Raw genomic sequence first — 143,649 nt, 5'->3', positions numbered from 1 at the left:
ATGCAGGCAGGATTGGTAATCGATTACTGTAGTCTAGATAAAAGCAGGCAGGATTGGTAGTCGATTACTCTAGTCTAGGTAAACGCAGGCAGGATTGGTAATCGATTACTGTAGTCTAGGTAAATTCAGGCAGGATTGGTAATCAATTACTGTAGTCTAGGTAAACGCAGGCAGGATTGGTAATCGATTACTGTAGTCTAGGTAAATGCAGGCAGGATTGGTAATCGATTACTGTAGTCTAGATAAAAGCAGGCAGGATTGGTAGTCGATTACTCTAGTCTAGGTAAACGCAGGCAGGATTGGTAATCGATTACTGTAGTCTAGGTAAATGCAGGCAGGATTGGTAATCGATTACTGTAGTCTAGGCAAATGCAGGCAGGATTGGTAATCGATTACTGTAGTCTAGGTAAATTCAGGCAGGATTGGTAATCGATTACTGTAGTCTAGGTAAATGCAGGCAGGATTGGTAATCGATTACTGTAGTCTAGTTAAATGCAGGCAGGATTGGTAATCGATTACTGTAGTCTAGATAAATGCAGGCAGGATTGGTAGTCGATTACTCTAGTCTAGGTAAACGCAGGCAGGATTGGTAGTCGATTACTCTAGTCTAGGTAAACGCAGGCAGGATTGGTAATCGTTTACTGTAGTCTAGGTAAACGCAGGCAGGATTGGTAATCGATTACTGTAGTCTAGGTAAATGCAGGCAGGATTGGTAATCGATTACTTTAGTCTAGGTAAACGCAGGCAGGATTGGTAATCGATTACTGTAGTCTAGGTAAATGCAGGCAGGATTGGTAATCGATTACTGTAGTCTAGGTAAATGCAGGCAGGATTGGTAATCGATTACTGTAGTCTAGATAAAAGCAGGCAGGATTGGTAGTCGATTACTCTAGTCTAGGTAAACGCAGGCAGGATTGGTGATCGATTACTGTAGTCTAGGTAAACGCAGGCAGGATTGGTAATCAATTACTGTAGTCTAGGTAAACGCAGGCAGGATTGGTAATCGATTATTGTAGTCTAGGTAAACGCAGGCAGGATTGGTAATCGATTACTGTAGTTTAGGTAAAAGCAGGAAGGATTGGTAATCGATTACTGTAGTCTAGATAAATGCAGGCAGGATTGGTAATCAATTACTGTTGTCTAGGTAAATGCGGGCAGGATTGGTAATCGATTACTGTAGTCAAGGTAAATTCAGGCAGGATTGGTAATCGATTACTGTAGTCTAGGTAAATTCAGGCAGGATTGGTAATCGATTACTGTAGTCTAGGTAAATGCAGGCAGGATTGGTAATCGATTACTGTAGTCTAGGTAAATGCAGGCAGGATTGGTAATCGATTACTGTAGTCTAGGTAAATGCAGGCAGGATTGGTAATCGATTACTGTAGTCTAGGTAAATGCAGGCAGGATTGGTAATCGATTACTGTAGTCTAGGTAAATGCAGGCAGGATTGGTAATCGATTACAGTAGTCTAAGCCCTTGGTCCTCTCCTCCCCTGGGTCTTTTACATAGTCTTCTTTACTTCCGTAAAGTGAGACACTATCCTCATGCTCACCAGCTGGCTGGTGACTATACAGTAAGTGGACAAGTTGGAAAATCAAGAGTATCAGACTAAACGGTTTCTGTATTTTTTGTCTAAAAGAAGAGGGGAATTTCTTTCTTTGTTGACAATCTTCCTTCCGTCTGACTGTCGCTCATTTGTCCTGTATGTCAGACCCAATTATTTTGTGTCACCATGCCCATGACATCCCTCCCTGTTGTCAAGGACTGGAGTTGTCAATTAAACTCAATACATCTTCTTGAGCTGCAAGAAAGCCCTTTTGGATTTGTGTTCTCAACAATCCAATGTTTACAGTGTTATGCAAAAGGAGACCGCATATTATTTCAAATGTGTTTCCCAAAACCTGGTCACTGATTTTGATTGAGTGGGGGCCCATAAGTGGTTAGGTTACTGAAGTGGGTTACTAAAGTTGGCTGGCTAACTTATTAATCCTTCTTTTTGAAATACCTTCTATATGGGCTAGAACTGACCAACTGTTGCCCTTCCACTAAAGCCTCAATATCACCAGTCGTTATCAAGCGTAATTAACTTACAATTGAATAAGGGCTCTAATGATACATCTGACAGTGGTATCTGGTCATCTTCACCTAATTGTCCAAGCTATTCTATTTCCTGGGGAGAAACGTAATTCGCCCCCGGATTTTGATCCCATTAGAAGAACATTGCATTGTGGGTATGGTGTAGTCAGAGCCAATCAGAGCTAACAATGGAGGCTTTTGAGTAGAAACTCCCCTCTCACCCCCAAATGACAATGTCCTCTTGTATGTGTGTTCGTGTGTGTTTGTGCGTATATCTTTTTTAGGGATGGAGAGGGAATGAGGAAATGTGCGTATGTGTGTATGTGTGTATGTCCACGAATTGTGTATGTGCGTACGAGTGTGTGTCTGTGCATGTATGTGTGTCCGTCCAAGTGTGTGCATGTGCATGTGTCTGTGCTGCAAATGAATGCGTGTGTGCAAGCTGAATTGTGTATGTGGGCTGAATCCAAAAGAGCTTGCCACTCACCTGTCTCACGGTTCTTGACCCCTGAGTAACCTTTCAGTTGATCTCAAAGCCCTCAGCAGGAAAATGGACCTAATGCGCTTTAGCCTGTTGTTTCGCCCTTAATCTGTTCAGTTTAAATGTCTTTCAAAGAAAAAGTGCAATATGGGCTTTTATCTACACACCTGTAGCTTCAACATAGCTTCCTAACAAGGAAATGTTTTACAACAGACATTGCTTGTGTCCCAAATGGCACCCTATTCCCTACATAGTGGACTACTTTTGAACAGAGCCCTGTATAGGGAATACGGTGCCATTTGGGACGCAAACATTCACTGCATACGGAGAGTTGACATTCAGAGGCACAGAAAGTTGGGCTGAGTGTGCTGTTGCAATGTGCTTTTTGGGGGTATATTTCACTCTCCAACTTGTCATTGTACATACTGTACTGGATGTCAAAAAAAGGAAACAATGAATGCATAAACTTCAACTTCAGTGACGTGCATACACATGCATGGGGAAATGTTAGACACAGACTTTCTTCTTAGCTTTATTTTTAATGTGTCAAACTGATATGGACCATTCAACTCTAATTGAGCAACTTTGATTATATAAGCCCTCTGTAAGACACTGAATCTGTGTATTTTAACGGGAGCTTCTTTCACAACAAAATCACTTTCTTTCTTTCACTTGGCCTCTTTCATTATGTTACACTGTCTGTCTCGTAGTAGTGTAGTCCCAAGCATTTTATTAATGATAATGGTTATAATGGCAAACACTTGATTAATATTTTACTTTTTTTTAACCAGCTGGCTGGTTTATTCTTTCTATGCAGCGGAGATGTATTGGATAACCTATACCTGTGCTCTACTTTGAAACATTGAAAAAGCAAGTATACAAAAAAAAATATATACACTAAGTAGTTGTAATAATTGGTTATTTCTGATTCCCCTGCTACTGTTTTTATAGGTACAGGAGGGCTCATTGTATATTCCTTGATTTGTTTAGGTTCTGTTTTCCTACATACTTAACTGTTTGTAACCTGTGATTTTTCTAACAAACGAGTGGAACCAATATGTTAACATGAGGTTCTGCTGTCATGAATGGAGCGCTAAGGATTTTCTCCTCATATTTGAAATATTAATGAATCAACACACCACAATGGAGGGTGAGGTTTCTCTGATACAACACATCATCAGATATTTGTCAATGCTTTTCAACCACAATATCACCTCCATTTTGTGGGTTGAAGAACTTGCTAGGTAAGAGGATGGCAGTCAACAGACAGATTGCTCTCTGAAAGAAAGAGTACTGTAAATCACTTTCATGGTTCAATCAGAGATTAAAAATCACACATTTCTTTGAATATCATCATTTTCAAACTCACATGGGCCTTTCCTAAGGCTCGTCAGCTCAGTAGGTAGGGGAACCAGAATTGAATGGGGACCAGATATTCCTCCGTCTGAAACCTTGGCTGATATGATATTCATGATCACAGCACTTAGGTCTGGACAACTAACATTTTATCTATTTTAATTATTTATCCTTTATTTCTTTTATTTTTGTCATCTTTGTAAAGGGATTTTAAAACTATGCACACGAGTCCAAGACTCTCCGAGAGGTCCACCCAAACTCATGACCTTGATTAAGAATTATAATATTAATAAAGATAAGAGATTTATATGAAAAATCAACAGTTAATTAATTTATATCAATAGACAACTTTTTACAGAATTATTTAGAGATGTATTTTACACACACACACGCACACACACAGGTATTGCTCCAAAGTTTTCTCCTCATCTTTCATTTTTCTCCTAAAATGCATTAATTCTATCACATTCAGGAGGGAGGGACACTGTGACATGATGAATTGGAACTATATTTGTACACACATTGTAATGTTTCCTATTCAAGATTGTAAATGTCTATTTGAACAATTTAAATGTCATATTTTGGGGAAATAAAGCTGTTGTTGGGCATCTGAAAAAACTTGTCTGATTTATAACACATTCATAATATGTACCTCTCAATTTCATATAGGAGGCTATACCTCAGTGATGATCATGCTGTTACTTTGACTCCATCTTGTAGTGGAATTATTACATTTACATTTTAGTCATTTAGCAGACGCTCTTATCCAGAGCGACTTACAGTTAGTGAGTGCATACATTTTTTATTTTTTTTATACTGGCCCCCCGTGGGAATCGAACCCACAACCCTGGCGTTGCAAACACCATGTTCTTCCAACTGAGCTACATCCCTGCCGGCCATTCCCTCCCCTACCCTGGACGACGCTGGGCCAATTGTGCTCCGCCCAATGGGTCTCCCGGTCACGGCCGGCTACGACAGAGCCTGGATTCGAACCAGGATCTCTAGTGGCACAGCTAGCACTGCGATGCAGTGCCTTAGACCACTGCGCCATTCGGGAGAATTATGTCTGAGTTACACGTGTACAGTATCTCCAAGACACAACAATCACTTACATGTGATTGAGTTGTCAAGTAATGAATAATCTAGCTGGTACCAATATCATTCACATTTACCAAGGAACATGTTGCAACAGTTATTGAAACTAAACTTCATGCTTTCACTCCCTCCTCTGTATCCGCTGTTAAAGACACTTTCTATCACTCTAAATTTCAAGCTTCTCCCTCTAACTCTAGGAATCTATTTTCCGACTTCTCCTCCCTCCTTAATCCTCCCCCCCCCCCCCCTCCCTCTCTGAGGACGACTTTGTCAACCACTTTGAAAAGAAGGTTGACGACATCCGCTCCTCATTCACTCAGCGTATTGAGTCCACTGGTCCCACTCACACAGAACCTCTTTCTCCCCTCTCTCTCCAGATGAAATCCTGCGACTAGTGAGGTCTGGCCGCCTGACAACCTGCCCACTTGACCCCATCCCCACCTCCCTTCTCCAGACTATCGCTGGAGACCTTCTCCCATTCCTCACTTCCCTCATCCCTGACCACTGGCTGCGTCCCTTCTGACTTCAAATTGGCCATAGTGGCTCCCCCTCCAAAAATCTACACCCGACCCTTTTACGTCAAAAACGACAAACCAGGGCCTCCCGAGTGGCACAGCGGTCTAAGGCACTGCATCGCAGTGTTGCGGTGTCACTACAGCCTGGGGTTCGACCAGAGTCCCATAGGGCGGCGCACAGTTGGCCCAGCGTCGTCCGGGTTAGGGGAGGGTTTGGCCGGGGGGGCTTTACTTGGCTCATCGCGCTCTAGCGACTCCTTATGGCGGGCCGGGCACCTGCAAGCTGACCTAGGTCGTCAGTTGAACAGTGTTTACTCCGACACATTGGTGTGGCTGGCTTCCAGGTTAAGTGAGCGGGTGTTAAGAAGCGCGGCTTGGCGGGTCATGTTTCGGAGGACGCATGACTCGACCTTCGCCTCTCCCGAGCCCATTGGGGAGTTGCAGCGATGAGACAAGATTGTAATTGGATCACAATTGGATTTCACGAAATTGGGAAGATAATTGGGGTAAAATGTATTTTCTTTCCAAGCACTTGAGTGTGCTGTCTCTGACTAACTCTCTCGCTATCTCTCTCAGGTCACTCAACCAATGCTCTCCTCTGTGTCACGGAGGCTCTCCGCACTGCCAAAGCTGACTCTCTCCTCTGTTCTCATTCTCCTAGATCTATCCACTGCCTTCGACACTGTGAACCATCAGATCCTCCTCCCCACCCTCTCAGGGCTGGGCGTCTTAGGCTCTGCACACTTTTGGATTGCATCCTACCTGGCAGGCCGCTCGTACCAGGTGACATGGAGAGGATCTGTGTCTGCACCACGTACTCTCACTACTGGTGTCCCCCAGGGCTTGGTTCTAGGCCCTCTCCTCTTCTCACTAAACACCAAGTCACTTGGCTCCGACATAATCTCACATGGTCTCTCCTATCATTGGTATGTGGATGACACTCAAATACTTTTCTCCTTCCCCCCTTCTGCCACCCAGGTGGCGACACACATCTCTCGTGCCTGGCAGATATCTCAGCTTGGATGTCGGCCCACCACCTCAAGCTCAACCTTGACAAGATGGAGCTGCTCTTCCTCCCGGGGAAGGCCTGCCCGCTCTAAGACCTCTCCATCACGGTTGACTCCACGGTGTCCCCCTCCCACACCTTGGTGTGACCCTGGACAACACCCTGTCGTTCTCTGCAAACATCAAAGCAGTGACTTGCTCCTGCAGGTACATACTCTACAACTTCCGTAGAGTACGACCCTACCTCACACAGGAAGCGGCGCAGGTCCTAATCCAGGAATTTGTCATTTCCTGTCTGGGCTACTGCAACTCACTGTGGTCCTCTGTAGCTCAGCTGGTAGAGCACGGCGCTTGTAACGCCAAGGTAGTGGGTTCGATCCCCGGGACCACCCATACACAAAAAAAATAATATGTATGCACGCATGACTGTAAGTCGCTTTGGATAAAAGCGTCTGCTAAATGGCATATTATTACTGTTGGCTGGGCTCTCCACTTGTGCCATCGAACCCCTGCAATTTATCCAGAACGCTGCAGCCCACCTGGTGTTCAGCCTTGGCAAGTTCTCCCATGTTCCCGCTCCTCCGCACACTCCACTAGCATCCAGTCAAAGCTCGCATCCACTACAAGACCATGGTACTTGCCTACGGAGCAGCAAGAGGAACTGCCCCTCCCTACCTTCAGGCTATGCTCAAACCCTACACCCCAACCTGAGTACTCTGTCCTGCTACCTCTGGTCTCTTGGCCCTCCCACCCATACGGGAGGGCAGCTCCCACTCAGCCCAGTCAAAGGTCTTCTCTGTCCTGGCACCCCAATGGTGGAATCAGTTCTCACTGAAGCTAGGAGAGCAGAGTCCCAGCCCATCTTCCAAAAACATCTGAAACCCTACTTCTTCAAAGAGTATCTTAAATAATCCCACAGCAACCCCCCTCGCACCCGCTCACCCCGCCCACATTTTTTAAAAGCGGAATAAATGTATTTTATGAACTAACACTCGCACTTCACTCTTTTCCCCCTTACTAGCGCTGACTTTGCTGATAGCTACTTTATTGAGGTAAAATGTACTTACTATGACTGAGATATGTGGTTGTCCCACCTAGCTATTTTAAGATGAATGCACTAGGTGTAAATTGCTCTGGATAAGAGTGTCTGCTAAACGACTCCAAATGTAAAAGTGTAAATGTATAGGTGGCATGGTATCACTCTACTATGGAGGGTTAAATCGGTGCCAATTTGAAAATGCAATGTTAAATTGAAAGGCGAAAATGCATTTATATTTTCATATCATTGCGCATTTATTCCGATAAACCATGGTTTGTACTTTTGCTGGCTTTTTGACTCCCCCATAAACGATGGTGTGCAGGTATGTCTATTGCACTCCAATAAACGATGGTGTACTGCAATTGCACCACGTCAGTATACATTTATTTTCCTAGATGCTTCTCTTGTGATATTTTGTGGTTGGCCTCCCCCCCACATTGCCTTTAAATTTCAATCACGCTGTAAAGCTGAACTTCCGTGATTCGGATTCAATAGAGCCCTTAATCTCAGTTTAAGGAACTGTATTGTGGTCTTCCATGGCTTCCTTGTTTCACTGGGGTATAAAAATTAGGTAACACGCATATACAATCCATTTGTCATCTTTCACCACGGGGAAAGGCAAGGATCTTACAAACGAAATGAGACAAATTGTTGTTGACCTTCATAAATCAGGCAATGGGTACAAAACAATAGCTAAAAAACAAAATACCACTTACCACTATTAGGGCAATATGATGGCGCCTCGCCTCGAGCTCCTACAAAACATTGCAGGATCCTACTTTTTCTAGTGTTTTCCCGAGTTTTCTTACTCAGTTGATTCATGCATTACTTCATACACCCAGGCAGAAATATTGGAATATGAAGCGCTGGGTACTCACCGTCCACCCGACCGTCCCAAATTCCCGTAGATGGCGGAACAATGTGCTAGCCTCTTCTGTGAGACCTCGGGCTGCCTGGGAGAGAGGAAAAAGGAGATGCCGACGGAGTAGCAGAATATTTGATTCCTGGAGCATTTAATATCCAATGCTTATTTGTATGACTTATTCAAAACTGTCCATGAATGGCTGAAATAATACATAGCCTCATATAATACATTTTTTAAGACACAAGTAGGCATATCAGATTTTAAAAATGTGATTACACTGGCAAAATTGGGAAGAAGTGGAATAACAAAATAAGTGTGGGGAATAACAGTAGTGTTCTTGCTGACAAGCACAGTAATTACCCTATATTGTTGCCCATTGTTAAGAATGAGAATTGTTCCACTGATCAGACTAAATAAAGCAAATAGATAATAAAATCTCCTGAAGACGAGATTACATAAATCTTCCCCTACACCCTAACCAAATTATGTTTATATTCATTGTCCCCCCTCTAGAATAAAACGTACACTTTTGGGTTCATAATCTGTTTGACAAAATTATTTGTGAATTAAACACGCTGTCAAAAGGCTACATTCTACAATAGGGCCGGGAGTAACAGCAACCTAGTTTTGTTGGCATTGTACATAAAACAGCTCTACCGTGCTGTTTTTTATTATTTTATTTTTTTACAGTTCTATATCGTGGCGCTCCGCCCCATAGGAGAGCTCTGCTCCTATTGGTTTACCCTCTGCCCTAAGGCAGCAACAGCCTGAGACAAAATTATGCACACACCTACAGCCAATAGGAGTACAGGTGTCCCTATAAGAGGGGATGCCTCCCCTCAATCAGCCTCCCTTTATCTTCAGTGACTGGACAACTAGACTGAAGAGCCAAGAAGAGACGAAGAAGCACGAAGACTCAGGATGAAAACGCCGTTGATATCCAGTCATCAACGTCGTCTAAATGAGCACACCGGGAGATTTTCCACCCCCAAAAGCTATTTTCAGAGCTCAGTGCAGATGCACTTCCATGGCGGCCGGTGACCACCACGACCTATGTTTCGTGTGTTTGGGGTCCCAGCATGCCAAGGAAGGCGTCTGCAGTCCCCCGAATTGCGCCTCCTGCGCCCTCCTTTCTTTGAAGGAGAGGAAGCAGCGTTGGGCATTTTTCAGGGAGGACATCCCCCTTGAGGACGTGCTGTCAATACTAGCCTCTGCTTCAGAGGCGTCGTCTGACGGCGCAGACTCGGGGGAAGATAGGGACTTTGAGGAGGGGTCTGGCATTCCAATGGAACAGTCGGACCCCATCCCTCATACTTTCAAGCCCCCCTTTCCTTTGGAGAGCGAGAGGGCTTGTAGTCCCTATAGCGAAGGGGATACGAGCTCTGAGAGATCAGAAGCTCTGTCTTTCGCTGCAGCCTCTCTGAGATCTGATTTTCCGGGTCTCATTGAGAGAGCTGCCAGACGTCTGGACATAAAGCTGCCCCCTCTTCCCTCCGCACCGGAGGTTGATATGATGGAGGGCGGACCTTATTCCAGGCCGAGGAGGGCGGCAGAGCCAGTGGCTCCTGCCATGCCTTCTTTGGCTAGATACGTCGAGGGCTCGTGGGAGGCACCTTTAGCGGCGCGTTCGCCGGTCAAAGCGTACCTCCCATTCACGAGAGTGGAAGGAAGGTTCCATGGTCAGGGAATCCCCAGGTTAGAGAGCGCCATGGCGGCGTATCTCGTACCGGGTTTGAGTCCTTGGCCCTCTTCCAAGAAGGCCACGTTGCCATCACAGAAGGACCGTCTCACAGCATTGCTGTTAGAGAATCCTTCGGTTTGGGAGCCCAAGCTGTAGCAGCAGCTAATAATATTGCCCTCTTGGCGGCCGCTCTGTCCCGTTTAACCACGGGTAAGACAGAGCTGGTACCGGAGGAGGTGGAGGAGGCGTCCAGAATTTCTGGCGCCATACTTCACCTAACACAGGCGTCCGCAGTCTGCGCGGGGAGGTCCATGGCCACTTCGGTGGTCGGGGAACGACACCTCTGGTTGTCTCTGACTTCCATGAAGGAGGCAGACAGGACGTCTTTACTGAACGCCCCCCTCTTTGACGACGGCCTCTTTGGGGTCGCCGTCAAAGAGGCGACGGAGAGGTTCTCAAAGCTGTAGGAGGACAAGAAGCAGCTGGCCAAGCACCTGCCATTGGCAGGGCGACTGGGCCCGGCACCGTCACAGAGGCCATCTAACTCCGCCCCTCAGAGTAGACCGGGATCTACAGCGAGGCGGCGTACTCGGCGTCATCCGGCGGCTGCAGGCAGCAAGGGAACGGGCCCCGCCCTTCCAGCAGCCACAGTGGCCCCGTTACAGCCGGCGAGGGAGGTGGTGAGGACGCCGACCTGGCCTTCCAAGGGAGGCAAGAGGAGGCGCACATGACGGGACGCGGGGGAGAGAATAGAGGATCCTTCGACTTCGAACGTATCCACTGTTCCCCCCCACCCTTCGGTTGAAGGGATGGGTGATGTGATTGCTTTTGTTGATGTATGCAATAAAGAGTTGGCTCCACCTGACTTTGTCAAAAAAGAGCCCCTTTTCCATAATACGTCCGAGAGCGTTCAAATCTCACCCTCTCTTCCTTACCACTCTGAGAGCCGTTCAGCCCACCGAGGGTGCGTTGCTGAACAGGCACTCAGAGTAGGTTCACATAACACTTCATGTATAAGAAGTGCTCTACATAGCAGGCAGCAGTCTCTGTCAGATTCTGACATGATGACGCAGCCGCTATTTGGGGATGGCGCACTATCACAGACTAAGGTCTCTGCTAGTACGAGCCAGACCCATGCTGCGTTCACGGAGGGTCCGATTACCGCGGTCACGAAGGTGTCCAGAGTATCGGCGCCCCCAGACATTATGACACAGCAGCTATCTGGGGATGGCGCACTATCGCAGACTAAGGTCTCGGTTAGTGCGATTCAGACCCATGCTACGTTCACGGAGGGCCGGATTACTAAAGTTATGGGAATATCCAACGTATCGGCTCCTCTGACAAAACGAGCTAGTACTCACCACACTGAGTGTGAATCAACCCACCAGGGGTGCAGAGTTGAACACACACAGAAGGTGAAGGTTAAGAGGGTATCAAGGCGCCGCCTTGTTTTACCCCATAGAGACCTCATACTACAGACTTCTAGGAGTGCTGTAGTGAAGGGCTCTAATAGCGAATTGCAGTCACCTAAGATGACGCAATCGCTTGCCGGGGATGGTGCCCTGTCGCAGGCTGTGGCCTCGGTCAGTGCAATTCAGACCCACGATGCGTTCAAGGAGGGCAGGAATACGACGGTTACGAGTTTAACCGACGTCTCTGCTCCTCTTTCTCTCTCAGAACGCATTGATGGTTCCTCTCCCTTTCTCGGGAGGCCCATCTTGGGCTGTTCCACCACTTCAGTGTTGGGGAACAGTGGCGGTAAGGGCCATAGAGGAATACAGGTCCTTCCTACTGGATGCACCACAGCTTCGTGCTCAGCCGCTTTCTCTGCATTGCTGGCAGTGGCGAAGAAGCTGCACCCTCTCACGCTGGCTAGAATAGACGTTGCAGAAGGGTTATGCTCTCCAATTCCATCGGACCCCACCCCCGTTCAGGGGAGTGGTGGAGACGGTGATGAAAACGCCCGAAAAAGTGGCCGCTCTGATTTCAGGGATTACGGAACTTTTGGCGAAGGAGGCGGTCACAGTAGTGCCCCAGGAGCAAAGGAACAAGGGGCTATATTCGCCCTATTTCCTGGTGCCCAAAAAGACGGGGGGAGTGAGGCCGATTTTGGATTTACGCATTCTCAACGAGAGCATAACCAAACGGCCCTTCCGAATGCTAACGACAAAACGTCTGCTGGAATGTGTCCAGAGAGGGGACTTTTGTACGAGCATAGACCTAAAGGATGCGTACTTTCATGTGCCGGTTCAGCCGCGTCACAGGAAGTTTCTGCGGTTCGCCTTTCAAGGGGTGGCGTACGAATACACGAGGATGCCATTTGGGTACGCCCTGGCACCTCGCACATTTTCCAAGTGTGTGGAGGCGGCATTGGAACTGTTGCGTCGTCAGGGAATACGGCTACTAGCCTACCTGGACGATCTACTGGTTCTCGCCCCGTCAGCAGAGCTGGCGATCACTCACACAACACAGACAGTGATTCATCTCACAAGTCTGGGGTTCGCTGTGAATTGGAAAAAGAGCGCGCCCTGGCCCACTCATCAGATTGTCTACCTGGGGATACAGCTAGACACTGTGAGGATGAGGGCTCGAATTTCGGACCCCCGAAGGGTAGCCTTGTTGCTAGCCCTGAGGAAGTGTCCGAATCACACGGTGACGGCGCTGTCGATCATGTCACTTTTGGGTCTCATGTCGTCAGCCCACTCTGTGGTTCCGCTGGGACTCCTGCATATGCGCAGGATGCAGCGATGGTTCGCCCAACTAAGACTAGACCCATTGTGTCAACGTCATCGGTTGGTGGTGGTTCCACTCTCGTTCAGTGCCGATCTGAACTATTGGAGAGACCCGCGCGTTCTTACGCACGGAGTCCCGATAGGCAAGGTGTCCTCCTACATCCCAGTGTTCACAGATGCGTCTCTGACGGGATGGGGACATGTCAGACTCAAGCGATAGGAGGTGTGTGGCCTCTCTCGAGTCGCCACATCAACCTCTTGGAGTTGGAAACGGTTCGACTGGTTCTGACCCACTTCGCGTCTACCCTTCGGGGTCGCGATGTGCTGGTCTGGTCAGACAACCGGACCACAGTAGCTCACATAAATCGCCAGGGAGGAGTCAGGTCTCCTGCTCTCCATCGGGCGGCAGAGGAACTGTGGCTGTGGGCTCACGAGCACCTTCGCTCATTGAGAGCAGCACACATTCCGGGCTACTTGAACGTAGGAGCAGACCTCATGTCAAGAGGGGGTCCTCGAGACGACGAGTGGTGTCTGCATCCGGACATTGTTCTCCAAATTTGGGAACAGTTCGGGAGAGCCGAGGTGGACATATTCGCGTCACGCGTGAACGCGCAATGTCCTCTATGGTTCTCTCTGAGGGAACAGGACGAACCGCCACTGGGAAGAGACGCTTTCGCGCACCAACCGTGGCCGAGAGTTCTCCTGTATGCATTCCCTCCGCTGTCCTGCATTCTCCCAATGTTAGCCAGGGTGAGGTCAGGAGGGCTGTCAGTGATACTGATAGCCCCCGATCGCCCAGGGGCTCCTTGGTTTGCGGAGATGAGTCAGATGTTGATTGCGCCACCTTGGCCAATTCCACATCGACGGGACGCGTTGTCTCAGGCGGGAAGCACGATAGGGCGATTGCCCATAATCGGCCAACCACTGAAGGCCTGGCTGCTGAGAGGGACAGGCTAGAGCGCCGTGGGTTATCTGATGCAGTGATCAGGACCATACAGGGTTCACGTGCCAGTTCCACTTCTAAGATGTATGCCAGTAGATGGAACGTGTTTTCACGATGGTGTGTCACACAAGGTGTAGACCCCATGAGCTGTCAGGTGGAGAGTATTCTCTCTTTTCTACAGCTCATGTTTGATAAGCAACGATCGCCCGCCACCATTAGGGTGTTTGCAGCAGCGATTTCAGCTTGTCATGAGGGGTTTGGCAGAGACAATGTCTTTAGCCACCCTCTAGTGAAACGCTTCCTATTAGGAACGCGGCGACTGAGGCCAACACCTAGAGTCACGCTTCCTCAGTGGGATTTGGCTTTGGTACTCGAAGCGCTAAGTAAGTCGCCGTTCGAGCCATTGAATCAAATACCCCTCAAGATGCTGTCTATGAAGACAGCACTGTTGCTCGCTTTGACTACAGCTAAGCGGGTCAGTGATTTGTGTGCTCTTTCGACGAGACCTGACTGCCTGGCCATCAATGCTGACCTGAGCAGAGCAGTGTTACGTCCTAACCCGGCGTTTGTGCCGAAGGTTATTAAGAGTTCATATAGGTCACAGACCGTGGAGCTGTGGCCGTTTTCTCCTCCTCCTCATAGAGAGAGGAGTGAGGAAAAGCTCCATCGCCTGTGCCCAGTATGCGCTTTGGCGTGTTACGTCGAGCGCACAGCAGCGATTAGGTCATCGCCTCAGTTGTTTGTGTGTCACGGTGCGGCTGCACTAGGTAGACCACTTTCAAAACAGCGATTGTCTCACTGGCTTTGTGAAGGCATTGAGACAGCTTACGAGGCAGCGGGGCGACAGTTGCCTCAGGGTATCAGAGCTCACTCCACTCGTGGAGTAGCAGCTTCTACTGCCCTTTCCAGAGGAACAGGGGTAGAGGATATTTGTAGAGCAGCGTCATGGTCGACGCCGTCTCCATTTATCCGTTTCTATCTCTTAGATATGTCTTCTAACTCTTTGGCTCGATCTGTACTCAGCGTGGCTGAAGGGAGATCTTGAGCAAGAAAGAGAGGAGAAGCAGGACTGTGGATACAGGTTTCCATCAGGTCCGCTTTGGTTAGGAAGACGTGTTTTTGATAGATATGTTTTCTGACTCTTTGGCTCGGTCTGTACTCAGCATAGCTGAAGGGAGATCTTGAGCTAGGAAGAGAGGAAAAAGCAGGACTATGGACAAGGGTTTCCATCAGGTCCGCTTTGGATAGGAAAGCATATTTTGTGGCATGACTCCTGACTGACAGGTTCAGTACAGTAGAGGCATGTGTTGATTTGACAGAATGTGAGGTCATCTATCTGCTTGTTCAGTTTTAGTATGACCCATGTTTTGTTCCTGCCCACTTATCTCTGGGATTCCATTGAGTGAGTGAGGCGGTCTACCGTGTACACAATGTAGAGTGACACTTTGTGTCATTCCATTAGTGGTCGGTAGTGTTTTCACAGGATATTGAGGCACATCTATCTGCTAGTACAGATTAGTATGGCTTCTATTCTGGTGATCTGCCCACTAGTCATTGGTATTGCCATTGGACTAGGTGGGGCGGGTCTTTAACCGAGGACGCGGTATATTGTGACGCCTGTATGGGTTTTTAGTTGCAGTACTGCGGGACTTGGTTGCAGCCATTGCTAGGCCTGACCTTTTCATTTTGATGGGAAGTGTTGGGCTCGGCAGGGAGTACATTTTGGAGCGCTACGCTCCGCCTTAAACCACTAGGAGCAGAGCTCCCCTATGGGGCGGAGCTCCACGATATAGAACGATTAGTTACCGGAGTGTAACTCCAGTTCTATGAGTGGAGCGGAGCCCCATAGGACTTAAGGCCCTGCCGACCCTCTCTAGTCTCGCTGAAGATAAATATCTCGGGAGGCTGATTGAGGGGAGGCATCCCCTCTTATAGGGACACCTGTACTCCTATTGGCTGTAGGTGTGTGCATAATTTTGTCTCAGGCTGTTGCTGCCTTAGGGCAGAGGGTAAACCAATAGGAGCAGAGCTCCCCTATGGGGCTCCGCTCCACTCATAGAACGATTAGTTACCGGAGTGTAACTCCATATTAACTACATATTATCTTCAGCGAGACTAGAGAGGGTCGGCAGGGCCTTAAGTCCTATGGGGCTCCGCTCCACTCATAGAACTGGAGTTACACTCCGGTAACTAATCGTTCTATATCGTGGAGCTCCGCCCCATAGGGGAGCTCTGCTCCTAGTGGTTTAAGGCGGAGCGTAGCGCTCCAAAATGTACTCCCTGCCGAGCCTAACACTTCCCATTAAAAAATGAAAAGGTCAAGCCTAGCAATGGCTGCAACCAATTCCCGCAGTACTGCAACCAAGAACCCATACGGCGTCATCAAAATACCGCGTCATCGGTTAAAGACCCGCCCCACCTAGTTCAATGGCAATGCCACTGACTAGTGGGCAGATCACCAGAATAGAAGCTATACTAATCTGTACTAGCAGATAGATGTGCCTCAATATCCTGTGAAAACACTACCGACCACTAATGGAATGACACCAAGTGTCACTCTACATTATGTACACGGTAGACCGCCTCACTCACTCAATGGAATCCCAGAGATTAGTGGACAGGAACAAAACATAGGTCATACTAAACTGAACAATCAGATAGATGACCTCACATTCTGTCAAGTCAATACATGCCTCTACTGTACTGAACCTGTCAGTCAGGAGTCATGCAACAAGATATGCTTTCCTATCCAAAGCGGACCTGATAGAGACCTGTGTCCATCGTCCTGCTCTTTCTCTCTTTTTAGCTCAAGATTCCCCTTCAGCTATGCTGAGTACAAATCGAGCCAGAGAGATAGAAAGCCTATCTATCAAAAAACATGTTTTCCTAACCAAAGCGGACCTGATGGAAACCTGTGTCCACAGTCCTGCTTTATCCTCTCTTCCTGGCTCAAAATCTCCTTTCAGCTTTGCTGAGTACAGACCGAGCCAAAGAGTTAGAAAACATATCTGTCACGGTTTCGGCCGAGGCTGCTCCTCCTCCTGGTTCGGGCAGGCTTCGGCGGTCGTCGTCCCCGGAGTACTAGCTGCCACCGATCTATGTTTCATGTTCGTTTGGTTTTGTCTTGATGTTGTACACCTGTGTCTTGTTAGTCCTCGTTAGTGTCCTATTTAGTTCTCGTTGTGTGTGTTTGTCTTTGTGTGTGATTGCTCTTCTGTTTCGTGTTGGAGCTATGTACTTCCCTCCAGTGTTTTGGAGAGGTTTTTCGTACATGTTAGTGCGCCGTTTGTTTGACGCCTGTGTGCGCCGTTATTTCGCCTTCGGGCTTATTGTGCTTATTTTCTACGTGAATATTGCACTAAAGTCTTTTGGACTGAGCTTCTGCGTCCTGCGCTTGATTCATGCACCACACCCACCTTCAGCACCCCTTGACAGAATCACACACCAAAATGGAATCAGCAGGATCTGCAGTTACACCTGAGTCGCTCGAGGAGCATGTTCGCGGCCAAGATGACCAGATACGACAACTGGGGACCGCTCTACAGGACGTCATCAATACCCTGCACCGATGGGAGGCCAGCGGGGTACCCACACCTCCACCTACCCTGCCAACCCCATCGGCCGGTCCACCAGTCCCAGGTCCGGAACCCAGGGGGATTCGGCTCTCGCTCCCGAGGGCGTATGACGGAACAGCTGCCGGGTGTCAGGGGTTCCTCCTGCAGGTGGAGCTCTACCTGGCCACTGTACACCCGGTGCCCTCGGAACACGAGAGCGTTTCCGCCCTCATCTCCTGTCTCACGGGCAAGGCGTGGGAGTGGGCTAACGCCGAGAGGAGGAAGATGGACGCCAATACCATCTCCTACGCCGAGTTCTCCCGCCGCTTCAAGGCCGTGTTCGACCATCCACCTGAGGACAAAGCGGCGGGGGAGCGTCTAGTCCACCTAAGACAGGGGAGGAGGAGCGCACAGGCGTTTGCTCTAGAGTTCCGGACTCTAGCGGCGGACGCAGGGTGGAATGAACGGGCCCTCATCGACCATTTTCGATGTAGCCTATGGGAGGACGTTCAACGTGAGTTGGCCTGCAGGGATACCCATCTCACCTTCGACCAGTTGGTCGATATGTCCATCCGTCTGGACACCCTGCTGGCCACCCGTGGATGTCCCGAGGGGGGTCCGTCCATTCCGCCCTCCGGCACCTCCGAGCTGAGCCCTATGGAGCTCGGGGGTGCCGGCGCTAGAGAAAGGAGGAGGAGGAGCCCGAGGGGACCTGTCTCCTGCACCAAGTGCGGTCGTGGAGGGCACACTGCGGCCAGGTGCTGGGGAGGGTTCTCCGGGGGAGAAGACAACAGGCCACGCACTGGGGGGGCCTCCCAGGTGAGTAGACGTCCCACTTACCCAGAGCTTTCTGTTGCGCACTTTTGTATACCTGTGTGTTTTCCACAGGCTGCACCTCATTCCCAGCATAAGGCGCTAGTAGATTCAGGCGCAGCTGGGAATTTTGTTGATCGGAAGTTTTGTTTAGATTTAGGGATCCCTCTCCTACCTGTTGACAAACCTTTTCCCGTTCATGCCTTAGATAGCCGCCCGTTGGGGTCGGGGTTGATTAGGGAGATCACAGCACCAATTAGGATGTGTGCGCAGGGGGGTCATGAAGAGATTATACAGCTGTATCTGATCGACTCTCCTGCTTACCCAGTGGTGCTGGGAATTCCCTGGTTAAGCACCCATAACCCTGCTATTTCGTGGCAACAGAGGGCTCTCGATGGGTGGTCTGCTCAGTGCGAGGGGCGATGTCTGGGTGTTTCCATGGGGGCGACTTCGGTGGAAAGTCCAAACCAAGTGCCCGCACTGCACATTCCGCCTGAATATGGGGATTTAGCTCTCGTGTTTAGTAAAACTAGGGCGACGCAGTTGCCTCCTCATAGACAGGGGGATTGTGCGATTGATCTCCAGGCAGGAGCAGCGCTCCCACGGAGCCACGTGTATCCTTTGTCTCAAGAGGAGAGAAAAGCTATGGAGACTTACATAGCCGAATCTTTGAGACAGGGATACATTCGGCCCTCCACTTCTCCCGCCTCCTCGAGTTTCTTTTTTGTGAAGAAGAAAGATGGAGGGTTGCGCCCGTGCATTGATTACCGTGGTCTCAATCAGATTACTGTGAAATACAGTTATCCACTCCCTCTGATTGCGACCATGACAGAGTCATTGCATGGAGCGCGGTTTTTCACAAAATTGGATCTCAGGAGCGCGTATAACTTGGTGCGCATTAGGGAGGGCGACGAATGGAAGACAGCGTTTAGTACCACGTCAGGTCATTTCGAATATCTCGTCATGCCATATGGGTTGATGAATGCTCCATCAGTCTTCCAATCCTTCGTAGATGACATTTTCCGGGATATGCAGGGACAAGGGGTGGTCGTGTACATTGATGACATTCTGGTGTACTCGTCTACCCGAGCCGAGCATATAACCCTGGTGCGTCGTGTATTGAGGAGGCTGTTGGAGCACGACCTATATGTCAAGGCAGAGAAATGTCTGTTTTTCCAGGAGTCTGTCTCCCTTTTTGGGTTATCGGTTGTCCGCGTCAGGGGTGAGAATGGAGGTGGATCGTGTGTCCGCTGTGCGTAATTGGCAAACTCCAACCACTGTAAAAGAGGTGCAGCAGTTCTTGGGCTTTGCGAATTACTACCGGAGGTTTATCCGGGGTTTTGGACAGGTGGCAGCTCCCATCACGTCCCTTCTGAAAGGGGGTCCGGTGCGCCTGCAGTGGTCAGCTGATGCGGACAGGGCCTTTAGGAGACTGAAGGACCTGTTTACGTCGGCTCCGGTGCTGGCGCATCCGGATCCCGCATTACCCTTTCAGGTTGAGGTAGACGCGTCTGAGGCTGGTATAGGGGCCGTTCTCTCTCAACGGTCCGGCACGCCACCTAAACTCCGCCCCTGTGCTTTTTACTCAAAGAAGCTCAGCCCGGCGGAGCGTAACTATGACGTTGGGGACAGGGAGCTGTTAGCTGTAGTTCAAGCCCTTAAGGTGTGGAGGCATTGGCTTGAGGGGGGCTCAACACCCTTTCCTCATTTTGACTGACCATCGGAACCTGGAGTACATCCGGGCAGCGAGGAGACTGAACCCTCGCCAGGCTCGATGGAGTATGTTTCTCACCAGGTTCGTATTTAAAATCACGTACATCCCTGGGTCCCAGAATGGTAAGGCAGATGCGCTGTCCCGGCGGTATGACACGGAGGAGAGGTCCGTTGAGCCCACTCCCCATACTACCGGAGTCTTGCCTTGTGGCATCGGTGGTGTGGGAGGTCGATGCCGAAATCGAGCGAGCGTTGCGTGCCGACCCCAGCCCTCCACAGTGTCCTGAGGGTCGGAAGTACGTTCCGCTCGAGATTCGGGGATCGACTCATTTACTGGGCTCACACGTCACCCTCCTCTGGACATCCGGGTATTGGCCGGACAGTGCATTGCCTTAGCACTAAATACTGGTGGCCCACTTTGGCTAGGGATGTGAGGGTTTATGTCTCCTCCTGCTCGGTGTGCGCCCAGTGTAAGGCGCCCTGACATCTGCCCAGGGGTAAGTTACAACCCCTGCCCGTTCCACAACGACCATGGTCCCACCTCTCGGTGGATTTTGTGACAGACCTTCCCCTCTCTCAGGGGAATACCACCATCCTGGTCGTTGTGGACCGGTTCTCTAAGGCCTGTCGTCTTCTCCCTGTGTCGGGTCTTCCTACTGCCCTACAGACCGCTGAGGCCCTATTTACCCACGTCTTCCGGCATTACGGGGTACCCGAGGATATAGTGTCTGATCGAGGCCCCCAGTTTACCTCCCGTGTTTGGAGAGCGTTCATGGAGCGTTTGGGGGTCTCGGTTAGCCTTACCTCAGGGTACCACCCGGAGAGTAACGGGCAGGTAGAACGTGTCAACCAGGATGTGGGTAGGTTTCTGAGGTCGTATTGCCAGGGCCGGCCGGAGGAGTGGGCACGGTACATTCCCTGGGCCGAGATGGCCCAGAACTCTCTCCGCCACTCCTCTACCAACCTAACCCCCTTCCAATGTGTGTTAGGTTACCAGCCGGTTCTGGCACCTTGGCACCAGAGCCAGATCGAGGCCCTGCGGTGGATGATTGGATGAGGCGCTCGGAAGAGACGTGGAACGCTGCCCACGTCCACCTGCAGCGGGCCGTCCTTCGTCACAAGGCGAGCGCCGATCTCCACCGCAGTGAGGGGCCGGTGTACGCACCCGGAGATCGAGTCTGGCTCTCTACCAGAAACCTACCCCTCCGCCTGCCCTGCCGGAAGCTGGGTCGGCGGTTTGTGGGGCCCTTTAAAGTCCTGAGAAGATTGAACGAGGTGTGTTATAGGTTACATCTACCTGTTGAGTATAAGAATATTAACCCCTCGTTCCATGTGTCTCTCCTAACCCGGCACAAACGCCGGGTTAGGACGTAACACCGCTCTGCTCAGATCGCCATTAATGGCAAGGCAGTCGGGTCTCGTCGACAGAGCACACAAATCACTGACACGCTTAGCGGTAGTCAAAGCGAGCAACAGTGCCGTCTTGATAGACAGCATCTTGAGGGGAATTTGATTCAATGGCTCGAACGGCGACTTACATAGCGCTTCGAGTACCAAAGCCAAATCCCACTGGGGCAGCGTGGCTCTAGGCATTGGCCTAAGCCGCCGCGTTCCCAATAAGAAACGTTTCACTAGAGGGTGGCTGAACACATTCGTTCCGCCAAACCCCTCATGACCAGCTGAAATCGCCGCTGCAAACACTCTAATGGTGGAGGGCGATTTCTGCTTATCAAACATAAACTGCAGAAAAGAGAGCACACTCTCAACCTGACAGTTCATGGGGTCCACACCCTGTGTGTCACACCATCGTGAAAAAACGTTCCATCTGCTGGTATACATCCTAGAAGTGGAACCGGCTCGTGCACCCTGTATGGTTCTGATCACTGCATCAGATAACCCACAGCGCCTCAGCCTGTCCCATTCAGGAACCAAGCCTTCAGTGGTTGGCCGATTATGGGCCACTGCCCTATCGAGCCTCCCACCTGGGTCAACGCGTCCCGTTGATGTGGAATTGGCCAAGGTGGCGCAATCAACATCTGACTCATCTCCGCAAACCAAGGAGCCCCCGGGCGATCGGGCGCTATCAGTATCACTGACAGCCCCCCTGACCTCACCCTGGCTAGCAGTGGGAGAATGCAAGACAGCGGAGGGAATGCATACAGGAGAACTTTCGGCCACGGGTAGTGCGCGAATGCGTCTCTTCCCAGTGGTGGTTCGTCCTGTTCCCTCAGAGAGAACCATAGGGGACATTGCGCGTTCACGCGTGACGCTAATAGATCCACCTCGGCTCTCCCGAACTGTTCCCAAATTTGGAGAACAATGTCCGGATGCAGACACCACTCGTCGTCTCGAGGACCCCTTCTTGACATGAGGTCTGCTCCTACGTTCAAGTAGCCCGGAATGTGTGCTGCTCTCAACGAGCGAAGGTGCTTGTGAGCCCACAGCCACAATTCCTCTGCCGCCCGGTGGAGAACAGGAGACCTGACTCCTCCCTGGCGATTTATGTGAGCCACTGTGGTCCGGTTGCCTGACCAGACCAGCACATCGCGACCCCGAAGGGTAGGCGCGAAGTGGGTCAGAACCAGTCGAACCGTTTCCAACTCCAAGAGGTTTATGTGACGACCTGATTGAGGCCACACACCTCCTATCGCTTGAGTCTGACATGTCCCTCCCCATCCAGTCAGAGAAGCATCTGTAAATACTGGAATGTAGGATGACACCTTGCCCATCGGGACTCCGTGCGTGAGAACGCTCGGATTCCTCCAATAGTCCAGGTCTGCTCTTAGCGAGAGAGGAACCACCACCAACCGATGACGTTGACGCACTGGGTCTAGTCTTAGTTGGGCGAACCATCACTGTATTCTGCGCATGTGCAGGAGTCCCAGCGGAACCACAGAGTGGGCTGACGACATGAGACCCAAAAGTGACATGATCGACAGCGCCGTCACTGTGCGATTCGGACGACACTTCCTCAGGGCTAGCAACAATGCTACCCTTCGAGGGTCCGAAATTCGAGCCCTCATCATTACAGTGTCTAGCTGTAGCCCCAGGTAGACAATCTGATGACTGGGCCAGGGTGCGCTCTTTTCCAATTCACAGCGAACCCCAGACGCGTGAGATGAATCACTGTCTGTGTTGTGTGAGTGAACGCCAGCTCTGCTGACGGGGCGAGAACCAGCAGGTCGTCTAGGTAGGCTAATAGCCTTATCCCTTGACGACGCAACGGTTCTAATGCCGCCTCCACACATTTGGAAAACGTTCGAGGTGCCAGGGCGTACCCGAATGGCATCCTCGTGAACTCGTACGCCACCCCTTGAAAGGCGAACCGCAGAAACTTCCTGTGACGCGATTGTATCGGCACATGGAAGTACGCGTCCCTTTAGGTCTATGCTTGTACAAAAGTCTCCTTTCTGGACACATTCCAGTAGACGTTTTGTCGTCAGCATTCGGAAGGGTCGTTTGGTTATGCTCTCGTTGAGAGTGCGTAAATCCAAAATCGGCCTCACTCCCCCGTCTTTTTGGGCACTAGGAAATAAGGCGAATATAGCCCTTTGTTCCTTTGCTCCCGGGGAACTACTGTGACCGCCTCCTTCGCCAAAAGTTCCGTAATCTCTGACATCAGAGCGGCCACTTTGTCTGGCGTTTTCATCACCGTCTCCACCACTCCCCTGAACGGGGGTGGGGTTAGATGGAATTGGAGGGCATAACCCTTCTGCAACGTCTGTTCTAGCCAGCGTGAGAGGGTACAGCTTCGTTGCCACTGCCAGCAATGCAGAGAAAGCGGGCGCGCACGAAGCTGTGGTGCATCCAGTAGGAAGGACCTGTATTCCTCTATGGCCCTCGCCGCCGCTATTCCCCAACACTGGGTTGGTGGAATAGCCCAAGGCGGGCCCCCCTCGAAAGGGAGAAGAAACATCAGCTCGTTCTGAGAGAATCGGAGGCCTTGATACGTCAGTTACGTCTGTAACTCTAGTATTCCGGCCCTCCGTGAACGTAGCACGGTTTTGAGCTGCACTGACTGAGGTATTAACCTGAGACAGAGCGCCCTCCCCGGATAGCAATTGCGTCCTCATGTCATTTTCTGACTGAGACTGCTACTTGCCATGAGATCCGTCCACTGCAGTACTCAACAGAGTCTGGAAAGTGTGGTCTCTAACTGGTACCACAAGGTGGCGCCACAATACCTCTTTTTCACTGGTCTCATGAGGTTGCTCAACTGCACACTCTAGGTGTGGTGAGCTGTACTCAGAGTAGTGGGTATTGTTACGTTCTGAATTAACCGGGGGCGCCCATACATCGGTTACACCTGTAACTCTAGTATTTCGGCCCTCCGTGAACGTCGCACAGGTCTGAACTGCGCTTGCTGAGGCGTTAGCCTGAAGCAAGGCGTCATTCCCAGCTAGCGGCTGCGTCTTCATGTCATACTTAGACTGAGACAGCTGCCTGCTATGTGAGACCTTTACTACAGAGCTCCTAGGAGTCTGTAGTAAAATATCTTTATTAGGTGAGCTAAGGCTACGCCTTGCTACCTTTTTCTCCTTCCTCTCCTGTGTGTGTTCAACTACGCACCTTCGGTGGGTTGAGCTACACTCAGGATTTTGGGAGAGATTCATAGGACATGTAGTACTCTGCAATGTGTCATGGAAAAAGGGCTCTTTTGTGACAATGTCAGTGGGAGCCAACTCTTTATTCACATAACAACAATAAACATTTCCCTCCATGCCCTGAACAATAGGGTGGGGGGGAACAGTGGGCTCTGTCGCGTCCAGCGCCGAGCCGTCATCCGTCCTCTCCCCCTCGTCCCGTCATTGACGCCGTCGTTTCTGGCTGACCTTCTGGTGTTGCCAGGACGGTTTTGTGACGACCTCTCTCGCCGGCGGAATCTTCGCCACCACTGTCGTCGCTGGGGGGGCCGAGCCCGCTCGCCTGCTGTCGGTGGTAGGCGCCTGTCGCCTGGCCCGTCGCCTCCCTGTAGTTCTACTGGGGGCGTTAGAGGTTGACGGGTTAGTTGAGGCCCTGCTAAACTTGCCTGCCAATGGCAGGTGTTTAGCCAGGTGCTTCCTCTCTTCGTCTAGCTTGCCGAAACGCTCCGTCGCCTCCTTAACGGCGACCCCAAAGAGGCCCTCGCTAGAGACGGGAGCGTTTAGCAGCGAGGCTCTGTCCGTCTCCTTCATGGCCGTCATTGACAGCCAGAGGTGACGTTCCATGACCACCGAGGTGGCCATGGACCGGCCTGCGCATATCGCTGACGCCTGTGTCAGATGAAGAATAGCGCCAGAAATCCTGGACGCCTCTTCAATCTCCTCGCTGGTCAACTCAGACCTACCCGTTGTTAGACGGGATAGGGAGGCCGCGAGGAGGGCAATGTTGTTAGCCGCTGACACAGCCTGGGCTCCCAGCGTAAAGGACTTCTCAGCCAGCTGTGCTGTGAGTCTGTCCTTTTGTGCTGGCAAGGTGGCTTTCTTGGAGGCCGCCCAGGGACTCGAACCCGGCACTAGATACGCCGCCATGGCGCTCTCGAGCCTAGGGATTCCCTTGGCAGCCCACTCACGTCCAGCCACTCTCGTGAATGGGGTGTACACTCTGGCCGGTGAACGCGCCGCCAGGGGTGTATCCCACGAGCCCTCTACATATTTTCCGAGAGAATGCATAGCAGGAGCCATTGGCTCAGCTGCCTTTCTCGGTCTAGAGTAGGGGCCGCCCTCCATCATGTCGACCGCCACAGGGGGGGGAGCAGGGGGCAGCGCTATCTCAAGTCGATTCGCGGCTCTCTCAATGAGTTCGGGAAAGTCTGAACGCAGAGAGGCCGCTGCGAAGGACAGGGCTGCTGACGTAACAGAGCCCGTGTCGTCATCGCACAAGGAGCCTTCAGATCTCACACTCCCCAAAGGGAAGGGGGTCTTGAAGGTTGGCGTCAGAGGGTCGGATTGTTCCATTGGAACATCCATCTCTGCGTCTCTCTACTTGTCATCCCCTGAGTCAGCACTGTCCGTCGACGCCTCTGAAGCAGAGGCGAGAAGAGACAGTACATCCTCTAGGGGGATATCCTCCCTAAAAAACGCCCAACGCTGCTTCCTCACCTTCATAGGAAGGAGGGCGCAGGAGGCGCAATTAGGGGGATTGCCGGTCCCTTCCTTGGCATGCTGCGGCCCCAAACACACGAAACAGAGGTCGTGGAGGTCCGTAGATGCCATGGAGGTACATCGGCACTGAGCCCTGAAAAGGGCTATTGGGGGTGGAAAATCTCCTGGTGTGCTCATATTAGAAGACGTTGATGGCTGGCTCATCGACGGCGATTTCTTCCTGAGTCGTCTCTTCGTCTCTTCTTGGCTTCTTCAGTCTAGTCGTCCAGTCGCTGAAGATAATGGGAGGCTGATTGAGGGGAGGCATCCCGTCTTATAGGGACACCTGTGCTCCCATTGGCTGCAGGTGTGTGCATAATTTTGTTTCAGGCTGCTGCTGCCTTAGGGCAGAGGGTAAACCACTAGGAGCAGAGCTCCCCTATGGGGCGGAGCTCCACGATATAGAACTGGAGTTACACACCGGTAACTAATCGTTTTATAAACTCAGCGATAACGTTCTCTCTCTCCATTCATTTCCGTCCTAATCTGGAGGGGCGTTTCTTTAAAACATGCATCCAATCCTCTTGATCCCTAACATAACTAGACCAATCATATGCTTCAATGAGTGGTACGACTGGCCAATGATAGAGCACTGATGTTAAATAGCAAGCGTATATGCTCCGATTTCAAAACGATTTGGAGCACAGTTGAAAAGTTAATTCGCTGACTATATTGGACTATTTAGAAGAAATGAAAGCAGTACTTTTCAATGCGTGAGATATAAGAGGTGAGAAGAGAGTAAAATGCGTGTCTCACGGCTAATGCTTGAGAGTTGGCAGCTCTGAGAAGGTTAGGCTAGAGTAAAGTAATACGGAGGCTATGATATCTCAAGTCTTGGCACTCACAAAAACAACTTTACACTGGATTCTGGTGACAGGACAACCTGAGCATAAAAGGTAGGCAAGATCTATCATTGATATCTAGCTAAGTTGTTTTTAACCGACTTACAGTAATGTCAACGCCATCACTTTTATTTTATACTCAGTGAACTGATGGAGATGAAATGGTTGAACTATGTTCGTAACTCTTTTCATTGTAAGAGAGCTGGGGGGATTTGAAAGACGTGTAGCCAAGTAACGTTACTGTTGACAAGTACTGTACAGATCTCTCATTTCACTTTAATGGTTTGATTTTTAAATAGATGATTACATTTTCATATCGAGGTAAATCGCCTGCATAAGAGTTTGCACTCGACTCAACATGTAGAAGCCCTGGATCATTTAATAGTAAAGTCCTGATATTAGTAGCTAATCTGTTTGACATGTTTTAATATTGAGAGAACCATTGCGGTTAGTAAACCAAAAGTGAAACTGAAAACCCGTATGCCCATTGCACGCCAAATGTTAGTGGGGAAGTGGGCGGGATTGCCAGGTCCAGCTAAAATGTTTAGGCCATTGACGTCTGAAAACCATCCCACAAGGCCTGAACTAGGTCCTCATTTTTTGGTGAAGCAAGAGAGGAGTTGTCACTCCCTTTTTCCATAACGTTATCGAGCGAATTAAGATGGAATTTCGACGTCATTTTTAATGATGTAGGCTAAGAAGCAAAATTCGGTTTTCCATCAAAATAATAATAACTACGATTTTAAGAATATGTCGGAAGAGAAAATATAAATTGCCCTTATTAAACTCTCAAGATCATTTTCCATCAATGGATGTCGATTTAACTTGTTTTGACTGCTATGATTAAGCAATAAGGCCCAAGGAAGTGTGGTATATGGCTAATATACTACAGCTAAGGGCTGTTCTTAGGACATAGCCCACAGCCGTGGTATATTGGCCATATACCACAAACCCCTGAGGTGCCTTATTGCTATTATAAACTGGTTACCAACATAATTAGAACCAGTAAAAAGTGTGTTTTTGTCATTCCCGTGGTACACGTCTGATATACCATAGCTTTCAACCAATCAGCATTCAGGGCTCAAACCACCCAGTTTATAATTGTAAATATATCCTGTTTGCGCATGTGCATAACTATAGATAAATCCGACAAGAGGGTTTGAGTGATGAAAGTTGGACAGAGGATCTTGAAATCTCTGTGCAACAAACATTACATTTACATAATTTAGCAGACACTCTTATCCAGAGCGACTTACAGGAGCAATTAGGGTTAAGTGCCTTGCTCAAGGGCACATCGACAGATTTTTCACCTAGTTGCCTCGGGGATTAGAACCAGCCAACTAACACTTGGACGAACTTCAAAAAATGAATGTTAGGCAATTTTTTTGGCAATTGTGCTGTTATTATGTGCCAGATGTTGAGACTACAAACCGTTATAAATGGCTTAATTGCGAGATTGACTTGTTATTTCAATAGGCATAGGCTACTGACTAAAATCTGGGTTTATAATTGCATTTAAACTTGCCATGGTTTGCTGAGCTAGATGCAGGTAGCCTGATAGGCCAACATGCAAACATCTAATTTCAGGGAAAAGTCCACAATGAAACTGACATTAAATGTGGAGAATGATACGTTTGCGATAGAGCTGTGACCATTCTCACAATTGATAACTTCAAATTTAATTAACTAAATATGGCTATTAATAATTGCATAATAACACAAGGCTACAATAAAAAACTGAGTTATAGTTTATTTATTAAATCCGTTTGCCAGCTCCAGGTAGGCTACAAAAGTGCCACAAATTGATTTGCAATGACTCCAGTGATATCGTCATTTCAATATATTTATTGTATCAAATGGTAGGTTACAGTAGCCTGCAATGGCATGGAAATTAATAGCCTACTTGATGGCCAACAGATGCAAATGTAGCCTATCATTGTCCACATTTAATGTAGTTTTCATTGTGGACTTTTTCCAATAACAAAAGCACGCGAGGGAGTTCCATAACTTCCATTTCAAATTTCTACTAGCCCCTAGAACTGAGCATGAGTAAAACCCTTTGCTTGATACTGTTATCCATAAGAAAAGTCGACATTAGAATGCAGTTCACTTTAAACCACCTCTGAGCGAATTTATCTAAAGAGCTCTAGTGCGCCTAAAGTTGTTTTCCAATGCTTTGTCGCCGTTATATCAGTTCTAGCACGTTATGTTTTATGGAAAAGATTGTCTTCATAATGACCAATCTAAATATCCTACCTACAACTGGTAAAAAGTTGTCATGACGTGCGTGCTTGCTGCTCTGTCTCCATGACTCAGCTGCAGCACTCTCTCAACCAGTGCTCTCAAAGCACACACCCCTCTGGCCCTCACCTTCTTCACCATTCAATTCAAAGGGCTTTATTGGCATTGGAAACATATGTTTACATTGCTAAAGCAAGTGAAATAGATAATAAAACAAAAGTGAAATAAACAATATAAAATGAACAGTAAACATTACACTCACAAGTTTGCAAAGGAATACAGTGATCCCTCGCCACTTCGCGGTTCACTTATCGCGGATTCGCTATTTCGCGGATTTTCATAATGCATTTTTTTTTTTTTGGTGCATTGTGCTCTGCATTCTGATTCGCTAAAAACTCACTCCCGCTTCTTGTATCAAAACATGCTACGAATTGTGCTATCATTTTGTCGTCTCGTGCAGTTATGTGTACGTACATAAAACAGCTTGGCAAATTTACATTAAGTTGGCCAAATTATCTTGTAATTTCGAACATCTCCTAATGAAATGGGACCCTTTGATGAGCCGTTCGTTACAGTTCTCCAACGTAATCGATGGTGGCATGTCGGTGTACAAGGATCTTTTTGCAAAGAAGAAAAAAGAGCGACAACAGCTGCCTATCACTATGTTCTTCTCCCGAACAAACACACCTGCACCGCGGGCTTCAGAAGAAGAGAACACTGCAGAGCGCAGTCAGGATGCAGCGGCCCAGTCTGAAGAGCAGTGAAACGGCCTACACGTGAGTCACTGTATTTGTATACATGTAATAGTTGCTAATTGTAAAAAAAAAAAAAGTTTTCTATTTCGCGGATTTCACTTATCGCGGGTCATTTTCGGAACGTAACCCCCGCGATAAACGAGGGATTACTGTATATACATTTCAAATGTCATATTATGGTTATCACTCACTCACTCACTCACTCACTCACTCACTCACTCACTCACTCACTCACTCACTCACTCAGTAACAGCCTGTTCACTGCCTGATAGTCAGCAGCAGCAGGTCACAGTGAAATATATATATATATATATATATAATATTAAGAGAAATGACATGGCGGCCGCAGTACAATTTAGAAGTAGCCCAAAAACCTGCCACCCGTGACCAATACATTTCCACCCACGACCTCGTTTTCAAATTTCGGGGGAAACCGCGAACATGGCAACACTGGAAGTTGGGGGAATTACTAATATGATGAGCAACAATAGTGGAATTGGCCTTTCGCTTCAAAGTAAAAGTATTGCATTGCTGATGTAAACGGATACAAAATAAATGGGTGGAATCATCCCACAAATGTAAACACAATAATTCATTATTTAGTCAATAAACACATGGAAATATGTTGATCTCACTCTGGGTGTATTGGACTGCATCATTGCAAAGGGGCATACTTATTGCAGTGTACATGATTACCTATGGATCTCGGTTCCATGAAAAGGCTGTCGCATACTATCCAGTCAAAACGTGGTGCGCCGTTTCGCAAATATATTATGACAAAATGTTGTGACGTTATTGTTTGTTTTGATGTTTGGGGCCTATTCCCACAGACAAAAAAAATTATTGAGCCAAGCTGAAGTTTGGTAGAAAAAGTCTATGCCCCTTCGTCAGTGATTGGCCAACTGTAGGGGTGGGAACTATGGACGGGATTCTTCAATGAAGTGATTGTTTTCATTCAACCAGAGAGACTGTTCTGCAAGGATCCAAGTTTCCTCTTCTAGATTCAACCTGAATTTTGGATTAAACATGGCGAAGAACAACAACAACAACAACTTTGAGCTTTGCTTGCGCTAGCAAGCCAATCAACTAAACTAAAGATCTTTTTGATCAAGCAACATTTTGTCAGAAATTAAATAATACGCTTCCCATTGGTAAAACCAAAGTCAATGTTTGGTAGCAAGGTCCAGCTAGCTAGCTATTGTTAGCAAGCAGGCTACTCAACTCTGCTCAAACATTAGCTAAGGTCTTTAAGGGAGTATGCAAGCACAGTCGTGCGCTTATGCCTAGCCGAGTTCTGCCAGGAGCAAACAGAACAGTCTGCATTCACCTTAAGGGGGATTAGCCTACTCTGTGACACCGACAGAATACAATTCTGAATTATTGGCGTCCCCCCGGAAAAAAGAATCCTGCAATTCTATATATTTTCACATGACTTAGGGCCATGACCAGGGTGGAATAAAAAATGTAATAATCACAGGTCAGGTGTATTCAGGATTCTTTTAAAGTTGAATACACACTCAACTTGATGACTTGGTTTGAAGTTACTTAGAGATTATTTGGACCATAATGGCGCCGAATGAGATGGCTGCTGTTTTACGGGCTCCTAACCAATTGTGCTATTGTGTGTGTTTTGTTTTGCGTTATTTGCAACTTATTTTGTACATAATGTTTCTGCCACCGTCTCTTATGACCGAAAAGAGCTTCTGGATATCAGGACAGCGATTACTCACCTCGTACTGGACGAAGATTTTTTCTTTAACGAGTCGGACGCAAAGGATTTTCTTCAGACACCCGACAAGGCCCAAATCCCCATCATTCGCATGAGAAAGAGACCGAGATATTGGGGACGTAGGTCGGGGTGCCTTGTAAGGATCCGACGGTGAGTGCGTAATCTGCCTCTACCATCGGTCCTATTAGCAAACGTACAATCATTGGATAACAAAATAGACAAACTAAGATCACGGATATCCTACCAACGGGACATTAAAACTGTAATATCTTATGTTTCACTGAGTCGTGGCTGAACGACGACATGGATAACATACAGCTGGCGGGATATACGCTGCATCGGCAAGATAGAACAGCTGCCTCCGGTAAGACAAGGGGTGGCGGTCTGTGTATATTTGTAAACAACAGCTGGTGCACGAAATCTAATATTAAGGAAGTCTCGAGGTTTGCTCGCCTGAGGTAGAGTATCTCATGATAAGCTGTAGACCACACTATTTACCAAGAGAGTTTTCATCTATATTTTTTGTAGATATCTATTTACCACCACAAACCGATGCTGGCACTAAGGCCGCACTCAATGAGCTGCATAAGGCTATAAGCAAACAGGAACAAAACACGGCGCTCCTAGTGGCCGGGGACTTTAATGCAGGGAAACTTGAAGCCGTTTTACATAATTTCTACCAGCAGGTTAAATGTGCAAACAGAGGGAAAAAAAACTCTGGACTACCTTTACTCCACACACAGAGACGCATACAAAGTTGGCTTCATCAATAAGTGCATCGACGACGTCGTCCCCACAGTGACCGTACGTACATACCCCAACCAGAAGCCATGGATTACAGGCAACATCCGCACTGAGCTAAAGGGTAGAGCTGCTGCTTTCAAGGAGCGGGACTCGAACACGGATGCTTATAAGAAATCCCGCTATGCTCTCCAGACAAACCATCAAACAGGCCAAGAGTCAATACAGGACTAAGATTGAATCGTACTACACCGGCTCCGACGCTCGTCGGATGTGGCAGGACTTGCAAACTATTACAAACCACAAAGGGAAGCATAGCCGCGAGCTGCCCAGTGACACGAGCCTACCAGACAAGCTAAAATACTTCTATGCTCGCTTCGAGGCAAGCAACACTGAAGCATGCATGAGAGCATCAGCGGTTCCGGACGAATGTGTGATCACGCTCTCTGTAGCCGATGTGAGTAAGACCTTTAAACAGGTCAACATTCACAAGGCCGCAGGACCAGACGGATTACCAGGACGTGTACTCAGAGCATGCGCTGACCAACTGGCAAGTGTCTTCACTGACAATTTCAACCTGTCCCTGACTGAGTCTGTAATACCAACATCTTTCAAGCAGACCACCATAGTCCCTGTGCCCAAGAACACTAAGGTAACCTGCTTAAATGACTACTGACCCGTAGCACTCACGTCTGTAGCCATGAAGTGCTTTGAAAGGCTGGTCATGGCTCATATCAACTCCATTATCCCAGAAACCCTAGACCCACTCCAATTTGCATACCGCCCCAACAGATCCACAGATGATGCAATCTCTATTGCACTCCACACTGCCCTTTCCCACCTGGACAAAAGGAACACCTACGTGAGAATGCTATTCATTGACTACAGCTCAGCGCTCAAAACCATAGTGCCCTCAAAGCTCATCACTAAGCTAAGGACCCTGGGACTAAACACCTCCCTCTGCAACTGGATCCTGGACTTCCTGACGGGCCGCCCCCAGGTGGTAAGGGTAGGTAACAACACATCTGCCACGCTGATCTGCAACATGGGGGCCCCTCAGGGGTGTGTGCTCAGTCCCCTTCTGTTCACCCATGACTGCATGGCCAGGCACGACTCCAACACTATCATTAAGTTTGCCCACGACACAACAGTGACAGGCCTGATCACCAACAACGATGAGACAGCCTATAGGGAGGAGGTCAGAGACCTGGCCGTGTAGTGCCAGGATAACAACCTCTCCATCAACGTGATCAAGACAAAGGAGATGATTGTGGACTACATGAAAAAGAAGAGGACCGAGCATGCCCCCATTCTCATCGACGGGGCTGTAGTGGAACAGGTTGAGAGCTTCAAGTTCCTTGGTGTCCACATCACCAACAAACTATCATGGTCCAAACACACCAAGAAAGTCGTGAAGAGGGCACGACAAAACCTATTTCCCCTAAGGAGACTGAAAAAAGATTTGCCACAGATCCTCAAAAGTTCTACAGCTGCACCATTGATAGCATCCTGACTGGTTGCATCACTGCCTGGTATGGCAACTGCTCGGTCTCCGACCGCAAGGCACTACAGAGGGTAGTGTGTACGGCCCAGTACATTACTAGGGCCAAGCTTCCTGCCATCCAGGACCTCTACACCAGGCGGTGTCAGAGGAAGGACCTAAAATTGTCAAAGACTCCAGCCACCCTAGTCATAGACTGTTCTCTCTGCTACCGCACGGCAAGCGGTACCAGAGCGCCAAGTCCAAAAGGCTTCTTAACAGCTTCTACCCCCAAGCCATAAGACTCCTGAACAGCTAATCAAGTGGCTACCCTGACTTTTTGCCTTCTTAAAAGTTAATTTGTGGAATTTCTTTCCTTCTTAATGCGTTTGAGCCAATCAGTTGTGTTGTGACAAGGTAGGGGGGGGTATACAGAAGATAACCCTATTTGGTAAAAGACCAAGTCCATATAATGGCAATGTGGTTGGGAGAAGTTGCTCTCGGAGGATGTGTTAGTACCATTCTTTATTTATGGCTTTACCCCAGTCCTCAGCAGTCCAATCCCTGTCCCTTTTGCAGAATATCAGTCTGTCCCTGATGTTTTTCCTGGAGAGAAGTGGCTTCCTCGCTGCCCTTCTTGACACCAGGCCATCCTCCAAAAGTCTTTGCCTCACTGTGCATGCAGATGCACTCACACCTGCTTGCTGCCATTCTTGAGCAAGCTCTGAACTGGTGGTACCCCGATCCCGCAGCTGAATCAACTTTAGGAGATGGTCCTGGCGCTTGCTGGACTTTCTTGGGCGCCCTGAAGCCTTCTTCACAACAATTGAACCTCTCTCTTTGAAGTTCTTGATGATCCGATAAATTGTTGATTTAGATGCAATCTTACTAGCAGCAATATCCTTGCCTGTGAAGCCCTTTTTGTGCAAAGCAATGATGACGGCACGCGTTTCCTTGCAGGTAACCATGGTTAACAGAGGAAGAACAATGATTTCAAGCACCACCCTCCTTTTAAAGCTTCCTGTCTGTTATTCTAACTCAATCAGCATGGCAGAGTGATCTCCAGCCTTGTCCTCATCAACACTCTCACCTGTGTTAACGAGAGAATCACTGACATGATGTCAGCTGGTTCTTTTTGTGGTAGGGCTGAAATGCAGTGGAAATGTTTTTTGGGGATTCAGTTCATTTTCATGGCAAAGAGGGACTTTGCAATTAATTGCAATTCATCTGATCACTCTTCATAACATTCTGGAGTATATGCAAATTGACATCATAAAAACTGAGGCAGCAGACTTTGTGAAAATTAATATTTATGTCATTCTCAAAACTTTTGACCACAACTGTACATGTACATATTACCTCAACTAACCTGTGCCCCCTCACATTGACTCCGTACCGGTACCCCCTGTATATAGCCTCGCTACTGTTATTTTACTGCTGCTCTTTAATTATTTGTTATTTAAATATTTTACTCATCTATTTTTTTACTTAACACTTATTTTTCTTAACTGCGTTGTTGGTTAAGGGCTTGTAAGCATTTCACTCTAAGGTCTACACCTGTTGTATTCAGCGCATGTGACAAATAACGATTTGATTTGACATGAAATTCAGAGTATGCAAACTGGGGGACATCGAATTAAATTGGTTTTTGGTTAGACTCAAGTTTGCCAAAAAGCACCTGGATGATCATCAAGACTCTTGGAAGAACGTTCTATGGACAGATTATTCAAAAGTACAACTTTTTGGATGGCATGGTTCCAGTAATGCCTGGCGAAAACCAAACTCTGCATTCCACAGTAAGAACATCATACCAAAGGTCAAGCATGGTGGTGGTGGTGTGATGCTTTGGTGATGCTTTGCTGCCTCAGGACCTGGACAACTTGCCTTAATAGAAGTAACCATGAATTCTGCTCTGTATCAGAGAATTCTACAGGAGAATGTCAGACCATCCGTCTGTGAGCTGAAGCTGAAGCGCAGCTGGGTCATGCAGCAAGACAATGATCCAAAACACACAATCAAGTATACATGAAAATTGCTAAAAAGCAACAAATTGGAAGTTTTGGAATGGCCTAGTCAAAGTCCAGACCTAATCCCAATTGAGATGTTGTGGCAGGACTTGAAACGAGCATGTTCATGCTTGAAACCCCACACGTCACTGAGTTAAAGCAGTTCTGCATGGAAGAGTGGGCCAAAATTCCTCAACAGCGACCTGAGAGACTGATCAACAACTACAGGAAGCATTTGGTTGGAGTCATTGCAGCTAAAGGTGGCACAACCAGTTATTGAGTGTAAGGGGCAATTACTTTTTCACACAGGGGAATTGGGTGTTGCATAACTTTGTTTTATGAAATAAATGAAAATAAATATGTAATTGTTGTGTTATTTGTTCACTTATGTTCCCTTTATCTAATATTAGGTTTTGGTTGAAGATCTGATAACATTCAGTATCACAAATATGCAAAAGTAGAGAAAATTAGAAAGGGGGCAAATACTTTTCCATAGCACTGTGTGTGTGTGTGTGTGTGTGTATGTATGTATATGTGTATATATATATATATTCATTTTTTAAAATATTATATTCTGGATTAATTAGAAAACAAGGCAACAGTAGGCATGTCGTCCCCCACAGATGATGCAGCGTCCCGTCCCCCCTTGGGCCAATTGAGATATTGTGTGTGACTAACACATTTCAGTTATGGTGTTTGACCACAGATTATCTATTATATTGATCAGGGCCCGGTTTCCTGATGGGGATGGAATTTAGGTTTATGAGTGTTGATATATCTTTCCTGTAATGGCCGAAGATGTAACATATGTTTCCCAAAACACCACGCAGAGAGAAGGTTCTCTTAAGTGCATCGCTGAGATGTGTCCATACTGATAGGATCGAATGAAAGGCAACGCTGCTCTCGGATCAGCTTTCTCCATTCAAATCTTACCTTAACATTAGAATTATTCCACAATACTGATGACGGATCAGCTCCTAGAAAGATGATATCACCTATGGCTGCAAATATTGAGGCGGCTTTTTATAATGCTTCCCCTATAATAATGCACTAAATCAAGATGTGGACATCATTGCACACGTTAGGCTACACATCATGAAATACACTGAGTGTACAAAACATTAGAAACACCTTCCTAATATTGAGTTGCACCCCCTTTTGCCCTCAGAACAGCCTCAATTCGTCAGGGCATGGACTCTACAAGGTGTTGAAAGCGTTCCACAGGGATGCTTCCCACAGTTGTCAAGTTGGCTGGATGTCCTTTGGGTGGTGGACCATTCTTGATACACACGGGAAACTGTTGAGCGTGAAAAACCTAGAACCGTTGCGGTTCTTGACACAAAACGGTGTGCCTGGCACATTCTACTCAGGAGCACCTCTAGTTTCCAAATCCAAACAGTTTACACACCCAGGTTAGTCGCTGCTCATATTGTATTTGTAGCTTTTAATTTTCTGTAATCTCAAAATTCCATGTCAATGCATTTTTCATGTCAGCTTCACATGGACTGCAAAAACATAGACATTGTAGACAGACAGGGAAAGGGATGTGTTGTAGCCAGACAGGGAAAGGGATGTGTTGTAGACAGACAGGGAAAGGGATGTGTTGTAGCCAGACAGGGAAAGGGATGTGTTGTAGCCAGACAGGGAAAGGGATGTGTTGTAGCCAGACAGGGAAGGGGATTTGATGTAGCTTCATAATCTTATGTCTTACACTGTATTTTACAGGTACAAAGGCAGACAAAGTTTATAGCTGTAAGGAGACCCACAACATGGCTGTAAGGAGACCCACAACATGGCTGTAAGGAGACCCACAACATGGCTGTAAGGAGACCCACAACATGGCTGTAAGGAGACCCACAACATGGCTGTAAGGGAGACCCACAACATGGCTGTAAGGAGACCCACAACATGGCTGTAAGGAGACCCACAACATGGCTGTAAGGAGACCCACAACATGGCTGTAAGGAGACCCACAACATGGCTGTAAGGAGACCCACAACATGGCTGTAAGGAGACCCACAACATGGATGTAAGGTGACCCACAACATGGCAAGCACACAGCAGTTTGCTTTTGAGTATGTCCAAAATGGCAGAGCCCCTCTTGAGGGTCACCTCCAGAAACCCTCCTTGGTCGTTGATGAGTTGCGAAAACATAACATCCTCAGCGAAAAACAAGTTAGAGAAATTAAATCCCATAAAAAGAGGTCTGTCAAAACCAGAAAGATGCTGGACATGGTCATGAAGAAAGGGGAATATGCCAGTTATGAACTGTTAAAAATATTGTACAACACAAGGAACCAAACCTTCCCAAGAACAAACCCTACCCAGAATCAACCTCGCCACCCAGATTTACATCAATGGATCAGCTGCTTTTCGTTTACGGATGACCCAGATTTACAGAATGACCTCGTCTCTGGTACGTAATGTGATCCAGCTGCTAGTGTACGACAATGGAGTTGAGATATGACCTGCTTTTGTTAAAATAATTAAACTTTATTGAAACCCTTGATAAAGATGAGCAATAATGACTGTATAAAATAAATAATTCAAATATTGAGCTATATTGTATGCAAAAATATATATTTTATCCTAATACAATTGCTCAGAGAAAGAGATTTTGTTTAACAAGTAATCTTTTTTTTTTTCTCAAAAAGGTAGGGGTCAAAATGATTGACACCCTTAAAGATTGTTAGAAATAAAGTAGTCAAAAGTTTCGTATTTGGTCCCATATTCCTAGCCCAATAGAAATTAATGGTAATCGTGAATAATGATGAGTGACAAAGTTAGAGGGTCAAAGATCATACCCCCAAGATATACTAACCTCTCACCATTACCAATAACAGGGTAGGTTTGCATGTCTTAGGGGTATGATCTTTGACCCTCTGTAACTTTCTCACTCATAATTATTCACAATTCATTCAGGATTATCCGTAATCATGGTAGCATTCACTTTAATGTAGAAGTGTTTAGAAACATATTATATTCTTATTTACAATGAAAGTGATTCCAAAATGACAGAATACATAATTTACCATTCATTTCATTAAAATAATCTGAAACACAACCAAAACGAACTGCAAATGCTGCAACAAGTTTGTAGAGTCACAAGCTTGATGTAGTCGTAAAGAAAATTTTAAATGGTTTTCTCATTGTTCTTGTCTGTTTTCTCTCTAGAATTAGGACCTTGTGAGAGGTACAAAAGACAGCTGCGATCGAAAGCCGTTGAGTTTCTTCATGCAAAATGGGACCAGCACATGCATTTCCTCAAAGACAAGGCAAAATGGAAACCCTTTTCATACATTCCTGTCGTTTTGGACACAGACTCGAGTGAGCTGTCCAAAACTAAAAGCAAGTACAAAAAAGCACGCTCTAAGAAACTTAAGACTTACATTCCAAGAGACAAGGGAAAACTGTCCCCTGGTCACTTACTAGAAAGCAATGAGAAAAAGATTCTACTTGTTGGTAAACCTGGCATTGGAAAGACAACTGTTGTCCAGCAAGTTTTGAGTCTCTGGGCAGAGAATGAGAATCATCAAGAGAGCTATATGTTCTACTTTGATGAGCCTTCAATGAGATCAATGTCTCACTCTTCACAGCCCTCATCCTTGAGGTCTCTGCTGTTTGAAAGATACCTTAAGCCAGAGGAAGGCACAGAGGATGTGGTGCTGTGTGATATTCAAAATAATTCAGAAAATGTTATCTTCGTGTTTGATGGGATCATGGATGTGATTGGCAACCCAGTGCTAAATAACATTTTGGCAAAAGAACTTCTGTGTGACGCCAAGATTCTGACCACGTGCAGACCAGAGGCAGAAGACTGCGAGTTTTTATCTGACTGGCCATCTTACAGAGTGGAGGTCCAAGGATTCAACAACGAGTCCATCCAAGCTTACTTAAAGTGGATGTTAGGCACTGAGGATGACTATGTTTGTAGTGTTGCGAGCAACGACGCACTATTCAGTCTATGCCATGTCCCAATGTACGCTTTCATAGTGACTGCTTGCATTTCATTTAGTCCCTCTGAGGCTAATAACCACCCATGCACCATAACAGAAATGTATGTGCGGATCTTTCGTCATTGCATGAAAAGACACGGTGACCAAAATGTTGAGTATCTGGATAAGTACATTCATGACAACATGGGGAACATCAAGTTTATTGCTACAAACTCTTTCCAAGCACTGCTTGCGAAAACTGTAAACTTGACAGGAATGGATTGCAAGGACAACAGGGTTCAACGTGCGTTCTTGACATCCAGTGCTGCAAAGGAATTGTCAACAGGCCATTCATTTGCTTTTCTCCACAACACGATGCAGGAGTTTTGGGCTGCTCTTTTCCTGTTGATGACACCAGGAAACATCACCGCCGTCCTTCAACAGTGCCAGACAGAAGAAGGAAAGTACTTGAAGTACATTGTGTCCTTCCTCTGTGGACTCTTGTCCAGTGACATTGCTGAATTGATTAACTGTGTAGTGCCAGAGGACCAGATAAGGGAAATATCTGACATATACCTTGAGAAAGTCATAGACACCTTCCTCAGCCCTGCAACACTACAGGGACATGATGAGTCCCATACCGAGTTGGATGCTGATCTCCTCTTCGTTTGCCAGTGCTTGTATGAGCGCCAGTCACCCGAAGCCTGCTCACTCCTCCTACAAAAAGTGGAGTATGAGCTTGATCTCAATGGACAATATCTTGATCCTCAACAGTGTTGTGCTGTGTCATATGTGATCAACCAGTCCAAAAACAGGAATGTCTGTCTGTACCTGAATGACTGCACTTTCTCTGATCCAGGATTGAGGTTGATTCTGGGCTCTTTGAAAAATCTTCAATGTCTCAGGTAAGTCTGCTATCAGTGATCCTTTCCACTATGTTTGTAGCTTTGGAAGTGCTCTCAGCTCTGGCTGTAAGAGTTTAGACAGTATATTCATACTAATTGGTAAGATATTGTATCAATACTTAAACTAACAGATTCTGAAAGTATCACATTGACATGGTACATAACATAGTTTGAACACTATCATCTTGCCTTTAGATAAAACAAGTTATGTCACTGTAATTAATAGATTGGATCCCACTACACAATGTCAGTTGTGGAAAGCTGCTCTTCACTCAGGGAACCCGAGTGACTCTGAAGGCTTGCTAAGACTGTGTGAATATGAAATTCACTTAAGAGTCAAGGAGCAACGGGACCAAAAGGTGTGGGAGAGAGTGGGAGAGGTCCTGAAGCGCAAGAGACCAGAGAAGGTCAAACTCTGTCTACATTTGGTCGACAACTCACTGCATGCAGCTGATTCCTTGGGAAAGAGCATATTTGACTGTTTGCCAAGCATCGAGGCTATCAGGTGGATACATTACATGTACTGTACGGTCATTATGTAGGTTGTTTATTATGTAGCTGAGCTCAAGCCTCATTATGATAACTGTATAACCATTGTATAATACCATTATTTTAGGTTTGTTGAACCTGTTGATCTGAGACAGTCATTTGTGGCATGGAAAATGGAGGTGAGTTCATTCCAGCAGGATATCTTGCTGCACGGGGCTCTGTACCAGATGGAGACAGGACTGAAATCTGTGGAGGACCTGCAAGCAGTGCTTTGTCTGGCTAGCACATATTCTTTAGAGGAACAGAGCAAATTCATTTTGAGTTTGTACCAACATATAGGGAAATATGAGAGTGACGAAGGTGTAGCAGTTCTACCAACATTGCAGCCAGTTTTCAAGTCATTTCCTGCAGTCTGGTACATACACTTTGCTGATACGAAGGCCTCTGTCCTCCTTGAGGTGATGAAACTGCAAAATGTGAAGAAACCAGTGGAGCTGTGGTGGTCAAATTATGAGTGTGACATGAACCTCATTCATTGTTTGCCTTATATTTCACAGCTAAGGCAAGTTTATCAAAAGTCATGTCAACACTTTTCATTGTCTACAGTTTTAGCATAAAGGTCCTAATGGAGTGTGGTCATTAAAAAAAGGTTTTCTCTATGAACAGGTTCAATGACTGCATTCTGATCCAGTATGATGACACTAAAGGAACCATTGAAGGCCTTTTGAAACTCTTCTGTTTTGCAAAGCAGCATCAGCCTGAGACAGGAGAGGAGACACTGAGGATGCTGTCGACAGTATGCAGCTACTCAAACTTCCCCTTTGCCAGTGGTAACAAAGATGAACAGAGTGATTTTCTGCTAGATTTGTACTCCTCTGCAAAGTTGTTTGAACTTGAATTGGAGGGCCAAATTCTCCCATCATTGTTGACTGTCTTTCAGTCAGCTCAGCCTGCAGCCTGGGTCCTCGACCTCAGTACAGACAAGGCCTCCATCCTACTTGAGGTGCTGAAACTCCAAACGGAGAAGAAACCAGTTCGACTGAAGGGCTGGCTTGAGACTGATAAAAGTAAAATAAGGAGTTTTCTTCTGTGTCTACCGTATATTTCACAACTGAGGTAGGTCAATGTTCAGTCCCTTTCAAACACATACAGGAGGTGAGAAGTTGTTCCAGCCTTTCATGACCTAACACATTGTTTTCTGGCAGGATTATTCCTCAAGATGAGAGTGATACAGAGGTGAAGATGCCTACACTGACTTCTGAGCAACTAAAGAGATTCTTCCTTTTGCACCTGCTTGATCATGGAGATCTGGACAACACTGAGACAGGACAGAGCTCTGTTGAGGAACTGTTGTCAGTTCTTGGGTTTGCTCATTCAGACAACTCTCCAGAAAGGTGCTTGTTTCTGTTAGATCTGTTCTCACATTGGAAAGACTACGAGACTCAAACAGGCAGAAAAGTTTGTCAAGCATTACTGCCTGTTTATCGGTCAGCTCCTGCAGTCTGGTCCATAGACCTCTCGGAGAGAAAGGGCTCTCTAAGCTGTGATGACCAGTTCCAGCTGTCTCTATGGGGTGCACTCCCTTTCGGCTCAGAATGGGATGCACAGCTAGCCTCCTCACTCCTCCAGGCCCTAGACTACACCATCACATTGTCAGGGTGGTTGCCCACTGTAACCTGCAATGCAGTAGGTGCAGTCCTAGGCCAATCTGCCCCTGGAGAAAAACTCAACGTCAGTCTCACCCCAGATAGTATCTCTTTCCAAGGAGCTGCAGTACTCTTCAAACAAGTGAAAGAGTTTCACAAACTTAAGTATGATCTTGCTAGTGGTATTTTAACAATGTAGAATGGTGGGGGTAAATTTTTTGTGTGTTTTGATCATGATTTGCAGAATAAGTCCTCTTATTTGTATTGACTTCCAGGGTTAACGAAATGTCAACAGCGAAGCTGGCCAGATTGGCAAAGTCAACGTCATGCCGAAGCCCAATGGTCGTTGAGGAGCTGACTCTTGTCTTGTCTAGGCCAATTCCAAAAGAAGGGGTGCAGTGTAGAGTGCTCAGTGGTTTAGCTTCACTCCTTAGAGTTTGGACTGTAAGGATCTTAAATCTGAGAGACTGTCCAATCCAGGGTTTCCTTCTCACTACCTTGTTGTGTCATCAGGGTCCACTCACTATCAGGCAAGTTTCTTTGTTTCTAGATCTTCTTCACACTTGAAAAAATATGATGGACTTTTGTTTTGTGAGGCTTGCTATTGTTTTGAAATTGCAGATGGGTGTTTATGTTTGTGTGTTTCTATGGCAGACTGAGTAAGGAGACTCTGCAGCAGCTGGCTGTTGTGGTGTATGAGGCTCAGGATGAAGAACTGACCCAATGCTTTCTGGAAAAGTTAGGTAGTGATCTGTCTAACTGTACACTGGACTGGGATGTGCTTCACTACCTGCTGAAGAGCACCACACAACCCATCACCATCAACCTCAGGAGGAGCAGAATCAGAGACCAATACATACCTCATCTTCTCCCTTTGCTGAAGAATGTTCACTTTCAAAGGACTGGGTGACACAATATATTGATTTCTAGTTTATATTAAATATGTTACATGATTCCAACAATGAAAATGTTGTTTTCCTGTTTATAGTAATTATATAACTTGGTACCGTCTTCCTTTGTGTCCGCAGGACAAGCTCCCAGTTTGAGAGGACAGCTCTGAGAGAAATACATGAGCAACGTGCTGGTCACTTGGTGAACAGTTTAGTGAGGTCATCAGATGAATGGATCAACCTGAACAACCTGGTCTTGAACCATGATGACTGTGAAGCGCTTCGTTTTGCCCTGCACTACAGTGACGGGGTCAAACTCAACCTGTTGTTGACCATCATTCCAAAGGAGGAAATGGAGAGCATTCTGACTCTTCTACACAGAGTCTCTGAGCTCAGGTCACTGTCCAATTGTCTATCAGCATCCCTTACCTTGAATGTGTCTTTTACTTGATTTAAATTTGTGTTTTTGGGTATGAGTGAACAGACAACCTGGTCGCACACCCATTTGCATGATATTATTGTGTTACAAATGGTCCTGTGGTGTTGAACTGTTGGAAAAGTGGTCATACAGTTCATACGTCTTGGCAGTCATACAGTATCATATGTCTTGTTGCATTAGCATTTGATACTAACGTTAGCTAGCAGGTTAGCTTAACATAGCTATCAGGTTAGGTTAACATAGCTTGCTGGTTAGCTTAACGTGGTTAGGGTTAGCTAACATGCTAAGTAGTTGCAAAACGCTAAAGTTGTGGTTAACTAAAGTTCCTAATTAGCTAAGATGCTAATGTTGTCCCCAACGCGATTCGAACATGCAACCTTTGTACTTTCGTTTCTGTCTTAAGTAACCAGACCATTTGTAACATATTATAGGTATTGGATGTAACCCAAAATAATCGTATTATCCTACGTCTAGTCGGAGCGACCAAGCTGTAATAGAATACTGTTCCAAAGTACATGTCCACCAATTCATGCTTACCTTGCAGGGTCGACAGGAACCTATTGCTGGAGCTCCTCCATACCTGTGCAGGATTGAGAACAAAGAGAGGGGCAGCACCTGCACTCCTGACAGTGCTGCATCACAAACTGGACCTCTCCTGCTCCTCTGCGATGGACCTGTTTGGGCAGGAGAAAGAGACTGTTTTGAGCCTCAGTTTTGGAGACTGTAGGGTCATCTCCGCAGCCATCCAGGAAGCTGATGGTGACACAGAGCTAATCCTACACGACTGCCATGTTGACGATGCAGGACTAGAGGAGCTGCTTCATGTTTTTCACAGGATTCATATGAGGTGAGATGCCTATCTTAAGAAAGCTTCCTTGTTTTAACATTTGTCTGACTACATATAATGTCCTCTCCTGAATCCAACATTTACTCCTGCAGTAAATAGCAAACGCACACAACCATTCTGTGATCTTGTGAGTGCTTTACATTTGAACATCCATTAGCCTAATTACCTTGTTCGACTTTGTTACACAACAGCTTTGGAAAACCTCTTCTGCTGCAACTCCTGCACTTGAGATTTGTGGAAGATGGAGACAGGTCAGTGAGGCTTGCTTCATTACTCTCCAGAACCCTGGAAAAGAAGATGGACCTCAGTCAGAGCCCTTTAGACGCAAGGGCCTGTTCAACACTTGCCTTGCTTCTAGAACACTCTGAAGGGCTTTCCGAGCTGGACCTTAGTGACTGCCACCTCACTGACACACACCTGGATGTGCTGCTCCCACATCTGCACAAAGTTCAAGTCCTGAAGTAAGAACAATATAATATGGAATGTCCATTGAACAGCAATAACTATTGCAGATTGCACTTTTAAGACAGTAAAACTGCACCATGTTCTCTCTTTCAGTCTTTGCAATAATGAAATCACTGACAAAGGTGCTGTGAAACTTAACCTATACATGATCGGCAATAGCTTTACAGAAACCGTATGGTGAGTAAAACGTTCTTGCTTGTTGTTCTAACATAGCAGCGTTAGCTAGATAGTTAACAACTATAAAAAAAAGTTGGATAGCTAGCCTGCTAACGTAACTGTTAGCTAGCTAGCTAACAGCATTATAGCTAGGTAGCATAGAAACCGCAACAACCAAACTCCAAATGGCTCTGGAGGTAGGCATAGTCATAGACATGCTAAAAAACACAACGGTTCAGTACCCAGGTGGATTTTTTTTTAGTTCGGCTGTTGAGGTTTCTGTCTGAACATTCCCAGAGTGGCCCGACGCTCCTCCATAGCTGATGCTAAGTGATAATTTACGCTTTCAGGTTATGCTGTTTGTTTAAGGATTGCTTTTGAAACCTCTGAAAATGTCCAGAGAAAGCAAATATGCAATTTGTTGACACTACAACATAGTAGACTTATTTATTTATTAACCTTTATTTAAATAGGGAGTCACATTGAGATAAAACTATTTTACAAGAAAGCCCTGTATACGTTTACAAATAAAACTCAATACATAAATAAAATACAACAGCCCTACATATATATTACAAATAGAACACACTATAATAAAACACAATACACAAGATTAAACATACAGTGGGGAGAACAAGTATTTGATACACTGCCGATTTTGCAGGTTTTCCTACTTACAAAGCATGTAGAGGTCTGTAATTTTTTCATAGGTACACTTCAACTGTGAGAGACGGAATCTAAAACGAAAATCACATTGTATGATTTTTAAGTAATTCATTTGCATTTTATTGCATGACATAAGTATTTGATCACCTACCAACCAGTAAGAATTACGGCTCTCACAGACCTGTTAGTTTTTCTTTAAGAAGCCCTCCTGTTCTCCACTCATTACCTGTATTAACTGCACCTGTTTGAACTCGTTACCTGTATAAAAGACACCTGTCCACACACTCAATCAAACAGACTCCAACCTCTCCACAATGGCCAAGACCAGAGAGCTGTGTAAGGACATCAGGGATAAAATTGTAGACCTGCACAAGGCTGGGATGGGCTACAGGACAATAGGCAAGCAGTTTGGTGAGAAGGCAACAACTGTTGGCGCAATTATTAGAAAATGGAAGAAGTTCAAGATGACGGTCAATCACCCTCGGTCTGGGGCTCCATGCAAGATCTCACGTCGTGGGGCATCAATGATCATGAGGAAGGTGAGGGATCAGCCCAGAACTACACGGCAGGACCTGGTCAATGACCTGAAGAGAGCTGGGACCACAGTCTCAAAGAAAACCATTAGTAACACACTACGCCGTCATGGATTAAAATCCTGCAGTGCACGCAAGGTCCCCCTGCTCAAGCCAGCGCATGTCCAGGCCCGTCTGAAGTTTGCCAATGACCATCTGGATGATCCAGAGGAGGAATGGGAGAAGGTTATGTGGTCTGATGAGACAAAAATAGAGCTTTTTGGTCTAAACTCCACTCGCCATGTTTGGAGGAAGAAGAAGGATGAGTACAACCCCAAGAACACCATCCCAACCGTGAAGCATGGAAGTGGAAACATCATTCTTTGGGGATGCTTTTCTGCAAAGGGGACAGGACGACTGCACCGTATTGAGGGGAGGATGGATGGGGCCATGTATCGCGAGATCTTGGCCAACAACCTCCTTCCCTCAGTAAGAGCATTGAAGATGGGTCGTGGCTGGGTCTTCCAGCATGACAACGACCCGAAACACACAGCCAGGGCAACTAAGGAGTGGCTCTGTAAGAAGCATCTCAAGGTCCTGGAGTGGCCTAGCCAGTCTCCAGACCTGAACCCAATAGAAAATATTTGGAGGGAGCTGAAAGTCCGTATTGCCCAGCGACAGCCCCGAAACCTGAAGGATCTGGAGAAGGTCTGTATGGAGGAGTGGGCCAAAATCCCTGCTGCAGTGTGTGCAAACCTGGTCAAGACCTACAGGAAACGTATGATCTCTGTAATTGCAAACAAAGGTTTCTGTACCAAATATTAAGTTCTGCTTTTCTGATGTATTAAATACTTACGTCATGCAATAAAATGCAAATTAATTACTTAAAAATCATACAATGTGATTTTCTGGATTTTAGTTTTAGATTCCGTCTCTCACAGTTGAAGTGTACCTATGAAAAAAATTACAGACCTCTACATGCTTTGTAAGTAGGAAAACCTGCAAAATCGGCAGTGTATCAAATACTTGTTCTCCCCACTGTATTTAACAAAAGCAATCGCATTTTGTAACATAAAAGTCGCCAATCAATAATTTAAAATGCCTAAAAGGCACCAGAATATCTAATTGCAAGGAGTTCTGTGTATTGTTCCACACATAAGGGGCAGATTTTCCTAATTCTGTGGAGACCAAAGGCATCTCCAGAGTTATCCATCCCTGAGAACGGGTTTGGTTATTTGTACGTCTAAAATTAATCAGTGAAGTAATGTACAGAGGAATTTTCTCCAAGATGGCTTTGTAAATAAATGAGAGTGCAGCTCTCTTCTTACAGACAGAGAGGTCCATCCCACATGTTTGTAGTGTTGCAGTGATAAAACGTATTGCTGAATGGAATACTGAGTCCAACGGTTTCAAAACAGAGGCTGCCGCGTGCATATAAATAATGTCACCATAGTCTATTACAGGGAGAAGCTGTTTGAACAATCTTCCTTCTATTTTCAGAACTGAGGCAGGATTTATTTCTATATAAAAAAAACTCATAGATCTCAGCTTCTTTGTCAAGTTTTCAATGTGTGTTTCAAATGACAACTTGTCATCAAGCCAGATACCCAAGTACTTATAGTGAGAAACTTGCTCAATTTGGGCTCCATTTGGAGTGCAAATATGCACATCCTTAGGGTCAACATTAGGAGACCTAGAGAACAGCATAAACTTGGTTTTATTTGCATTTAACACTAATTTAAGATCTATAAGTATTTTTGGATTGAGTCAATCATGTTGAAGGTCACGAATGGCCTGCTGCACTGAAGAGGCACAGGAATAAATAACTGTGTCATCTGCGTAGAGATGTATTTCCAATGTCATTTATACACAACGTGAACAACAATGGCCCCAAAATCGAACCCTGGGGTACCCCTTTAAGCACTTCAAGAAATTCATATTTAACCCTGTCTATCATAATAGCCGGGGTTCTGTCACTAAGATAATTCTGAAACCACAAACAGGCATCAGTGCCAAGGCGTAACACAGACAACTTACTCAATAAGATAGAATGATCAACTCTATCAAAAGCTTTTGACAAATCTATAAATAGGGCAGCACAATTCGTTTTAGCATCCAAAGCATTGACAATATAATTTACAACTGATGTGGTTGCAGTAATCGTACTGTGCCCAGGTCTAAACCCTGATTTTGATGTACATTCAAAATACAGTTCACAGATTTAAAAAAGAACGAAGTTGCACATTCACCAAGGATTCAAGAATATTAGCTAGACAAGAAAGCCTTGATATGGGCCGATAGTTGTCAAGATCACAACAATCACCTCCCTTATGTAGTGGCAGCACATAAGTTGATTTCCACACTTTAGGAATATTTCCTGATAACAATGTTAAATTAAAGATGTGGGTTATTGAGCTAACAATGAGGGACTCTGCACACTTGAGCAGACCTGGATCCAAATGGTCGGCCCCTCTAGATTTTTTAATGTCTAATGCCAACAACACATCAAGGACTTAATTGTCTGTGAATTGCTGAAAGGAAAAACCCTGACCGACATTTTCAAATGTATTCAGTAAAATTCCCCCATCAACATCCAGTACATTGTCACAGTGAGTAGGTTTTTGAATTCTGTCAATAAAATGTTGATTTAATTAATTATATCAATGATATCAGTAATAGGGCCAGACTACATTCATTTGTAAGAGCAGAGGAAGTACAACCCTTTAATGATTTCACGGTTTTCCAGAATTTATATGGATTTCCAGTACAGTCAGCTAGTGTTAATATAATAATCAGATTTCGCTTTTCGAACAAGTTTTACACATGGATTTCTCAATTCTCGTAAGGATTGCCAGTCCCGGCCGGAGTCAGTACTTCTAGCCATGGCCCAGGCAGCATCTCTATTGCGTATGAACTCAGATAATTCAGGTGTGAACCAAGGGTTCGATCTATTCTTAACTCTCTGTTTTTTAAATGGGGCATGCTTATCTGCAATGTTGTTAAAAACAGTAATAAAGTGATTTAGAGCCAATTCAGAATGGATACACATTCACAAATGCAAGTGAATAAAAAATTATTTGCAGCTCTGTTTTTCTCTGTTTGCAGCGGGTCATTTCATAGGAAATGATCAGAGGGGAATGGTCAGAGGGGAATGGTCAGAGGCAATCTCATATTGTAACATCATCAAAAGTTTGACAATAAAGGCGCTAACATTGCGTCCATTCTAAAAGTTGGTTGAATTCTGTAAATCTATGGCTCTGCCTGCCTCCAACTGTCACAATGTAGAATCATTCTTCTCCACAGGCTCTCCAACAACATGATCACTGAGTTTGACATCTTAATGGAAGACAACCGCTACAAACTGTGCCCTGCTCACGTGGAGCCTGGGTGGCACGATCAGCGCATTTCTTCCCTGGGATCTACCTCTGGGACAAATGAGACCTCTAAAGTATTTGCAACAGTAGAGTTATTGATTTAAATTGAACAGCACAAACTGGGTTTTCACAAAATGATTTTGGTGTGAAATAGTCCATATGACATGTTTCTCAATTATTGCCCATGATGTGATTGCATATGGGTATATGTTGTGAAATTGTTAGATATTGCTTGTTAGATATTACTGCACTGTCGGAGCTAGAAGCACAAGCATTTCGCTACACCCGCAATAACATCTGCTAAACACGTGTATGTGACCAATAAAATCGGATTTGATATGAATAACATTTTACAATGGATTTTTCACTTAGACATGTGTTTGCGTATACTAACCTCACTGTTGTCTTCCACTTTTATAGACAAAAACCCTCATTGAAGAATTTGACCCTGACAAAACAATTACAGACAAGAAGATTACCTACAGGTAACTACTTTGGGTTTAATGATCAATTACAGTTGTGTTTTTTAGGCTGAGCGTACTCATGTTTTATTCCCAATCATAGCCCAAACACAGCCTAAAGTTTCCTCCTTATCTCTTTCTGTGATTCTCTGTAATGCTGAAGCAAGCCTATGGTCGGGATCAAATGTATTGCAGGTAGTGGGTTTCCAGATAGTGCATTTGAAATTGTCTGTCTGTGTACTGGATAACTTCTTAGTCAGGTTTGCCGTCAGAACTGAATTAATCACGCCACGAGACTGGCAGTTTCTAAATCAAGTGTTAACTCCCATGCAAATCAAACACACCTCTGAAAGAACTATCTGGAAACCCACTCTTTGCAATTGCTTGAATACAAGCCTATGTTTCACCTTTTTACAGTCTCTTTCATGTCATAATAATCAATGGCCGGTGTCTGGGAGCTAGAATTGGATTCATGTATATTCTTCCAATGCAGATACAATTTTTTTTTAATGAGAGCAAGCTGCAATACAATAAAGAAAACTTAGCAAACGAGGCATTTGTGGCAATTAAGTGCATGGAGGCCGCCATCTTAAGGCACGTCCCTCATTGGTTACCCTTAGACTTACCCCACCTCTATTTTACACTCCCTCCATTTCATGGTGCTCCCCAGGGTCCAGTGTGGGTCTCGTGGCAGGTTCCAGTGTAGAGCTACAGGGCTGGTTTTTGGGATGAGGGGGCCAGGAATCGTGGAGTACAGTGTGGTCCACTGGGACAGGGGTATCCTTGCTAACACCAGCTATGAGCCTGCAGGCCCCTTGTTTCAACTAAGGAGTCCAGAGGGACATATGTACCAACTACATCTACCTCACTGCGAGGTTAATGGTGAGTGAATTGTTGTTGTGGCTCCACCAACCTGCACTGAAACACCACACATTACTATGAGAAATTGGTTTCATGCATTTCATCTCTCTCACCCCCCCCCCTTACCCCTCACCCCTCCAAGTGTCCGCAGCTGAGAACCTTCTTGTGGCCCATATATGCAGAAATAACAGGGAGTTCTTAATACCCAAGGTGACACACTCACACGTGATTGTAAGCATTAGTGGGCTCTCACATTATGGAAAAGCCCGTAAAAAACAATCCAACAGCAACCGTATCCAAGGACAGGTGCTACTGTTCCTTGAGCCTGAAGCAACTCCAGAAGAGAAAAGGCTCTGGGTGTTCCTGCTGCCCCGAGACATGCCGCCAGACGAGGTACATCGAAGTCCCTTCAATGAACTTCTCCTTTTAAAAATATTTTGTCAACTTCTGAATGACTGGTTAGTTACCTGGGCCCGGTTTCCCAAAATTATCTGAATAAAGGGAAATGTAAAAAATCTCCAGCATCAACCCCAACATCAACATATGAGTAAAATGGCACGTTTCTATGTTTTGTAGTAAAAAAGGAAGAGGAAGATAAGTGTTTCCAATGAAATCATCAATCAATTAGTAGGCAACGCCTACTCACAATTGGTCAACATCACACGATGCACACTGATGCATAAAAACTGTTTTGCAAATATATATCTTACTTAACCAACAATGCAGATTTTTTTTTTTTTTACGGCTTGTAAGTAAGCATTTCACGGTAAGGTTGTTCACCTGTTGTATTCGGCATGTGACAAATAAAAATGTGTCATTGGAAACACTTATCTTCCTCAATCTTTTTTACTACAAAACAAAGAAACAAACATTTTTCACATATGTTGAGGTGGTGCTGGAGATGAAGTTTCCCTTTAAGGCTAAATTCATTGTAAGAACCTTCGTAGCAGCATTGTTAAATCTCTGAGCTGTTTCCCAAAATCATTGTTACTAAAGTTGCACTTGAAAACACTTGTTATTTACCGACTGCCTCAGACCACTGGTAGAACAGCTAAGTGCTAAGTGCGTCGTTAGATGCTACACTAGTCAGAAAATTCTATAGGATTCCAATCAAAATAATCATATAAGAATCCAATAGAAAATCCTATCAGATTTTGGAACCTATACTATATGATTTTATTTTCTATTGGAGTCTATTGGAACCAATAGGACTGGTTCTAAAATCTGATAGGATTTTTCTATTGGATTCTTGTATTGGAATCCTATAGGATCCTAGAAGATAGAATCCCCATAGGAGTCCAATAGGACTGGTTCCAAAATCGGATTTTTCTATTGGTCATACTGCAAATGAATGAACTTGCAGCCTTGAATCACTCCCATATTGTGGTGGTGTGTTGAAGTTGAGAACCTCAGGGAATTATTACTGGTGTGAATAGGCAAAGATATGGAGTTTGTGCTCTGGTTAAGGCCTTCCCACACTGTACGTTGGATTCAGTATTTACGATTATTACATGTCACACTGTGCTATGTGACTAGGGCTGTTACGGGTGACCGTATTACCACCACACCGGCAGTCACGAGTCATGAAGGCAGTCAAATTCCACATGACCGTTTAGTCACAGTAATTAGGCTTCTCCAAGCTCTGATGCTGCCGATGGTCATTAGTAGCCTACCAAACTTGCTAACTGCCTGGTACTCAGCACTCTTGTCTCTCTAATCACTCTGACATCAATGCAAATGTAATCGAAAATCTAATCAAACACTTCATGAGTGCCAATGAGCTCATGTTGCACAACATTTCTATAGGTTATGCAATTGTATGAGAGAACAGTTTTGATGGCCTCTTAAAAAGAGGGGGATCCAATCAGCTTTCTATTGGCTAGGCCTACTATATTTATTTATCAACTTTCCTAATATTAAGCACATTGCTTCACTTTACAACAGGAGTATAGCCTACCTGGCTGGCATGAAAATGAACCATGATAAAAGCATCCTCCATTCGTTATTTAAGTGCATAGTCCTCCATTCGCTATTTAAGTGCATAGATGACATGTATTTTTTCCCCCCCATGCCCCTGTTCCGAGACAGGTGCATGATAATGGTCCATTCTAAATCAAAACTAATATTATATTATTTAGTATATGTAAAGACAACATTACATTAAGAATAGTCTGATGGGTGACAATATTAGCCTATCACTTGTGAATGATGTATTATCACTTGTGCATTAAGGCCAGAAACTGCGCATACCTTTTTTTGCGACTTATTCCAAATCATAGTCAAATCAAATGTTATTTGCCACATGCGCCGAATACAACAGGTGTAGACCTTACAGTGAAACGCTTACAAGCTCTTAACCAACAATGCAGTTAAGAAAAAAAGTTAAGTAAAAGTAGATAAGTAAAAATGTTGTACAAAAATTTAAGAGCAGCAGTAAAATAAAATAACAGTAGGGAGGCTATATACAGGGGGGTACCGGTGCAGAGTCGATGTGCGGGGGCACCGGTTAGTCAAGATAATATGTACATGTGGGTAGAGTTAAAGTGACTATGCATAGATAATAAACAGAGTAGCAGCAGCGTAAAAGACAATGCAAATAGTCCGGGTAGCCATGATTAGCTGTTCAGGAAACTTATGGTTTGGGGGTAGAAGCTGTTAAGAAGCCTTTTGGACCTAGACTTGGCGCTCCGGTACCGCTTGCCGTGCAGTAGCAGAGAGAACAGTCTATGACTAGGGTGGCTGGAGTCTATGACAATTTTTAGGGCCTTCCTCTGACATCGCCTGGTATAGAGGTCCTGGATGGCAGGAAGCTTGGACCCAGTGATGTACTGGGCCGTACGCACTACCCTCTGTAGTGCCTTGCTGTCGGAGGCCGAGCCTTCTGTAGTTGCCATACCAGGCGGTGATGCAACCAGTCAGGATGCTCTCGATGGTGCAGCTGTAGAACTTTTTGAGGATCTGAAGACCCATGCCAAATCTTTTCAGTCTCCTGAGGGGGAATAGGCTTTGTCGTGCCCTCTTCACAACTGTCTTGGTGTGTTTGGACCATGATAGTTTGTTGATGTGGACACCAAGGAACTTGAAGCTCTCAACCTGTTCCACTACAGCCCCGTCGATGAGAATGGGGGCGTGCTCAGTCCTCTTTTTTTTTTTTTTTTTTACTGTAGTCCACAATCATCTCCTTTGTCTTGATCACGTTGAGGGAGAGGTTGTTATCCTGGCACCACACGGCCAGGTCTCTGACCTCCTTCCTATAGGCTGTCTCATCGTTGTCGGTGATCAGGCCTACCACTGTTGTTTTGTCAGCAAACTTAATGATGGTGTTGGAGTCGTGCCTGGCCATGCAGTCATGGGTGAACCGGGAGTACAGGAGGGGATTGAGCATGCACCCCTGAGGGGCCCCCGTGTTGAGGATCAGCGTGGCAGATGTGTTGTTACCTACCCTTACCACCTGGGGGCGGCCCATCAGGAAGTCCAGGATCCAGTTGCAGAGGGAGGTGTTTAGTCCAAGGGTCCTTAGCTTAGTGATGAGCTTTGAGGGCACTATGGTGTTGAACGCTGAGCTGTAGTCAATGAATAGCATTCTCACGTAGGTGTTCCTCTTGTCCAGGTGGGAAAGGGCAGTATGGAGTGCAATAGAGATTGCATCATCTGTGGATCTGTTGGGGCGGTATGCAAATTGGAGTGGGTCTAGGGTTTCTGGGATAATGGTGTTGATGTGAGCCATGACCAGCCTTTCAAAGCACTTCATGGCTACAGACGTGAGTGCTACGGGTCGGTAGTCATTTAGGCAGGTTATCCTAGTGTTCTTGGGCACAGGGAGTATGGTGGTCTGCTTGAAACATGTTGGTATTAGTCAGGGACATGTTGAAAATGTCAGTGAAGACACTTGCCAATTGGTCAGCGCATGCTCGGAGTACGCGTCCTGGTAATCCATCTGGCCCTGCGGCCTTGTGAATGTTGACCTGCTTAAAAGTCTTACTCACATCAGCTACGGAGAGTGTGATCACATAGTCATCCGGAACAGCTGATGCTCTCATGCATGCTTCAGTGTTGCTTGCCTCGAAGTGAGCATAGAAGTGATTTAGCTCATCTGGTAGGGCTCGTGTCACTGGGCAGCTCGCGGCTATGCTTCCCTTTGTAGTCTGTAATAGTTTGCAAGCCCTGCCACATCCGACGAGCATCGGAGCCGGTGTAGTACGATTCAATCTTAGTCCTGTGTTGACTCTTTGCCTGTTTGATGGTTCGTCAGAGGACATAGCGGGATTTCTTATAAGCATCTGGGTTAGAGTCCCGCTCCTTGAAAGCAGCAGCTCTACCCTTTAGCTCAGTACGGATGTTGCCTGTAATCCATGGCTTCTGGTTGGGGTATGTACGTACGGTCACTGTGGGGACGACGTCATCGATGCACGTATTGATGAAGCCAGTGACTGATGTGGTGTACTCCTCAATGCCATCGGAAGAATCCCGGAACATATTCCAGTCTGTGCTAGCAAAACAGTCCTGTAGCTCATCTGACCACTTCCTTATTAACCGAGTCACTGGTGCTTTCTGCTTTAGTTTTTGCTTATAAGCAGGAATCAGGAGGATATAATTATGGTCAGATTTGCAAAATGGAGGGCGAGGGAGAGCTTTGTACGCGTCTCTGTGTGTGGAGTAAAGGTGGTCTATTTTCCTCTGGTTGCACATTTAACATGCTGGTAGAAATTAGGGAGAATGGATTTAAGTTTCTCTGCATTAAAGTCCCCCGCCACTAGGAGCGCTGCCTCTGGATGAGCGTTGTCCTGTTTGCTTATAGCCTTATACAGCTCATTGAGTGCAGTCTTAGTGCCAGCACTGGTTTGTGGTGGTAAGTAGACAGCTACGAAAAATATAGATGAAAACTCTCTTGGTAAATAGTGTGGTCTACAGCTTATCATGAGATACTCTACCTCAGGTGCGCAAAACCTTGCGACTTCCTTAATATAAAATGTTGTGCACCAGCTGTTGTTTACAAATATACACAGACCGCCACCCCTTGTCTTACCGGAGTCAGCCGTTCTATCCTGCCGATGTAGCGTATATCCCGCCAGCTATATGTTATCCATGTGGTCGTTCAGCCACGACTCTGTGAAACATAAGATATTACCGTTGGTAGGATATCCGCAATCGTAGGTCATCTATTTTGTTTTCCAATGATTGTACGTTAGCTAATAGGACTGATGGTAGAGGCAGATTACTCGCTCGCCGTCGGATCCTTACAAGGCACCCCGACCTACGTCCACGATATCTCTGTCTCTTACTCATGCGAATGTAGGGGATTTGGGCCTTGTCTGCTGTCTGTAGAATATCCTTTGCATCCGACTCGTTGAAGAAAAAATCTTCATTCAATACGAGGTGAGTAATCGCTGTCCTGATATCCAGAAGCTGATATCCAGAAGATCAAGAGGAACGATCCGTGGGTGAAGTAGGCATGCTACTTGGACACAAGTCGGGGCTTGATCAACCCGTGCTGGGTCGCCTGGGCGAGGGTGTAAGATGTTGAAACACCCGATGACCTCAGGTTACGTCACTGATGAGGTGTCCAATTGCATTGCAAGATGTATTTTTCAAATGTTATTCATTTGTAACTCCACTTAAAGTTAGTCAGCGATGCACAAAGTAAACTGCAATATCGGGCCGATTTTTCACAAAAACTAAGAATGTGAATCGCGAGGCTTCTCTGCTGTTCTGGTCCTGCAGATATCGGGTGCGTTCCTCTGCTCATGCGTTGCTGACTCATGCCAGATCTTACGCCTGGATAGGTATTTTACGTATCAACTAACCACATCATATGTTATAGCTATCTGCTGCCCAATGGCACAGTCGATGACATGAAACGCAACCATTGGTTGATGCATGCAACATCTGAGCAGGGAAACACAACCATCATGTTGCAGCAGTGGTGCACATGGGCAGATATTTTTTGCTAATTCAAAGTCTTGCATCACCCTCATCTACAGAATCTGCAGTTCATCTTTCTGCTCGTTGCAACGTCATATCGCTCAGTCTGTTTAAATTGTAACATAGGGACAACAACAAAAAAGCCTTGTGAATCCCAAACCAGCCCCTTGCCCCTACCAACTCGCTCGGAGTTCCCTTCATTGTCACGTGTTGCTGACAAAACTCAGAGGGTGACTTCCAGAGTGGAAAGGGGATCAAATAAAGGGTCTAATTAGCCCATGCCACCCTTAATAATTGTCACTCCTTCAGCATTCGGACACTTGTGCATATGACAGAGGCGTGTGTGAACGTGCAAATGGAGGGGTGAGGGGGAAGATGAAGGGACTGTTTTGGGATTCAGCATTCCTAAACCCTCTTTCATCTGTCTGTTTGAGTCATAAAATATTTTTCTCATAGGTGGAAAATCAGCACAAAGAGTTCACATTTATTAAGACCAGCTCATCCTGTATGCTGACACTCACAGCAAAATATAGTGTGACTTCTGACCTCAAACAGGGCTTTTCTGTCCAACCCAAAGTAAGTGGAACAGCAAACCAGAGACATCTTGCTAATGTAACGTTATTCTGCCTTTCATTAGGACTAACCATACCATTCATCCATCTCTCTCTCATTTTTTTCTCTTTCACATGTTCCTTCACTTACTCTTTCAGAAATACACTTTGCACATTGCACATTGCCCATACCAACACGCCACCTTTGAGGTCTTCTTGAACTGTGGTGTCACAGAACTCAAGATGAACATTTGGGAGACAACAAAGCTAAAGACGCGGAAACGCTGGACTCGCAGAGTGATTCTCAACACACCACGGGGTAACTGTTTCCCTCTGACCAACCAGTCAGACAGGATATTTGCTTTATCATAATTTTAAACCTGTACCGCTATCCTACGTTACTTTCAATCTGATAACCATCTTCTCAGAATGTAGGCTACTGATGTTATCTCATCTGTCTGCTGCATTAAATAAATTCCTGGCCACACAGCTCTCACCATGTCTCCTCCTGTACTTTCAGCAGATAATGCTGCTCAGGTGAAAAGATTCACTGAGCAGCAGTGGATAAAGAATCTGTGTGAAATACTGGGTGATCTGTCAAAGGATGAAAGGAAGAGGCTTAAGTCAATGATGAGGAATAAGGAGCAAAAGCCAATCACCAAGAGTGCTCTGGAGGGACGAAAAAGTCCGGAGGAGCTTGCAGAGCTGATGGTGGAGACCTGGGGGATGCATGGCTCCATCAAGGCCACCCGTGAGTTCATGGAGAGACTGCCACGCAGGGATGATCGAGTGACATCCTTGCTGCAGCCATTCTTGTAGCAATTTGGCTACGGGTGGGGTGGGAGATGATGGAAGTGTGGTGGCTACCCGCAAAAAACTATGGGAGTATGCTTTTACAAGGTTAAAAAAAAATCTGGGAAAAAAAAATCCATTGAAATTGATATAATGAATAGAAAGTTGAGAGAATATAACTACACTGTACTTGTCTTTAATGTTGTCTTTAATTTTTGTAAACTTGAAGAAAAAAAACGTTTAGTTGAACAAAAGTTAATGATATTTTGTATATTTATATATATTGTAACTTTTTTCAATCACTGAAATATATGTACAATATGACCAATGCCAACTTTGTAGTTCAACAATATTTTATGTATATATACGTTTAACTTTTTTTTTTTACCACTTAAATAATATGTACAGTATGACCAATGACAACGTTTTAGTTTAACAATATTTTGTAATGAGATTTTAGATATATTTATAAACTTTTTTTCAACCACCAAAATAATGTAATATGACCAATTACTTGTTCTACCTGTTTGAATCGTAGCGTTGTCTCATCCGCACATTCTGATAAAACCATTTATCTAATCAGTGGCCAATCATTTCTCTACCCTTTCACTGTCATAACGGTACAAATCATTGCTGCAAATCCTAATACTAGTATGCATGATTTTTGTTATCCTCATTTATTTATTTAATATGAACCAATTGCTTACTCTGCTGTGCGTGACGTTTTTTAAAATTAAATGTGATTTTTCTATGCAATAAGGATTAGGGTACACATTGAGCAATAGCCTACAATATTGGTAGGCCTAAACCTAATATTTTGTTGATTAGATACATTCTTTAGATTCTATAAATTGCATTATTGAACTCTTTCATATAGTAACCTACAGTGAACAGACTAGCAGTAACCGAACAGTTCTCGCTTTTTAACATCCGGGTCACGATTGCAGTTTGCGGAAGTGAAACGAACGCAGAAACACGTCAGAAATGGTGAAAGAAATTTGCCAGAGCTACTAGACATTTTGTGATAACCTGTATAGCGCTACTATTTATTTTATATCCACAAGCCTATTTAATTGTCCACGGACTAGCTGATAAAATGTCGTTAGGGAAGCTTCAGAGACCAAGTGAAAGCCAGAAGAGTTGCACGAACTTGTTAGCTAGATACTAACGTTAGCTTGCTATAATCGCCCAAACATGTCTGAACAGTATGGTAGTTACGGACAGCTAGCTATCACACTATCGTCTTTTTCATGTGTTGTGCATGGTTCATCTTATCACCCGGCCAGATTCTGAAAGGAAACGTAACTACCTTGCTCGACTATCCAGCCAGGCTGACCAAGAATGCTGTTCTAGTAATAGCTAGCCTAAAGAGCCCCACATTGGAAGTGTCATAATACCCATAAAACCTATCGGTCAAACTGGGAAATCGTTCAAAATGTTCCACCATACATTTTTCCCATAGGGGATTTTAGAAACACTTAAGGGCTGTGTTTCATCTAGGCTTACCCCCGCGTGACGTTTTGATAACCATGTAAATCACGCTCGGAAAAGGTGACATCAATATATTCGGCTCTATTTACTCAGATTTGAAAATGATAATTAGCATCAAAGTAGACATCATGCAAGACTACTAATCCCTGCAAGCTCCTGCATGTCATCTCTAGCGGGCACCTTTGCTAACAGGTATATTTAAAGAAAATTCTCCAAATTTATTCATTACTACATTTAGCTAACATTAGATAGTTAATCATGAGATTCTTACGTTTGCCTCAGTTCGGCAGTCTCGTCCAGATCATGGCATTTGTAGTTCATTATGATATCAGCTAATTTGCGTTTCATTTGTTAGGGGTAAATACAGGCGAATATATTGAGAAAAGTCACCTTGTCTGAGAGAGATTTACACGGTTATCAAAACGTCACGCCAGGGTAAGCCTACACGAAACACAGCCCTTATTTTAAGTGTTTCTAAAATCCCCTACAGGACAAATGAATGGCGGAAAAATGATTGGAACCATTTCCCTGTTTGACCGCTAGGTTTTATGGGTATTATGACGCAAAATCTGGTACTCTATTAATATCTCAAAAATAGCTTTATAGGCTATTTTCTCTGTTTAACCTCACACTCATACATTGTCTTCATTTCTTGCAGGCAACCGGGGCGGATCGAGCAGTTGGCATGAGCCTGGTTGGCTTCAGCCTTCTATTGTTTACATACTACACAGTATGGGTCATCATACTGGTAGGTCACAGGAGGTTGGTGGCACCTTAATTGGGGAGCACATGCTCGTGGTAATGGCTGGAGTGGAATGGTATTAAATACATCCAACACATTGGGGATTGATACCATGCCATTCCAGATATTATTATGAGCTGTGCTCCCCTCAGCAGTCTCCTGTGTGGTAAGTATAGCTTAGCTACAGATTGTTACACCAGATAATGTGATGTAACCAAAGATTTTGGTATCCATTATTGGGAGTTACAGGATAGGTACTATTTGGTGTAGCACAGACAATATTCAACCAAGCTTGGCGATACTGTCTTGGTCCTCCTGTTTCTACGAATCGAGGACGAAGACAGTATCGCTAAGGTTGGTCGAAGATTCTCTGTCCTACACCAAACAGTACCTATCCTGTAACTCCCAGTAATGGATGCCAAAAATATTTGGTTAAATCGCATTATCTGGTATAACAATCTGTAGCTAGGTATAGCCTAGAACTGCTATTTTGGTCCAAAATTGGTTTGTGCTGTCTTGCCAACGGGTAAAACCATTTCAATTCAATCACATTTTGACAGCACGCCTTTTGATTCGAAAAATATTTGCCCATTGTAGAAGTTCTCAAAGTTAGTTTTCGGGCCTGAATGTCCAAAAATTCGAGAAATAAAGTCGCTCAAAGTTGACCCATTTTGCATACACCACCATACCACGAGACATACATGTCTTCCTCACTGGAAAAGATAAACAGTTGAGATTGATATAATTTAAAAGCCTACAAACAGGGTTATTCAACTATTTTATATATTTATTTTTTTAAAGTATTTTTTTATAGACATTATCTAAACAATTATCTAAAAATGCATAAACTCAGATTTTTTTCATGTTCACATTTGTTGTAGCTTAGAACCTATTTTACATTATCTAAGGTTTTTGTGTTGCGCACGCCGTCAGTTGAGACACAAAATGCTATTGAAAACAGGATGAGTGTCATGTTTTGGCTGATAAATGTACTAAAATGTGAATACAATTGAAGTTTCAACTTTCAAATGGTACCACAAAGATGATTGGAGGTCCACACATCCGAGAATGTTGACTTGAATGGGAATATCTGTTGTTCTAAATTATCCTGTCAATCCTCCATAGGAAACCTATTGAAATCATAGAATTATAGATAATAGAATAGACATGACCATTTAAAGTTGCTACACATAGGATTTTTTGTTGTTGTAATATCTGGTGCTAATAGTGGAATGATAGTGTTTCACAGTATTACTTACCCGCCAATGTTGTGACTGACTGTGATATTCGCCTATTGACTTCTCCCGCCAGACCGTCATCTGTTGACAAACTGGGAAATCTGTTCTGATTTTGTGGCTGTGCTATATAGTGGAAATTGCTAATTTCCTGGTTGCTAAAATTCTACACTGTTCGCTCAATTTGAGTTTTTGTGAGAAAACAAGCACTGACTAGTGTAGGGAATCATTGTACCATCTAAATCGCTGTGAAATATATTTTCAATAACAAAAAATATAGATTTTACAGCTGTGGTCTAAGGCACTGCATCGCAGTGCTAGCTGTGCCACTAGAGATCCTGGTTCGAATCCAGGCTCTGTCGTAGCCGGCCGCAACCGGGAGACCAATGGGGCGGCGCACAATTGGCCCAGCGTCGTCTAGGGTAGGGGAGGGAATGGCCGGCAGGGAGGTAGCTCAGTTGTTAGAGCATGGCGTTTGCAACGCCAGGGTTGTGGGTTCGATTCCCACGGGGGGCCAGTATAAAAAAATATATATATATATAATAATAATAATATATATATGCACTAACTGTAAGTCGCTCTGGATAAGAGCGTCTGCTAAATGCCGTAAATGTAAATGTAAAAAAAAAAAAATGTGCAACACATTTTTAATTGGTCGCAAGGGTACCGGTGAAAGAGTTGACCTGTTCGCGTTAGTTTTTGGTTCACATTTGATTTATTTTTTATTTTTATCACAGTAATGTACAATTGAACAAAAATAAACCAACGTTCTGAAGAGAACAATGGCACGGGAATGCCCCTGTCTGTGTGTGTGTATACGTTGTTTAGCCTTTAGTGATGCTTAACGTTCTTTGGGTGATGGAAAGGCAATTAAAAGGTAACTACAAAGTAACCTATGGCTACTATTCCTAATAATCATGATTATTTGTATCAATCCAGTGGCCATTTTGTTTTGAAAACTCCATCACAAGTGCGCTACAGACATAGGCGGCCTGTTCATAAGCTAAGCTTCCCCTAAAGTACATTTAATTCAATTGCCAAAATTATATAGCCAAATTAGCCTACAGAAATACATTAAATCATTGAAAATAAGCATGATTTGGCCACAGAGGATCATTAGCTTCTTTTAAAAAAATAAGCTGTGGATTGTTTTAAATCTCATTGCCTACAGTCGGAAGGGCCTGCAATTTGTTGAGTTGCGGCTGTCAGTGAAAAGTAGAGGCCCAGCCAGCCATATCGCAATATTTCATCAGTTTGGAAAGCAAATGGCTATTGCTGTAAACAGAATACAATGAAAATACTCTAATCTGTCTTTTATAGTTATGAAAACTCTCAACTTAATTGTTTGAACAGTATAGCCTATCTTATTAGCACCAGTGGAGAGCATCGTCCTTCTCCCCGGTGAGTGTACATATTCACTCTTTATTGTTGTTGGCTCAATGCCACTTGAAAATGTGTTGATGGACAATAATTTCCTCCTCCAGGTTAGATGGACGTCATAGTGTAGGCTGTTTGTCGCCCCTTCTCGTAGGCCTATTATATGGATCAGACAACGTCGTTTTTATTGATCTGTTTGTCAGTGTCAGCAGAGTAGGCTACCCTGTCATTTTTTTCAGATCAAAAAAGATTCTGCTAATGTCTCCAGTCATTTTAAAGTGTAGTAGAATTGCATGAAATGTGTTTAGAAATGGCCAAGAAACAATTCCGTTATAGCCTAGGTCTACTCTACGTTACTGCGCACTCAGCCATGCATTACACAGTATTTTTTGCGAAGTGATTGAGTTATATTATTAGCCTAAATTATGACTATCTAATCTACTCAGCACATTAGGAATAGTAAGCTATTTTACATAAGTCTGCAAATGCGATGATGCATGGAATGTTTTATTATAAAGGTGCATTTTTATGGTGAATATTTGCTTCCCCATACTTGAAACTCACGCACCGCCTATGGCTACAGAAACACCGCTAGTCAAACACAACAGTCTGGCTGATGCGCACCTGAAATAAAGGGTAACTACACAAAAAAAAATAAAAAAATGCTTTTTCACAGACCTCAAAAATAATAAATAAAATAAATAATAATATGCCATTTAGCAGACGCTTTTATCCAAAGCGACTTACAGTCATGCGTGCATACATTTTTGTGTATGGGTGGTCCCGGGGATCGTACCCACTACCTTGGCGTTACAAGCGCCGTGCTCTACCAGCTGAGCTACAGAGGACACACATAATTCCCTGATGTGGTTTTTAAGCATTGTTGTGGACTTAGAACATCCAATGTTGTTGTTTTTCTATTAAAAGGGTGTGATTTTGAGAGCGAAAACCTGAAAAACTGGGGGAAATCACAGTCCTTATCCCTGCTTTTTTTTGTTTTGCAGTGGAATTGTTTTGGTATCGTGTCGTTTTTCCAAATTCTGCCCTCTAGAGGATTTAGCAGACACATGGCACTTTATTTTAAGTCTCTTTTCTTTGCTGTTACAGTAAATATATCCAAATCAATGTAAGGACAATTTAAAATATTGCTAGTCATTATTAGCCTGGTTCTGTATGGAATGCAGACACATCATGGGACACAGGGCAGGCATTATCGATTTTCTTTTTTAAAAATAAAAATATTTGTTCGACCAAATCATGTGCTGGTGCTACCAACTTTTGAGAAGGTTGGTAGCACCTGTGCCACCCGTGGAAAAAGTTAGTGTAGCACCCTGGATGCTGTTTAAAAAGTGATTTAATTCAAATGGATTTACCCCAACGCCTGCCAATGAGTTGGCAAGACAGCACAAACAATTCTGGGACCATGCTATAGATCTGCAAGTTAAACTCGTTGCCAGGAATCCAATAGAAGATGATTTATTTTTTGTGTCCACTAACTCATGTGGGATATTGTACCTTTTCAAGCCCTTCGTGGACAGCGATCATGTGGTCCACCAGTATTTCCTTCCACGGGAGTACTCTGTCATTCTACCTGGGATCGCAGCATTGATACTGCTGCTCTGTGTAGGTGAGTTCTAGAATGCTACATTGGATGGGTTCTAATCTAGTGTTTTGCTCCCTTCCCTGTTCCCTACCCTCAGCCTGTACATCTGAAAGGACTGGATAGACATAGGATATAAGGCATTCTGCTTGTTCACAAGGACCTCCCTGAGCTAGGTGCAGCTGAGATTACTATCTGGTGGTCTACAAATCACAGAACATCCTAACTGGGCATGAACAGATCTATATGCGATACACCCAAATTGGTGAATATGTGTGGCACCTACAGTAGTGGCCAAATATATTGGTAGCCTTGCACCTTTCTTAAATAATTTCCCATTTCTTCTAAAATAAGTTGAACTTGGAAAAAAATAATTGTCTCCACACGTTGTTATTGGATTGTCACATGGCAGAACAATTTTTTGTGGGGGAAACTTAAGTTTACAATGTTTAATTAAGAAAATGTAAACAAATGGCATGGACAACATTTTTGGCACCCAGGAGCTAATATTTGGTTAAACATCCTTTTGCGAAGATAACAACAACAACAAAAAACGGTTTTTGAAGGGATCCAGATCTGGACTCATCGCTGGCCACTCCAGAACATTTTTTAATGCTTTATTTGGTCATCGGTAAACATAGCGCTGATGTATTGCCAAAGAGCTCTAATTTTGTTTCATTGGTCTACAGAACATTTTCCCAGGATTTAGGCATGTTTAGATGGGGTTTTGCAAAGTTCAATGGGGCTTTCTTATCTCTTTCAGCAGTGGAGTCTTCCTATGTTTACCAATGACCAAATTAAGCGTTCAAAGAAAAGAACACCCTCCCTACAATCAAATATGGGGGAGGTTCGCTAATGCTTTGAATGCTTTGCTTTGATGCCACTAGTACTGGGGGCATTAAACGTGTGTAAGACATAATGAAATCAGCACATTATCAAGGTGTTTTGGAGTGCATTGTTCAACCCATTGTCCAAAAACTGGGTCTCTGTTGAAGGTTGTGGGTCTTCCAGCAGGACAACAACCCAAACACAAATCAAAAAGCCCTCAGGAATGGTTCAAGAATAAACACTGGACTGTCCTGGAGTGGGCAGCAACGAGTCCAGATCTGAATCCCATCGAAAACCTATAATTTTTTATATGCCATTTGTTTAAATGTTCTTAATAAACATCCCCCCCCCAAAAAAAAAAACATTGGTTCTGCAATGTTGACAATACAACAAATGTGTGGAGACCAAACTTTTTTTCCAATTTCAATGTATTTTAGAAGAAATGGGGAATTAATTAAAAGTGCAAGGGTGCCAATATAAGTGCAAGGGTGCCACCACTGTAGTTCAGTCTGGCCTTGGTGAGAACTTATTATTCTCCTTTTAAAGAGAGTAACCTCAGACATTCTCTCTCCTCTCCTCAGGTACCTTCATTGGAGTGGTCACCTGGAAGAACCGCAGGCCTAAGGTGGACTAAGAGGGATGGTGTCACAGAGACACTATTAGTTATACAACAGTAGCTTCACTAGAACCTCCCTGGTTCCAGCTTCTTTCCAACATTCCATCGGGAGAAACCAAAAATAAAGTCTTGACTGCTTCTCTTTGACAGCTGATGAAAACATCTAATGACTGAAAGACATAAGACAAGACGAAGAGCTGCTGCCACCACATTCTATCCCTTCTCCTTATTCAGACCCACAACCTTGCTGTTGGCAACACATGGCAGGGATTGACGTTAAAGTCTGAAAGGCACTTGCCCATCGGGCAAGTCAGAAGTATTTTTGGGATTGCCATAAGATTATGATAATTTCCCTGAAAATGTAAATTAGTTATTTACACACACAAGCGCCATATATTGCCTGCCTTTCACCTACACATAGGGAAGGAATCAGAAAGATCAGTACTGGAATTATTTGTATTTTGGTTGTTATCAATAAAAACATTCTCAGAGCAGGCTCAACTTGCCCGACTGCCATAAATGCCATAAATTGTCTGTCTTTTGCGTAAACAATGGGAACGAACCAGAAAGATCAGCTTTAGGCTACTGGAATTCTTTGCAGTTTGATTGTTTTCTATATGTATTTATTTTTTATCACTTGCCCAATGGGGCAAACTCAGAGCAGGCCGAATTTGTGAGACTGCTCAGTTCACTTGCCCCAGGCAATAGGGCAGCCCTTAATGTCAATCCCTGCATGGCTGCAGATGCTATATTTGTCCGTAAGGGGCATTGTCACTTTGCCAGGGATGAAATCAATGCGTTGGTATTCACTTTCACTGTATGTGGTCAGCCCTAGATAAAACCTGGCTTCATAATGTTTCACTGTGGCATCCCTTTTCACCACATTTTGGATGTCTTTTCAGGCACTGTTTTAAGACTTCAAGATTTATTTTGAGTTCTTATGTTGCTAAGAATGACCAATATCAATTGTTTAATTAGTAACTAGTCTACTCAGACTGAAAGGGCCCAATTGATATCCAAGCATGTTTATTATGTCCACACAAGCACTTGGTATTGTAAATACTCAGTGTGGCAAATTAGGGAATCTGTCATGCTTTGAAATACCATTAAATGCTTGGCTAGTTCAAGTACAAGAAAACTCAGCATCTGATATGATAGCCCATTTTCTAAAGTCTGTTGAGCAAAACAAGATCTACAAATGTGGATGGTGTATAGGCTAAAGGTCCTTTGTGTTCACGAAATAAAAAAAATATATTGATAATTCTGGCACAATTTATTCAGGATTTCAATGTTTAGAATGTGGTATGTAATCAAAGTGAATTGACTCAAATAATCATTTTAAATTGTGTAGTCTATACATTGAATATTCAGGTCATATCATTGATCATATCAAACGATTCCTCATCAAATTGGTCCTATATGGCGTTTTAATATAATCTGTGTGCCCGAGTTTTTCCAGCTAACAAACATGAGGTAATGCTTTGTGGAACGAGATTTCTGGTGCAGTTTTTTTGGGGTTCCGCGCAGTGTCAGTATCGCTACATCCCTGCTTGCGCGCATTCATTGAAAGAACGGATTGCGATGTCAATCGTGGATAGGAGGAATGCGCTGATCTCGGAAACCATAGAGCGGACACGGGAGGACCTAAATTAGCGGCATCGATGAACCAAACTGAGGCAAGAATCTTCCTATTCTGGAATATCTATTACTAATGTTATCGCAAATATTATTTAAATATTGCTTGTTTTGTTACGATATGTTTTGGACCATATGGACGTAGCCTACTGTAGTTTTTTTATTCATGCTAAATTTACCCGTTGGTATCTATTCCATGCGCGCAATGGTAATGACAGGCACCGGATAGACGACAGAATGATGTATCCGAATTGTGTGTGAAAAGTTTAATTTAGGCAGCAAAGAATACCACCATATTGAAACCATCCGTCCAGCATTATCAGAATTGTTGGCTGTTCCACCGTTATGCGCATGCAATAACCTTTTTTAGCCTATTGTTTTAATGTATGGCCAGTCCTATAATAGCCCATATATTATTGTATACCTTACATGTATAGGTTATTTATATATGGCAAAAGGTGTAGGCCTACTTTATTATGCTGGTATAGCCTACTGCTGTGGGTGTGGTGTCAAGTCGGTTCCACTGGTCAGTGGGTCAATATAGAGCAGTGCAGATACTCAAATTGTAGGGAGTCCTCATGAAAAGATTCTGACATGTTGATAAAAACAACCTATTTTCTTCCCTATGTTTTATCAATGGTTTAGCATTGATTCATCATGATTAACATCATAAAACTACTAATTAAATGGTTATTTTGCTAATAGATGCTTGAAGCTGGGTACTCTCCAAAACAAGGACCTCATTAGTTACAGCCACTGTGCTTGAACATATAAAGTGCCCCTAGGGCTTGCAGGGGCGCATTGAGAGCAACAGCTACATCTAGGCCCTAGGGACTTGAACAGACCTGTAGCTCTCCTGCTTGTTGTCAAGGAGACAGCTGGTTGATCCATGATCACTGGAGGTTCATATTTACATACCCCATGTGGGGGAAGGAGGGGATACACTAGCAGGGGTGGACTGGCAATCTGGTTCATTTGTAGCCCAGCGGGCATGCCTAACTCAGGTTTTTTGCACAAAATGATAATTATTTGGCTAATAATGGGGGCGTCAAGGAAAAAATTGCCTGGTGTAGGGGCCTCTAGGAAAAATATGGACCGGTGTGGGAGCCTCAAGGGAAAAAAGGGGCCGGTGTGTTAGAAATGCCAGGGCTGATTTTGGTCCCAGTCCGCCCCTGTACACTAGCCTATATTCACAATCCTTAGTTACCCCCCACTCGCTTGTTCCAAACGTACTGTAGGAAAGGCTGCTGTGGTCAAATGGATGTGGCCTGTTCGATTTCACTGTCAGTCAATATCAGGCCAATAAAAGCTCTCCATTCTCTGAGGCCTATAGAGCCATTGCACTTTTGTTGCCGTGGTCACTTTCTGCATGCCACAGGCAGCCCAGGTCTCTCTAGGACACGCCAGTTACTGTCAACCTCTGGTTTGCCCAGCAATGAGTTACCACGCATGTTAATCGATAGGAAGACCAACCTGCGTGGTCTTACCTGTGTAGTTGTCTTTTCTTTGTAAATGGCATTACATTTTAATGGAGAAAAACAGCCCTATTAGTGATGTGGTATTTTGTAGAGATGGTTGCAAATGCTGGTGCTTGAGCACTCATTCTGGTGTGTGTGTGTGTGTCATCCCCACCCCAGATGGAGATGTCTGGGGGTCCGGCGGGGGGGACGCGGAGGACTGGGACAGTGAAGAGGACGATGTGGGGGGGCCTGAGGCAGCAATGGAAGCTACTAGGTCTGTTTGAGATTGACCAGCAGCACGAGTTCTACAGCCTCACCTCTATGATGAAGGAAGGCCTCTCTGCAGCCGTGCAGACCACCATCGACAACCCGCCACCGGTGAGCTCCAACCACGGGTCACATTAAGGTGTAGTGCAAGTATTCTAAGTACATTTTACTAAGCATATTTGCACCACGTTAAAAGTCAGACCTGTTTTTTCAGTAAGGGATAAAACACTCAAAACAAAGGTAGAACACGAGACTGTCTTCATTTACACTTATTTTTAACCCTCTGTGTTTAATGCCCTTTGTACAGGTACTGTACAAACGTCGCACCCAGTGCAAACACTTGGTAGATTAAGATGTTTTACAAGGCCCACAAGTGATAGACAGTTTGAACTGGGCATCTTGTTGTCAGTGTGTATAATCATGTACAGTGGTCTGAAACTAGTCAAAAACACATTTTAGATGGACCAAACAAACAAAAAATATACATACATACACCTATCATATGCCATTGCCAACATTTTCCTGTTTGGCTATAAACTGGATTCATTTGGACTCACTCCACCTCCATCACCCATCGAGTTCCCCCAGAGGACCATGAGAAGGTCAACAGGAGTGGGGATGGAACATGAACAAAAGGAGCTCATCACAGAGCCATGTTCCATCCACCTGTATTACTCATGGATAAAGGCCCCTGACAGAAGAACCCTGGGTCATGTTCATTAGGCAGCAAACAGAAGAAATGGACTGAAACAGGGAGTGACTACCTGGACTTTTCTAATAAGAAATGCTCAAACTGTTATGGTTCTCATAGTTTGTTTGCAGCTTGTTTTTATTTTTATTTATTTTTATTGTTAGCTTACTACTGGCTACAATGTCATGTTCTCTGCAACAATCGTTTTGTTTAAGACCTATGCCCAATTTAGACTTTACATAATTGAGGCGTCTTTCGATTCCAAACTGAAAACCTGCTCCATACTATTTGCTCTGATGACTTGCCCTTGCGGATCTGAGAAGGCATTGAGGCGTTACCATATTGCTTACTCCTATCCGGTGCCCTCAGATCCACAAAAGTCATCAGCACCAAGGGCAGATGGAAAGTTGGTAAGTATCCGGTTTGGAACAGAGTATTTGGCTAAGCTAGGGGAGGTGGCTATTAGTAGCTTGTGCTTTGTTTAGCTGACAAACACCGTTGTTGTCCCTACAGAGGAGAAGGGTGACAAAACAGGATTATATTAACAATCTGGTCTCAGAGTATTTCGTATTATTCTGTACGTAAATCCGAGACATTCCATTTAGTATGATATGTTACGTTTCGTATGGTATGTATTAATTTGTGGATGTCCATCACCCATTTGGTATCATATGTTACAAATTACAATTTGTATTATATGTTACGAATTTGCAAAACATACAATATGCTATGAATTTGCGAAACATGTTATATGTTACGAATTTGCAAAACATATGATAATGTTATGAATTCTAGATAGGTGGCTAGTGTTAGCTAGGCTAGGGGTTAGGGTTAAGTTTAAGTTTAGGAGTTAGGTTAAAGGGTTAAGGTTAGGGGAAGGGTTAGCTAAAAAGGTTAAGATTAGGGGAAGGGTTAGCTAACATGCTAAGTAGTTGCAAAGTACCTAAAAAGTAGTATGTAGTTGAAAAGTTGCTAATTAGCTAAAATGCTAAAGTTATCTGTGATGAGATTCGACCTCTCAATCTCTGGCTTAAGCAGCCATCTTATGTAACCATACCAAATGTAACATATCATACTAAATTGAGTGTCTCGGATTTACATACAGAATAATATGAAATGCTCTGAGACCAAGCTGATATTAGAGCCAAGTGGGACTTTGAGTTGGGTGTAATCATGAGATCTAATTTGCAGCAACCATTTTACATTGGCGTTTGGTTGCTGTGCTGGATCCTATGGTGCTGAATAAGAGTTTTTTTTATTCTCTCTCTCTCTCTCTCTCTCTCTCTCTCTCTCTCTCTCTCTCTCTCTCTCTCACACACACACACACACACACACACACACACACACACACACACACACACACACACACACACACACACACACACACACACACACACACACACACACACACACACACACACATTCAAATGGAGCCTGCTGACTCAGCAGTGTGATACATGAATGTCCAGTCTGTTGTCTCTTACTCACGTATTCTCTTACACACACACCGTGTTGATCCATGCTACATGTTAGCTTATTTTGTGTCGCCATGTTTAGATTTCATGAAAAGTTGAAATCTAAACATGTTCAACAGCAAAGGTATCTGTAATTTTCTGTTGTTGGTGGACTGTCGTTGCTGTCAATTGTATTTTTTTCATCTTTAAAAATGTCTCTGTGTAGAACATCCACAGAATGTGAGTAGTGAATAGAACATTTAAAATAGCGAAAACATAAAACAAATGCCTTCTTTTAACCTAAAGAACGCAAAATGTTAGATATATCTGACCCACAGTGATTGTAGACCACTTGGAAATGTTTCTTGCTTTCCTATCCACAAATTATTCTCAATATTTTACAGGCAGCCATTATTCAGTTTCTTCTTTTATCATAGGATGAATTGTCGGAAGATGATTACAGATTGGAAGTCACTCAAATACATAAGGTATGTTGATTTCCAAAAATGTGTAATTCAGTTGTTCTCTCTCTCTATCTCTCTCTCTCTCTATACAGTGAGGGAAAAAAGTTTTTGATCCCCTGCTGATTTTGTACGTTTGCCCACTGACAAAGACATGATCAGTCTATAATTTTAATGGTAGGTTTATTTGAACAGCGAGAGACAGAATAACAACAAAAAAAATCCAGAAAAACGCGTGTAAAAAATGTTATAAATTGATTTGCATTTTAATGAGGGAAATAAGTATTTGACCCCTCTGCAAAACATGACTTAGTACTTGGTGGCAAAACCCTTGTTGGTAATCACAGAGGTCAGACGTTTCTTGTAGTTGGCCACCAGGTTTGCACACATCTCAGGAGGGATTTTGTCCCACTCCTCTTTGCAGATCTTCTCCAAGTCATTAAGGTTTCAAGGCTGACGTTTGGCAACTCGAACCTTCAGCTTCCTCCACAGATTTTCTATGGGATTAAGGTCTGGAGATTGGCTAGGCCACTCCAGGACATTAATGTGCTTCTTCTTGAGCCACTCCTTTGTTGCCTTGGCTGTGTGTTTTGGGTCATTGTCATTCTGGAATACCCATCCATGACCCATTTTCAATGCCCTGGCTGAGGGAAGGAGGTTCTCACCCAAGATTTGACGGTACATGGCCCCGTCCATCGTCCCTTTGATGCGGTGAAGTTGTCCTGTCCCCTTAGCAGAAAAACACCCCCAAAGCATAATGTTTCCACCTCCATGTTTGACGGTGGGGATGGTGTTCTTGGGGTCATAGGCAGCATTCCTCCTCCTCCAAACACAGCGAGTTGAGTTGATGCCAAAGAGCTCGATTTTGGTCTCATCTGACCACAACACTTTCACCCAGTTCTCCTCTGAATCATTCAGATGTTCATTGGCAAACTTCAGACGGGCCTGTATATGTACTTTCTTGAGCAGGGGGACCTTGTGGGCGCTGCAGGATTTCAGTCCTTCACGGCGTAGTGTGTTACCAATTGTTTTCTAGGTGACTATGGTCCCATCTGCCTTGAGATCATTGACAAGATCCTCCCGTGTAGTTCTGGGCTGATTCCTCACCGTTCTCATGATCATTGCAACTCCACGAGGTGAGATTTTGCATGGAGCCCCAGGCCGAGGGAGATTGACAGTTCTTTTGTGTTTCTTCCTTTTGCGAATAATCGCACCAACTGTTGTCACCTTCTCACCAAGCTGCTCGGCGATGGTCTTGTAGCCCATTCCAGCCTTGTGTAGGTCTACAATCTTGTCCCTGACATCCTTGGAGAGCTCTTTGGTCTTGGCCATGGTGGAGAGTTTGGAATCTGATTGATTGCTTCTGTGGACAGGTGTCTTTTATACAGGTAACAAGCTGAGATTAGGAGCACTCCCTTTAAGAGTGTGCTCCTAATCTCAGCTCGTTACCTGTATAAACGACACCTGGGAGCCAGAAATCGTTCTAATTGCGAGGGGGTCAAATACTTATTTCCCTCATTAAAATGCAAATCAATTTATAAAATTTATAAAAATCTTGACATTTCTGGATTTTTGTTTTGTTATTCTGTCTCTCACTGTTCAAATAAACCTACCATTAAAATTATAGACTGATCATTTCTTTGTCAGCGGGCAAACTATTTTCCCTTACTGTACATATATATATATATATTTTATATTCTTCAAATAGCCACCCATTGCCTTGATGACTGCTTTGCACACTCTTGGCATTCTCTCAACCAGCTTCACTTGGAATGCTTTTCCAACAGTCTTGAAGGAGTTCCCACATATGCTGAGCACTTGTTTGCTGCTTTTCCTTCACTCTGCGGTCCGACTCATCCCAAACCATCTCAATTGGGTTGAGGTCGGGGGATTGTGGAGGCCAGGTCATCTGATGCAGCACTCCATCACTCTCCTTCTTGGTAAAATAGCCCTTACACAGCCTGGAGGTGTGATGGTTCCTGTTGAAAAACAGGAACCATCACAATTATAGTCCCACTAAGCCCAAACCAGTTGGGATGGCGTATCGCTGTAGAATGCTGTGGTAGTGTCAAGGGGTGCTGAAGGTGGGTGTGGTGCATGAATCAAGCGCAGGACGCAGAAGCTCAGTCCAAAAGACTTTAGTGCAATATTCACGTAGAAAATAAGCACAATAAGCCCGAAGGCGAAATAACGGCGCACACAGGCGTCAATCAAACGGCGCACTAACATGTGCGAAAAACCTCTCCAAAACACTGGAGGGAAGTACGTAGCTCCAACACGAAACAGAAGAGCAATCACACACAAAGACAAACACACACAACGAGAACTAAATAGGACACTAACGAGGACTAACAAGACACAGGTGTACAACATCAAGACAAAACCAAACGAACATGAAACATAGATCGGTGGCAGCTAGTACTCCGGGGACGACGACCACCGAAGCCTGCCCGAACCAGGAGGAGGAGCAGCCTCGGCCGAAACCGTGACAGGTAGTCATGCTGGTTAAGTGTGCCTTGAATTCTAAATAAATCACAGACAGTGTCACCAGCAAAGCACCCCCACACCATAACACCTCTTCCTCCATGCTTTACGGTGGGAAATAGACATGTGGAGATCATCCGTTCACCCATACCGCGTCTCACAATGACACAGCGGTTGGAACCAAAAATCTTCAATTTCGACTCCAGACCAAAGGACACATTTCCACCGGTCTAATGTCCATTGCTCGTGTTTCTTGACCCAAGCAGGTCTCTTCTTATTATTGGTGTCCTTTAGTAGTGGTTTCTTTGCAGCAATTCAAACAAGAAGGCCTGATTCACATAGTCCCCTCTGAACAGTTGATGTTGAGATGTGTCTGTGATTTGGTGTCTGTGACTTGTCTATTAAGCATTTATTTGTTCTGCAATTTCTGAGGCTGGTAACTCAAATGAATTTATCCTCTGCAGCAGAGGTAACTCTGGGTCTTCCATTCCTGTGGCGGTCCTCATGAGAGCCAGTTTCATCATAGCGCTTGATGGTTTTTGCGACTGCACTTGAAGAAACTTTCAAAGTTCTTGACATTTTCCGTATTGACTGACCTTCATGTCTTAAAGTAATGATGGACTGTCGTTTCTCTTTGCTTATTTCAGCTGTTCTTGCCATAATATGGACTTGGTCTTTTACCAAATAGGGCTATCTTCTGTATACCACCCCTACCTTGTCACAACACAACTGATTGGCTCAAACGCATTATGAAGGAAAGAAATTCAACAAATTAACTTCTAACAAGGCACACCTGTTAATTGAAATGCATTCCAGGTGACTACCTCATGAAGCTGGTTGAGAGAATGCCAAGAGTGTGCAAAGCTGTCATCAAGGCAAAGGGTGGCTACTTTGAAGAATCTCAAATATAAAATATATTTGATTTGTTTAACACTTTTTTGATTACTACATGATTCCATATGTGTCATTTCATAGTTTTGATGTCTTCACTATTATTCTACAATGTAGAAAATAGTAAAATAAAGAAAAACCCTTGAATGAGTAGGTGTGTCCAAACTTTTGACTGGTACTGTATATGATAGAGAGAAGTTTGTCTGTGCAAACAGCAGGTAAGATATCTTGTGGAGTTCCTCAAGGATCTATTATTGGACTTTGGTTGTTTCTGACCTACATCCATGACCCTTGCTGCTGTATATACCACCTTATTTCCATTACTCTTTGCTGATGAAACAGATGTTCTTAACTCATAAGAACTCTCTCGCTCTCCTCTCTCTGTAGGACTTTAAAATGGAGACGTTTGCAGGGCCAGTGTTTGCCAGCTTGCGTCGCTCCCTGGGGATGACAGAAAAGGAGTATCAGCACTCTCTCTCCTCCGACGGCTCCTACCTGCAGTTCATCAGCAACTCCAAAAGCAAGGCTGACTTCTTTCTCACGTGCGTAAGCATGTTCTACTCCTCTCCTCATCTCCCCCTTTTCTGCTAGTATATCTCTCTCTCACCACACAGAGACATACAGTATAGTGCAAATATAGAAAAGTTCCTTTGTTACTCCTGTCTTGCCAAAGTTTATACTCAAACACAATACACACAGAACACACTAGACACTAAGGTCACACACACACACACACACACACACACACACACACACACACACACACACACACACACACACACACACACACACACACACACACACACACACACACACGCACACAAATATATTATAACTCACTACCTGTGCTGATCTCTGCATCTGTCTTTCTCTTCCAGGAACGATAAGCGTTTTTTCCTGAAGACCCAGAACAAGAGAGAGGTGAAATTCCTCTTGTCCAACCTGAGAATCTACATGGAGCACCTAGAGAAATATCCCCATTCACTGCTGGTCAAGTTCTTAGGTAAGACTAACAGGATGGACTCACATCTCATGGAAAATCTTTGTATCTGTTTGTAGTCCTCTAGCTTTGCATTTGACTGACTGAAGTTTCCATTTGTTTTCAAGGTGTCCACAGGATAAACATTTCCCATAGGAGGAAGGTACTGACTGATTATAGATTGTTATTCACAGGCACATTGTGTATAATGATAATTATTTATTATCTACAACTTAATTTGTTCATGCCTTGTCTTACCCTTTTCACAGAAGTACTTTATTGTAATGCAGAGTGTTTTTTACCCCGACGATCGAATCAATGCCAGGTAAGCCTGTTTCAGAGTTAAACCAAAAAGTCTGGAGTAGGGACTGTATTACAGGCTCTGGAAGCAACACTGTTATTCTGACTTTGTTGTCTGTTGTCTTTTGTTGCAGGTATGACATCAAGGGTTGTGAGGTGAGCCGGTGGACAGACCCCGCCCCAGAGGGTAGCCAGGTTATCGTTGTCCTCAAGGACTTGAACTTCAAGGGCCAGTACATCACTCTGGGTAAGTGGAACGAATCCTGTCATCGTATGTTACAGCAAGCGATTTGTCATTTACGTTTACCAGATGACTGATTACAATGGCAAGAAAGATCTTACAGGTATATTGTATTGTAGTAATTGAGATAGGCCAGTCTGGTAATGCTTATAGTAGAGTAACATCCATTGTAATAACCCATGTTATTACACTGTAACAGGGTAGTAAGTGGTACATGCAGTTATTCCATATATATGCTTGTGCTGATAGACCAGCAGCGGCCGTGGCTGCTCCGGCAGGTGGAGATTGACACGTCGTTCCTGCAGAGACTCAACGTACTGGACTACAGCCTCCTGGTGGCCCATCAGCCCCTGCACCAGGATGAACGCCACCAGGGCCTCTCCTTCGCCACCCTTATCATGCGCACAAAAAAGTGGGTGGAAATTGTATTTTTCTTTCATTCTTTCTTGACGTTTAAAGATGCAGTCTGGGATCTTAAGCACGTACAAATTCGTAACATATAATACAAAATGGATGACGTAGTACACATTTGTGCACAATATTTGGGGACCCGTTTTGACTCGTGGGCACTACTTTCAAAACTACTGGCTGTAGGGCGGCAGGTAGCTTAGTGGGTAAGAGCGTTGTGCCAGTAACCGAAAGGTCGCTGGTTCTAATCCCCGAGCCGACTAGGTGAAAAATCTATCGATGTGCCCTTATGCAAGGCACTTAACCCTAATTGCTCTTGTAAGTCGCTCTGGATAAGAGCATCTGCTAAATGACTAAAAATGTAATTATACAAAACCTTTAAAGAATCACTTTAAGTGAATATTTCAGGCCTAAAACGTTGTGTAAAGTCAAGATCTATCTTGTTCCCAGGTCCTGGTCTTTCTTCAGGACAAAACCAATGACTTCCAGGCATGTAGTTACCATAAATACGGTATACTGCTTGGCTATATGATAACATGCATAACCACCACAAGAGCAACTGTCCAGTATTTGTCTATTCTAAATCAGTCACCTCTGGTCATTGTGAGGTTGACCATGCTGCCTCACTCTGGTCACTGTGAGGTTGACCATGCTGCCTCACTCTGGTCCATAGCTTGGCTCTTACCCTCCCCTCTTTAACCTCTCTGTCACGACTGTCTGTGAGATGCGGTAAACGAAGTCAGGCGCAGGACACAGAACTCTCGGATACGTACTTTTAATACGAAAAGGATTCCACGCAGGGAGGAAATAACCCGCTCACAAAATAGACAACCGTGAAGGGGAAAACAATCACACACAAAGTACAGATGAGAGACAGGGGTAATTATAAGGGAAACAATTAACATAATGACGAACAGGTGTAACCAATACAGACAAAACTAAACAAACACCGATAACATCGAACGGCAGTAGCTAGTACTCCGGGGACGACGAACGCCGAAGCCTGCCCGAGCAAGGAGGAGGAGCAGCCTCGGCAGAATCCGTGACACTCTCAGGTGGCCATGATGACTCTAATAACTCTGTTTACCCTCCATAGAGATGGATAGAGGGCGTACTTGCCACAAAGCCTGTTTTAACATGGGCAGTGTCATTGAGTAGAAGAAGAAACTGACTATTTTAAATGGAGATAGCATGGGCAGTGCCATTGAGGGCTATCACAGAAGTGTTCATGGCAAAGAGAAGGTGTGCCCTCTTTCTAGCTCTATGTTACGCTCTCCTCTTTAACCTTTTCAGGTGGCCATGTTGGTTTCTAATAATTCTGGTTACCCCATCTCTGCTTTAACTTCTCAGGTCAGTGATCACTGGCTCAAGCCCCACCCATGCGGGCATGCCCACTGTTCCAGGGGTGGTCCCAGAGGAAGACTCCACCCTGTTGGTGTCAGAGATGGACGGCGGAACAGGAAGTTGCAGCTTTGCCGAGTCACGGGGAGGAAGTGACCCGGGCAGTGCCCTTTCTGGGAGAACCTGTAATGAGCAGCCAGCCGGGTCGGTCACAGATTCGATGGAGCTGAGGGACTTCCAGGCCCAGAACCGCCGGCTGCTGCCCAACTTCAAGAACCCGCTACACGTCATTGATGGACCGGAGCATCGCTACTTTGTGGGCATCATCGACATCTTCACTGTCTACAGCTTCAAGAAGAGGCTGGAGCATTGGTGGAAGAGACTGCGGCACCCAGGGCAGGCCTTCTCTACCGTCAGCCCCCCCTCTTACTGCCTTAGGCTCTGCCAGTGGGTACAGGACCACACCAAGTAGACTCAGAAAAAGGGGCTGTCTGCCCAGGCAGGCTGTCTGCCCAGGAACACGTTTGCACGCACACACGCAACTTGGACACTGACCAGAGACATGAAGCTATGCTTTTAAAGCGCTGTAATTTCAGATTGATCAAGGAGCAGTTATTTTCATGTTTCCACATCTCCAGACCAAAGCTAAAACAAACATAAACCATTATATAAAAATATTATATTCACCATCGCGAATACATGGGTTTCCTTCTTTTCATATTCTTTGTTAAGTAAACAAAGAAAAAGGTGCGAAATTTAAAATCAAGTGCTATGAATTGATTAGCTGATTTTCCAAAGTATAATAGTTTTTTAATTGTTGAAGTTCAATTAGCGATTGAATGCTGAAAACCAAAATGATTTTACAAATTTGCCACCTTATATGGATGTTTTTTTAAAGAATTTAACTTTGAAGTGTTTATACCTGTACAATTTTGTTGTATTTTTGAAAGCTGTGTTTTCACTGTTCAACTGACCAAGTTAATATACTCTCCCGATACCACTGTGCATGACTGTGCAGATATATATATATATATATATATATATATATATATATTATTCTTTGTACGGTCATGGCAAGGTCAGTATAAAGGGTTAACGTTTAAAAGTGATGACAAATGGTAGTCATAAAGGTTGTGTCCCCCTGCTCAGACATTGCTGACGCATGTCAGATCTTACAATGCCTATATACAGTGAGGGAAAAAAAGTATTTGATCCCCTGCTGATTTTGTACGTTTGCCCACTGACAAAGAAATGATAATTCTATAATTTTAATGGTAGGTTTATTTGAACAGTGAGAGACAGAATAACAACAAAAAAATCCAGAAAAACGCATGTCAGAAATGTTATAAATTGATTTGCATTTTAATGAGAGAAATAAGTATTTGACCCCTCTGCAAAACATTACTTAGTGCTTGGTGGCAAAACCCTTGTTGGCAATCACAGAGGTCAGACGTTTCTTGTAGTCGGCCACCAGGTTTGCACACATCTCAGGAGGGATTTTGTCCCACTCCTCTTTGCAGATCTTGTCCAAGTCATGAAGGTTTCGAGATTGACGTTTGGCAACTCGAACCTTCAGCTCCCTCCACAGATTTTCTATGGGATTAAGGTCTGGAGACTGGCTAGGCCACTCCAGGACCTTAATGTGCTTGTTCTTGAGCCACTCCTTTGTTGCCTTGGCCTTGTGTTTTGGGTCATTGTCATTCTGGAATACCCATCCACGAACCATTTTCAATGCCCTGACTGAGGGAAGGAGGTTCTCACCCAAGATTTGACGGTACATGGCCCCATCCATCGTCCCTTTCATGTGGTGAAGTTGTCCTGTCCCCTTAGCAGAAAAACACCCCCAAAGCATAATGTTTCCACCTCCATGTTTGACGGTGGGGATGGTGTTCTTGGGGTCATAGGCAGCATTCCTCCTCCTCCAAACACGGCGAGTTGAGTTGATGCCAAAGAGCTCGATTTTGGTCTCATCTGACCACAACACTTTCACCCAGTTCTCCTCTGAATCATTCAGATGTTCATTGGCAAACTTCAGACGGGCCTGTATATGTGCTTTCTTGAGCAGGGGGACCTTGCGGGCGCTGCAGGATTTCAGTCCTTCACGGCGTAGTGTGTTACCAATTGTTTTCTTGGTGACTATGGTCCCAGCTGCTTTGAGATCATTGACAAGATCCTCCCGTGTAGTTCTGGGCTGATTCCTCACTGTTCTCATGATCATTGCAACTCCACGAGGTGAGATCTTGCATGGAGCCCCAGGCCGAGGGAGATTGACAGTTCTTTTGTGTTTCTTCCATTTGCGAATAATCGCACCAACTGTTATCACCTTCTCACCAAGCTGCTTGGCGATGGTCTTGTAGCCCATTCCAGCCTTGTGTAAGTCTACAATCTTGTCCCTGACATCCTTGGAGAGCTCTTTGGTCTTGGCCATGGTGGAGAGTTTGGAATCTGATTGATTGATTGCTTCTGTGGACAGGTGTCTTTTATACAGGTAACAAACTGAGATTAGGAGCACTCCCTTTAAGAGTGTGCTCCTAATCTCAGCTCGTTACCTGTATAAAAGACACCTGTGAGCCAGAAATCTTTCTGATTGAGAGGGGGTCAAAGACTTATTTCCCTCATTAAAATGCAAATCAATTTATAACATTTCTGACATGCGTTTTTCTGGATTTTTTTGTTGTTATTCTGTCTCACTGTTCAAATAAACCTACCATTAAAATTATAGACTGATCATTTCTTTGTCAGTGGGCAAACGTGCTCCTTCTACCCCCACTGGCTATAGGGTGAATGCATCAATTTGTGAGTCGCTCTGGACTAGAGCGTCTGCTAAATGACGTAAATGTGCCCTTGAGCAAGGCACTTAACCCTAATTGCTCCTGTAAATCGCTCTGGATAAGAGCCTCTGCTAAATGACTAAAATATAAAAATATAAATATAAACGTACAAAATCAGCAGGGGATCAAATACTTTTTTCCCTCACTGTAAGTATTTTACGTATCAGCTAACCACATCATTTGTTATAGCAATCTGAACAGGGGAACACAACCTTTATAAGACTGCCTGGTTCTTCTGATGACCAACACATTCTTTAAAGGGAAAGTTCACTTCTGTAAATGGTATGTTATTTTTGACTTACCTAGGGAAGAACCTGGACACCCTAGGTAACACCATAGGGAAGTTGAAAATACACCAAAAATGGTGAGCTATCCCTTTAATGCCATGTTGCCTCAGAAGAGATATTACTCACACTGTCCAGTTTTTATGGTGAAATGTAGGCTAAAGACTTGGGCCCTCTAGTTCTTACTACTCTTTTTGCTGTTAGAACATATAACCCAAATGTGCTTTACACCTCTTGAGGTGCTCCATTCTGTACCTCACCTGCGAAGTCAGGGAAATATGAGGATTTTCTTTAGGGGGTTTTCACAACACTGTCTGGTTCTGAATTTTGTTTGAATGTAAGGCACTGTATTTACAGGGTTTAATTTGTCTGGAAACATAAATGTAATCTGTCCATGAATAGAATTGACTTTACATCCTATTTGAATGTAAGATGTAGCATAAAAAACATCCACACAAAGTTGGGGAAATAAAAGACCCTGATTTGAGGACTAAGTTATGTGGTCATTTTCACAACATATTCACTAATGTAAGCTACTTTGTAACGTTGTGGATGGCTAACTCCAAACCACCCTTTACACTCTCTCCTGGCTCGACTTGTTGACCCCTGGTAAAGTCATGGTTGTGCCTTCTGTCTACAGTAGGTGTGTGCTGAAACCTTTGCTCAATGCATAAAGAACTTTAAGAGGTAAGGTGTGTGTGAACTTATTTGCTTACTGGCTTGTATCTAACTCTCTAAAGTTAGTTCAGTGGTTCCCAACCTTTTTCGGTTACTGTACCACCAACTGAATTTTGCTCCGCCCGGAGTACCACTGAAGTACCCCCTCATGTGCATTCTACCAGTAGGCCTATGGCCTGATGAGTCTACTCAAGTACCCCCTGTGGATAGGCCAATTACCCCCAGGGGTCCTAGTACCCCTGGTTGGGAACCACTGCTCTCTCTAGTCATGCAGTCGTTGCAACACCAGATAACTTTTAGAAGGAACACAACTCTGGGTCAAGCGACTGTCAAGCCAACACCGTAACCGTTACGCCAAGAGGTCCGAACCTCTTAACGAGGTCGCTACAATAGGGTTTATGGCATTTTAAAATCATTATTAACCATTTCATTATAGGCCGATTGATCTCATACCGGTGAGGTGTAGACCTACTCAAAAATTGTTTGAAGGTGCAATCTGTAACTGCATATTGTAGTGACGCTACTGTAGGCTATTATGGTCGGGTCTATGGATGATGGACAGGTGGATGGAATCGTGTCTTCTTGCAGAGGCATGGGAGGTGGAAATTGGTGGTGGTCTCCTTTAAGGCTAAGCAGGTAGAGGATTTCGGACAACATAGCCAATGGATTTAGTGGCTGGTCCTGGGTTTCAACCTAGACTCAGAAGTAGACGTAACATAGTAAATGTAAATCCGGGACGCTACAATTAACATGATATGTCACGTTTCGTATAGGAATGTATTATTTTGTGGATGTCCATCATCCATTTCGTACAATATGTTAGGAATTGCAATTTGTACAATATCTGCAAAATGTGTGATATGTTACAAACAGTGCTTGACTTGGGATGAAAGAAGTGCAGGGGCTGTAGTTTCCAAGTCTGTCTATAAGAGTATTTTCACCAAAATTCACAAATGACATTATGCTATAGAGACCTGATTATTCACTGTTAAGGGTTCATACACATTTTCCATGACTTCTAACCACATTTTCGTGGCTAGTATTATAGCCTACATGAAAAGGTAAGCATCATTGACACTGGAAAACCTACCACCTAATGCCGTTGTGACCTTGATCAAGGCACTTAACCCCCACAAAGTAGAACTGCACTGTTAGTCACATGTTGTCAACATGTGGTCAACCCTCCATCTGGAGGGCTCCTGGATGTGCAGGCATGGCTTTTGATCCAGCCCTGAAACACCCAAGTCTGCTTATCAAGGTCCTGTTGAGCACGGATGTTTAAGCTATAACTTGGATAACGTGTGAAATGCTTGATAATGTATGTGAATCAACAGAGAGGTATATTTTCTGGGTGATTTAAATATTGACTGGCTTTCATCAAGCTGCCCACTCAAGAAAAAGCTTCAAACTGTAACTAGTGCCTGCAACCTGGTTCAGGTTATCAGTCAACCTACCAGGGTAGTTACAAACAGCACAGTAATTAAACATCAACATGTATTGATCACATCTTTACTAATGCTGCAGAAATTTGCTTTAAAGCAGTATCCAAATCCCACGGGGGGCCAGTATGAAAAATAAAAAAATAATGTATGCACTCACTAACTAAGTCGCTCTGGATAAGAGCGTCTGCTAAATGACTAAAATGTAAATGTAAAATGACAACACAGTAGCCATATCTAGGGAAACCAAAGTTCCAAAGGCTGGGCCTAATATAGTGTATAAGAGGTCGTCATACAATACTTTTTGTAGTGATTCCTATGTTGTTGATGTTAATAATATTTGTTGGTCTGTGGTGTGTAATGAGGAACAACCAGACACTGCACTTGACACATTTATGAAATTGCTTATTCCAGTTACTAATAAGCATGCACCCATTAAGAAAATGACTGTAAAAACTGTTAAATCCCTGTGGATTGATGAGGAATTAAAAAATGGTATGGTTGAGGGGGATGAGGCAAAAGGAATGTGTCACGTTCGTTGAATGACGGGTCAGACCAAGGCGCAGCGTGTACATGTTTATTAACTTATAAACACAACGACAAAACAACAACCGAAACGAAACGTGAAGTCCAAGGTAGAACACACAACATACCTTACCAAGAACAAGATCCCACAACTACACAGTGCCAATAGGCTGCCTAAGTATGATCCCCAATCAGAGACAACGAGCGACAGCTGCCTCTGATTGGGAACCACACCGGCCAACATAGATCTATACATACTAGAATACAACATTGAAGATATACAACAAGGAATATACACACCCTGACTCAACATATACAAGTCCCCTGAGTCAGGGCGTGACAGTACCCCACCCCCCCCCCCCAAAGGGGACTCCGACCGCACAACCTTCACATACCAGGGTAGGGGCCGGGTGGGCATTCCGCCTCGGAGGCGGATCCGGCTCCGGGCGTGACGACCACACCCTCTCCGCCTCCCTGTTGCGCCCCTGGTCTGGTCTGGACCTCGGCGCGCTGCTTCCCCTCTCCTTCCTCCCACGATACGCCAGGCCCTGTCTGGACCCTGGTGTGGGAGACCCCGAACCTGGAGAGAGGCTGACGTCATGGTCTGGACTGGAGCCGCTGACCGGAGCTGGACTGGGCACCGGTGGAGCGGACTGCTCTGGCTCCGGAGTGGAGCCGCTGACCGGAGCTGGATCAGGCACCGGTGGAGCGGACTGCTCTGGCTCCGGAGTGGAGCCGCTGACCGGAGCAGGTCAGGCACCGGTGGAGCGGGCTGCTCTGGTTCCGGAGTGGAACAGCTGACCGGAACTGGATCAGGCACCGGTGGAGCGGACTGCTCTGGCTCCGGAGTGGAGCAGCTGACCGGTGCCGGACCAGGCACCGGTGGAACGGGCACGGGCCGTGCCGGACTGGACAAATGCACCACTGGTGTGGTGCGAGGAGCAGGCATGGGCCGGACCGGACTAGGAACACGCACCACTGGCTTGGTGCGAGGGGCAGGAACGGGCCGGGCCGGACTGGCGACGCGCACCACTGGCTTGGTGCGAGGAGCAGGAACAGGCCGGGCCGGACTGGCGACGCGCACCACTGGCTTGGTGCGAGGAGCAGGAACAGGCCGGGCCGGACTGGCGACGCGCACCACTGGCTTGGTGCGAGGAGCAGGAACAGGCTGGGCAGGACTGGCGACGTGCACCACTGGCTTGGTGCAAGGAGCAGGAACGGGCCGGACTGGCGACGCGCACCACTGTCTTGGTGCGAGAAGCAGGAACAGGCCGGGCCGGACTGGGGACGCGCACCACTGGCTTGGTGCGAGGAGCAGGAACAGGCCGGGCCGGACTGTGGAGGCGGACTGGAGGTCTGGAGTGGAGAGCTGGCACAACCCGTCCTGGCTGAATGCCTACTTCCGCACAGTATGTGTGAGGCATCAGCACAAGACGCACTGGGCTGTGCACGTGCACTGGCGATACAGTTCGTAGAACTGGCGCAGGATATGCGGGACCGAGGAGGCGTACTGGAGACCAGGAGCGTTGAGCCGGCACACCCTGTCCTGGCTGGATGCCCATCTTTGCACGGCACGTGCGTGGTGCAAGCACAGGACGTACAGGACTGTGCCGGCGCACTGGCGACACAGTCCGTAGCTCCGCATAACACGGAGCCTGCCCAGTCATACGCTTCCTCGCGTGAGTACGGGGAGTTGGCTCTGCTCTGACACTAGGCTCCGCCAACCACCCCGTGTGCCCCCCCCAACATTTTTATTGGGGCTGCTTCTCGGGCTTCCTCCTCGACCGGCCTCCTCCGTGTTGCTGTTGCACCTCTCCTGCCTGGGCATCTACCTTAGCCCATGGTGCTCTCCCCGCAAATATCTCTTCCTATGACCACAAATTGCTCACCTGTGACATGGCTATTCGCTCCGCCTGGGCACGCTGCTTGGTCCTCGTTTGGTGGGATCTTCTGTCACGTTTCGTTTATTGTTTTGTCGTGTGTTTATTAAGTTGAATAAACATGTACGTATATCACGCTGCGCCTTGGTCTGACCCATCATTAAACGAACGTGACAGAATGGCAAATAAGTCTGGCTGCACAACGGATTGGTAAACGTACTGTAAATTGAGAAATCATGTGACTAAACTGAATAAAAAGAAGAAACTACACTATGAAACAAAGATAAATTACATAAAGAATGATAGTCAAAAGCTTTGGAGCACCTTAAATGAATGGGCAAAAAGGCAAACTCATTGAATTAGATGGCTCATTCATCACAAAACCCACTGATATTGCCAATTACTTTAATTATTTTTTAATTGGCAAATTTAGCCTTGAGATGCCAGCAACAAACGCTGACACTACACATCCAAGTATAACTGATCAAATTATGAAAGACAAGCATTGTAATTTTGAATTCCGTAAAGTGAGTGTGGAAGAAGTGAAACAATTATTGTTGTCTATTAACAATGACAAGCCACCAGGGTCTGACAACTTGGATGGAAAATTACTGAGGATAATAGCGGACGATATTGCCACTCCTATTTGCCATATCTTCAATCTAAGCCTACTAGAAAGTGTGTGCCCTCAGGCCAGGAGGGAAGCAAAAGTAGTTCTGCTACCTAAGAATAGTAAAGCCCCCTTTACTGGCTCAAATAGCCGACCAATCAGCCTGTTACCAACCCTTAGTAAACTTTTGGAAAAAATTGTGTTTGACCAGATACATTTTACATTTTACATTTTAGTCATTTAGCAGACGCTCTTATCCAGAGCAACTTACAGTTAGTGAGTGCATACATTTTTCATACTGGCCCCCCGTGGGAAACGAACCCACAACCCTGGCGTTGCAAGCGCCATGCTCTACCAACTGAGCTACACGGGGCCCATACATTGCTATTTTACTGTAAACAAAATGACAACAGACTTTCAGCACACTTATAGGGAAGGTAATTCAACAAGCATGGCACTTACACAACTGACTGATGATTGGCTGAGAGAAATTGATGATAAAAAGATTGTGGGAGCTGTTTTGTTAGACTTCAGCGCGGCTTTTGACATTATCGATCATAGTCTACTGATGGAAAAACGTATGTGTTATGGCTTTACACCCCCTGCTATATTGTGGATAAAGAGTTACCTGTCTAACAGAACACAGACGGTGTTCTTTAATGGAAGCCTCTCCAACATAATCCAGGTAGAATCAGGCAGCTGTCTAGGCCCCTTACTTTTTTCAATCTTAACTAATGACATGCCACTGGCCTTAAGTAAAGCCAGTGTGTCTATGTATGCGGATGACTCAACACTATACACGTCAGCTACTACAGCGAGTGAAATCACTGCAACACTTAACAAAGAGCTGCAGTTAGTTTCAGAATGGGTGGCAAGGAATAAAACTAAAAGCATTGTATTTGGGACTAATCATTCACTAAACCCTAAACCTCAACTAAATCTTGTAATAAATAATGTGGAAATTGAGCAAGTTGAGGTGACTAAACTGCTTGGAGTAAACCTGGATTGTAAACTGTCATGGTCAAAACATGTTGATACAACAGTAGCTAAGATGGGGAGAAGTCTGTCCATAATAAAGCGCTGCTCTGCCTTTTTAACAACACTATCAACAAGACAGGTCCTACAGGCTCTAGTTTTGCAGCACCTGGACTACTGTTCAGTCATGTGGTCAGGTGCCACATAGAGGGACCTTAGAAAATTACAATTGGCTCAGAACAGGGCAGCACTCATTAATAATATGCATGTAAATCTCTCATGGCTCAAAGTGGAGGAGAGATTGACTTCATCACTACTTGTTTTTTAAAGAAGTGTTGACATGCTGAATGCACTGAGGTGTCTGTTTAAACTACTAGCACACAGCTCGGACACCCATACATACCCCACAAGACATGTCACCAGAGGTCTCTTCACAATCCCCAAGTCAAGAACAGACTATGGGAGGCGCACAGTCCTACATAGAGCCATGGCTACATGGAACTCTATTCCACATCAGGTAACTGATGCAAGCAGTAGAATCACATACAGAAAACAGATAAAAATACACCTTATGGAACAACAGGGACTGTGAAGAGACCCACACACAGGCACAGACACACATACACATGATAAGACACGCACTCTACACACTCTACACACACGTACACATGGATGTTGTATTGTAAATATGTGATAGTGGAGTAGTGGCCTGAGGGAACACACTAAATGTATTGGGTAAAGTGTTATGAAATGTAATGTCATGTAATATTTTTAACTGTGGCTTGCGAAACTATTCACCCCCCTTGGCATTTTACCTATTTTGTTGCCTTACAACCTGGAATTAAAATGGATTTTGGGGGGGTTTGTATCATTTGATTTACACAACATGCCTACCACTTTGAAGATGCAAAATATTGTTTTTTGTGAAACAAACAAGAAATAAGACAAAAAAACAGAAAACTTGAGTGTGCATAACTATTCACCCCCCCAAAGCAATACTTTGTAGAGCCACCTTTTGCAGCAAATACAGCTGCAAGTCTCTTGGGGTATGTCTCTATAAGCTTGGCACATCTAGCCACTGGGATTTTTGTCCATTCTTCAAGGCAAAACTGCTCCAGCTCCTTCAAGTTACCACAGACATACCACAGATTCTCAATTGGATTGAGGTCTGAGCTTTGACTAGGCCATTCCAAGACATTTAAATGTTTCCCCTTAAACCACTCGAGTGTTGCTTTAGCAGTCTGCTTAGGGTCAATGTCCTGCTGGAAGGTGAACCTCCGTCCCAGTCTCAAATCTCTGGAAGACTGAAACAGGTTTCCCTCAAGAATTTCCCTGTATTAATCACCATCCATCATTCCTTCAATTCTGAGCAATTTCCCAGTCCCTGCCGATGAAAACTTCCCCACAGCATGATGCTGCCACCACCATGCTTCACTGTGGGGATGGTGTTCTCGGGGTGATGAGAGGTGTTGGATTTGCGCCAGACATAGCGTTTTCCTTGATGGCCAAAAAGCTCAATTTTAGTCTCTGTACCTTCTTCCATTTGTTTGGGGAGTCTTCCACATGCCTTTTGGCGAACACCAAACGTGTTTGCTTATTTTTTTCTTTAAGCAATGGCTTTTTTCTGGCCACTCTTCTGTAAATCCCAGCTCTGTGGAGTGTACGGCTTAAAGTGGTCCTATGGACAGATACTCCAATCTCTGCTGTGGAGCTTTGCAGCTCCTTCAGGGTTATCTTTGGTCTCTTTGTTGCCTCTCTGATTAATGCCCTCCTTGCCTGGTCCGTGAGTTTTGGTGGGCGGCCCTCTCTTGGCAGGTTTGTTGTGGTGCCATATTCTTTCCGTTTTTTAAATAATGGATTTAATGGTGCTCCGTGGGATGTTCAAAGTTTCAGATATTTTTTTAGAACACAACCTTGATCTGTACTTCTCCACAATTTTGTCCCTGACCTGTTTGGAGAGCTCCTTAGTCTTCATGGTGCCGCTTGCTTGGTGGTGCCCCTTGCTTAGTGGTGTTGCAGACTCTGGGGCCTTTCAGAACAGGTGTATATATGCTGAGATCATGTGACAGATCATGTGACACTTAGATTGCACACAGGTGGACTTTATTTAACTAATTATGTGACTTCTGAAGGTAATTGGTTGCACCAGATCTTATTTAGGGGCTTCATAGCAAAGGGGGAGAATACATATGCACGCACCACTTTTCCGTTATTTATTATTTAGAATTTTTTGAAACAAGTTATTTTTTTCATTTCACTTTACCAATTTGGACTATTTTGTGTATGTCCATTACATGAAATCCAAATAAAAATCAATTTAAACTACAGGTTGTAATGCAACAAAATAGGAAAAAGGCCAAGGGGGATGAATACTTTTGCAAGGCACTGTAACTGCCTTAATGTTGCTGGACCCCAAGCTAATGGGGATCCTTAATAAATACAAAATACAAATGTGGTTAGACCAGGGCTTGAACAAAAGCCTGCACACCAAGTAGCTATCCTGGAGGATGTTTGCCACCCTTGATATACTGTAAAATATTGCAACATTACAACCAAATACTTTTGTCTTTATAAAATGATTCCATCATTCAATGAATCAGGGATCAAATGGATACTTATTTAGTTAGCTATAGTTAACTAGCGAGATAATTGCTAGTTATTCTGTTGTCTGTCATTATTTTATACCTGCTGCTGAAATGTCGCTCTCTCTCCTCGGGCAACGGCCCACTCACACTTGGACACATGCAGCACCACAGACACGCACTGAATGGTCATTCCGATAATGGCTGACATTGATTAAGATTGATAATATTTAAAAGTGTGCCTTCATGAATTACATTAACAAAAATTATTAAACTAATTTCCATGACTTTTCATGACCTTATAAACCCTAATTTGGAACAGCGCATCATGCCATTCAGGCTGGAACATTTTCAATGTGCGCAATCTCGAACAGCCTACTGTCACGCACAGATTCACAGACTAGCAGCAAATAAACTGGAACAAAGCAGAATCAGTAAATTAATGCCCACACTCCATTGCTATTCAATGAAGATCCCGCCTTCATTGCGCTTTGATCAATCTTTTTTTCCTCTGTGTGTGAAAAATTTGAGGTGCCGGTACGGCGCTCCGGACAGCTCTGGCCCAAGTCAAGCACTGGTTACGAATTCCAATTTGTTGTGGCTAGTGTTAGCTAGGTGGCTAAGTGGCTAATGTTAGCTAGGTGGTTAACATTAGCTAGGCTACGGGTTAGGGGTTAAGGTTAGGGTTAAAGTTAGTTGCTAATTAGCTAAAATACTAAAGTTGTCCGTGATGAGATTCATAAACGCAAGCTAGGTAGCTAGACATTCGCGTTATATGCCCACCCACCATATTTGCACACACTGCATATATATTTTCTGTTGTATTTTTGGCTTTATGTTTTGTTTTACCCCATATGTAACTCTGTGTTGTTGTTTTTATCGCACTGCTTTGCTTTATCTTGGCCAGATCGCAGTTGTAAATGAGAACTTGTTCTCAACTGGCTTACCTGGTTAAATAAAGGTTAAAAAATTAAAAATAAAACGTAATCCATCTAAGCCGTTGGTGGGGAGGGGGGTACTAAGCTAACATATGGAATTGTTTTAAGATGGTCATACTATGGATCATTTAGTTATTTGATTTAGAATTTATGACCCCTTTAGGTATCCCCAAAATATTACAAAATTAATTGATTAAATATTCAATTTAGCCTTTACTACTATAGCCCATAGAAACTGTCACGGTCGTCGTAGAGAGTAGACCAATGCGCAGCGTTAGTTGCAAACATATTTTATTTATGTAATGAATGCACGAACAAAACAACAAAACGAAAACGTGACGTCCTCGGTCTAACACAACCGACACGGAAACAAACCAAACGGAACAAGATCCCACAAACACAAAGGGAAAACAGACAGTTTAAATATGGCTCCCAATCAGAGACAACCCGCAACAGCTGACACTCGTTGCCTCTGATTGGGAGCCACTCTGGCCAACATAGAAATACAACACTAGAACTACCACACAGAAAATAAACACATAGAAACTACACACCCTGGCTCAACATATAGAGTCCCCAGAACCAGGGTGTGACAGTACCCCCAAAGGCGCGGACTGCGACCGCGCCTGAACAAAACCCAAACAGGGGAGGGCTGGGTAGGCATTCCTCCTCGGAGGCGGTTCCGGCTCCGGGCTTGACCACCACCCTTCAATAATCCCCCCGTAGCGCCCCTGGTCCGGTCTGGCCCCGCTGGCTGGAGCTGGACTGGACATCGAAGGAGCGGATTGCTTAAGCTCCGTTGTGGAGCAGCTGACCGGTACCTGATCAGGCACCGGTGACCCAGGCACGGGTTGTGCCGGACTGACGACGCGCACCCCTGGCTTGGGTGCGTGGAGCAGGAACGGACCGGACCGGGCTGACGATGTGCACACCTGGCTTGGTGCGTGGAGCAGCAACGGGCCGGACCGGGCTGACGATACGCACCCCTGGCTTGAGTGCGTGGAGCAGGAACGAACCGGACCGGGCTGACGATGCGCACCCCTGGCTTGGTGCGTGGAGCAGCAACGGGCGGACCGGGCTGACGATACGCACCCTGGCTTGTGCGTGGAGCAGGAACGGACCGGACCGGGCTGACGATGCGCACCCCTGGCTTGGTGCGTGGAGCAGGAACGGGCCTTACCAGGCTGACGACTCGCACCCCTGGCTTGGTGCGAGTGGCAGGAACAGGCCGGGCCGGGCTGGCGACGCGCACCCCTGGCTTGGTGCGAGCGGCAGGAACAGGCCGGGCCGGGCTGGCGACGCGCACCGTAGGTTTGGTGCGAGTGGCAGGAACAGGCCGGACCGGGCTGGCGACGCGCACCGTAGGCTTGGTGCGAGTGGCAGGAACAGGCCGGGCCGGGCTGGCGACGCACACCGTAGGCTTGGTGCGAGGGGCAGGAACAGGCCGGGCCGGGCTGGCGACGCGCACCGTACACTTGGTGCGAGAAGCAGGAACAGGCCAGGCCGGGCTGGCGACGCGCACCGTACACTTGGTGCGAGGGGCAGGAACAGGCCGGACCGTACTGGGAACACACACCACTGGCCTTAAACGGGGATCAGGAACGGGCCGGACCGGACTGGCAATACACCTCAGTACCTCTCGCCGCGCCTCTACATCTTCCTTCCCTCTTCTCACCAATGGCTCCCGTAACCTGGTGGCCTTCTGAATTCGCCCCTTGTCTGCCTCCGTCAGCCCCGTCGTCCATGCCCTGTGCCCCCCCCCTAAATTTTTTTTGGGGTTGCCTCTCGTCCGTCCGACGACGACACTGATTACGCCGTTGCTCCTCTCTCCGTCGCGCCTCTACCATCTCCCTCCATGGCCGGCGATCCATCCCGGCCTGGATTTCCTCCCAGGTCCAGGACCCCTGCCCGTCCAAGATCTGCTCCCACGTCCAGGCTGCCTGCTCCTGGACACGCTGCTTGGTCCTGGTATGGTGGGATCTTCTGTCACGATCGTCGTAGAGAGTAGACCAATGCGCAGCGTTAGTTGCAAACATATTTTATTTATGTAATGAATGCACGAACAAAACAACAAAACGAAAACGTGACGTCCTCGGTCTAACACAACCGACACGGAAACAAACCAAACGGAACAAGATCCCACAAACACAAAGGGAAAACAGACAGTTTAAATATGGCTCCCAATCAGAGACAACCCGCAACAGCTGACACTCGTTGCCTCTGATTGGGAGCCACTCTGGCCAACATAGAAATACAACACTAGAACTACCACACAGAAAATAAACACATAGAAACTACACACCCTGGCTCAACATATAGAGTCCCCAGAACCAGGGTGTGACAGAAACACATTGAATAACACAGTCATAAATGGCAAAAAAAGACAGTAAAATAAGAAATCATAAGGAATATGGTTTTGAAGTGTCTGTCCTATTGACCCCTTTCCAGTACACGACACACTGACGTCAGACACGACTTTTGGCTGCAGTAAAAAAGCCATCGCCATCTGGGCTTATTCAACATAGCCTAGATTTACGTTTTTATTACTTCTAAACAAAATAATTTTGGGGTGTTCTCATATGCTTACAATGATTTTGATTATTGCATGACCAGTCGCTAAGATTATATTTGGTTGTGATCTTTGCAAAATAACTGTTTTGGATGCAGCAGTTGTTAGCTAGAATGCTAACGCTCATTGACATAGACTGTAGGAAAAGCTAGCCAAAGAGACATTTTACTAGTTGAAGTTGAAGTGTTTTCTAAGTATAATGCAGTTGAATTTGCGATAATGACACAAACATTATATTAAGCAGGACATACATATGAGCCTTAAAATCCAATTATAATCCAAAAGTTGTGTGAAATGTACTCATAAGCAACATGTAAATAGAGGCTTTTCTGCTGGCGTTTTATAAGAACTCCCCTATGTTCTTCCACCAACTTGCATGCATCGCCCTCGTGTGGCAATGTTTGCAAACACAGAAAGGGGTCTATATCTAGGAGATATAAGAAAGCCCAGGAAATATACAGTTGAAGTCAGAAGTTTACATACACTTAGGTTGGAGTCATTGAAACTCATTTTTCAACCACTCCACAAATTTCTTGTTAACAAACTATAGTTTTGGCAAGTCGGTTAGGACATCTACTTTGTGCATGACACAAGTAATTTTTCCAACAATTGTTTACAGACAGATTATTTCACTTATAATTCACTGTATCACAATTCCAGTGGGTCAGAAGTTTACAAACACTAAGTTGACTGTGCCTTTAAACAGCTTGGAAAATTCCAGAAAATGATATCATGGCTTTAGAAGCTTCTGATAGGCTAATTGACATCATTTGAGTCAGTTGGAGGTGTACCTGTGGATGTATTTCAAGGCATACCTTCAATCTCAGTGCTTCTTTGCTTTACATCATGGGATGATCCAAATAAATCAGCCAAGATCTCAGAAAAAGAATTGTAGACCTCCACAAGTCTGGTTCATCCTTGGGAGCAATTTCCAAATGCCTGAAGGTACCACGTTCATCTGTACAAACAATAGTATGCAAGTATAAACACCATGGGACCACCAGGCATCATACCGCTCAGGAAGGAGACGCGTTCTGTCTCCTAGAGATTAACGTACTTTGCAAATCAAGTGCAAATCAATCCCAGAACAACAGCAAAGGACCTTGTGAAGATGCTGGAGGAAATAGGTACAAACGTATCTATATCCACAGTAAAACGAGTCCTATATCGACATAACCTGAAAGGCCGCTCAGCAAGGAAGAAGCCACTGCTCCAAAACCGCCATAAAAAAGCCAGACTACGGTTTGCAACTGCACATGGGGACAAAGATCGTACTTTTTGGAGAAATTTCCTCTGGTCTGATGAAACAAAAATAGAACTGTTTGGCCATAATGACCATCGTTATGTTTGGAGGAAAAAGGGTGTGGGTTGCAGGCCGAAGAACACCATCCCAACCGTGAAGCACGGGGGTGGCAGCATCATGCTGTGGGGGTGCTTTGCTGCAGGAGGGACTGGTGCACTTCACAAAATAGATGGCATAATGAGGAAGGAAAACTATGTGGATATACTGAAGCAACATCTCAAGACATCAGTCAGGAAGTTAAAGCTTGGTCGCAAATGGGTCTTCCAAATGGACAATGACCCCAAGCATACTTCAAAAGTTGTGGCAAAATGGCTTAAGGACAACAAAGTCAAGGTATTGGAGTGGCCATCACAAAGCCCTGACCTCAATCCTATAGAACATTTGTGGGCAGAACTGAAAAAGCGTGTGCGAGCAAGGAGGCCTACAAACCTGACTCAGTTACACCAGCTCTGTCAGGAGGAATGGGCCAAAATTCACCCAACTTATTGTGGGAAGCTTGTGGAAGGCTACCAATTTAAAGGCAATGCTATCAAATACTAATTACGTGTATGTACATTTCTGACCCACTGGGAATGTGATGAAATAAATAAAAGCTGAAATAAATAATTCTCTCTACTATTATTCTGAAATTTCACATTCTTAAAATAAAGTGGTGATCCTAACTGACCTAAAACATGGAATTTTTACTAGGATTAAATGTCAGGAATTGTGAAAAACTGAGTTTAAATGTATTTGGCTAAGGTGTATGTAAACTTCCGACTTCAACTGTATATATATATTTTTTGGACACATATTTAACCTCTTATTTTTGTTGGCACAAAACTACTGTACCTCCATACTTCCATTCGTTTGTATGGGCTACCTTCAGATGAGTCTGGTGACACTTGTGGGGGTCGTAGAGGCTGTTCGGATGCTATAGACATTTTCATGAGAAGACCGATTTGCGGGATGTCTCATGGTCTGACAAACACTGCTGTAGCTCGGCCATCTCCCACCGTAGATGGTGAAGGCCGACATAAGTGGATGCAGTGTATTGAGCTGCAGCCCATGCAAAAAAACGTAATATCTCTAGCTTAAACTGACACATTTTGATGGGGATTTTTAATATTATTTTTTAAGTAACCTTCTGTCTTATGTAACCATACCAAACGTAACATATCTAATACTACTACTACAATACTAATTCGAGTGATCGGATTTACATTTACTATGTTACGTCTAGTCTGAGACCAGGCTGTAGGTTTGTGTACTACATCATCGCATCTGCGCGAGAGGACTCCTTGAAGGGGACAGAAACAAGCCGATGAAGCGGTGCACACACTGACACGATGGATTTCAATCTCAAAAAGCTTACTTCTGATGCAGGAGTCTTCTTCACCCGTGCAGTCCAGGTATTTAGGAAATGTGTTATTAGAAATACCATGAATAATTGTTTTTGTCGTGCTCTGACCAAGGTGCGTAGTCTGTAATGATCTTATTCCGAGGCTGATTGTAATGGGTCGTCCTTCCAATATAACGCTGCAAACACCAAACAGAAACGGTTACCTAAAACGTATTTATGAATAGGAAATGTTGTTCGTTTAGGTTTTTCTCACCGTTAACGTCATTGTAAACTGATAATTCTGGTTAAACCCTTCTCCATTATTTATGGCTGTTCTCGACCGTAGCGCGGAGGGGTGCATGTGACGGTCACAAGGATACGGGGCGGCGACTCCTCTAATCGCTACTGTACACTCACTGTAGGCTACTGTCAGAGAAATCCTAGGGCTAGGCTGCTAGACCTGTCTGCTATACATTTTTTTCTATGTATTTGGTTGTCATTGCTTGTCATTTCAGTCCTCACTGAAAAAAGGCAACATATTTTTGTATTATTCTGTATTGAGTGGCGTCTAATAATGGTGTGTGTAGCAGCCTATGTCTCATTCCTCAGTCATTGGTCCTATTCTAATCATAGGATTGACCTGTTTCCCTGTCAGGCGGCAGGTACAGTAATTTAGCGATTAGAGAGGCGAGCCAGCAGCCGGAGGGTTCTCAGTTCGAATCCCGGGACCGACGGGGAAAATCTGTTGGGAAGTGAGCTGGCAACCAGAGGGTTGCTGCTATCATCCTAGATGCCATTGCCTGCAATTGTGCCGTTGAGCAAGGCACTTAACCCCCCCACAACAATAGCCCCCCTCTCCAAAACCTGTATGAATGTGTATGTGTATATACAGTGGATTCGGAAAGTATTCAGATCCTTTCCCTTTTTCCACATTTTGTTATGTCACAGCCTTATTATAAAATTGATGAAATCGTTTTTCCCCCTCAATAATCTACACACCATACCCCATAATGACAAAACAAAAACACGTTTTTAGAAAAATTTGCAAATGTATTAAAAATTAAACACAGAAATATCTTATTTACATAAGTATTCAGACCCTTTGCTATGAGACTCGAAATTGAGCTCAGGTGCATCCTGTTTCCATTAATCATCCTTGAGATGTTGGAGTCTTGATTAGAGTCCACCTGTGATAAATTCAATTGATTGGACATGATTTGGAAAGGCACACACCTGTCTATATAAGGTCCCACAGTTGACAGTGCATGTCAGAGCAAAAACCAAGTCATGAGGTCAAAGGAATTGTCCGTAGAGCTCTGAGACAGGATTGTGTCGAGGCACAGATCAGGGGAAGAGTGCCAAAAAATGTCTGCAGCATTGAAGGTCCCCAAGAACACCGTGGCCTCCATCATTCTTAAATGGAAGAAGTTTGGAACCACCAATACTCTTCCTAGAGCTGGCCACCCGGCCAAACTGAGCAATCGGGGGAGAAGGGCCTTGGTCAGGGAGGTGACCAGGAACCCAATGGTTACTCTGACAAAGCCAGAATGGTAGTGTCACATGACAGCCCGCTTGGAGTTTGCCAAAAGGCACCTAAAGGACTCTCAGACCATGAGAAACAAGATTCTCTGGTCTGATGAAACCAAGATTGAATTATTTGGCCTGAATGCCAAGCGTCACGTCTGTAGGAAACATGGCACCGTTCCTACGGTGAAGCATGGTGGTGGCAGCATCATGCTGTGGGGATGTTTTTCAGCGGCAGGCAGACTAGTCAGGATCGATGGAAAGATGAACAGAGCAAAGTACAGAGAGATCCTTGATGAAAACCTGCTCCAGAGTGCTCAGGACCTCAGACTGGGGCGAAGGTTCACCTTCCAACAGGAAAACGCCCCTAAGCACACAGCCAAGACCACGCAGGAGTGGCTTCAGGAAAAGTCTCTGAATGTCCTTGAGTGGCCCAGCCAGAGCCCGGACTTGAACCCGATCTAACATCTCTGGAGAGACCTGAAAATAGCTGTGCAGCGACGCTCCCCATCCAACCTGACAGAGCATGAGAAGATCTGCAGAGAAGAATGGGAGAAACTCTCCAAATACAGGTGTGCCAAGCTTGTAGCGTCATACCCAAGAAGACTGGAGGCTGTAATCACTGCCAAAGGTGCTTCAACAAAGTACTGAGTAAACGGTCTGAATACTTACATAAATGTGATATTTTTATTTTATTTTTATACATTTGCAAAAAAATCTAAAAACCTGTTTTTGCTTTGTCATTATGGGGTATTGTGTGTAGATTGGTGAGGAAAAGCAACAGCTGTAACAGAATGTGGGAAAAAGTAAAGGGGTCTGAATACTTTTCCGAATGCACTCTATATATATATATATATATATATATATATATATATATATATATATACACACACACACAGTGTGCAAACAATTTAAGGATACTTGCTCTTTCCATGACATAGACTGACCAGGTGAAAGCTATGATCCCTTATTGATGTCACTTGTTAAATCCAGTCCAATCAGTGTAGCTGAAGGGGAGGAGACAGTTTTTTGAGGTTTGAGCATTTTTCACGCTCAACAGTTTCCCATGCGAATCAAGAATGGTCCACCACCCAAAGGACATCCAGCCAGCTTGATAACTGTGGGAATAACATGGGCCAGCATCCCTGTGGAATGCTTTCAACACCTTACCTTGTAGAGTCCATGCCCTGGTTCTTCCTTTACAATGGTAATCACTGAAGCATTTTCCTGTGTTCGGATGGTTTGGATTTGGGTTAGCAGTAACAGTCATTGTAACAGCCCTTTTTATACCATGTCCAGTTCCTATCTTCACATGCCATAAATCCCCCCGTGAGAAATAAACCTATTATTTTTCAACTTACCACACCACTGCATAGAAAGGAAGTCAGATGTAGTCCTACTGTGCTGTGAGACTAGCGCAGTGGCTGATATTGTCAGCACATTAGAGGGGATGTGGTTGCAGTACTTTTTAGGAGTAAATACGGTATATATTTCAATGTACTGCGTACAAAATATATTTCTAAACTACTGAAATGGGTTGGGTGTTATATTCACTCCAGATAAGGTGGTATTTCAAGCAAAGATACATTTATTAAAGCCTTATTATAGGCTTCTCCTTCTCCATTTTGCAGTGGAGCAGAAGTGGAAGTCCTCAGGCGATTGGTTAATCATGAGTGATAATGAGGGCGCTCAAGACGTCTTGTGATGCCAGATGCACTACCAGTGTGGCTGCTGTACAATTACATAGCAGTCACTCCGGGAGCTTCTGCACTCTGCCATCCTCACCGTTCTCTGTCTGTCCTCACTGTTCTCTGTCTATCCTCACCGTTCTCTGTCTGTCCTCACCGTTCTCTGTCTGTCCTCACCGTTCTCTGTCTATCCTCACCGTTCTCTGTCTGTCCTCACCGTTCTCTGTCTGTCCTCACCGTTCTCTGTATATCCTCACCGTTCTCTGTCTATCCTCACCGTTCTCTGTCTGTCCTCACCGTTCTCTGTCTGTCCTCACCGTTCTCGGTCTGTCCTCACCGTTCTCTATCTATCCTCACCGTTCTCTGTCTGTCCTCACCGTTCTCTGTCTGTCTGTTCTGCTCCTCCCTCCACCTACACAGACACGACGTGGCGGTTGAGCTTAGGTTAGTTTTGTAGATTAGCTTTGTGTTGTAGTACGAGAGGTTAGGCTTAGAGGGCCTCAGCAGCCACAAGCTGCTCAAAATGGGCCATTCACTGAAACATTTCATAGCCAGACACAACCGATTCTGCTGGTCACAATTTGCCCAGCTGCCACTGACTTACAGAACAATGTTGTTTTTTGCCAATCATATAACGTATGCTGTCTTAGCCTACATTATTTAGGTGTATGTTTTGTCAGTAAATATTATTTATTCCTTTTGTCTCCAAGTTCACAGAAGAGAAGTTGGGCTCTGCGGAGAAGACTGAGCTCGATGCCCACTTGGAGAATCTGATTGCCCGGGCCGACTGCACCAAGAACTGGACTGAGAAGATCTTCAGGCAAACCGAGGTCTTGTTGCAGCCCAATCCAAGTAAGACCCAGTCCTATAGCAACCTATAGCTGGGTCCCAGACCTGTTTGTGCTGTCCTGCCAACTCCCATGGTCATTGCCAATGCCAAACAAGGCAGCACAAACAGATCTGGGACCAGGCTGAAAGGAGCCTTCATGGTGATGCCATTCTGTTTGTGTTTTGGGTTGTGAGTGCTAGCTAGCGTTTTTCTCTGGCTGTGTTTTGCCTACATGCATATGTCCAAATAAGTACTATTGAAGTATACAGTACATTGTGGCATTGGTCCCTTTGAGAGAAAGAAACCTAGTATGTTAGAAAACTCTAACCGTTGACTTTCTGACCCTCCATGCTACAGTTGACCACACTGGTAAGTCTGTCTCCGCTCTCAGTATGTAGTAATAGCAGTAGCAGTATCTGCAGTGTGCTTGAGGCTTCCCACCCCCATAAGACTTCCTATGGGGGTTAGTTGGAACATGTGGGATGATTTCATTTTGGACCTAAACCCTTAACATACTGCACCCCCTCAGTGATCACAGATCTGAAGGAGCTGGATAGGTGAACGCAATATGTTATGTGCTCTACTTTATCATATTGTTTACAACCTTTGCTTAGTCCTTTCACATCTTTGAACTGTGAAGAGGAAGGGGCTAGGTGCTGAAATGGGACTAGGCCCTTGTACTCCCATGATTGCCCATGATGGCTGGTGATAGATGGCTAATAGCTCCAATTGGTCCTTCTATCTCTGCTAAATTTCACTCTGTAAGGGACTTTCATTCTTAAGGTGACTTTCCATGCAAGGCCAAGTCCAAGGCCTGTTTGGTTGCTCTGACTTGAGAAATGCATACACAAGGGAAACTTAAGTGTAAATAGTGTCATTGATGTCAAATTCAATTGAGGTGTTGCACGAAAGTTAGTTGAAGAGTAATCTCTCGTGGACAGATTAAATGGGAAGTTACAACTTTCGCTAGAATTTTACTTCTGGGTAACCGAGATTAGTTGAGACTTATGTGTGCAAATCTCAAATCAGATTTGGGACTGTAATGATTTAGGCAAGGTAAACTGGGGTAGGAAGGGCTAATTGTGTTGAGTGCAGAGGAGGGGGGTCCCAAATGGCACCCTATTTCCAACAAAGTGCACTACTTTTTACCAGAGTCCTACAATATACACTGAGTGTACAAAACATTAGGAACATCTTCCTAATATTGAGTTGCACCCCCTTTTGCCCTCAGAACAGCCTCAATTCGTTGGGGCATGGACTCTACAAGGTGTCAAGCGTTCCACAGGGATGCTGGCCCATGTTGACTCCAATGCTTACTACTGTTGTGTCAAGTTGGCTGGATTCTTGAAACACGCATGAAAAAAGAAGCCTTTGTTTATCTGCTACATTTTCGGTGTAGAAAGCTGGATAGGTTCCAGAGAGAACTGCCACCCCCTCCATTTCACTCCCATACTGCGCCATTGTTTTGTGGCTTCTTCTGTAGTGCATTGATCAATATTGCCTTTCACTTTCCAACAACAAGCAGTATAACATTGTAGATAGGAATTGTGAACTGTCAAGTCTTGTTATTCATTGTCTGTCTATATGTACGCTACTACGTTCGTCTTTATATAATTAATTATATTTTGTATAATCAATAACTCGTCCATTTTGGAATTTGTATTGCTCAGTAGAGAGTTGTTTTGGTGTGGTTTTAAAACTCATCGCTTTGAAAATGGAAGAGACATTTAGATCATTTCATTGCACCTGAAGGGCTTTTCTCCAGTGATGAATTATGTAGGCTAATTAATGAATGCCTCTGTTGAAAGGGCACAGACAAAGGCTGAGAAGACAGGTGATTCATGTTTTTCGAGGGTGGTTGGGGTGGGGGGGGGGGTTACATCATTGTATTACTTGTGTTTATTTGTACCTTGAAATTGGTTGTTTTTTCAAGCATCTTTTTTTTATTTATTGGGTTTTTGGCACAAAGGAGAAGAGCTACATTTACTGATTGCGGTACCCAATTGCTGTCTGGGGTGAACTATCTTTTTCTTTACTTTTACACAGGTGCGCGTATAGAGGAGTTCTTCTATGAGAAGTTAGATAAGAAGATCCCATCCAGGACAACCAATGGAGAGCTGCTGGGACAGTATATGCTGGACGCTGCTAAAGACTTTGGCCCAGGGACCCCATATGGTAGGTGGAACTAGTGGAGGTGTGGGTCTTTTGCTGTTTTGTCACTTGCGGCTGTCAAACGTGCGTTCACAAACACTCATCAAAAGGTGCCGTAACACTATTCTGCTATTTGTTCTGCAACACCCTCTTGTTTTTGAAAGTCATTATTCCTGAACCTTAGTAATCATTGAAATCTACATAATGTATTGATGCCAAAGTGTCTGGGCGGGCTGGCAATGCTGCCCACACTGTACCAGGTGCTCAGCTGTCTGTGTGTGGTTGGCACAGAAACAAACAACATGCCATCAGCCTCCATCAGCTGCCCAGGCCTCCATTTTATTAAGAACATAATGGCCGCGTTCCAGGCCGACTATATTGCAGTCACCTGCCAGATCTCACAATGCCTGAATAGGTGTTTAGTATATCAGATATCTTCATACATGACATAGCAATCTGATGCCCAACTGCAATGTATGATGTAGACCACGGCCAAAATGACTCAAGCTGTCCAAATGGGGATGCCCAAGTCTATTAGGAAATAGGAATGTGTTCAACCTGAACACGATACGAGCATTCTTGAAGTGAAGTGGAATCTCTTAATGTTTCTCTTTCTAGGCACATTTTTCTGGGATTTTCTCTCAATAATCTAAGTAATGGTTGGACACATTGTACTGTATGTTAGAGCAGGGTTTCTTAAACTCTGCTCTAGGCATGTGTGAGGAGGACGTGAGTTATGAGAATAATTCTATAATCACACACTATTTCTTCTTAATTTGGGTCTTTGGAGGAGGATTTCGGTCACGGAAGGACACTAATTTAGTCATTTGGCTCTTTAGCTGAAAAGGTTTAAGAACCGCTGACATAGGGTAACATTGACCACAATGCTCTAAGTGGGCCAGTGTATCGATGATGATCTTTGGGTGCTGTAGCCCAGGAGTAATCCAACCTGAATGAAAACGATAGCCAACACTCGCCAGTTATGATAAACACTCCAAGAAATGCAGCTTGTGACTGTTTTGTCTCCCATAGACTGTGATCCAGTGTGATAATGGATAGTTGTGTCTAGGCCAAGGGCAGACCCTTATCTTAGACAGAGTTATAGCTCTGATGCTGGCTTTGATTACCTAGGAAGCTGGCGGGATGCCCACTCCTCTCACAACCAATCTGACCCTTCACACAGTGGTTTGATGATACCATACCTCACAATTTAGCAGCTTGGCTTGGAACGCTGTGTGTGTGTACATATGCGTGTGTGTGTGTGTGTGTGCACTATTGCCACAGTGTCCCTAGAAATTCCCTCCAGCGGCAGTTTCTTACTGAAAATCCCCAGTCTCTCAAATGGATTATATGTCCGTCTATCTATCCATCCATCCATCCTTTATAGTGGCAGTAAAGTGTGGTTAATGCAGTGAAGCGTGGAGAGATGCTGAGTTGTGGGGGAGGGTTGATATAATGCATGGCTATAATGATTTATGCTTATACCATTTATATGTTTATACCATGTTTATACCGTTGTTGAATACTTGTTTCTGATTGGCTTGAAGAGCATTCTAGAGCGTGCATTATTTCCCTATAACGTACGGTATATCAGCACGGTAGAATTCAATGGCTATAGTTCATTCTTACATGTTCTATGTTTGTGCTGATTTTGAAAGCAAAAGTCGAATTGAAAACATTATTGGCATTGTTGAATTGGATTACTGTACTGGAAGGTTTTTTCACTGGGAGTGGAGGGGACGGAGTCTCTGGCTCCCTCTCGCTCTCTCCTCCCTCCACTGGGTCAATGACTGGGCAGTTCTGATCTGATGAGTGGGCTCAGTTCCATTCTAACTCCCTGTTAATTCAGGAAACTGAATGAATGTCATGGAATTAAATGTACTGGTCCGGTATGTCCATTCGTCTCCTGAATGGACTGGAATTATGTCCACTGTAATCAACCTAATCATCCACTTATGTAATCAACCTAATCATCCAAGTGTGTGTGTAACAGGCAGTACCCTGATCACGGTGGGGGAGTACCAGAGGAGACTGGGAGGGGCGGAGCGGGAGTTCCTCCAGACCTCGGCCATCAACTTCCTCACTCCTCTCCGCAACTTCCTGGAGGGAGACTGGAGAACCATATCTGTGAGTATACTGTGAAATCCCAAATCAACTCCTAGCCCCTTATCCCTAGCCCCTACCCCTAAGGCACTTCAACCTGAAGGGGGTAGATAAGTGTAAGTGTTCAGAGTTAAGAACCTACCTTAGCCTACAGTGGTTGCGCCCCCGCGTAAAGCTAATTAACATAATAAAAAAATCCCCATCAAAATCCTTCTGTTTAAACTAGAAATATCTGTTTTTTTGTCTTCTCACAAAATCATATGTAGCTTCCAAACGGTTTGGCCTCCGTTTTGCTCTAGGACGCCCACACGCCTCACAAGACTCGTCTGAAGTCGGTACAGCCTCCGAAGGGTTTGGGCTACACACTAATATAACCCCTGTGGAAAGCTGAGACTCTCAATGGTGTTCTACGTTTTGCTCTAGGATGCTCACAAGACTCATCTGAAGGTCCCCGGTACCAGTTTTAAAAATGAATGGAAGTATACAGTGCATTCGGAAAGTATTCAGACCCCTTTTTTCACATTTTGTTACGTTACAGCCTTATTCTAAAATTGATTAAATAAATAAAAAATCCTCATCAATCTACACAATAATTGTTCTGAAGTGTCTGTCCTATATCTGAGAGAGATAAGAAAGATCAGGAAACAATTATTGTATTTATCCCCTTATTTTAGGCACTAAACTATCTCCATATACAGTGCATTTGGAAAGTATTCCGACCCCTTGACTTTTTCCACATTTTGTTATGTTACAGCCTTATTCTAAAATGGATTAAATCGTTTTTTCCCCTCATCAATCTACACACAATACCCCATAATTACAAAAATAATACTGAAATATCACATTTACGTAAGTATTCAGACACTTTACTCAGTACTTTGTTGAAGAACCTTTGGCAGCGATTACAGACTTGAGTCTTCTTGAGTACGACGGTACAAGCTTGGCACACCTGTATTTGGGGAGTTTCTCCCATTCTTCTCTGCAGATCTTCTCAGCTATTTTCAGGTCTCTCCAGAGATGTTCGATCGGGTTCAAGTCCGGGCTCTGGCTGGGCCACTCAAGGACATTCAGAGACTTGTCCGGAAGCCACTCCTGCGTGGTCTTGGCTGTGTGCTTAGGGTCGTTTTCCTGTTGGAAGGTGAACCTTCGCCCCAATCTGAGGTCCTGAGCACTCTGGAGCAGGTTTTCATCAAGGATCTCGCTGTACTTTGCTCCGTTCATCTTTCCGTCGATCCTGACTACTCTCCCAGTCCCTGCCGCTGAAAAACATCCCCACAGCATGATGCTGCCACCACCATGCTTCACCGTAGGAATGGTGCCATGTTTCCTCCAGACGTGACGCTTGGCATTCAGGCCAAATAATTCAATCTTGGTTTCATCAGACCAGAGAATCTTGTTTCTCATGGTCTGAGAGTCCTTTAGGTGCCTTTTGGCAAACTCCAAGCAGACTGTCATGTGCCTTTTACTGAGGAGTGGCTTCCGTCTGGACACTCTACCATTCTGGCTTTGTCAGAGTAACCATTGGGTTCTTGGTCACCTCCCTGACCAAGGCCCTTCTCCTCCGATTGCTCAGTTTGGCCAGGCGGCCAGCTCTATGAATAGTCTTGGTGGTTCCAAACTTCTTCCATTTAAGAATGATGGAGGCCACTGTGTTCTTGGGGACCTTCAATGCTGCAGACATTTTTTGGTACCCTTCCCCAGATCTGTGCCTCGACACAATCCTGTCTCGGAGCTCTACGGACAATTCCTTTGACCTCATGACTTGGTTTTTGCTCTGACATGCACTGTCAACTGTGGGACCTTATAAAGACAGGTGTGTGCCTTTCCAAATCATGTCCAATCAATTGAATTTATCACAGGTGGACTCTAATCAAGACTCCAACATCTCAAGGATGATCAATGGAAACAGGATGCACCTGAGCTCAATTTTGAGTCTCATAGCAAAGGGTCTGAATACTTATGTAAATACGTTATTTTTGTTTTTTATTTGTAATACATTTGCAAACATTTCTAAAAACCTGTTTTCGCTTTGTCATTTTGGGGTGTTGTGTGTAGATTGAGGAACATTTTGAATTTAATCCATTTTAGAATAAGGCTTTAACGTAACAAAGTGGAAAAAGGGAAGGGGTCTGAATACTTTCCGAATGCACTGTATATGTTGTGCCACTGGCCTGAGATGATTGAAGTTCAACATTTAGCCTAGTAGGCTCACATTAACTAACGTTAGCTAGCTAGCTAACTTACCTGGTTCATTGTTGCCCATACGAGGAAGTTAGGCTAGCAAGCATTTTAGCTAGGGAGCCTATGAAAACTAAACTAAAAGTGTACTGCATGACAGGGCCATAGACTGTTTTGCCAACATGAAAGAGAGGAGGATGGAATTGGCGTTCAACTAGTCTACAACTAGTCTCTAAAACAACGTTGGAGGTGGATTATGGTAGAGAAATGAACATTCAATTCTCTGGCAAAAGCTCTGGTGGACATTCCTGCAGTCAGCATGCCAATTGCATGCTCCCTCAACTTGAGACACCTGTTTCATTATGTTGTGTGACAAAACTGCAAATTTTAGAGTGCCATTTTATTGTCCCCCAGCACAAGGTGCGTCTGTGTAATGATCATGCTGTTCAACCACATATGTCAGGTCGATGGATTATCTTGGCAAAAGAGAAACACATTTGTGCACTGCATTTGAGAGAAATAAGCTTTTTGTGCATATGGAACATTTCTGGGATCTTTTATTTCAGCTCATGAAGCATGGGACCAACACTTTACATGTTGCATTTATATTTTTGTTCAGTGTAAATCAGTAGCTGTTTAGTAAACTGTCGAAAACATTAACTTGCTTGACCATGCTGCAGGTCATATAACTATTTGCTTTGTGATGATACAAACGTATGTGTAGTTGAATGTATTCCGCCGCTGTGTGACTGTCTTTTTGTTGTCACGGCCTTATTGTATATAATGGTGGCATATGAACGAATAGGTTATAGAGCAAATAACGCAATTATCACACCATAGGTTGTAATATGGTTTTTTACTGGCTTGGCTTCCTCAGTGATTTTGTCCACGCACTGCTACTGCGGATAGAGCCATCCAATTGGTACCTTTTGGGTGGCTCAAACCGTTGTAATGTTGTCAAGGAGTGCGGCCACGTGCTGAGTTCGAGCCAGGCATGAGTCGGGGGGGGGTACTCGCTAAGCAAGCAACATGACGTCCGTAATATAAGCAACCCAGCAATTTCAGAGGGCAAAGTGGAGCTGTTTACCAAGTGGATACAAGTGGCTCTGGGGTAGCACAGAGGAGAAGTAGTGGTGGTCTGGTTTTGTATCACTCACTTCCTCTTTGTCTTCCTCCCCGGTGCAGAAAGAGAGACGTCTCCTGGAGAACCGGCGGTTGGACCTGGACATCTGTAAAGCACGTGTCAAGAAAGCCAAGCAGGCCGAGGCTAAAGCGGCGGTGAGTCTTCCTCCTCCTCACCCTCCTCAGACGCCCCTCCCCTTATGACTGGTGTTCCCAGTTTGATTGATTTCAGGCCTGACATGGGACATACAATTCCTGATATACAATTCTAGAGTTGATTAAAATGATTTTAGTCTTCTTGGCTCTGTTTATTTCCCGGTCTATCCATTGACTGTATTACTTGGGGGGTTACTTTGCCTCAAAAAAAGGCGATTGTAAAGCAGTTTAGTTATTCAACCAATACTACCTCCAATCACTGAATGCTTTTGATTTGGTTGTTCTACCACAGATACGCTGGTCTATGAGTGGAGAATGAACACAACACAGTTTAACTCACATAATATGAGCTCACTGCTTGTCCTTCCCCCAAGCTTTCTCAAATGTGCTGTCATAGTAGATCAACTCCAACTGGGACATCAACATAAATCAATAGACCATTAAACCAGCTACACCAATAGAAATGGCCATAGGGGTGGGCAGGGATGGAGCGTGGCGGATTGTCATCAATGTCTAGGGGTCTACCTTTGACTCACCTTCTCTGCAAATTTTACATGGGGCATGGCAATTGTCTCTCCCAAACTAGAATCCCCCTTTGCCCTCCAACCTCTCTCATTCCCTTCAGTTTTGCAGGTGGAGAGCAACAGTACCCTCTGCTGACTAACTTTGGACTAACATGTTTCTCTGTTATCATTTGCGCAGTGTGAGGGAGATGTAAGTATTGACGAGAGTGTTGTATTTTCAGCGAATCTCGCTTGCCTCTTTTCTCCCATTTTATTTTTGTAATTGAGTGCTGTTCGGGGCATCCTCCCTCTCTTTCAGACCATCCATGCACCACAATATACTGTATAGCCCCAAAGAGAAGTTGAATGGATTTGTTTCAGTAATGATGCCTAGAGATGGTCATATATGAAAGGCGGAAAATAAAAAATTAAATCAGTTGACTTCACCAAACAAAATACTTTGGATGGTACACTGGCGCAACAAAGTTGATGATGTGGAACTGAGACTGGACATTTTTAGACTGTTGTTGTTTTAAGTGGCCTCAGTGTTTCTCCAAGGTCCACCCGCCTCATCCTCTGGGGCCATTGAAGCTGATTCAGGGGCCTCTGGACCCTTTGAAACAATACTCCATTGTCCCATCAGTTGGAAAGCCCTACTCATTCCCACACTCTCACATCCTGAAGACTGATGGGAGTGATGGGCAGTATCCAGCCAGTCTGCTGTCCATTCCACAGGTTCAATGGTCAGGTTTGAACAGAAGACAATGCAAAACTAAAAATGTCTGCCAGCAGTATAATGATACCTGAAAATTGAACCTGGCTTTGAAAACGTGCATGGCACTTGATGCAAATAAATATTTGTGTAAGCTCTTCGAATCCGTTCATGCCTCATCGTGTGGAGGTAGTATTTAATCCTCATCACTGGCGCTGCGTGACAAAAGAGAAGTTACTCATGCCATCCACAAGGCCTCTAATTTCTCTTAACATCATAAAACAAAAATAGGCTGCGCACCGCACTGCTACTTGCACTGCACAGTCCTGGGCCCATATCCACAAAGTGCCTCACAGTAGGAGTGCTGATCTAGGATCAGGTCCCCACCTGTCCATATAATATTATTCATGATGATCTAAAAGGCTAAACTGATCCTAGATCAGCACTCCTACTCTGAGGCACTTTGTGGATATGGGCCCTGAGCTGAGGCCTTCTGTATGTGAGAACGCTCATGCCCTCGAGTGTCTGCTACTGTCAGAGCCAGGTCTGTAGAACTCCGGGAGCAGCTGTATGTAGCCATAATTAGCTTAGCATGCTAAGGCAGCTTCTGTGTGTATGGAGGACATGTTGGAGCCCCGTCTTCCATGAACTGCAGCTTTGCTTCTCCATCCCAGACTCCTGTGGGAACTGACCATTTGCTTTATTTGTTTGTGATCTTGTTTTCTTCTTCTAATTTCTTCTCCCTTTCTAGCTTATTTTCATTCTTCTTCTTCCTCAGTGTGCTGTTTGTTGGAGCTGCTTGTGTTGATGCGATGCATGACTGTATGACTTTGTTACCCCCCTCCTCCTCTGCCTGTAGGCCGAGCCCGATTTTCAGGAGACTAGGCCTCGAAATTATGTTCTGTCTGCGAGCGCATCTGCGGTAAGACGCCCACAGACAAAGGAGACTCATGCTGAGAGATGCATAAACACAAAAACACACAGGCTATACTCCATAGAATATGTACAATGGCACGCACACACACACAAAAATACACAGCATTAGATGCACAAATTCTGGTTTATTTTAGTCTTTCAACACAAGTTTAGTGCACTTCATGGCCTACGTCACAGGTTAGCTTTTATTGAATATATCCAGTCTTTGTGGATAACAATTTGGGTGAGACTGTTAGGAAGAGACAGACAGAGGGAGACAGAGAGTAAACTATCCTCAAACTAATTCTCTATCAGATACAGAGGTACCATAATCTGGAATTCTTATCTTCACATTGCCAAAACCTCATCATCCCTCAATAACTTCAAGCGTAGACTGGGGGTCAGCCTGATGAACCAAACGACTCAGTAATTTCCTCCATATAGCCCAACTCTCACACACTCACATTTAAACAAGACATATACTGTTTATTATTTTTGGTGATTGCTGAGCAGTTCATTTGTCCATTTATGATTAGTAGGTTTTGTTATCTGTTTTAACAAACTTTTTAATTTTTTACTTATGTATTGTATGTTGTCTTTTTGTGGTGTGGTTTTTCTATAAGCCCTTGGGCTTCCAAACTGCACACTGATTTTGATTTATTTGGTTTTATATTTATTGTTGTCTATCACTTATTTTCTTTGATGCAAATAAATTAAACCTTAAAATTAAACCTAAAAACAGCAAAGCAGTGGTGGCTGGGATAGTTGGGATCTGGAAGATTCCCCCCCCCCCCACTGCTAGAAGAAATGGTGCTATATAGAACCAAAAAGTGTTCCATGGCTTGCTTCATACAGATCAGTGTGGTTCAGTCGGTAGAGCTTGGCACTTGCAACACCAAGGGTGTTGGGTTTTATCCCCGCTGGAGCCACCCATACATAAAATGTATGCACGCATGACTGTAAGTCGCTTTGGATGAAAGCGTCTGCTAAATGGCTTATATTATTATATATAGCTATATAGAACTGCTATGAAGCACCTTTTATTTTCAGCAGTGTAGTTACTAGCTCAATGGTACTGTGGTATTGTAGGGTGTTACTTGCCCCATTGCCTGCACTCTTGAGGCCCTTAGCGGGTGTGTATGTATTGTAGAGCCCCCCTACCCTCCCTCTCCCAACATGATGGACGAAATAGACCCCCATCACCTCAACGCTCTGATGGAATCCAGACAAACTTAAGCATCTGAATTTCCTGACAACGGTCTTGATTAATTAGTTCAATCATGGAGAGGCCTAACTGAATGAACAATAGACTGAATGCAAATACGAAGGTTTATTAAATTAGAATTGGGGGATGGCCTCGTCTCTGAGGGATGACGCCCGGAGCCAGATAGCCCTTTGGTGGACAGCTGGCCAGGAGATTGCAGGGGTTAGGATCTCCTATCTACCTCATTTTTGCCACCATGCAGCTAGCCAAACAAAAAGGGTCCGACATACCACTTTGATACATCTGTTTTGCTCCTGATGTTGTCACTGTCTTTGTTATCGCTACTGGTTAGGTAACTCTGTCACATTCGTCAGTCTGTTTTTGGAGGAGAAGGGTTTGTTCGTGGTAGTCGTGTTTATGATGAATGCCAGCGATAAAGACATGCCTGGCCATTCTCTTTTCAGTCCCTCTCTTTTCAGTCCAACTATATTATATTATATACTATATTATTTGTTTTTGTCAGTTGTTGTGTCACAGGGTTGTGCGTTTGTCTTAGTCTATAATGCGAGATTCTGTTGTTGTAATTGTCAAACAGATGGTTGTGTATAGTAGGCCGTTGTTGTTGTTGAAAAAGCTGAAGATTTGAATCCTCTTCGTGACCAAAACACTGTGTGTTCACATCCTCCCCCATGTTTGCCCTTATTGAGGTGTTCTTGTGTTTCTCCTTCGAGAATCAATTCCTCAGCTGCTTAGAATTCCGGGGGCATGTTTCCCATCAGTTTGGCTGAACCCTCAATAGAGCACCTCCCAGGGCTTTGTCATGCCGTCTGTGTACTGTCCACCCAAACTACGTGTCCCCCTGTCATTTTAATTCTGCTAGTCCCACAGAAATGTCATTTGGCTATACTTATCGTATAGTAGAGGTGTAATAAATACCCTGTAACAGGGCTATTACAGTTAAGTACATGCAGTTATAGAATAGCAAGTTAATATTGCCTGTGTCTAGTGTGAACTGCTGCCCTACATTTAAAAGTGACTCTTGACTCACGTCACATACGTAACAGTCCTTTCAACAAAATAATCATGTTTGTAATCTTTGGCTTCTCCCAGACAGTGAATGTAAAATATTTTTGGGGGATTCTTCAATGGCAAGACATGGCTACATGGCTAGACTATTATTGTTATGGAGGGGGGGATTCTTCCCAGCTTACTACATGGCTAGACTATTATTGTTATGGCTGGGGGGATTCTTCCCAGCTTACTACATGGCTAGACTATTATTGTTATGGCTGGGGATTCTTCCCAGCTTACTACATGGCTAGACTATTATTGTTATGGCTGGGGGATTCTTCCCAGCTTACTACATGGCTAGACTATTATTGTTATGGAGGGGGGATTCTTCCCAGCTTACTACATGGCTAGACTATTATTGTTATGGAGGGGGGGGATTCTTCCCAGTTTACTACATGGCTAGACTATTATTGTTATGGAGGGGGGGATTCTTCCCAGCTTACTACATGGCTAGACTATTATTGTTATGGAGGGGGGGGATTCTTCCCAGTTTACTACATGGCTAGACTATTATTGTTATGGAGGGGGATTCTTCCCAGCTTACTACATGGCTAGACTATTATTGTTATGGAGGAGGGGGGATTCTTCCCAGCTTACTACATGGCTAGACTATTATTGTTATGGAGGAGGGGGGGATTCTTCCAGCTTACTACATGGCTAGACTATTATTGTTATGGAGGGGGGGATTCTTCCCAGCTTACTACATGGCTAGACTATTATTGTTATGGCTGGGGGGGATTCTTCCCAGTTTACTACATGGCTAGACTATTATTGTTATGGCTGGGGGGGATTCTTCCCAGCTTACTACATGGCTAGACTATTATTGTTATGGTGGGGGATTCTTCCCAGCTTACTACATGGCTAGACTATTATTGTTATGGAGGGGGGATTCTTCCCAGCTTACTACATGGCTAGACTATTATTGTTATGGAGGGGGATTCTTCCCAGCTTACTACATGGCTAGACTATTATTGTTATGGGGGGGATTCTTCCCAGCTTACTACATGGCTAGACTATTCTTGTTATGGGGGGATTCTTCCCAGCTTACTACATGGCTAGACTATTATTGTTATGGCTGGGGGGATTCTTCCCAGCTTACTACATGGCTAGACTATTATTGTTATGGAGGGGGGGATTCTTCCCAGCTTACTACATGGCTAGACTATTATTGTTATGGATGGGGGGATTCTTCCCAGCTTACTACATGGCTAGACTATTATTGTTATGGAGGGGGGGATTCTTCCCAGCTTACTACATGGCTAGACTATTATTGTTATGGAGGGGGCTTCTTCCCAGCTTACTACATGGCTAGACTATTATTGTTATGGAGGGGGGATTCTTCCCAGCTTACTACATGGCTAGACTATTCTTGTTATGGGGGGATTCTTCCCAGCTTACTACATGGCTAGACTATTATTGTTATGGCTGGGGGATTCTTCCCAGCTTACTACATGGCTAGACTATTATTGTTATGGAGGAGGGGGGATTCTTCCCAGCTTACTACATGGCTAGACTATTCTTGTTATGGGGGGATTCTTCCCAGCTTACTACATGGCTAGACTATTCTTGTTATGGGGGGGGATTCTTCCCAGCTTACTACATGGCTAGACTATTATTGTTATGGAGGGGGGGGGGATTCTTCCCAGCTTACTACATGGCTAGACTATTCTTGTTATGGGGGGGATTCTTCCCAGCTTACTACATGGCTAGACTATTATTGTTATGGGGGGGGATTCTTCCCAGCTTACTACATGGCTAGACTATTATTGTTATGGAGGGGGGATTCTTCCCAGCTTACTACATGGCTAGACTATTATTGTTATGGCTGGGGGGGATTCTTCCCAGCTTACTACATGGCTACACTATTATTGTTATGGGGGGGGGGGATTCTTCCCAGCTTACTACATGGCTAGACTATTATTGTTATGGCTGGAGGGGGATTCTTCCCAGCTTACTACATGGCTAGACTTATTGTTATGGAGGGGGGATTCTTCCCAGCTTTACTACATGGCTAGACTATTATTGTTATGGAGGGGGGATTCTTCCCAGCTTACTACATGGCTAGACTATTATTGTTATGGCGGGGGGGATTCTTCCCAGCTTACTACATGGCTAGACTATTATTGTTATGGCGGGGGATTCTTCCCAGCTTACTACATGGCTAGACTATTATTGTTATGGCGGGGATTCTTCCCAGCTTACTACATGGCTAGACTATTATTGTTATGGCGGGGGGATTCTTCCCAGCTTACTACATGGCTAGACTATTATTGATATGGAGGGGGGGCATTCTTCCCAGCTTACTACATGGCTACACTATTATTGTTATGGAGGGGGGGTTCTTCCTAGCTTACTACATGGCTAGACTATTATTGTTATGGCTGGGGGGGATTCTTCCCAGCTTACTACATGGCTAGACTATTATTGTTATGGAGGGGGGGGGATTCTTCCCAGCTTACTACATGGCTAGACTATTATTGTTATGGCGGGGGGGGATTCTTCCCAGCTTACTACATGGCTAGACTATTATTGTTATGGCTGGGGGGGAGGGATTCTTCCCAGCTTACTACATGGCTAGACTATTATTGTTATGGAGGGGGGGGGGGGGATTCTTCCCAGCTTACTACATGGCTAGACTATTATTGTTATGGAGGGGGGGGGGGGAATTCTTCCCAGCTTACTACATGGCTAGACTATTATTGTTATGGGGGGGGATTCTTCCCAGCTTACTACATGGCTAGACTATTATTGTTATGGAGGAGGGGGGGATTCTTCCCAGCTTACTACATGGCTAGACTATTATTGTTATGGAGGAGGGGGGGGATTCTTCCCAGCTTACTACATGGCTAGACTATTATTGTTATGGAGGAGGGGGGATTCTTCCCAGCTTACTACATGGCTAGACTATTATTGTTATGGAGGAGGGGGGGATTCTTCCCAGCTTACTACATGGCTAGACTTTATTGTTATGGGGGGGGATTCTTCCCAGCTTACTACATGGCTAGACTATTATTGTTATGGAGGGGGGGGGGAATTCTTCCCAGCTTACTACATGGCTAGACTATTATTGTTATGGAGGAGGGGGGGATTCTTCCCAGCTTTACTACATGGCTAGACTATTATTGTTATGGGGGGGATTCTTCCCAGCTTACTACATGGCTAGACTATTATTGTTATGGAGGGGGAGGGGGAGGGGATTCTTCCCAGCTTACTACATGGCTAGACTATTATTGTTATGGAGGGGAGGGGGGAATTCTTCCCAGTTACTACATGGCTAGACTATTATTGTTATGGGGGGGATTCTTCCCAGCTTACTACATGGCTAGACTATTATTGTTATGGAGGAGGGGGGGGATTCTTCCCAGCTTACTACATGGCTAGACTATTATTGTTATGGAGGAGGGGGATTCTTCCCAGCTTACTACATGGCTAGACTATTATTGTTATGGAGGAGGGGGATTCTTCCCAGCTTACTACATGGCTAGACTATTATTGTTATGAGGAGGGGGGGATTCTTCCCAGCTTACTACATGGCTAGACTATTATTGTTATGGGGGGGATTCTTCCCAGCTTACTACATGGCTAGACTATTATTGTTATGGAGGAGGGGGGGATTCTTCCCAGCTTACTACATGGCTAGACTATTATTGTTATGGAGGAGGGGGGGATTCTTCCCAGCTTACTACATGGCTAGACTATTATTGTTATGGAGGAGGGGGGATTCTTCCCAGCTTACTACATGGCTAGACTATTATTGTTATGGAGGAGGGGGGGGATTCTTCCCAGCTTACTACATGGCTAGACTATTATTGTTATGGAGGGGGGGGGATTCTTCCCAGCTTACTACATGGCTAGACTATTATTGTTATGGAGGAGGGGGGATTCTTCCCAGCTTACTACATGGCTAGACTATTATTGTTATGGCAGGGGGGATTCTTCCCAGCTTACTACATGGCTAGACTATTATTGTTATGGAGGGGAGGGGGGGATTCTTCCCAGCTTACTACATGGCTAGACTATTATTGTTATGGGGGGATTCTTCCCAGCTTACTACATGGCTAGACTATTATTGTTATGGAGGAGGGGGGGGATTCTTCCCAGCTTACTACATGGCTAGACTATTATTGTTATGGGGGGATTCTTCCCAGCTTGCTAGCTTACTACATGGCTAGACTATTATTGTTATGGAGGGGGGATTCTTCCCAGCTTACTACATGGCTAGACTATTATTGTTATGGAGGGGATTCTTCCCAGCTTACTACATGGCTAGACTATTATTGTTATGGGGGGGGATTCTTCCCAGCTTACTACATGGCTAGACTATTATTGTTATGGAGGGGGGGGGATTCTTCCCAGCTTACTACATGGCTAGACTATTATTGTTATGGGGGGGGGGGATTCTTCCCAGCTTACTACATGGCTAGACTATTATTGTTATGGAGGGGGGGGGATTCTTCCCAGCTTACTACATGGCTAGACTATTATTGTTATGGCGGGGGGGGGGGATTCTTCCCAGCTTACTACATGGCTAGACTATTATTGTTATGGAGGGGGGGGGGATTCTTCCCAGCTTACTACATGGCTAGACTATTATTGTTATGGAGGAGGGGGGGATTCTTCCCAGCTTACTACATGGCTAGACTATTATTGTTATGGGTGGGGGGGATTCTTCCCAGCTTACTACATGGCTAGACTATTATTGTTATGGCTGGGGGGATTCTTCCCAGCTTACTACATGGCTAGACTATTGTTATGGCTGGGGGATTCTTCCCAGCTTACTACATGGCTAGACTATTATTGTTATGGAGGGGGGATTCTTCCCAGCTTACTACATGGCTAGACTATTATTGTTATGGAGGGGGATTCTTCCCAGCTTACTACATGGCTAGACTATTATTGTTATGGAGGGGGGGATTCTTCCCAGCTTACTACATGGCTAGACTATTATTGTTATGGCTGGGGGGGGATTCTTCCCAGCTTACTACATGGCTAGACTATTATTGTTATGGAGGGGGGGATTCTTCCCAGCTTACTACATGGCTAGACTATTGTTATGGCGGGGGGATTCTTCCCAGCTTACTACATGGCTAGACTATTATTGTTATGGCTGGGGGATTCTTCCCAGCTTACTACATGGCTAGACTATTATTGTTATGGCTGGGGGATTCTTCCCAGCTTACTACATGGCTAGACTATTATTGTTATGGCTGGGGGATTCTTCCCAGCTTACTACATGGCTAGACATTATTGTTATGGCTGGGGGGGGGATTCTTCCCAGCTTACTACATGGCTAGACTTATTGTTATGGCTGGGGGGATTCTTCCCAGCTTACTACATGGCTAGACTATTATTGTTATGGTGGGGGATTCTTCCCAGCTTACTACATGGCTAGACTATTATTGTTATGGAGGGGGGGGGGATTCTTCCCAGCTTACTACATGGCTAGACTATTATTGTTATGGGAGGGGGGATTCTTCCCAGCTTACTACATGGCTAGACTATTATTGTTATGGGGGATTCTTCCCAGCTTACTACATGGCTAGACTATTATTGTTATGGAGGGGGGGATTCTTCCCAGCTTACTACATGGCTAGACTATTATTGTTATGGAGGGGGGGGATTCTTCCCAGTTTACTACATGGCTAGACTATTATTGTTATGGAGGAGGGGGGGATTCTTCCCAGCTTACTACATGGCTAGACTATTATTGTTATGGAGGAGGGGGGGATTCTTCCCAGCTTACTACATGGCTAGACTATTATTGTTATGGGGGGGGGGATTCTTCCCAGCTTACTACATGGCTAGACTATTATTGTTATGGAGGGGGATTCTTCCCAGCTTACTACATGGCTAGACTATTATTGTTATGGCTGGGGGGATTCTTCACAGCTTACTACATGGCTAGACTATTATTGTTATGGAGGGGGGGATTCTTCCCAGCTTACTACATGGCTAGACTATTATTGTTATGGCTGGGGGGATTCTTCCCAGCTTACTACATGGCTAGACTATTATTGTTATGGCTGGGGGGATTCTTCCCAGCTTACTACATGGCTAGACTATTATTGTTATGGCTGGGGGGGATTCTTCCCAGCTTACTACATGGCTAGACTATTATTGTTATGGCTGGGGGGGATTCTTCCCAGCTTACTACATGGCTAGACTATTATTGTTATGGTTGGGGGGATTCTTCCCAGCTTACTACATGGCTAGACTATTATTGTTATGGGGGGGGATTCTTCCAGCTTACTACATGGCTAGACTATTATTGTTATGGCTGGGGGGGGATTCTTCCCAGCTTACTACATGGCTAGACTATTATTGTTATGGAGGAGGGGGGATTCTTCCCAGCTTACTACATGGCTAGACTATTATTGTTATGGAGGAGGGGGGGATTCTTCCCAGCTTACTACATGGCTAGACTATTATTGTTGTGGAGGGGGGGGATTCTTCCCAGCTTACTACATGGCTAGACTATTATTGTTATGTCTGGGGGATTCTTCCCAGCTTACTACATGGCTAGACTATTATTGTTATGGCTGGGGGGGATTCTTCCCAGCTTACTACATGGCTAGACTATTATTGTTATGGAGGGGGATTCTTCCCAGCTTACTACATGGCTAGACTATTATTGTTATGGCTGGGGGGGATTCTTCCCAGCTTACTACATGGCTAGACTATAATTGTTATGGAGGGGGGATTCTTCCCAGCTTACTACATGGCTAGACTATTATTGTTATGGAGGAGGGGGGATTCTTCCCAGCTTACTACATGGCTAGACTATTATTGTTATCGAGGGGGGATTCTTCCCAGCTTACTACATGGCTAAACTATTATTGTTATGGAGGGGGGATTCTTCCCAGCTTACTACATGGCTAGACTATTATTGTTATGGAGGGGGGGCTTCTTCCCAGCTTACTACATGGCTAGACTATTATTGTTATGGAGGGGGGGATTCTTCCCAGCTAACTACATGGCTAGACTATTATTGTTATGGCTGGGGGGGGGATTCTTCCCAGCTTACTACATGGCTAGACTTTTATCAGAACACTGAGTCAAAAAGGGAATGGGGCCGTTGTCTCGGAGACGGACTCATGAGACTGCTCTGGGGAGGAAGTCATGATGTGGATGTAGAACCCCACAAGGTCTGTTGTGTGCTGTCATCATTGTTGGTCTGAGAATTTCTCTTGTCTCCTTTCTTGTTGTCATGCTGCTTATTCCAGCTGTGGAGTGAGGAAGTGGACAAAGTAAGTATCACTTAGTAAGATTGGTGTTCAACAACACAGCCTAAAACGTATGGAGTGATTTTATTTTAAATTTTTGGCACTATTGTCACTCCATACTTAAGGTGATAGACTGCTTTTGGTGTGTGTGCAAGCAGGTAGGTATGTGTGTCCATGTTTGTCTGTCTGTACAGTTCTATACAGTGACCTCCAAAAGTATTGGGACAGTGACACATTTGTTGTTGTTTTGGCTCTGTACTCCAGCGCTTTAGATTTGAAGTGATACAATGACTATCAGGGTTAGTGCAGAGTGTCAGCTTTAATTTGAGGGTATTTTCATCCATATTGGTTTAAATTAATGGTAAATAATGTATTGTCATTTGAGTCACTTTTATTATGAATACAATAGTGTTTAGAAACATATTCTATTTTTATTTACAATAAAAGTGACTCCAAAATGATATCTACCATTTAATTAATATTGGGCACAAAATACTCTGAAACACAACTAAAACAAACATCCAACAAATGTGTAGAGTCACAAGCTTAATGTAATCATTGCGTGAATATGGGACCAAATACTTCACTTTTTACTACTTTAATACACATTAGTGAATTTGTCCCAATACTTTTGGTCCCCTAAAATGGGGGGGACTATGTACAAAAAGTGCTGTAATTTCTAAACGGTTCACCCGATATGGATGGAAATACCCTCAAATTAAAGCTGGAGTAAAGAGCAAACAAATAAATCAATGTCATTGTCCCAATACTTTTGGAGCTCACTGTACATGCATGTGTGCATATACACTGAGTGTACAAAACATTAAGGACACCTGCTCTTTCCATGTCATAGACCAGGTGAATCCAGGTGAAAGCTATGATCCCTTATTGATGTCACTTGTTAAATCCACTTCAGTCAGTGTAGATGAAGGGGAGGAGACAGGTTAAAGAAGGATTTTTAAGCCTTGAGACAATTGAGACATGGATTGTGTATGTGTGCCATTCAGAGGGTGAATGGGCAAGACAAAAGATGTAAGTGCCTTTTGAACGGGGAATGGTAGTAGGTGGCAGGTGCACCGGTTTGTATCAAGAACTGCAACGCTGCTGGGTTTTTCACGCTCAACAGTTTCCCATGTGTATCAAGAATGGGCCACCACCCAATGAACATCAAGCCAACTTGACACAACTGTGGGAAGCATTGGAGTCAACATGGGCCATCATCCCTGTGGAACGCTTTCGACACCTTGTTGAGTCCATGCCCCAACGAATTGAGGCTGTTCTGAGGGCAAAAGGGGGTAAAACTCAATATTAGGAAGGTGTTCCTAATGTTTTGTACACTCAGTGTATACTGTAGGAATCTGATCAAAAGTAGTGCACTTTGTAGGAAATAGGGTGCCATTTGGGACCCTCATCCTCTGCACTAAACACAATTTGCCCTTCCTACCCCAGTTTACCTTGCCTAAATCATTACAGTCCCAAATTTGATTTGAGATTTGCACACATAAGTCTCTTCAACTAATCTCAGTTACCCAGAAGTAACATTCTTGCAAAAGTTGTCACTTCCCGTATAATCTGCCCACGAGAGATTACTCAACTAACTTTCGTGCAACACCTCAATTGAATTTGACATCAATTACACTATTTATGCTGAGAGGGGGGGGGTGCAACTCAATATTAGGAATGTGTCCTTAATGTTTTGTACACTCAGTGTATGTGGGTGTTCATTGAGGCTGTCATGTGGTCTCTCCCTTCTTCTCCTATAGGCGGAGCAGGAGCTGCGTGTGGCTCAGACGGAGTTTGACAGACAGGCCGAGGTCACACGGCTGCTACTGGAGGGCATCAGCAGTACACATGTGAGTCCAGAGACACCACACACACACACTAGTCACGGAAAGCCCAGACCTAGGGAAACAGCACTAGGTCTGGGGAGGATGCTGGATTCTCTTGGGCATTTCGAAAGGGGGAAGAAAAATTGTTCTGGAGAGGGTCCTCTTTAGACAGACAATTCTCCCAACAAATTACGAGTTTGGGTAGGTGGGCCAAACCTGAAAAATCGAACCCTTTTCGTAGCCTTTAGGTAGAATTGCCAGAATGTAGGTTCTCCCGAGTGGCGCAGCGGTCTAAGGCACTGCATCGCAGTGCTAGAGGCGTCACTACAGACCCGGGTTCGATCCCAGGCTGTGTCGCTGCCGGCCGTGACCGGGAGACCCACGAGGCGGTGCACAATTGGCCCAGCGTCATCCGGGTTAGGGGAGGGTTTGGCCGGCCGAGATGTCCTTGTCCCATCGCGCTCTACGACTCCTTGAGGCGGGCCCGTGTTGCCAGCTGACTCGTGTTGCCAGTTGTACGCTGTTTCCTCCGACACATTGGTGCTGCTGGCTTCCGGGTTAAGTGAGTAGTGTGTCAAGAAGCAGTGCGGCTTGGCAGCGTCGTGTTTCGGAGGATGCATGGCTCTCGACCTTCGCCTCTCCCGAATCTGTACGGGAGTTCGTAGTTGCAGCGATGGGACAAGACTGTAACTACCAATTGGATATCAAGAAATTGGGGAGAAAAGGGGGTAAAAAAATAGAAAATGAATGTCACGAATCGAAACCAAAGATTGCAGGCTAAACCTTTTCAGTGGTTTTAGTGAAGGAAGATGATGCCAATAGCCACTTGCGAAATGCACTCATTAAAAATAACCTCTGCGTTCTCCATCATGCTAGCTAGCTACTACTTGGTGTCCAGTGGAGATGCTTACTCTAGCCTAGGGCAACAAGTGGATAAAGTGGGGATGTCACAGGATAAGACTGTGATGCATGTCCCAGTTTCGACCCATACTGTCTGTCCCAACTAATGCAGCTACAGATGTGTTTTCTGGAACATTGGTACATTGTTGGAGGCAACCCATCTGCCTAGAGAGACCACACACTAACTACTGTAACAGACCTGTTTCCTTTCATATACTTTAGGTGGGCTCGATTTAGTTTGCCTGGCGTGCTGTGTGGGCGGGAGTTCCGCATTTGGAATTTCCAGTAGTTGCATTTTGGTGAATAATGGACGGAGTCAGGCGCAGGAGTAAAATCACGAAATGCAGAGTTTATTCCTTACAGCAGTTGAATGCGCTAACAGCGCCACTCGAAACAGGTACAGGGGAAAACAATCCAACCTGACCAAACACAGTCTCGGAAAATATAACAACCGTAATGACAAAGGGGAAAATCAACCCTGGCACAAAATACATGAGCAAGAATCTCAACGAGCTACTGTCTTCCCACAATACACAATTACAAGGGGACAGAGGAAACACTTATACCCATACTAATTAGGGGAATGAGCACCAGGTGTGTGTGATTGACAAGACAAGACATGACAAGTGGAGTGATGAGAATGGGAGCGGCAGTAGCTAGTAAGCCGGTGACGACGAACGCCGAAACCTGCCCGAACAAGGAGGGGAGGCAGCCTCGGCGGAAGTCGTGACATGCATTGGGCAAGCTAAAGTATTTGCTTGAGGTGTAGAACTTTCATTGGGGCCATGGTGGCACTTCCATTACATGACATTCTAATTATATTTCATTGAACACTCTGTAAAATGTGTTGAGGAAAAACTAATTCCAAGGATCAGGCAGAACTAATTTACCCGTTTTTCAGAGTTTATTCAAGCAATTGTAGGTAAGCTCACCCTCCGGATGAAACTGCTTACCCCTCAAAGAGGGAGACAAGCTTACATGAGAGATAAGGGGTACTTCGCTCTACTCCCTTAAAGCATTCAAACAGACAAAAGCAGGTTCTAACCAGTTCTCACAGCCTATGTGTCTAAGATGGGGGTGTGATCAGCTCTTTAGAGCCTGAACAGATAGGAGAAGTATTCAGCCAATTTTGCTCCAACAAATGTAAACTGTAACGTCGTGGTTCAGTAACAATCATTGTGAAAACCATTGAATGTGTGAAACCAGGCTTCTGGAGGTACAACTTGTTTCTTGTCTTTCACCCTGTCCCCCCCTTTCCCTGGTAGGTAAACCACCTGCGCTGCCTTCATGAGTTTGTGGAGGCCCAGGCTACATACTATGCCCAGTGCCACCAGTACATGCAGGAGCTGCAGAAAGAACTGAGCAGGTGAGCACTTCACTACGGAGGTACAGTTGGATTAATCATCACCCTTATTAGTGGGCGGAAGTGGCTTTGTTTACATACGTGGGAACATTCTTCAACCTTTCCCTTCTTTTTTCTCTCTGCTGGCAGCGCTAACAGCGATATGTAAGTAACTAGTGTTGTTGTTGATGATAGTGTTGGGTTTGTAGAGTTGAGTTTGAGTTTAAGAGTGATTTTAGAATGGAATGTGTAAACCCACTCTTTATAAGTATTGTGCGTTTTTGTATATACAGTGCCTTCAGAAAATATTCACACCCTTGACTTTTTCCACAAATGTGTTGTGTTACAGCCAGAATTTAAAATTGATTAAATTGAGATTTTCTGGTCACTGGCCTACATCCAATACCCCATAATGTCAGTGGAATTATATTTTTACAAATAAATAAAAATGAAAAGCTGAAATGTCTTGAGTCTGAATATTCAACCCCTTTGTTATGGCAAGCCTAAATAAGTTCAGGAGTAAAACATTTACAAAATAAGTTGCATGGACTCACTCTGTGTATAATAATAGTGTTTAACATGATTTTTGAATGACTACCTCGTCTCCGTACCCCACACATACAATTATCTGTAAGGTCCCTGAGTCGAGCAGTGAATTTCAAACACCGATTTAGCCACAAAGACCAGGGAGGTTTTCCAATGCCTCGCAATGAAGGGCACCTATTGGTAGATGAAAAAATAAACAGACATTGAATATCCCTTTGAGCATGGTGAAGTTATTAATTACACTTTGGATGGTGTATCAATACACCCAGTCACTACAAAGATACAGGTGTCCTTCCTAACTCAGTTGCCGGAGAGGAAGTAAACTACTCAGGAATTTCATCATGAGGCCAATGGTGACTTTAAAACAGTTAGTGTTTAACGACAGTGATAGGAGAAAACTGAGGATGGCTCAACAACATTGTAATTACTCCACAATATTAACCTAATTGACAGCGGGAAAAGAAGGAACAAAAATATTCCAAAACATGCATCCTGTTTGCAACAAGGCACTAAAGTAATAATGCAAAAAATGTGGCAAAGTAATTACGTTTTTGTCCTGAATACAAAGTGTTATGTTTGGGGCAAATCCAATACAACACATTACCGAGTACCAGTGGCGGTCGGTGCCATTTAAGTTGAGGGAGGACGATAATTTATTTCATGAGCATGGCCTTATTTCTATTACAGCATATTGGATGAAGGTCATTCATTTTACATTCACCCAGCTCAATGTAACATCGATAGGTTTAGGCTATTACATACATGATACAATATTTTCCCTATACCTAAGGCACTGCATCTCAGTGCTTGAGGCGTCACTACAGACCCCCTGGTTCGATTCCAGGTTGTATCACAACCGGCCGTGATTGGGAGTCAAATAAGGCGGCGCACAATTGGCCCAGGGTTGTCCGGGTTTGGCCGGTGTAGGCCGTCATTGTAAATAAGAATTTGTTCTTAACTGACTTGCCTAGTTAAATAAAGGAAAAAAAATAAAAAATGAGGTTGCTACAACCTAGCCTATGAATGAAAGTCGAGATACATTTTTGTAATCAAGGTGACAGACATTGACACATTCAATACTGCCTTGCACAATCTTGCCTGCATCTAGCTGATCTAGGTTGTAATCATTAGTCCAACAGTTGCAAACGAGAGTTTCTATTGGAGACATTCAGGTATGTTTATCCCCGTTTCATTCCGTTTGCTTCCATTTAAGAAACGTTTTTTAACAGAATCGGGGGAATGGATACACCCATGATCACACGCAAACACCGTTCACTTTCATAGCAGCCACATACAAACAGCATTGATCCCTTTGATCGTTGGATAATTCCTTCTCGCATATACGCGCTCTCCTCCTCTCACCTTTTCCATTCACTTGTGGACTTCAGTGCACAACACATCAGCTGTCTGTGACCCGGCGATAAAATCTTTCCAAGCCAAACTTTCATATCATAACCGCTAACCGCTACACACAGCCTACATCGTTGTCGCAATTTTAGCTAACATCAAGTCAACATAGCTACTAGAACTGTTAGTAAACCCACTACAATCATGCAGTACAGTGTACTGTTAGCAAGCAGTTTAGCAGTTACACCGGCGGTACCCAGTGGTAATAAATTAATAAAACCAAAAGCTTACCTTGACTGGAAAAGTTCCAGTGTTGGATAATCATAGCCAGCTAGGTAACATATCATCCCTCTCTGTTTGAGTAGGCTAAACTACCTAGCTGCATTCGCTAAATAAGTGAAAGTGAAAAAAATACTTATAGCTAGCTCTCTTGCTTCTCCTTCTCTTTTGTTCAAAACTGTTCAACTATTGTCTTTCTCTCTCTCTTTGTGTCAACTACTCACCACATTTTATGCATTGCAGTGCTAGCTAGCTGTAGCTTATGCTTTCAGTACTAGATTCATTCTCTGATCCTTTGATTGGGTGGACATGTCAGTTCATGCTGCAAGAGCTCTGATAGGTTGGAGGATGTCCTCTGGAAGTTGTAATAATTATTGTGTAAGTCTACGGAAGGGAGTGAGAACTACGAGCCTCCTAGGTTTTGTATTGAAGTCAATGTACCTAGAGGAGGACGGAAACTATCTGTCCTCCGGCTACAACAGGGTGCTACCCTACAGAGTGCTGTTGAGGCTACTGTAGACCTTCATTGCAAAACAGTGTGTTTTAATCAATTATTTGGTGACGTGAATATATTTAGCATAGTTTTATCTAAAATGGATAACTTTTTTAAATGTTTCACTATTTTTATTTTTATGAAATTCACTGAGGAGGATGGTCCTCCACTTTCTCTAAGGAGGAGCCCACTCCTGAGTACCACTCTCCTTATTTTCAAGCATAGTGGTGGCTGCATCATGTTATGGTTATGCTTGTAATCGTTAAGGACTGGGGAGTTTTTCAGGATAAAAAAGAAATGGAATGGAGCTAAGCACAGGCAAAATCCTAGAGGAAAACCTGGTTCAGTCAGCTTTCCACCAGACACTGGGAGATGATTAATTCACCTTTCAGCAGGACAATAACCTCAAACACAAGGCCAAATCTACACTGGAGTTGCTTACCAAGAAGACAGTGAATTTTCCTGAGTGGCCGAGTTACAGTTTCGCCTTGAATCTACTTGAAAATCTATGACAATACCTGAAAATGGTTGTCTAGCAACGGTCAACAACCAATTTGTCAAAGCTTGAAGAATTGTTTTAAAGAATAATGGGCAAATGTTGCACAATCCAGGTGTGGAAAGCTCTTAGAGACTTACCCAGAAAGACTCACAGCTGTAATCGCTGCCCAAGGTGCTTCTACAAAGTATTTACTCAGGGGGGTGAATAATTCATTTGCAAAAATATCAACGAAAAATGTTCACTTTGCCATTATGGGGTATTGTGTGTAGATGGGTAAATTTTTTTATATTGAATCCATTTAGAATTCAGGCTGTAACACAACAAATTGTGGAATAAGTGAAGGGGTATGAATACTTTCTGAAGGTACTGTACATTGTAAATATTTACTTGCTTGTGCCTAGGAGTTTTGGGGGTTTCCTAAAACTAGACTAGTGTTGAGTTTGCGTTTGAGAGTGAGCCCACCAAAATATTTTTGTGTAGAAGGTCTATGCGTGGACACAGTAGTTTGGGCGGTTTCCTTTGAGTTATAGGATAGGAATTAACAACATTCCCCCTGACCTCTCAATCTGGTAGGCTAGGTGGAGGTTTTGGCATATTGCCTGTGGTTACACGATGCCTTCAGATCTAAGTGCAAAGGGCTGTACCACTTAAGTGAGATGGGGGTGGATGTGGGATAGAATGTTCCTTTATCACCTTAGCACCCTAATTTATCGCTTATGTCTTCCCCTCTCCCTTAACCCGACCCCAGGTACCCAAACTCTTTTGCCTCGAACGTCAACCCCTCCACCTCCGCCTCCTGCCCCTCCCCCATCTCCTCTGCCACTCTGCCAGGGGTCTCACCCCCGGGCCTGGCCTCCACCTCCACCCCTGGCAGCGCCCGGGAGCCTTCTGGCCCGCTGAAGATCCAGGATGTGCAGCCGCCTTCCACGGGCCACCGCAAGGCCAAGGTCCTGTATGACTATGACGCCCACGACACTAGTGAGCTCTCCCTACTGGCTGACGAGGTAGGAGCAGCCATGGTTCACCACATCTGCTATGGGGCACCATTTGGAACATGCTGTATTTTCAATTCCGTGCCACAAAATACAAACATTGCAATCTTTTGTCTACAAAATGCCAAATGGTATAGGCATGTTACAAACTGCACCCCATAATCTGGGACATTTAAACAGGCAATTGTAAGACTCTGTCTCTCTTAGGGCTGACCCATTTAGTCGACTGGGCAATTGTTTGGTCGATAGGCTGTTGGTTGACCGAGATTTCTTTTAGTCGAGCAGTAGCAAAAAAACAAACGTTTCATGGTGTACAAGACACCTGTCTGATTGGCGCCTGTCTGAGTGGACTGATCCACCGTGGAGGTCGTGGGGATGGCACAGTCCATCACTCTAAGACATGCTACTGAAATTGTATGTGGTTATATTACATAAGAACAATGGTGCAACACTAATACAAATTTTATTATTTTATAACAAATGTGCTTTCTCGCGTGTTGGATAGTGGTCGCTGTCCGCGGTTCTGAAACACATCAGTGCACTGTTGAATTGGCACCTTTTCCTAGACCATGCTGCTATGTGCATAATAGTAAAGTTAACCAGTATATTGGTGTTGAGAACAATGCGGTGGAGGCATCAGCAGAATGAGGAGATGAGAAAACAGCCCTTGCCTTATTGTCTAAGAAAAGTGAGGAGAGAGGAAATCCCAACTTAATTAAGTCTATAATCAGTAGCCTAACTGTTAAATGTGCCTGGCTTTATAAATCATTCATATACAGTACCAGTCAAAAGTGTGGACACACCTACTCATTCCAGGGTTTTTCTTTATTTTTACTATTTTCTACATTGTAGAATAATAGTGAAAACATCAAAACTATGAAATTACACAGTGTTAAACTATTTCAAATCTATTTTATATTTGCGATTCTTCAAAGTAGCCACCCTTTGCCTTGATGACAGCTTTGCACACTCTTGGCATTCTCTCAACCAGCTTCATGAGGTAGTCACCTGGAATGCATTTCAATTAACAGGTGTGCCTTGTTAAAAGTTAATTTGTGGAATTTCTTTCCTTAATGCGTTTGAGCCAATCAGTTTTGTTGTGACAAGGTAGGGGGGGTATACAGAAGATAGCCCTATTTGGTAAAAGACCAAGTCCATATTATGGCAAGAACAGCTCAAATATGCAAAGAGAAACAAAGGTCAGTCAATCCGGAAAATGTCAAGAACTTTGAAAGTTTCTTCAACTGCAGTCGCAAAAACCATCAAGTGCTATGATGAAACTGGTTCTCATGAGGACCGCCACAGCAAAGGAAGACCCAGACTTACCTCTGCTGCAGAGGATAAGTTCATTAGAGTTACCAGCCTCAGAAATTGCAGGCCAAATAAATGCTTCACAGAGTTCAAGTAACAGACACATCTCAAAATCAACTGTTCAGAGGAGACTGCGTGAATCAGGCCTTCATGGTCGAATTGCTGCAAAGAAACCAATACTAAAGAACACCAATAAGAAGAAAAGACTTGCTTGGGCCAAGAAACACGAGCAATGAACATTAGACCGGTGGAAATCTGTCCTTTGGTCTGGAGTCCAAATTTGAGATTTTTGGTTCCAACTGCCATGTCTTTGTGAGATGCAGAGTAGGTGAACGGATGATCTCTGCATGTTTAGTTCCCACCGTGAAGCATGGAGGAGGAGGTGTGAGGGTGCTTTGCTGGTGACACTGTCAGTGATTTATTTAGAATTCAAGGCACACTTAACCAGCATGGCTACCATAGCATTCTGCAGCGATACGCCATCCCATCTGGTTTGGGCTTAGTGGGACTGTCATTTGTTTTTCAACAGGACAATGACCCAACACAACTCCAGGCTGTATAAGGGCTGTTTGACCAAGGAGAGTGATGGAGTGCTGCATCAGATTACCTGGCCTCCACAATCACCCGACCTCAACCCAATTGAGATGGTTTGGGATGAGTTGGACCGCAGAGTGAAGGCAAAGTAGCCAACAAGTGCTCAGTATATGTGGGAACTCCTTCAAGACTGTTGGAAAAGCATTCCAGGTGAAGCTGGTTGAGAGAATGCCAAGAGTGTGCAGAGCTGTCATCAAGGCAAAGGGTGGCTACTTTGAAGAATCTCAAATATAAAATATGACAGAAAAACCCTTTGTGTTTCTTGGCCCAAGCCATCCCGGAGTCGCCTCTTCACTGTTGACGTTGAGACTGGTGTTTTGCGGGTACTATTTAATGAAGCTGCCAGTTGAGGACCTGTGAGGCGTCTATTTCTCAAACTAGACACTCTAATGTATTTGTCCTCTTGCTCAGTTGTGCACCGGGGCCTCCCACTCCTCTTTCTATTCTGGTTAGAGCCAGTTTGCGCTGTTCTGTGAAGGGAGTAGTACACAGCGTTGTACGAGATCTTCAGTTTCTTGGCAATTTCTCACATGGAATAGCCTTCATTTCTCAGAACAAGAATAGGCTGACGAGTTTCAGAAGAAAGTTATTTGTTTCTGGCCATTTTGAGCCTGTAATCGAACCCACAATTGCTGATGCTCCAGATACTCAACTAGTCCCTCTGCAACTGGATCCTGGAATTCCTGACGGGCCGCCCCCCAGGTGGTAAGGGTAGGTAACAACACATCTGCCACGCTGACCAGCAACACGGGGGCCCCTCGGGTGCGTGCTCAGTCCCCTCCTGTACTCCCTGTTCACCCATGACTGCATGGCCAGGCACGACTCCAACACCATCATTAAGTTTGCCGACGACACAACAGTGGTAGGCCTGATCACCGACAATGATGAGACCGCCTATAGGGAGGAGGTCAGAGACCTGGCCGTGTGGTGCCAGGACAACAACCTCTCCCTCAACGTGATCAAGACAAAGGAGATGATTGTGGACTAAGGAAAAAAAAAGAGGACTGAGCACGCCCCCATTCTCATCGACGGGGCTGTAGTGGAACAGGTTGAAAGCTTCAAGTTCCTTGGTGTCCACATCACCAACGAACTATCATGGTCCAAACACACCAAGACAGTCGTGAAGAGGGCACGACAAAGCCTATTCCCCCTCAGGAGACTGAAAAGATTTGGCATGGGTCCTCAGATCCTCAAAAAGTTCTACAGCTGCACCATCGAGAGCATCCTGACTGGTTGCATCACCGCCTGGTATGGCAACTGCTCGGCCTCCGACCGCAAGGCACTACAGAGGGTAGTGCGTACGACCCAGTACATCACTGGGGCCAAGCTTCCTGCCATCCAGGACCTCTATACCAGGCGGTGTCAGAGGAAGGCCCTCAAAATTGTCAGACTCCAGCCACCCTAGTCATAGACTGTTCTCTCTGCTACCGCACGGCAAGCGGTACCGGAGCGCCAAGTCTAGGTTCTCAACAGCTTCTACCCCCAAGCCATAAGACTCCTGAACAGCTAATCATGGCTACCCGGACTATTTGCACCCCCACCCCATCTTTTTACGCTGCTGCTACTCTGTTAATTATTTATGCATAGTCACTTTAACAGTACCCACATGTACATATTACCTCAACTACCTCAACTATGTGGTCCTCTGTAGCTCTCAGCTGGTAGAGCACGGCGCTTGTAACGCCAAGGTAGTGAGTTCGATCCCCGGGACCACCCATACACAAAAAAAAATATGCACGCATGACTGTAAGTCTCTTTGGATAAAAGCGTCTGCTAAATGGCTTATTATTATTATTATTATTATTATTATTATTATTATTATTATTTAACTAGCCGGTGCCCCCGTACATTAACTCTGCACCGGTACCCCCCTGTATATAGCCTCCCTACTGTTATTTTATTTTACTTCTGCTCTTTTGTTGTTTTATTTTACTTTTTTATTAAGAAATAAATGCATTGTTGGTTAAGGGCTGTAAGTAAGCATTTCACGGTAATGTCTACACCTGTTGTATTCGGCACATGTGGCAAATGAAATTTGTAGACACAACAGTTTTCAGCTGTGCTAACATAATTGCAAAAGGGTTTTCTAATGATCAATTAGCCTTTTTTTTATGATAAACTTGGATTAGCATACACAACGTGCCTTTGGAACACAGGACTGATGGTTGCTGTTAATGGGCCTCTGTACGCCTATGTAGATATTCCATAAAAAAATCAGCAGTTTCTAGCTACAAAAGCCATTTACAACATTAACATTGTCTACACTGTATTTCTGATCAATTTGATGTTATTTTAATGGACAAAAAAAATGCATTTCTTTCGAAAACAACAACATTTCTAAGTGACCCCAAACTTTTGAACGGCAGGTTCACTGAGTTAGAAATCTAAATTTATGTGTTTTTGTTTTTTGAGTCAATTAGACCATTTTCAAGCTTTTCTTTCTTTCTTTTTATTTTTCAACTGTTTGTCTCCCCATTTTCGATCTTGTCTCTTCGCTGCAACTCCCCAACGGGCTCAGGAGGCGAAGATCGAGTCTTGCGTCCTCCGAAACACGACCCGCCAAACCGCGCTTCTTAACACCCGCCCGCTTAACCCGGAAGCCAGCCGCACCAACGTGTCGGAGGAAACACCGTTCAACTGACGACCGAGGTCAGCCTGCAGGCGCCCGGCCCGCCACAAGGAGTCGCTAGAGCGCGATGAGTCAAGTAAAGCCCCCCCGGCCAAACCCTCCCCTAACCCGGACGACGCTGGGCCAATTGTGCGCCGCCTTATGGGACTCCCGATCACGGCCGGTTGTGATACAGCCCAGGATCGAACCCAGGTCTGTAGTGATGCCTCTAGCACTGCGATACAGTGCCTTAGACCGCTGCGCCACTCGGGAGGCCCAGGCTTATCTTTCTAAATAATAAAAAGTTATTTTGGCAAGTTAGCTGGCTAACTCCTTGATCCTACTTTGTATTATTACCCCTCTGTTTCAGCTCATCACTGTCTACACAGTGCCAGGCATGGACCCAGACTGGCTGGTGGGAGAGCGGGGCAACCAGAAGGGCAAGGTGCCCGTCACCTACCTGGAGCTGCTGAGCTAGATGGACCCACGTAGGGACGCACACGCACGCACGCTCGCACACACACAGACACACACAGACACATGCACACATGCCTCTACTCTATGGTCTCATGGCACAGGAGGTTGGTGGCACCTTAACTGGGGAGGACAGGCTCATGGTAATGGATGGAGTGGAATAGGTGGAATGGTGTCAAATGCATGGTTTCCATGTGTTTGATGCCATTCCATTTACTCCATTCCAGCCATTATTATGAGCTGTCCTCCTCTTAGCAGCCTCTGCTGTCTCATGGTGCGCAACACACTTACTTTGGTCTCTGGCCAATTCAAACGCATATGCAAAAGGATTCAAAAGCTAAATGAGTGTGGATCTATAGTGCATCAGAAGGGGGAACAGTCATACAAATACAGTGAATAGTATATATTCTAGCTCTATAGTTGCTGTTTGGAATCCATCCACCTTGTACGCTCTATCTTTCTCATTGAGAAATGACAGGAGCAGCTCGAATAAGGTGGCATATCTGGGTAGGTATATAGAGTATATAATAGACCGGGTCTGGACTCTCAATATATAGAGGAAAGGTTCTTGTTTTATTTAGTTTTTCAACCAAGCTAATTTAGTGTTAGTTAGTCACCATAACTTGGACATTTCAAAAGCCATGATAAAAAAAAAATATATTAAACAGCTGTAGGCCTATACAATCCCCCAGCTGTAGGCCTGTAATGCAAACATAATTCAGGGTGACTAAAATAATTATCTCTCAAGGTATCATTAGCCATTGGCTATCACAACATAAGAAATACATCTTGAAAGAAGGAGACAGCTGTACAGTATGCTAACAGAAGGTGACTCATATATTTTGCTCTCGATTTCAATACATTTCTGTCATCTCATGCCCATGCATTACATCTGTCTGTGTCGTGACTGAGTCATAAACGGGTGATGAAAGACTAGAGCAGTAGTTGAATTCAGTTCTGTTTTCTGACTATGGTATTATTCTGTTTATGTACATATTATATTTTTGTACTGTATTTACGTGGCTTTTATTTCTTAGGTAACACTGTTTACTTTTTTGCGAGTGTTCCCCTGTCTTTTGCCCTATTTGTGAAGAAAAGGACAAAACCATGGTAACTTTATTAAACTAACCAAGGTTTATGCAAATCAAAGTATTAAGTTGCTCTCTGTGGGTTGGTCCGTTGTTGATGTTTGCGTGTCATTTTTGTTTTTGTTTATCCACTCTGGTTGCTGAAAAATGTGTATTTTTCTCCAGGATGTTTGTCGAGTTTAGGGTGTGTTTTACTAACTATCGGGTCTTAATGTTTGTCTTTTGAATTTGTAGATGTTTTGAAATGGTTGTTAGTTGTATGTAATAGGTTCAGACCTGTGGTTTCCTTTCCTCTCTGATCTCCTTACACTCCTGTGTGGATCGCAAGCTCTCCCTGAACCCCTCAACCTTTCCTCCTGTCAGTGTGCACAATATGCTGTTCCTTGACTGTTGTATGATTATTGTATGAATGGAACTTGAAGAAAATAAATGACAGCTTGTTTAAAATGATAAAAATAAGCACTGGATAATTTAATGACTCAATACTATGTAGCAACCTTTCATTTATAACATCATACAACTGAATAGCATAATGTACAATTATTTTTGTAATATTTTCAATTGACATTTCAACATTGTTTTTTTGTGATTGGGCTGTCCCACTCCTCTCATATTTTTTGTTTATTGGATAGATGTAGGAAAGAGTGTACTGAAATAGCAGTGGACCAGATTCAAACCCATGCTGCAGCGGTACATGTGTCCCGGCGGCAGGGGCTTAGACCGCTAGACCAACCTAGGTCACATGTAATGTTTTTGAAAGACAGAGTGGGATGGTCTGTGACTCACTGGAACCTTTCCCGGTTTGAGGAATTAATGCAGCCTCAGAGTTACACACAGACAGGGTAACACATAGGGATAGACTGATGTGATTTCCTGAAGGCACTCCATCCCACCACCATGTGACAAACTCTGTGTCCTTGTGGTTAGAGTGTCTGCCCTGAGATTGGAAAATGATAGCCTAACATACCACTTCTCACATACAGAACCTTTTAAAGGTGCAATCTGCAGTTGTTGCATACATTTTTTAACTTTTAAATTAATGATATTCCCATTGATTCTTGAAGAATATCACTTATCGATGCCTCATGAGCTTAGCTTAACTGTCCTACCCCATCAGAACCTAAAATATAAGCTTGTTTTGACTCTTCTGTAAACAATGTAAACAAACACTGTATAGCCTCAAATCATAGTTAAAACTATAATTTTTATATCATGGCCGGTCAGTCCTTGTATCCATAGCTCTGTCCATGAGTTTGGGAGTGGTTACATTTCTCCAGCCCCATCCCTCAGCTGTTTACCAAATCAATGGTAGGGTGACCACTTTGTTATAGTTCGAACAGCAGATTGCCACTTTAATGGAAATTGAATTGTTGTTTCAGAAAACAAATGAATGTGATTTAAATTCTATAAGTACGTATGAAAACAGCGTTACAGCCATGTCGATCTCTTTAGCATATGATATCTAAGGAGTTGTGTGTTGGTGGGTAATTTGTTGTAAGTGTGTGCACATGCGGCCTTGCCCAGGCCTGAGGGGTATACTACAAAGCAGGTTCACTGAGTTAGCTAGCTATCTTCGATAACTGCTGATTTTCTGATTCAATAAGAAATCTAAACTTATATGTGTTTTTTGAGTCAATTAGACAATTTTCAAGCTTTTCTTTCTTTATTTTTCAACTATTTTTCTCCCCATTTTCGATCTTGTCTCTTCACTGCAACTCCCCAACGGGCTCAGGAGGCAAAGATCGAGTGTTGCGTCCTCCGAAACACGACCCGCCAAACCGCGCTTCTTAACATTCGCCCGCTTAACCCGGAAGCCAACCGCACCAACGTGTCGGAGGAAACACCGTTCAACTGACGACCGAGGTCAGCCTGCAGGCCCCCGGCCCGCCACAAGGAGTCGCTAGAGCGCGATTAGTCAAGTAAAGCCCCCCCGGCCTAACCCGGACGACGCTGGGCCAATTGTGCGCCGCCCTATGGGACTCCCGATCACGGCCGGTTGTGATACAGCCCAGGATCGAACCCAGGTCTGTAGTGATGCCTCTAGCACTGCGATACAGTGCCTTAGACTGCTGCGCCACTCGGGAGGCCCAGGCTTATCTTTCTAAATAATAAAAAGTTATTTTGGCAAGTTAGCTGGCTAACTCCTTGATCCTACTTTGTATTATTACCCCTCTGTTTCAGCTCATCACTGTCTACACAGTGCCAGGCATGGACCCAGACTGGCTGGTGGGAGAGCGGGGCAACCAGAAGGGCAAGGTGCCCGTCACCTACCTGGAGCTGCTGAGCTAGATGGACCCACGTGGGACGCACACGCACGCACGCTCGCACACACACAGACACACACAGACACATGCACACATGCCTCTACTCTATGGTCTCATGGCACAGGAGGTTGGTGGCACCTTAACTGGGGAGGACAGGCTCATGGTAATGGATGGAGTGGAATAGGTGGAATGGTGTCAAATGCATGGTTTCCATGTGTTTGATGCCATTCCATTTACTCCATTCCAGCCATTATTATGAGCTGTCCTCCTCTTAGCAGCCTCTGCTGTCTCATGGTGCGCAACACACTTACTTTGGTCTCTGGCCAATTCAAACGCATATGCAAAAGGATTCAAAAGCTAAATGAGTGTGGATCTATAGTGCATCAGAAGGGGGAACAGTCATACAAATACAGTGAATAGTATATATTCTAGCTCTATAGTTGCTGTTTGGAATCCATCCACCTTGTACGCTCTATCTTTCTCATTGAGAAATGACAGGAGCAGCTCGAATAAGGTGGCATATCTAGGTAGGTATATAGAGTATATAATAGACCGGGTCTGGACTCTCAATATATAGAGGAAAGGTTCTTGTTTTATTTAGTTTTTCAACCAAGCTAATTTAGTGTTAGTTAGTCACCATAACTTGGACATTTCAAAAGCCATGATAAAAAAATATATATATTAAACAGCTGTAGGCCTATACAATCCCCCAGCTGTAGGCCTGTAATGCAAACATAATTCAGGGTGACTAAAATAATTATCTCTCAAGGTATCATTAGCCATTGGCTATCACAACATAAGAAATACATCTTGAAAGAAGGAGACAGCTGTACAGTATGCTAACAGAAGGTGACTCATATATTTTGCTCTCGATTTCAATACATTTCTGTCATCTCATGCCCATGCATTACATCTGTCTGTGTCGTGACTGAGTCATAAACGGGTGATGAAAGACTAGAGCAGTAGTTGAATTCAGTTCTGTTTTCTGACTATGGTATTATTCTGTTTATGTACATATTATATTTTTGTACTGTATTTACGTGGCTTTTATTTCTTAGGTAACACTGTTTACTTTTTTGCGAGTGTTCCCCTGTCTTTTGCCCTATTTGTGAAGAAAAGGACAAAACCATGGTAACTTTATTAAACTAACCAAGGTTTATGCAAATCAAAGTATTAAGTTGCTCTCTGTGGGTTGGTCCGTTGTTGATGTTTGCGTGTCATTTTTGTTTTTGTTTATCCACTCTGGTTGCTGAAAAATGTGTATTTTTCTCCAGGATGTTTGTCGAGTTTAGGGTGTGTTTTACTAACTATCGGGTCTTAATGTTTGTCTTTTGAATTTGTAGATGTTTTGAAATGGTTGTTAGTTGTATGTAATAGGTTCAGACCTGTGGTTTCCTTTCCTCTCTGATCTCCTTACACTCCTGTGTGGATCGCAAGCTCTCCCTGAACCCCTCAACCTTTCCTCCTGTCAGTGTGCACAATATGCTGTTCCTTGACTGTTGTATGATTATTGTATGAATGGAACTTGAAGAAAATAAATGACAGCTTGTTTAAAATGATAAAAATAAGCACTGGATAATTTAATGACTCAATACTATGTAGCAACTTTTCATTTATAACATCATACAACTGAATAACATAATGTACAATTATTTTTGTAATATTTTCAATTGACATTTCAACATTGTTTTTTTGTGATTGGGCTGTCCCACTCCTCTCATATTTTTTGTTTATTGGATAGATGTAGGAAAGAGTGTACTGAAATAGCAGTGGACCAGATTCAAACCCATGCTGCAGCGGTACATGTGTCCCGGCGGCAGGGGCTTAGACCGCTAGACCAACCTAGGTCACATGTAATGTTTTTGAAAGACAGAGTGGGATGGTCTGTGACTCACTTGAACCTTTCCCGGTTTGAGGAAATAATGCAGCCTCAGAGTTACACACAGACAGGGTAACACATAGGGATAGACTGATGTGATTTCCTGAAGGCACTCCATCCCACCACCATGTGACAAACTCTGTGTCCTTGTGGTTAGAGTGTCTGCCCTGAGATTGGAAAATGATAGCCTAACATACCACTTCTCACATACAGAACCTTTTAAAGGTGCAATCTGCAGTTGTTGCATACATTTTTTTACTTTTAAATTAATGATATTCCCATTGATTCTTGAAGAATATCACTTATCGATGCCTCATGAGCTTAGCTTAACTGTCCTACCCCATCAGAACCTAAAATATAAGCTTGTTTGACTCTTCTGTAAACAATGTAAACAAACACTGTATAGCCTCAAATCATAGTTAAAACTATAATTTTTATATCATGGCCGGTCAGTCCTTGTATCCATAGCTCTGTCCATGAGTTTGGGAGTGGTTACATTTCTCCAGCCCCATCCCTCAGCTGTTTACCAAATCAATGGTAGGGTGACCACTTTGTTATAGTTCGAACAGCAGATTGCCACTTTAATGGAAATTGAATTGTTGTTTCAGAAAACAAATGAATGTGATTTAAATTCTATAAGTACGTATGAAAACGCGTTACAGCCATGTCGATCTCTTTAGCATATGATATCTAAGGAGTTGTGTGTTGGTGGGTAATTTGTTGTAAGTGTGTGCACATGCGGCCTTGCCCAGGCCTGAGGGGTATACTACAAAGCAGGTTCACTGAGTTAGCTAGCTATCTTCGATAACTGCTGATTTTCTGATTCAATAAGAAATCTAAACTTATATGTGTTTTTTGAGTCAATTAGACAATTTTCAAGCTTTTCTTTCTTTATTTTTCAACTATTTTTCTCCCCATTTTCGATCTTGTCTCTTCACTGCAACTCCCCAACGGGCTCAGGAGGCAAAGATCGAGTGTTGCGTCCTCCGAAACACGACCCGCCAAACCGCGCTTCTTAACATTCGCCCGCTTAACCCGGAAGCCAACCGCACCAACGTGTCGGAGGAAACACCGTTCAACTGACGACCGAGGTCAGCCTGCAGGCCCCCGGCCCGCCACAAGGAGTCGCTAGAGCGCGATGAGTCAAGTAAAGCCCCCCCGGCCAAACCCTCCCCTAACCCGGACGACGCTGGGCCAATTGTGCGCCGCCCTATGGGACTCCCGATCATGGCCGGTTGTGATACAGCCCAGGATCGAACCCAGGTCTGTAGTGATGCCTCTAGCACTGCGATACAGTGCCTTAGACTGCTGCGCCACTCGGGAGGCCCAGGCTTATCTTTCTAAATAATAAAAAGTTATTTTGGCAAGTTAGCTGGCTAACTCCTTGATCCTACTTTGTATTATTACCCCTCTGTTTCAGCTCATCACTGTCTACACAGTGCCAGGCATGGACCCAGACTGGCTGGTGGGAGAGCGGGGCAACCAGAAGGGCAAGGTGCCCGTCACCTACCTGGAGCTGCTGAGCTAGATGGACCCACGTAGGGACGCACACGCACGCACGCTCGCACACACACACACACACACAGACACATGCACACATGCCTCTACTCTATGGTCTCATGGCACAGGAGGTTGGTGGCACCTTAACTGGGGAGGACAGGCTCATGGTAATGGATGGAGTGGAATAGGTGGAATGGTGTCAAATGCATGGTTTCCATGTGTTTGATGCCATTCCATTTACTCCATTCCAGCCATTATTATGAGCTGTCCTCCTCTTAGCAGCCTCTGCTGTCTCATGGTGCGCAACACACTTACTTTGGTCTCTGGCCAATTCAAACGCATATGCAAAAGGATTCAAAAGCTAAATGAGTGTGGATCTATAGTGCATCAGAAGGGGGAACAGTCATACAAATGCTGTGAATAGTATATACAGTGGGGAAAAAAAGTATTTAGTCAGCCACCAATTGTGCAAATTCTCCCACTTAAAAAGATGAGAGAGGCCTGTAATTTTCATCATAGGTACACGTCAACTATGACAGACAAATTGAGGAAAAAATTATGGTGGAAAATAAGTATTTGGTCACCTACAAACAAGCAAGATTTCTGGCTCTCACAGACCTGTAACTTCTTCTTTAAGAGGCTCCTGTGTCCTCCACTCGTTACCTGTATTAATGGCACCTGTTTGAACTTGTTATCAGTATAAAAGACACCTGTCCACAACCTCAAACAGTCACACTCCAAACTCCACTATGGCCAAGACCAAAGAGCTGTCAAAGGACACCAGAAACTAAATTGTAGATCTGCACCAGGCTGGGAAGACTGAATCTGCAATAGGTAAGCAGCTTGGTTTGAAGAAATCAACTGTGGGAGCAATTATTAGGAAATGGAAGACATACAAGACCACTGATAATCTCCCTCGATCTGGGGCTCCACGCAAGATCTCACCCCGTGGGGGTCAAAATGATCACAAGAACGGTGAGCAAAAATCCCAGAACCACACGGGGGGACCTAGTGAATGACCTGCAGAGAGCTGGGACCAAAGTAACAAAGCCTACCATCAGTAACACACTACGCCGCCAGGGACTCAAATCGTGCAGTGCCAGACGTGTCCCCCTGCTTAAGCCAGTACATGTCCAGGCCCGTCTGAAGTTTGCTAGAGTGCATTTGGATGATCCAGAAGAGGATTGGGAGAATGTCATATGGTCAGATGAAACCAAAATAGAACTTTTTGGTAAAAACTCAACTCGTCTTGTTTGGAGGACAAAGAATGCTGAGTTGCATCCAAAGAACACCATACCTACTGTGAAGCATGGGGGTGGAAACATCATGCTTTGGGGCTGTTTTTCTGCAAAGCGACCAGGACGACTGATCCGTGTAAAGGAAAGAATGAATGGGGCCATGTATCGTGAGATTTTGAGTGAAAACCTCCTTCCATCAGCAAGGACATTGAAGATGAAATGTGGCTGGGTCTTTCAGCATGACAATGATCCCAAACACACCGCCCGGGAAACGAAGGAGTGGCTTCGTAAGAAGCATTTCAAGGTCCTGGAGTGGCCTAGCCAGTCTCCAGATCTCAACACCATAGAAAATCTTTGGAGGGAGTTGAAAGTCTGTGTTGCCCAGTGACAGCCCCAAAACATCACTGCTCTAGAGGAGATCTGCATGGAGGAATGGGCCAAAATACCAGCAACAGTGTGTCAAAACCTTGTGAAGACTTACAGAAAACGTTTGACCTGTGTCATTGCCAACAAAGGGTATATAACAAAGTATTGAGAAACTTTTGTTATTGACCAAATACTTATTTTCCACCATAATTTGCAAATAAATATGATGAAAATTACAGGCCTCTCTCATCTTTTTAAGTGGGAGAACTTGCACAATTGGTGGCTGACTAAATACTTTTTTCCCCCACTGTATTGTTCTCGAATTCTCTAAAAAAAATTGATGGACTACATATTTATTCATTGAATGGTTCTCCAATCGATCGGGTTCCAGCCTATTAATATCTGGGCTTTTAGATTGACAAGGATTTAACTTTTAAAAAACATACTGATGAGCTAGTTAAAAAGCTTATTTTTTAGAAATAGATCTTGCCTCTCCCTAAACAGCAGGAAGCATATTGTACAGTCACATTTCCTGCCAGTTCTTGACTATGGTGACACAATTGACCAGTATGCAGCAACCACTACTCTTAAACTTTTGGATGCCATCTACCATAGCGCCCTTTGCTTTATCACAGGTGACAGTTTTAATACTCATCACCAGACCCTGCCCGGCTGCTGGGGTTCAGAGGAATAGGTCGTCAAAGGGTGGTTCATGTAGTGGAGGTGAAACAATAGCATGTTGGCTAGAGTACATCAGTGACATCACACCTTCCCTGAGATCTTAAGCCAACTGTCGTTCACGGCATTGAGTTGCATGTGTCATTGCAGAAAGTTGTTAGTCTGGTTTTCTCTGTAAGACTAATCGTCACAAGGTGCTGCTGTCATTCTGAACTGTCCATCTATAGAACAGCGTTATGTCAGCAATGATTGATGAGAATTAAGAGATGAAGTTGTCTGTAGCGACGTAGTGTGCTGTACACCAGAGGGGAACACCCTTTTCCATGGTGGAGTAGAGACAAAGGCAGACATTATAGATACAGGCAGACATACACTCCCACCAGTGTGGCTTCACCCACGCAACCAGATTATAGCCACACTGGGCTATTTTTAAGAACAAGGCTCTTCATTTGCATTTCGTGTTAATTGTTCAACAATGGGAAAGGAATGATGGCCAGATGTCAGCCAACTGTCACTTCCTTGGAAAACTTTGACTAAGTTAATGAAACAAACATAAAACAGTATTTTTCCATAAATAATATGCCATTTAGCAGACGCTTTTATCCAAAGCGACTTACAGTCATGCGTGAATACATTTTTTTTTTGGTGTATGGGTGGTCCCGGGGATCGAACCCACTACCTTGGCGTTACAAGCACCGTGCTCTACCAGCTGAGCTACAGAGGACCACATTAATAACAATCACCTCCGAAGTTGTCGACTTCAACTGGGTGTAATTAACATTCACCACGTTTGGAACGGCAAGTGCTGTTTGTAATGATGTCATTAGTTCAAAATTCCCTTTTAACATAGAGTTATTATTAAAGTGAAATATACAGATAGATATGTACAGTATGTTTTTCTTTGGTACTATG

The 143,649-nt window shown here is 44.6% G+C and overlaps 5 protein-coding genes across 17 annotated transcripts in view; all 5 read left to right on the top strand.

Annotated features, from left to right (window-relative positions):
- LOC121582074 (protein FAM102A) overlaps nt 1-4,525 on the top strand; it is a 62,138-nt gene extending 57,613 nt beyond the window's left edge. Inside the window, exon 12 of the mRNA XM_045224969.1 lies at nt 1-4,525. This exon is cut by the window's left edge and continues 936 nt beyond it. The gene's annotated coding sequence lies outside the window, so the exon portion shown is untranslated.
- A 33,138-nt stretch (nt 4,526-37,663) lies between these two features.
- LOC121582075 lies at nt 37,664-59,314 on the top strand. 2 transcript variants are annotated; one of them, XM_041897614.2, is made up of 19 exons: nt 37,664-38,200; nt 38,959-40,624; nt 40,851-41,129; nt 41,241-41,675; nt 41,780-42,229; nt 42,319-42,924; nt 43,035-43,289; nt 43,414-43,665; nt 43,788-44,045; nt 44,633-44,935; nt 45,127-45,396; nt 45,494-45,577; nt 50,038-50,182; nt 50,529-50,593; nt 51,240-51,451; nt 51,573-51,823; nt 57,809-57,928; nt 58,063-58,222; nt 58,424-59,314. In XM_041897614.2, exons 1-19 carry the CDS (start codon nt 37,831-37,833, stop codon nt 58,720-58,722), a joined length of 6,480 nt encoding a protein of 2,159 aa, XP_041753548.1. In that variant the 5' UTR covers nt 37,664-37,830; the 3' UTR covers nt 58,723-59,314. The 2 variants fall into 2 exon arrangements, with proteins under 2 accessions (XP_041753548.1, XP_041753549.1); XM_041897615.2 differs by lacking the exons at nt 51,573-51,823; nt 57,809-57,928; nt 58,424-59,314 and having other exon boundaries at nt 51,240-51,346; nt 58,063-58,194.
- Nucleotides 58,543-67,845, top strand: LOC121582076 (dolichol phosphate-mannose biosynthesis regulatory protein). 3 transcript variants are annotated; one of them, XM_041897617.2, is made up of 4 exons: nt 58,543-58,654; nt 60,845-60,934; nt 65,065-65,167; nt 66,550-67,845. In XM_041897617.2, the coding sequence occupies exons 1-4, from the start codon at nt 58,634-58,636 to the stop codon at nt 66,600-66,602; spliced, it is 267 nt and encodes an 88-aa protein (XP_041753551.1). In that variant the 5' UTR covers nt 58,543-58,633; the 3' UTR covers nt 66,603-67,845. The 3 variants fall into 3 exon arrangements, with proteins under 3 accessions (XP_041753551.1, XP_041753552.1, XP_041753550.1); XM_041897618.1 differs by lacking the exon at nt 58,543-58,654 and adding an exon at nt 59,632-59,682; XM_041897616.2 differs by lacking the exon at nt 58,543-58,654 and adding an exon at nt 59,693-59,996.
- Nucleotides 67,846-69,892: 2,047 nt separating this feature from the next.
- On the top strand, nt 69,893-80,444 carry pip5kl1 (phosphatidylinositol-4-phosphate 5-kinase-like 1). Its single transcript, XM_041899391.2, has 9 exons — nt 69,893-70,057; nt 72,529-72,579; nt 76,315-76,469; nt 76,806-76,930; nt 77,035-77,069; nt 77,176-77,231; nt 77,341-77,453; nt 77,697-77,859; nt 79,206-80,444. Exons 1-9 carry the CDS (start codon nt 69,917-69,919, stop codon nt 79,666-79,668), a joined length of 1,302 nt encoding a protein of 433 aa, XP_041755325.1. The 5' UTR covers nt 69,893-69,916; the 3' UTR covers nt 79,669-80,444.
- Nucleotides 80,445-97,079: 16,635 nt separating this feature from the next.
- sh3glb2b (SH3-domain GRB2-like endophilin B2b) lies at nt 97,080-133,898 on the top strand. 10 transcript variants are annotated; one of them, XM_041897619.2, is made up of 13 exons: nt 97,080-97,201; nt 101,054-101,195; nt 101,530-101,541; nt 103,219-103,347; nt 105,317-105,450; nt 108,790-108,882; nt 110,957-111,019; nt 120,511-120,534; nt 122,274-122,363; nt 124,505-124,605; nt 124,732-124,746; nt 128,494-128,749; nt 133,621-133,898. In XM_041897619.2, the coding sequence occupies exons 1-13, from the start codon at nt 97,139-97,141 to the stop codon at nt 133,726-133,728; spliced, it is 1,230 nt and encodes a 409-aa protein (XP_041753553.1). In that variant the 5' UTR covers nt 97,080-97,138; the 3' UTR covers nt 133,729-133,898. The 10 variants fall into 10 exon arrangements, with proteins under 10 accessions (XP_041753553.1, XP_041753555.1, XP_041753558.1 ...); XM_041897621.2 differs by lacking the exon at nt 101,530-101,541; XM_041897624.2 differs by lacking the exon at nt 110,957-111,019.
- Nucleotides 133,899-143,649: the final 9,751 nt, after the last annotated feature.

Source organism: Coregonus clupeaformis, chromosome 15 (assembly GCF_020615455.1).
Source record: "Coregonus clupeaformis isolate EN_2021a chromosome 15, ASM2061545v1, whole genome shotgun sequence".
Lineage (NCBI taxonomy): Eukaryota > Metazoa > Chordata > Actinopteri > Salmoniformes > Salmonidae > Coregonus > Coregonus clupeaformis.
This window is presented reverse-complemented; position numbering and strand designations above follow the sequence as displayed.

What these genes read in the sequence shown, in the direction of transcription:
- LOC121582075 (XM_041897614.2), top strand. Translation starts at nt 37,831, where the DNA reads ATGGCAAGCACACAGCAGTTTGCTTTTGAGTATGTCCAAAATGGCAGA. An exon ending in CCAAGCATCGAGGCTATCAG is followed by an intron (nt 41,130 to 41,240) that starts GTGGATACATTA and finishes CCATTATTTTAG; the next exon opens with GTTTGTTGAACCTGTTGATC. An exon ending in CAGGGTCCACTCACTATCAG is followed by an intron (nt 43,290 to 43,413) that starts GCAAGTTTCTTT and finishes TTTCTATGGCAG; the next exon opens with ACTGAGTAAGGAGACTCTGC.
- LOC121582076 (XM_041897616.2), top strand. Translation starts at nt 59,946, where the DNA reads ATGTGTTGTGCATGGTTCATCTTATCACCCGGCCAGATTCTGAAAGGA. An exon ending in GCCAGATTCTGAAAGGAAAC is followed by an intron (nt 59,997 to 60,844) that starts GTAACTACCTTG and finishes CATTTCTTGCAG; the next exon opens with GCAACCGGGGCGGATCGAGC. An exon ending in CAGTATGGGTCATCATACTG is followed by an intron (nt 60,935 to 65,064) that starts GTAGGTCACAGG and finishes TACCTTTTCAAG; the next exon opens with CCCTTCGTGGACAGCGATCA.
- pip5kl1 (XM_041899391.2), top strand. Translation starts at nt 69,917, where the DNA reads ATGTGGGGGGGCCTGAGGCAGCAATGGAAGCTACTAGGTCTGTTTGAG. An exon ending in AAGGCTGACTTCTTTCTCAC is followed by an intron (nt 76,470 to 76,805) that starts GTGCGTAAGCAT and finishes TTTCTCTTCCAG; the next exon opens with GAACGATAAGCGTTTTTTCC. An exon ending in CTTATCATGCGCACAAAAAA is followed by an intron (nt 77,860 to 79,205) that starts GTGGGTGGAAAT and finishes TTAACTTCTCAG; the next exon opens with GTCAGTGATCACTGGCTCAA.
- sh3glb2b (XM_041897619.2), top strand. Translation starts at nt 97,139, where the DNA reads ATGGATTTCAATCTCAAAAAGCTTACTTCTGATGCAGGAGTCTTCTTC. An exon ending in TCTTCACCCGTGCAGTCCAG is followed by an intron (nt 97,202 to 101,053) that starts GTATTTAGGAAA and finishes TTTGTCTCCAAG; the next exon opens with TTCACAGAAGAGAAGTTGGG. An exon ending in AGGGCATCAGCAGTACACAT is followed by an intron (nt 122,364 to 124,504) that starts GTGAGTCCAGAG and finishes TTTCCCTGGTAG; the next exon opens with GTAAACCACCTGCGCTGCCT.